Source organism: Amborella trichopoda, chromosome 2 (genome assembly GCF_054954075.1).
Source record: "Amborella trichopoda isolate Santa Cruz 75 chromosome 2, AtrichopodaSantaCruz75HAP2 v2.0, whole genome shotgun sequence".
Taxonomy (NCBI): domain Eukaryota; kingdom Viridiplantae; phylum Streptophyta; class Magnoliopsida; order Amborellales; family Amborellaceae; genus Amborella; species Amborella trichopoda.
In genome coordinates this window covers 8444782-8588960 of record NC_142337.1, presented here as the reverse complement: position 1 = coordinate 8588960, position 144179 = coordinate 8444782, and the positions used below count along the sequence as shown (strand labels likewise).

The following is a 144179-nucleotide window of genomic DNA, read 5'->3' as shown; positions in this document are numbered from 1 at the left end:
TGAATTACTGAGAGCCTCACTTATTTCCTCTCTCACAGAAGCCTTCCAAAAACATATATCTTAATTAATGTTCCAAAATATCAACGCACGTGCTTCTTTCACTCTCTTCCACAGGAGCACATGCTGTCCATCTACTCCCTCGAACAGAACACCCACTTGGAAGGATGTTTTGGAATCTATAATTCTAATAGTCACTAGATTATTATTAGTTTTTCACGCTCTTCCACAGGAACATATACTGGCCATCTACTCCTTCGAATAGAACACCCACCCACTTGGAAGGATGTTTTGGAATCTATAATTTTGAGAACTACTTGATTGATAGTCACTAGATTATTATTTGCTTAGACGAATTTCAATTTCAAGTATTCTAAGACGTAGATTTCACCCCAAAAAATTGGATGATCTCTGTTCAATAATTGGTAAATTACTTTTCATGTGCATAGAGAGTGCGATTTGAAATTTTTGGTTTTTGAGGTTAGTACAAAGCTTGAAAAGATTACATCCTCTGGGTTCCTAAAATTACTCCTGAATCAAATTTTACCCAAGAGGTTAAATGCACAATATGCACTCGCACTAGCTAAAAATCTCTGGGCAAAATTAGAAAAGCTCGTTCTCTCTGTTTCACATGTAACATTAAACCGACGTGTGGTGGCTTTTGTTGTCTCTCTTCTTGGCACCAGCTACAATAATGCCGCTGAGTTCCATACTTTGGATCGAGACATCTCATTGGCGTATGAGATGGATTGTCGTCTTTATATTACTGAGAGTGACTCCAAGTTACTAATTGACTCACTCACCTACCACAGCTCTTCTCATGTAGGTTTCGCATACTCTTTTGCAGATCACCAGTGACAGATATTGTATATATTTCGGAAGGCCAATCTGACTGCCGATTGCCTTACTAAGCAAACGGCATTCATGGTGTAAGCCACATTTTGGCAGGCCCGTCCTCCTGATTCTGTCACTCCCTTCATTTTGCAGGATAATACCAATGTCTCTCTTAAAAAGCCTGATTAATTTTTCTTACATGTTATCCTCTATGATGTACCATTTTTCTTGTGTTCATTAATAAAAACAAAATGAATAGGGGCTCATTATCCTCCTGATTTAGTCAAAAAAAACAAAAAATTCAGGTCCCTCGTTTGATCCATGTCGGTATACGTCATATGGGTTTATTAAAGCAAATGCAAATGGAGGTAATAATCGTTATGTACAGTAAATTACCAAAATACCCTTGCTTCTTCATAAAACATTGCAAATTTGACTATTTTTAACATACTTTTTGAAAAACTACGTAAATGATATTTTTTAAGGACATTTGACCATTCCAGTGTGAATAGGGGATTATTTGAGTACCTAAATGACTTTTTACGGATATTTGAACATCTAAATGATATTTTTTAAGGACACTGAGGATATTTGAACACCTAAATGTTATTTTTTAAGGACATTTGACCATTTAGATGATATTTTACCTTAAAAAAAAAAAATAACAACTTACAATACAGCTGACATGGATCCCCGTATTCCCAGACAGATCTATTCCTGGTCCCAATAAGGATCTAAATCGGTTTCCCACCGATTGTTGATTAAAGCAACAAAATAATTCGTTCAAAGATTGCTTATAAAAGCATGACGATTTCTTTGATATAAGAGAAATTCATGCTAATTTCCCCATACCTCTATTTCTCGGATGTTGAAGGTTCAAAAAGAGACGCATATTCTTAATTTTGGATACTGAACAGCTGAATTTTGTTTAGGAAAAATTACAAAACCCCTTTTAAAATGGATTTTTTTTACGCATTTTATTCATCCAATTTTTCCTAGAAACTTCCCACAAAAAAATCATATTTCCTAGCCAATACCCTATACAAAGTTTTTTTTTTTGACAAAAATGCCCTTCTCTCATGTAAGAAATCATTTTCGGATCCTAATAAAAGGAAACGCCGGACCCATTCCAGAAAAAAAAAATAATTGCCCGACCTCCACCATGAAACGTCGGACCGCAAGCAAAAAAAATAATCGCCCGACCTCCACCATGAAACACCGGACCGCCACCCTGAAACGCAGGACCGTCACCATGAAACGTAGGACCATCTATTTCAGGAAAAATAATCCGCAGACTTTAAAATGCCGAACCGCTCTCTCCAACGAAAATAATTTGTTACATGAGAGAAGGGTATTTTCGTCCAAAAAAATAAACTTTTGTATAAGGCATTCGCTAGGAGAAGTTAGATGGTTAAAATGAGAAGTTAAGATTTGAAGTCTTGGCTTCTTAGCCCATACCACATTAGACTTTGGTTTTTAAGATTTGATGTCATCTAACTTAAAAAATTGAGAAAATTTTGACATCGACTTTGAGGTACGAGTTAAGACTTGTCCAAATGATTTGAATGTTGAAGACCCGAAGTCATTTTTACCTAACTCGACTCCAGACCATAAAGGATAATCTTCGTCTCTAGGTTCCAAAATTCATTGTCACTGCATACCTTCAACATCCGCAGTGGAGCATTTCTGGAAAATAACAGAAAGATCTTAGGCATGGCCACAAAAGGCAAAAAACTAGAGAAATATGTATAATAACACTGCTTTAAGGTTACAAGAGCGTAGATTTCTCTTGATATAGCTAATATCCATGCTTTTTTTGGGTAAATAACTAATATCCATACTTAGGCCTATGTCTATTGACATTGTGCGACCTCTGCACAATACACAAAATAATGTGAAGTAAAAAACGAAATTTGGATTTATGTGCATCAAATGCTCTATAAATATGCAAGAGCCAATGTCTTAGGTTCATCGGACCGCTACATTCTCTCATCAAACTACTGCCATTCCACCATTGTCACATATAATACAACAGTCTCGATCCATTTCAATCAAAATCTTCAATTCATGTACGATGTGATTTGAACCCAGTAGCATGCTAAACCACAGCTGATCGCCCGGTCAGAAAATTATCTGCGTACAGTTTGGGATTGTGATTGCATTCAATCAATAAGAAGTGATTATCAGGTCAATCGAATGGTGATTGTACATGTCAGATTTCATAATATCATTGATTTGGATTATCGGAAAATTTACAATAATTTTAGGAATCGGGTTTGAGCTTCAGTAGTTAGCAGCAGGCGTTTAGCATTGCTAAATCTCAAGCTGGTTCCTATCATTGAATTACCCAAAAAAAAAAAAAATCACAATAATTTTTTTTCCATAAATTAATGTAAGCAATTCCATATCGTCACTCACATAGCTAAATTAGGAGAATGGGATCTGTAAACTTCAATTTGTAATGTCAATGGCAGTGTTTAAAAACTTGAATTGAATCAGGAACAACCAAAACCAAGAGCGCTCACTAATCTAAACAGTAAACTCAGGGAAACTCCCCCTAGCAGTGTTCTTTTCTCAGCCGAGTTACTCGACCACGTCCCTACAGGGTATTTATGTCATTTGACATAGGTAACGCAAATACCCTATACGGTTCGTCATTTCAGATACCAAACAAGTTATTCAGCAATTTTACCCTGAGCAATCAAAGGTATTTCTGTCATTTTTTTAAAGCCTTTTTGGGGTAAATCATGAAAAATACTGGTAATTGTTCAGGTATGAGAAAACGAGCAACATGAAATTTTTTTTTTTTTTGAGGACATATCTGCTTAAATAAAAATTTAAAAACAAGTGTAATCTGTGATCATTTGAACCTGCAATGATTTTGGAGTGGGTTGAGCCCCTTAACTTATTTTCCCAAAAGCAAATTTTCAAAGGCAAAATATGGTGACACAATTGTTTAACACACAAGCACCCCTCGAACCCAAATTCTCAACTCCTTTGTTTTTTTTCCCTCACAAGATCTAAAACTACTAATTATCTACTCAATTATAAGAGACGCTCACTGATAGCAAGTTTCTGATTATAACACAATTTGTTTTTTCGAAAAAACCTCCGTTATTTTGAAATCCATTAAGAACTCCAAGTTTTTCAATAAAATTTCAAAAAATTGTGTTTTTTTTATTTAAACCAATATAAAGCTGTACTTTATCTTTTTTTCATAAAAACTTTTAAAAAAACCTATATGCCATAACTTTATGTCTTCATTGATTTAATATCTTTGAATTTTGGTTTAAATATAAGTACATTAAAAATGGGAGTTTATTAAGAATCTTGATTTAACAAAAATTTCCAATAAAGAAAATCACTAATATGTTCCCTTAAAAAAAGTGCAATATATTCCCCCAAAAAATAATCTATCAAAAAATCCATATATCTCAAAATAATAGTTAGAGTAAGAGAAAGAGGAACCCAATGAAAAATCTATTTTCTCTCAACCAAGAGCGCAATTATAAAGAGAAAAAGAGAGATTCGGTGACAATTAAAGATTCAGGCACCTAGGAATTCTAGCTTCGAAACGTCTATTTGCTCAAGTATTGTGTTGCTTTCTTTTTGTATATAGAAGTTTGCTCAATTGCACTTTTTGAATTTTTAATTCTTTTATTTCGTTGGTGTACACAACATAACATTATTGATGTACTTCTATATTTTTGGATGTACTTCTATATTACGTTTTTGGATTTTTGAGTTTTGGTTTATTGCAATCCTATGTTGGGAGTTTTTTTCGTTTTCTCTTCGATCAATAATCATATACCTTGGGCTACCATTCTTGATATTTGCCAATATGGTTCTTGTATTTAATATTATTGTTGTTGTTTCATTATATGCTTCCATTAAACCTATCATAATTTTGGTGTTGTGACAACAAGATAAGCATTGTTGTTGTAATTATGGAAACTTTAGACAAAAATTTATCAATAATACTCTAATGCTAATACTATATGCTTCCCCTACAACATAGAAGTTTTATCCTCCCCTTTATCCAACCTTCCATTCTGAATGGAGGGCTAAGATTGCCCCAATCACAATATCATGTCTTTACATTATTTTATTTTTATTTTTTTCTATAAACTATTTTGACGCCAAATTTTGGACGTCCATTCCTCTATTAAACTCTCACTAGAGAAAAATAAAAAAATAAATATTTTCAATGAAATAAAATAACCAAAATACCCCTGAAAGTTTCAAGGGGTATTTTGGTCATTATAGTTTATCGAAATATTATTTTTAATATGCTTTGCGCCCCAATGAGAACATGGCACGTATCAAATTTCATATTCATGCAATTTGTATAAAAAAACTAAAAATAAAATACCGTGAGATGTCAGATCTAAGATCAAACGGTGAGTGGCTCTCTTGATCAAAATTGGACGCTGGATGGTAGGGGGAGGATAGAACTTCTATGCTGTAGGAGAAGCATACAAATCTTCATTGAATGTCATGTATCCTCCCCTCAACTATGCCTTTAACATGTGTGGATACTAGCAAGAGCATATGTGATGCGTATTTAAGTTATTGTGATTACCCTTTTCTAGTGTAAAAACACATAATTTTTTTTTCCCAAAAGGCTAAATCTTTAAAATTTGGGGATTCAGAATTGGGTTTTCAATTAAGTGAATAACCCTCAAGATATGATAGACTATCTATTTACTAATATCCAAAATATTTACTCTTTAAATTGGAATACTATATTCAATACAAGGACAAATACATTAGATTTTCTATTATATATTCCCAAAACAAGTTACCAGTTATAAAATATACATTACAGGAGATAGAAATGAAATTGGATTACAAAGTAAGTTATCCAAAACTTTAGCCCCTGAACAACTATCCTATTCTAAACGCTCTCTATATAGGGTCATAAACTTATTGAATCCCTCGTTGTCCCTATACTTAGTAATGTGTTAATACATGTAGAACAGAAGTTATAGATAGGAGCGCCTATACTATGCTCTTGTGGGCGCATTACTGTTTATCGACTCCCTTGTGTAATAGACCTAATTGGTAAGGTTTAGGATGGATCGGATCTGGTCCGGATCCTCTGGGTTTCGAGTTGGATCCGAAAAGTATACATGGGATCAAGGTTTGATCGGATCCAGAATATTCAACGCCAGATCCGAATACAAAAAGTAAACATGGAATTCAAATCAGGATCCGGACCCTATCAAATCAAAAAATAATTATATATATATATATATATATATATATATATATATATATATATATATATATGGGAAAAGTTTATATTTCGTTGAGGCTCTAAACAATCAAATGAGAGCCTACCTCAAATATTTCACTAGAAGAGGTTGTTTTGATGCCCAAATATCCTCAAATTGATATCTCAACGTCAAGATGCATGAGAAAAAAAATGGATTTCAAATTGTGAAAATAGTGTATTTTGTAATGTATTTTTTGACCGTCAATTTTCAAGATTTTCAAATTTTCAAAGATTTGCCGATCTACACTATTTTTGAAGCTTTAAATTTTTTAAATAAAAATAAAAATATATTTTAAAGCTATTACAAAGATTTTCAGTATTAAAACCACATTTCTTTATACTTTTTGAAGTTAGGCTCTAATTTGCTTGTTTAGTGTCTAGGCTCTTTACAAACCATGCCCACTATATATATATATATATATATATATATATATATATATGTTTTATAGTATTTTTTGTTATATATTATTTTATAGATATAAAATAACATATAAAATAATTTTATTTTTTTTTACAGATATTGCTTGATATCTCCACTACATATCTATTGCTTTTCAAATAAGGCTTGTTATTATGTATAGATTTCTTAATTTCAAATTTGATATACCACCATGGTTCAAATACAATCAAGTTTAAAAAATTCAGTCTGCATGCCAAATTGTATCAGCACCCATGATGCTCATCATTGGTGTGCCTGGATGAGTCCAAGACCTAGTGGCACAATCCTTTGCATGATACTAAAGTTGACATGGAGGATATTTTGTAAGAGAGACTTTATTGTTTTTATTTCTAGTTTGTGGTTTGTTTTTTATTTTATTTTTGGTAAGTACTAAATTTTTATGGAAAATTTGTGTCTGGCAAAAACTAGTCGATTAGTCATAGTACCTTATTTACATTGACTAAAAAAGAGGACTCTAGCTAAACCCGAAAGAAGTGAGATATGGAATGGAAAGAGAGATTTGCATAGAGGGAAATGCAAGGATGTATGAGTTGACTTACAAGAGTAGCCCTTGATTTGGAAGAAAGAGCAAATGAGTCACCATGGCATCCTAAAAATCCCAGTAAGAAGGATTTGTCAAAGACTGGGAGTCATGACGATCACTAGAGCTCCCCAAAAGGAGCAAGAGGCTTGGTTAGAGTTTCTAATGAGGGCCACAAACGTGACTTGGGATAAATGTAGGTAGAAGATTAAATAGTTAGGGTTCCGATTTTATTTATGTATTTTTTTTTTAAAATATTATGCAATTTTCATTAAGATAATAAAGACGTTACAAAAAAAGAAGAAATAGAAACCAGAAAAGCAAGAAGAAAAACACAGATAACAGACCAAAGAGTCTGTTGCTATCTTCTCAAGATGATCAGCATCCGAATTGAAGCCCCGACGTACATGAACAAATGAGACTCCAGGAGAGCCCAAGCTTTGAATAATCATCCAAAGGAGGGGCTTTTATCGAGCTCTGGGGCTGTAAGTGCCGTGCACCAAGTTGCAGCTTAATTGGAGCCATCCATCAAGCCACGATGTGATCCGGATCACGTGGGAATCAAACTGTGTCACGGGTGTGCGACATTGTTTTTGCCATATTTTTTAAACAATTCATTGGAATTGAATTGAGTGATACTTAAGACTTTTTTAAAGGTTGCAGTTTGTATAGAGCCGAAGCTCTAAGCAATCAAATTAAAGCCCACCTTCAAATAATGTCGAGAAATATGGTTTCAGAAGCACGTCTTTCTTTCTCTTTAAGTTTCCAACAGTCATTTTTAACATGTCCTTTTTTCTTGCCGTAATAGTAATAAATATTATTTTTTCTTGATCTAGATTTGGACCTAACCACTAAACCTTCTGCATGTGGCTGAGCATTATCCTGTCTATTTCTCAAATCGTTAAAGAGAAGAGTTAAAGCCACATCTTCCATCTCTATGGTATCTTAAATATTGTAACTAGATGCTCATACAAATGAGGGAGTGAGGATAACAAAAATTATAGCCTTATCCTCATCATCCACATTAACACCAATATTCAATAATTCACAAATAATTTTATTAAAATAATTCAAGTATTCATGGATATCTATTCTTTCATTCATGAGCACGGTGTACAATTTTTGTTTAAAAAAGAGTCGATTTATGAGGGACTTCATCATATACAAACTCTCAAGCTTCGACCAAATATTTGATGCCGATTCTTCATTGACGATATTGAATAGCACTTCACTCGATAAGCACAATCGAATAGTGCTTATAGCTCTCATATGTAAGTCTTTCCAGTCCTCGTCAGACATGGATTCTGGTTTTTTTAACTTTCTTTTTCAGAGCTTTATGTAAACCTTGTTGCGCTAGCAAATCCTGAACATTGATTTGCCAAATTCCAAAATTATTTTTGTCATTAAATTTCTCCACCTCCAATTTTCATTCGAAACCTTTACCGCCATACCAACAACCCCAAACCTCGCGCTGATACCACTTGTTGTGTGCTGAAGCTCTAAACCCAATGTGTTGATTTTTTGAAAATAAAGTATGAGAAAAAGAATCGATAAAAAACAAGCAACAAGCAAAATAAATACATAAATAAATAAATAACAAAAAAAGAATACCAAAATTTACGTGGTTTGTCACAGATGAGACTACATCCACGGGTAAAGACGATCAATGTTTTCACTAAATCAAAGAAAGAAAATTACAAGGCAACTTACTTGAGAACCGGAGACTCAATCTCTCATAAAACCTTATTCTCTATAATTTTCTCCCTCTACAAAATCCCCAAAAGTTTCTTTTTATTTTTCTCTATGCACTTTCTCTAAAGTGCACCTATGTATGGCCCATTTTCCACACATGCTTGCTCTATAGAAAAGCATCTTTTTATTAGGAGAATAAAGCCCCAAAACCAAGTACGTATCAAACCACTCTCCACTTTTCTAACTTTATCAACAAGGAACCTATCTATGTAGACCTAAGGCTTTATCTTAATCTAAGTAGGACTTATCCATAAATGTACATCCAAAATAATAGACTCTACCCAAATAAATAAGAAACCTAAATTAGAGGAAACCAATCTTTTAAAATTAGGAATTCAATAAATCAAGATAAATATCAACAAAATGATGGTCGTACAATATATAAAATAGTTTATTTTTTCTTCCAACTTAACAATCGAATATGGATCAATAGTTACTTTTTTTAACAAAACATCCTTGTGAATTCTAATTTGAGTTCCAATCAAATTGATAATAAATATATAAATAAAATAGAATTTTGACATTTATACTAATAATGGCATCAGTACTAAAAATGGTGCCCCAAAGAGCACCACATACTCTTTACATGTAAATATCAAGGGCAAGAAAGTTACAAGACTTTTTCCCCCTAATTTGTGCTAAATCTAACGGGTGTGGTTTGTATTGAGCCGGCCTCTAAACAATCAAACTAAAAGGCACCTTTAAATAGTATCAAGAAATATGGTTTCAATATTGAAAATCTTTGTGATAATCTTAAAATTTATTTTTATCTGTAATTATGAAATTTAAAGCTTAAAAAATAGTGTAAATACAACAGATATATGAAAACTTGAAAATTGATGGTCCAAAAATACCTTACAAGATGCATTATTTCGAAAACTTGAAATCCATTGTTTTTCTCATGTCTATTCATCTTGATGCGGAGATGATGGTATTTGGACATCAAAACAACCTCTTTTAATAAAATTTTTGAGGTGAGCTTGTTTAAATTTTTTCCAAAACTAAATCAGTCTAGAACTGGTAAAGAAAGTGGTTCCGTCAAATTTTGGCCGTAGAGAAGTTGATGCAACATACAAACCTCACCCTTAAATCAAGCACTGTCACCTGCTGGTTACTCAGTACTTGTCCAGTAATTGAGTGAAAAACTTTTATCCAAAAACTTTATCAAAGAATAGACTTAAAAATTACGACCGTACATATAACAAAAAGTCAACAAATATATGTTATTTATGCGGAGGACCTGCCTGCCAATTTATTTCATTTTAGTTTTCAAGCTTTAGCCCAAGTTTCAAACAACTACTTATTGATTTTTTTCTTTCATTGACAGGGCTTTCCGTTGTCAAAAACCTGAAATAGGCCTATTTATCCGGCAATGTTTAAAAACATTAGACTGCCCTACTCTTTGCACTTCACCTTTGCCATCATTTAGTCCGATGTCTAGAACATCTGTTGCTTCTTGTTAAATTTAATTTTCAAGCAGTCCGATGTTCTATTTATCGTACCGATTTTTGTTTGGGTGACCGATTTTTTTTTGAGGTGAGTTAGTGGGGAATGGGCAAAATTTAATTTTCAAGCAGTCTGATGTTCTATTTATCGTACCGATTTTTTTTTGGGTGAGTTAGTGGGGAATGGGCAAAATTTAATTTTCAAGCAATCTGATGTTCTATTTATCGTACCGAATTTTTTTTGGGTGAGTTAGTGGGGAATGGGCTCCTACTCTGGTAGAAATTGAACCTAAGATGTAGCGTTGTAAATCATTAAGTGCTGATCAATTAAGCCCAAGCTTTTTTTCTATCATACAGAGCGATCTGATGATTTAAACATCACTTATTGCTACTAAAAGTTTGTGTTCTTTTGGTAACATATGGTCTTTTTGAAAACCTTGTTGCCTAAAATAAATAACTATAACCGTTTCATGCAAGAAAAAAAAATAGTAGCCATTAGCGTATAATGGATAGAACATCCATCCGCATGAAAAATAAAATTCAACACGGAGCGGTGCCATGCGGTTGAAAGGGTAGGGTATTTTGATGTTTTAAACATCGGACTTCTCTATAAATGAGCATATTATAGGTTTTTGAGGACGAATAGTACTACGAAAATAAGAAAATAAAAAAAAAAGCAATAAACAGTCAGATGTTTAAAACATGAAAAAATAAAAAAAAGAAAATTCAATAAGCAATCCGATGTTTTGATGTTTTAAACATCGGATTTCTCTATAAATAGGCATATTCTAGCTTTTTGAGGGTGAACAGTACTGCAAATATAAAAGAAAAAATAGAAATAAATAAACAGTTTGATGTTTGAAACATAAGAAAATAAAAAAAGAAAATTCAATAAGCAATCCGATGTTTTGATGTTTTAAACATCGGATTTCTCTATAAATGGGCATATTCTAGGTTTTTGATGGCAAAAAGTATTGTGAATAAAAGAAAAAAAATAAATAAATCAATATACAATATGATGTTTGAAACATGAGAAAATAAAGTCCGACGTTAACATGAGATCAGAGGAAAAGTCAATAATAATAATAATTATTATAATAATAATAAGAAAATAATAGTGGGAAAAATTTCGGCATAAATAACGTATATTTGTGGACCTTTCCATTATATCCGGAAATAAAAATACTTTAAAAGTAATTTCTGATTTTTTTTAGGTAAGGTATTCAGCGATTTGATGGGTTTTCCTCGTGAGAGATTGAAAGGCCGCCCCACAGTAATGCAGCCGACAAAACCAAATTACAAATTACATCTGAAAATGATGGGGATTTAATGAGGCTTACTCCTTAAGAAAGTGCAGGCAATATAAATGGGCATATTCTAGGTTTTTTGATGGTGAACAGTACTGCGAATATAATAAAATAAATAAATAAACAGTATGATGTTTGAAACATGAGAAAATAAAGTCCAACGTTTGAAACATGAGATCATAGGAAAAGTCAATAATAATAATAATAATAATAATAATAATAATAATAATAATGGTGGGAAAAATCTCGGCATAAATAACATATATTTGTGGACCTTTCCATTATATCCGGAAATAAAAATAGTTCCAAAGTAATTTCTGATTGTTTTTAAGCAAGGTTATGAGCGATTTGATGAGTTTTACTCGTGAGAGATTGAAAGGCCGCCCAACGGTAATGCAGTCGACAAAACCAAATTACAAATTACATCTAAAAATCATGGGGATTTGATGAGGCTTACTTTTTAAGAAAGTGCACGCAATATAAATGGGCATATTCAAAGTTTTTGATGGCGAACAGTATCGTGAATAAAAAATAAATAAATCATCAAACAGTATGATGTTTGAAACATGAGAAAATAAAGTCCGATGTTTTAAACATGAGATCAGAGGAAAACTCAATAATAATAATAATAATAATAATAATAATAATAATAGTAATAGTGGGAAAAATCTCGGCATAAATAACATGTATTTGAAGACCTTTCCATTATATCCGGAAATAAAAATAGTTCAAAAGTACGTTCTGATTTTTTTTAGGTAAGGTTAAGAGTGATTTGATGGGTTTTCCTCATGGGAGATTGAAAGGCCGCCCCACAGTAATGCAACCGACAAAACCAAATTACAAATTACATCTAAAAATTGAGGGGATTTGATGAGGCTTACTCCTTAAAAAGGTGCATGCAATATAAACGAACATATTCTAGGTTTTTGATGGCGAACAGTACAGTGCATATAAGAAAATAAGTAAATAAATCAATAACCAGCAAGATGTTTGAAATCTGAGATCAGAGGAAAAGTCAATAATAACAATAATAATAATAATAATAATAATAATAATAATAATAATAATAATAATAATAATAACAATAATAACAATAACAATAACAATAATAATAATAATAATAATAATAATAATAATAATAATAATAATAATAATAATAATAATAATAATAATAATAATAATAATAATAATAATAATAATAATAATAATAATAATAATAATAATAATAATAATAATAATAATAATAATAATAATAATAATAATAATAATAATAATAATAATAATAATAGTGAGAAAAATCTCGGCATAAATAACATATATTTGTGGACCTTTCCATTATGTCCGGAAATAAAAATAGTTCAAATGTAATTTCTGATTTTTTTAGGTAATGTTATGAGCGATTTGATGGGTTTTCCTCATGAGAGATTTAAAGGCTGCCCCACAGTAATGCAGCCGACAAAACCCAATTACAATTTACATCAGAAAATTGTGGGGATTTGATGAGGCTTACTCTTTAAGAAAGTGCCGGCAATATAAATGGGCATATTCTAGGTTTTTGATTGCGAATAGTACTGTGAATATAATCAAATAATAAAATAAATAAATAGATCAATACACAGTATGATGTTTGAAACATGAGAAAATAAAGTCCGACGATTGAACCATGAGATCAGAGGAAAAGTTAATAATAATAATAATAATAATAATGATAGTGGGAAAAATCTCGGCATAAATAACATATATTTGTGGACCTTTCCATTATAGCCGGAAATAAAAATAGTTCAAAATCAATTTCTGATTTTTTTTAGGTAAGGTTAAGAGTGATTTGATGGGTTTTCCTCATGAGAGATTGAAAGGCCGCCCCACAGTAATGCAGCCGACAAAACCAAATTACAAATTACATCTGAAAATTGTGGGGATTTGATGAGGCTTACTCCTTAAGAAGGTGCAGGCAATATAAATGGGCATATTCTAGGTTTTTGATGGCGAACAGTACAGTGAATATAAGAAAATAAATAAATAAATCAATAAACAGTAAGAAGTTTGAAACATGAGAAAATAAAGTCCAACGTTTGAAACATGAGATCAGAGGAAAAGTCAATAATAATAATAATAATAATAATAATAATAATAATGGAAAAACTCTCGGCATAAATAACCTATATTTGTGGAACTTTCTATTATATCTGGAAAAAAGAACAGTTCAAAAATAAGTTCTTATTTTTTTTTTGGTAAGGTTATGGGCGATTTGATGGGTTTTCCTCGTGAGATATTGAAAGGCCGCCCCACAGTAATGTAGCCGACAAAACCAAATTACAAATTACATTTGAAAATTATGGGAATTTGATGGGGCTTACTCCTTAAGAAAGTGCAGGCAATATAAATGGGCATATTCTAGGTTTTTTATTGCGAATAATACTGTGAATATAAGAAAAAAAAAAAATAGATCAATATATAGTATGATGTTTGAAACATGAGAAAATGAGGTCCTACGTTTGAAACATGAGATCAGAGGAAAAGTCAATAATAATAATAAAAATAATAGTGGGAAAAATCTTGGCATAAATAACATATATTTGTGGACCTTTCCATTATATCCGGAAATAAAAATCGTTCAAAAGTTTTTTCTGATTTTTTTTAGGTAAGGTTAAGAGTGATTTGATGTGTTTTCTTCATGAGAGATTGAAAGGCCGCCCCACAGTAATGCAGGCGATAAAACCAAATTACAAATTACATCTGAAAATTGTGGGGATTTGATGAGGCTTACTCCTTAAGAAGGTGCAGGCAGTATAAATAGGCATATTCTAGGTTTTTGATGGCGAACAGTACTGTGAATATAAGAAAATAAATCAATAAACAGTAGGAAGTTTGAAACATGAGAAAATAAAGTCCAACGTTTGAAACATGATATCAGAGAAAAAGTCAATAATAATAATAATAATAATAATAATAATAATAATAATAATAATAGTAGTAGTGGGAAAACTCTCAGCATAAATAACTTATATATGTAGAACTTTCCATTATATCTGGAAATAAAAAAAGTTCAAAAATAATTTCTTATTTTTTTTAGGTAAGGTTATGGGCGATTTGATGGGTTTTCCTCGTGAGAGATTGAAAGTCCGCCCCACAGTTATGTAGCTGACAAAACCAAATTAGAAATTACTTCTGAAAATTGTGGGAATTTGATGAGGCTTACTCCATAAGAAAGTGCACGCAATATAAATGGGCATATTCTAGGTTTTTTATTGCGAATAGTACTGTGAATATAAGAAAAAAAATAAATAGATCAATATACAGTATGATATTTGAAACGTGAGAAAATAAATCCTACGTTTGAAACATGAGATCAGAGGAAAAGTCAATAATAATAATAATAATAAATGTTGGAAAAATCTCGGAATAAATAACATATATTTGTGGACCTTTCCATTATATCCGGAAATAAAAATAGTTCAAAAGTAATTGCTGATTTTTTTTAGGTAAGGTTAAGAGTGATTTGAAGTGTTTTCCTCATGAGAGATTGAAAGGCCGCCCCACAGTAATGGAACCGACAAAACCAAATTACAAATTACGTCTGAAAATTGTGGGGATTTTATGAGGCATTCTCCTTAAGAAGGTGCAGGCAATATAATTGGGCATATTCTAGGTTTTTGATGGCAAACAGTACTGTGAATATAAGAAAATAAATAAATAAATCAATAAACAATACGAAGTTTGAAACAAGAGAAAATAAAGTCCAGCGTTTGAAACATGAGATCAGAGGAAAAGTCAATAATAATAATAATAATAATAGTGGGAAAACTGTGGGCATAAATAACTTATATTTGTGGAACTTTCCATTATATTTGGAAATAAAAACAGTTGAAAAGTAATTTCTTATTTTTTTTAGGTAAGGTTATGGGCGATTTGATGGGTTTTCCTCGTGAGAGTTTGAAAGGCCGCCCCACAGTAATGTAGCCGACAAAACGAAATTACAAATTACATCTAAAAATTGTGGGAATTTTATGAGGCTTACTCCTTAAGAAAGTGCAGGCCATATAAATGGGCATATTCCAGGTTTTTGATTGCGAATAGTACTGTGAATATAAGAAAATAAATAAATATATCAATACACAGTATGATGTTTGAAACATGAGAAAATAAATTCCGACGTTTGAACATGAGATCAGAGGAAAAGTCCATAATAATATTAATAATAATAGTAGAAAAAATCTCAGCATAAATAACAAATATTTTTTGACCTTTCCATTATATCCAGAAATAAAAAAAGTTCAAAAGTAATTTCTGATTTTTTTAGGTAAGGTTAAGAGCGATTCGATGGGTTTTCCTCATGAGAGATTGAAAGGCCGCCCCACAGTAATGCAGCCGACAACACCAAATTACAAACTACATCTGAAAATTGTGGGGATTTGATGAGGCTTACTCCTTAAGAAGGTGTAGGCAATATAAATGGGCATATTCTAGGTTTTTGATGGCGAACAGTACAGTGAATATAAGAAAATAAATAAATAAATCAATAAACAGTTAGAAGTTTGAAACATGAGAAAATAAAGTCCAACGTTTGAAACATGAGATCAGAGGAAAAGTCATTAAAATTAATAATAATAATAATAATAATAATAATAATAATAATAATAATAATAATGGGAAAACTCTCGGCATAAATAACTTATATTTGTGGAACTTTCCATTATATCTGGAAATAAAAACAGTTTAAAAGTAATTTCTTATTTTTTTAAGTAAGGTTATGGGCGATTTGATGGGTTTTCCTCGTGAGAGATTGAAAGGCCGCCCCACAGTAATGTAGCCGACAAAACCAAATTACAAATTACATCTTAAAATTGTGGGGATTTGATGAGGCTTACACTTTAAGAAAGCGCATGCAATATAAATGGGCATTTTCTAGGTTTTTAATTGCGAATAGTACTGTGAATATAAGAAAAAAAATAAATAGATCAATATACAGTATGATGTTTGAAACATGAGAAAATAAAGTCCGACGTTTGAAACATGAGATCAGAGGAAAAGTCCAAAATAATAATAATAATAATAATAGTGGGAAAAATCTCGTCATAAATAACATATATTTGTGGACCTTTCCATTATATCCGGAAATAAAAATAGTTCAAAAGTACTTTCTGAATTTTTTATAGGTAAGGATAAGAGCGATTTGATGCGTTTTCCTCGTGAGAGATTGAAAGGCTGCCCCACAATAAGGTAGCCGACAAAACCAAATTAGAAATTAAATCTGAAAATTGTGGGGATTTTATGAGGCTTACTCCATAAGAAAGTGCAGACAATATAAATGGGCATATTCTAGGTTTTCGATGGCAAACAGTATTGTGAATATAAGAAATAAATAAATAAATAAATCAATGAACAGTATGATGTTTGAAACATGAGAAATAAAGTCCGATGTTTGAAACATGAGATCGGAAGAAAAGTCAGTAATAATAATAATAAAAATAGTAATAATAATAATAATAATAATAATAATAATAATAATAATAATAATAATAATTGAAAAAATCTCGGCATAAATAACATATATTTGGGGACCTTTCCATTATATTCGGAAATAGAAATAGTTTCAAAGTAATTACGGATTTTTTTTAGGTCAGGTTATGAGCAATTTGATGGGTTTTCCTCATGAGATATTGAAAGGCTGCCCCAAAGAAAATAAAGTCCGATGTTTGAAACATGAGATCAGAAAAAAAGTCAATAATAATAATAATAATAATAGTGGGAAAAATCTCGGTATAAATAACATATATTTGTGGACCTTTCCATTATATCGGAGAACAAAAATAGTTCAAAAGTAATTTCTGATTTTTTTTAGGTAAGGTTAAGATCGATTTGATGGGTTTTTCTCATGATAGAACGAAAGGCCGCCTCACAGTAATGCAACCGACAAAACCAAATTACAAATTATATCTGAAAATTGTGGGGATTTGATGAGGCTTACTCCTTAAGAAAGTGTAGGCAATATAAATGGTCATATTCTAGGTTTTTGACTACGAACAGTACTATGAATATAAATAAATAAATAAATAAATCAATAAACAATATGATGTTTGATACATGAGAAAATAAAGTTCGACGTTTGAAAATGAGATCAGAGGAAAAGTCAATAATAATAATAATAATAATAATAATAATAATAATAATAATAATAATTATAATTGTGGGAAAAATCTCGACATAAATATCATATATTTGTGGACCTTTCCATTATATCCGGAAAAAAAAAAAGTTCAAAAGTAATGTCTGATTTATTTTAGGTAAGGTTATGAGCGATTTGATGGGTTTTCCTCGTGAGAGATTGAAAGGCTGCCCCACAATAATGCAGCTGACAAAACCAAATTTCCAATTACATCTGAAAATTGTGGGGATTTGATGTGGCTTACTCCTTTAGAAAGTGCAGGCAATTTAAATGGATATATTCTAGGTTTTTGATGGGGAACAGTAATGTGAATATAAGAAAATAAATAAATAAAACAATAAACAGTATGATGTTTGAAACATGAGAAAATAAAGTCCGACTTTTAAAACATGAGATTAGAGGAAAAGTCAATAATAATAATAATAATAATAGTGGGAAAAATCTAGGCATAAATAACATATATTTGTTGACCTTTTCATTATATCCGAGAAAAAAAATAGTTCAAAAGTAATTTTTGTTTTTTTTTAGGTAAAGTTATGAGCGATTTGATGGGTTTTCCTCGTGAGAGATTGAAATGCCACCCCACAATAATGCAGCCGACAAAACCAAATTACAAATTACATCTGAAAATTGTGTGGATTTGATGAGGCTTACTCCTTTATAAAGTGCTGGCAATATAAGTGGGCGGGCATATTCAAGGTTTTTGATGGCGAACAGTAATGTGAATATAAGAAATAAATAAATAAATAAATCAATGAATTGTATGATGTTTGAAACATGAAAAAATAAAGGTCCGACGTTTGAAACATGAGATCAGAGGAAAAGTCAATATCAATAATAATAGTAATAGTGGAAAAAATCTCGGCATAAATAACATATATTTGTGGACCTTCCATTATATCCGGAAATAAAAATAGTTCAAAAGTAATTTCTGAATTTTTCTTTAGGTAAGGTTGTGAGTGATTTGATGGGGTTTCCTTGCGAGAGATTGAAAGGCCGCCGCCCAACAATAATGCAGCCGACAAAACCAAATTACAAATTACATATGGGGATTTGATGGGGCGTACTCCTTAAAAACGTGCAGACAATAGATCGAATGGCCATCGCTTGATGAAGATAAAGAGTATAAATGCCGAACTAGTGGTGGGGACGATAAACTGAGGTAGAGAGAGTTAGGGAGAAAAACACGATCCCCATGGATTGGGTTTCGGTGGCATGGGTCATGTCCATGTTGATATGCGTCCATACCATTATCGTAAGGGCATGCAGTTTCACGACCAGGAAGCTTCCTCCCGGCCCGAAAGGCCTCCCCTTGGTCGGAAGCCTCTTAGAGTTTGGAAACCGACCCCATGAAGCCCTCGCGACCTTGGCAAAGACCCATGGCCCCCTCATGACCCTGCGCCTCGGACTCCAGACTATGGTCGTTGTCTCCTCTTCCGACATGGCCAAGGAGGTGTACCAAAAGAACGACCACGCACTTGCCGGCCGTTTCATACCCTTAGCACTCAAGGTCGAGTCTCATGACCAGAACACCCTCGTTTGGGCCCAGATCGGCCCCCAATGGCGCAACTTCCGCCGTTTCTGCACAACCCAGCTCTTCACCAAGCAACGGCTTAAGTCCCAGGAAGTCCTCCGCCACCAAAAAGTGCGACAAATGGTCGGCCTCATAGAAAAGGACTCTGCAGCAAAGCGAGCGGTGGCCATACGTCGAGTTGCTTTACTTACTGCCCTCAATCTCTTATGGAACATCATCTTCTCGATTGACATGGTTGATCCCGAGTCCGAGTCTGCATAAGAACTCCCGGAGCTCTTATCGTCGCTCGGCGAGGTGATCGCACGGCCTAACATCGCAGACTTCTTCCCACCGCTTAGGCCTTTCGATCCACAGGGGATTCAGCGCCAGGCTGCGGGCTGCATCAAGAAGTTCCATCAAATATTTAACGACAAAATTGAGGAGCGTTTGAGGTCGAGAGAGAGTGGGTGTCCAAGATGCGGAGACTTCCTCGACAGTTTGCTTGACCCTATCGATGAGAAGGGATCCAAATTCAGTCGTGCAGAGATCTTGGCTCTAATTTTGGTAACATTTTTTTCCCTCTTAATTTTTCCTTTTTCCCTGATGGATTCTGAAATGTTGTAAGTCTGATTCGACCTTTCCCAGGAGCTGAATTTGGCAGGTGCTAGTACGGCAGCTGTAGTAGTGGAATGGGCGATGGCCGAATTGCTACAAAACCCTGAGAAGATGGCCACTGTTAAGCAGGAGCTTTCGAAGACAGTGGGGTATGAGCGCCCAGTCGAAGAGGCAGACATGGATCGCCTCCCATACCTGCAAGCAGTTATAAAAGAAACTCTGCGGTTTCACCCACCCGGGCCACTTTTCCTCCCTCACAGGGCCAACGCCACCGTAGAAGTAGCCGGCTTCATCATACCGAAGAACACAACAGTGGTGATAAACTACTGGGCGATCTCTAGAGAAGCTTGTACCTGGGAGAACCCGACAACCTTTTCACCGGAGAGATTCATGGGGTCGGATATCAATTACAAGGGGAGAGATTTCAGTTTTATTCCATTTGGAGGAGGCAGGAGGATTTGCCCTGGCCTTCCTCTTGGAGAACGCATGGTGCAGCTGCTGCTCGCTTCTCTGCTGCACTCCTTCGAGTGGGAGCTTCCCCTTGGGTGCAAACCAGAAGAAATGGATATGAGTGACAAGTTAGGCCTGGCTTTGCATAAAAAAGTGCCATTAGAAGCCATCCCCATGAAAAAAAATTAGATAGGAGTGCATACAGGATTTCCAATTATATAAGGTGATATTGTTTTAAGGAATTTTACTTAATGGTGTCTAGCATTTGGTTTTAATGCAACTTCACGGACAAGTATGCTATTTCTGTTTTATATAGATATATATATATATATATATAATATATGAGTTTGTAGTTAACAACCCCTCCAAATGTAAAGGTTGAAGTTACTAGGGGTTGTGATGAGTGTATGTATCAAAACAATTATTATTTTTTATTAAAAAATTATTTAAATAGGTAATTTTACCATTAAACAATAACAAATTTGAAATTTTTACAAAAGTACGATGGCATTTTGGAAGTTAGTGTCTCAGAAACTTTATTTATAGAGTGTCATTATCTTTTAGTTAAAATTTCAATTTTACCCCTTATGGAGATGACAAAATTACCCTTTATCTTGTAGTAATATTTATAAAATTACCCCATAAAAGCAGTTTTTTTTTAAAAAATAGATTACAAAATGAATAAATCCACCCTTCACAACTCTCTCTATAGGACCCTCCCCCCACCTATGTACGTAGGACCCCAAAGGATCACTATTAAAATTTACACAGATCTCTAAAAAAGTTATTATAAATAGACTTAACTTTTCTATAGATCCATACCAAATTTAATGGTGATCCTTTTGGGTCCTACACACATGGGTGGGGGAGGATCCTCCATATATATATATAGTAATGATCCTATGAGACCCTCTCACATGTGAGTAGGACTTCAATGGATCACCATTAAATTTGCCACAGATCCCTAGAAAAGTTATTACATGGGTGTGAAACTTGACTTTTCTAGAGATATGTGTGAAATTTAATGGTGATCTTTTGGGTCATACAATAATTCTGATTAAAGCCATCTTAACCATCTACTTAGATCTAATAGCTGTGACTAGGGGTCACATATACTATATATGTTGGTGGGGTGAGGTGTACTAAAAGACAATTTACTTTCAGTATATGGAGGTCACAATGATTCTTGGCTATTGTGTGTGAAATATGATAAGTTGACAACATTCAAGAAATTTATTATCTTAAGTGTCCATCAATGGCACATCCCAGACACCTAATTTTACATATAACTCCCCATAATTGTTGTGATTTCTTTGTACCAAAAATAAATGGTCTCATTATAGCATGGTGAATAATGTTTTCACAAATTATTTGTTTCTATATTTTTATTAGGTATGCCTCACTAAGATGTACACACGCTCCAAATTTCAGATCATTCCGATTTGTAGAAAAAAATTAAAATTCAAATACCCTCGAACAACTATGATCGTCAGATTGGCGCAGATTCGATTTGAGCCGTTGGGTGTTTACTGTAACGGTGCGCACATGGACGTATAGGAACTTTTTCCTCTTTCTTTCTCTCTCTCTATATATATATATATATATATATATATATATATATATTAGTTGGGGTTCCCATTCTAACTGATTTGGTACCTTTAACATATGAAAGGTTCCATGTACCCATTTTTTCTTTTTTTTTGAATTTTTTGTCCATTGAATAATTAATTGTCCCATACACTCATCTTTCTTTCTTGTTTGTAATTTATTTTTCGGGTGTGTTTTGTACATGGCTTCGACTTTAATCAATGATAAGTACAGTGGATCGTTAAATGATGTGGAATGATGCACTTTTTATTGTCTAAAACTTATGTGAAAGCTTGGAAATCCATTTTTACCCCAATTATAAAATCAAAGCATCAAAAGTGGTGCAGGTCGATTAAGTCTACAAACGCATGGAACTTTGGAAGATGGACGGTCTAGATAACCCTACACCCCAAGGTCGAGATATCAATTCGAGCCTTTTCCAATATACATTAGTACAAATTCACTTTGGCATGAGATTTATAAATTTAGAACCCTAAAAATAGTCTAGATTATAATCGAAAGAATTCAAATATACGGTTCACAAAATGGTACAAGATAGACTATTTTTAATATTCAATTTTATTTTTTTGAGGAATTCACATATGGATTGGATAAAAGATTAAAGTCCTACTTTTTTTAAAAAAAAATTTAAAAAGTCTAATTTTCAAACCACGTAAAATATGAAAATACATATATATTTTTTAATAAAAAGTTCTTGGTAAGTCTACCCACTCTATGTTCACCTGGGTTTTTAAAGGTTTTAGGATTCGAGACAAATCTTAAATCGGTGCAAATTTATTTTTGTCTCAGATGTATAGCTCTAAAAACAATATAGATTACAAGATGAAATGTGACAATTGAAAAGGTGAAATGTAAGATTACAAGATAGACATTTTGTATGATACAAATTCCCTTTTTGAAGAGCTTACATACAAACTGGCTTGATCTATAATTTGAGCCATATCATGTTATGGCTTACTTTTTTGAGATTTTTTCTTTTTTAATATTTTCTCTCAAGGCTAAAAGTCCAACTTTTTAACCTCTCAATACACAAAAAAGGGCTGCATTGGGTGATGTGAAGGTCGAACTTTAGCCAACGCGAATATATGTTTGGGTAGTTCAATAGTAAAACACTTTGTATTCATTTTTTTATTATGATTTACGGTATTTGAAAAAAAATTGAACTTTCGAACCCTTCAAACATATAGGTGTTGTTTTTTTGGTGTTGTACTAACCATTGGTTTTTGGTATTTTCCAGCTAGTAAGTAAATTTTATTATTATTATTATTATTTTTTAAATTTTTTTATTTTTCTTTTTTATTTTTCGTTAAACTTATGATTATGGCGATATAACGGAAGTTTAGTTGGGTTGTACGTTGTTCGTGCAATCAAGCTTTTGCGGTCACTATCTGTTTCCCACAAAGCCCAAACGTTTCCCTCTCCATGTATAGAGTGAGAAGAGAAAAAAAAAACCACGGGTGCAGTTGGCATACGGATGCATCCGTAGGTGCAGAGGTAAAGTGTACTTTTCAAATTTTATTATGATATATAATTATGATGTAAAATATTTTCAAGGTTATTTTAAAATTTATTTTTATATCTAATTATAAATTTTAAAATTTTAAAATAATTAAAATCAAATAGATTAATAGATATATGAAAATCTTGAAAATGAATGGTGTAGATAATATGTTGTAAAATGCATTATTTTTTAAACTTAAAATCTTTTTATTTTTCATGGTCGTATATCTCGATGTCGAGATGATCAATCAAAGGGTTTTTCAACATTAAAACTATATTTTACTATGGATTTTTGAGGTGCATCCGTAGTTCTACATTATAAGGTTGCATCCTCATGTAAACTTTTTCGAGAAAACATGTTGTTAAATAGCCTAAACATGGTAGCCAAAGCGACCTACATTATCATAGCTTCGGGCTAGGGCTAGAAAATAGCACACCAGACCCAAAGTTCAAAATTTACTACTAAATAGAAATATTCATCAGGCTATAATGAGACTATTTATTTTTGGTACGAAGAAATCACAACCATTATGGAGAGTTAAATGCAAAATTAGGTGTCTGAGATGTGCCATTGATTGACACTTAAGATAATAAATTTCTTGAATGTTGTCAATTTATCATATTTCACACACAATAGCCAAGAATAATTGTGACCTCCATATACTGAAAGTAAATTGTCTTTTAGTACACCTCACCCCACCAACATATATAGTATTTGAAAATAGTGGGTTAGATCGTTCATGTGATGGATCATTGATTAGTGATCCAGATTAGGTTTGGATCCATCACAATCGATGATCCACAAAATTATTAAAAAATAAACAAAACATAATAAAAATATTTAGAGGGGAGCATGGAACCTAAAAAAATATTAAATAATCTTATATAAAAAAAAAACTATATATAAGGGAATTTTAGGGGGAACCAGACCGACATTGTTGGATTTGGTGCTATCCAAAATCACCTACATAAGAAAATCCCATATCTTATGGGATTGATTAAGATTGATCAATGGGATTGAGATATTTCCATATTTTTCATATTATGTAGGATTGATATCGATATTGATAAGTTTCCTAAGGGAAATAGAAATCCAAAAGGGATTAGGAATCTTGGATATATCTATTGGTCTTTTGAGATATATGTATGATCTATAGGAAGTTTCTTATTTAGTATGAACTCCTAATCTTATATATATGGAATAAAAGTCGAGTGCCTATTTGGGTCACCATATGGGAATGATGGTTCTTCTGGAGAGAGAGACAGATGGAGCTAGAGCTTCACGTGCATAACATGTAATTTCCTCTTAGAGAGAAAAGAACTTCTTATAGAGAAAAATATTGTGATGGTGCCTATAGAGATAAACATTGTGATGGTACCTCGTAAAGACTCTTGTAGAGTGAGATGTTAGTTTCTTGTAAAGAAGCGTTCCATACAGATTTTGGGTTGTTCCCTTTTTAGTAAGAGGTTGGTTTCTTGTAGAGAAGCACGATTTTGTGTTGTTCACTTTTTAGTGAGAGGTTGATTTCTTGTAGAGAAGTACTTCCCATAAGATTTTTGGTTGTTCACTTTTTAATGAGATAAACTCTCGTTTGCTCTCAAAGTTGTTTGCTCTCAAAGTTGTTCTCTTGAATGGTCTAGTTATGGAATAAAGAATAGGGATCGGCATGATGTCGTTTGGGAGAGTAAGTTTAAAAAGGTTCTTCGATGTAACTTAAATTGGTATAGTGGATTTCAATTTGTTGTGCCCTTAGACAGTTGTAGAAACGAAAAGCAATCTACGAAAACTAGAGAAAAGAAACAAACACAAAAGAAAGAGACAACCAACCACAATGCAATGATATATGTGGTTCGGCAACGTGCCTACGTCCACGAGATATGAGAACTTCTTTACTGGCAATAGAAAATAAGGTTACAAAAAGCTCTCTTCCTCACGCCTCTTTAATTACATAACAATTTGTGTTTTTCCCTTAACGCTAGATGAACTCCCAATCACAACAATATATATCGAGTTTCATATATGGTACAAATTACTAAAATACCCTTGTACGGATATATATTAAGTCCTTTTAACAGCCCTTCGAAGTCTATTTTTTTACTCCACCTTGGCAGATCTATTTCCTCATGATACAAGACATCAATCCTCAACACTAGTATCTTTATGTTCTTGTTGTACGTAATTCATACTTTATTTGTCAAATATTAAGCCATTGGATTTAGAGTTTCCGCACGCAATAAGTGATATCAGAGTACTACAATATATGCAGGCCCAAGGTTCAACTCGAAACAATGCTCTACCTCATCTGTATATCAAAAATTATAAAAAACTTGCCACAATTAGAATGTTGGCTTCTCTCTCCAAATCATGTTAGAGAAGCTACAATTGAAAAGCTGGTTTCTCTATGTAAGTGGTATCAGAGTACTACAATATATGCGGGCCCAAGGTTCAACTCGAAACCATGCTCTAACTCATCTTCATATCGAAAATTATAAAAAACTTGGCCACAATTAGAATGTTGGTTTCTCTCTCTAAATCATGTTAGAGAAGCTACAATTGAATGCTGGTTTGTCTATCTAAATCATGATAGAGAATCTACTGTTGAAATGCAATCAAGTTTGAAAAATTCAGTGTGCATGCCGAACTAGTTCAACACCTAGGATGCTCGTCATTAGAGTATTGTTCAACTAGCCCTAGGAAGGTAGGTCTCGGGCGGTCTAAAAATTGTTAAAAATAAAAAAATACAAAACAAATCCAAAAAAATAAGGAAAGTATATTTGAAGCTTGATCAAACAAAGCACATCTTAATGATATTGAAAAGTAGTGAAAAATAATGGATTTAAAAAAATGATTTGTGTCCCTAGTTATTTTTGAAATTTTCAAAAAAGATATAGGAAATTTAAAATAAATATTCATGGCCAAAACAATTTTCAAGCTTTGTTAAAGAGATAAAAAAAATAATAAACAAATTACAAGTAAATCCCATTTTTTTATTTATTTTTAATACCCAGACGAACTACCAAAACCAGATCCGCCAATAACTACTTCCGGTCTGACTGGACGGTTCGGAGTTGGACGGACTGAGTTTGCGAGCTATAGAGCATAGTTACACAATCTTTTACATCATAATTAAAAGTTGACCAGGAGGATATTGAGCAAGCAAAACAATGCTGTTTTTCTCCTCTTATCTTTTCTTTTTTTTTTGGTTTTTTTTGTTAAATTTTATTGATCTTTTTTTTTTTGGTTTTTTTGTTAAATTTTACTGAAAATCATACGCCTGATAGAGAACAGTCAAGAAGGCATAACGCCAAAATTATATGGACTTTAAAATAAAAAAGAAAAAAAATGGGAAAATTTCAAAATCCCCATACAAACAAGTATTCTATCAACTTACCCCCCACCTAAACTTTCCTCACTATCTTTTTTTTAAAACCCAACTTTCCTAACAAATATCCCCTAATATAAAAAGTGAGTTTTTTTTTACTAAGATACCCTTCCCATATTTTAAAAAATTATTTCCGGGTCCAATACAACGTAATTACCGAATCAAATATATAAAACGCCATAACGCCCCTCAAATAACAAACATCCCCGGACCACAATAAACCAACGCCCCCCTAACCACCAGACTGCCCTTAAAAATACCCGACTAGAGCAGTTTCGGTGACATAAATGCCGGACTGCACCCTAAATATATTGGACTGAGCTCCCAAAGTGCCGAACTGCCACTTAGAATGTCGAACCGGGGCAGTTCCAGTGACATGGCCCTATAAATAGCCTGATTTCACAATATCGGACTGCAGCACAAGAACGCTGGACTGACATGCCCAAGTGTTGGATTTCTCCTCATAACACCGGACCGAGCCAGTCCCCACAGAATGCCAGACTGGTCCACAGAACGCCGGACTAGCAGTAAAGAGAGAGAGCGAGAGTGAAAAGTAAAAAAAAGTAGGGTAGGGGAGGGATAGTATGGTCATTAGTTTTGTACTTCTGTTAGGTGGGAGGTATTTGTTACGAAAGATGGGTTTTAAATATAGTAAAGAAAGTTTAGGTGGAGGGGAAAGTCGATAGCATAGTTTTTTTTGGGAGGGGGGCGGGGTTTGTAATTTTCTAAAAAAAAATTATATTTAATTTTTTTTTTAAAAAAAATAATATATATATATATATATATGTAAAGGAGCCAACTATGCAAGGGAGAGAAAGAACAATGCACAATAAGAATTGCCCAAAAATATAAATTAGAAACAAAATACGTAATAAATCCAACCTTCCCTTGGAAAGGAATGTTTATATTGGTTTCGAAGTGAATAGGGGAATGGCATGGATAGGAAGGAATGTTTATATTGGTTTCTAAGATCCAGCCTTCTGATTCAAATCTCTTGAATTGCCCATTATTCATGTCATATGTTATGATGATATGACCTTGTTATATGAAACCCAAAAGAAATTATCACCATAGAAGATAACATGACGGTACGGTTCATTGTGACACCATTCCTTCCGATCTACGCGTAAAACCTCCACCCACTTCTTCTCTACATTTAGACTTCCATCTACGTTCTTTCCCCAGGATATCACATAAGAAATCCGACCATTCCATTCTAAGATTTCAGCGGAAAACCACCAACCATTCCCATTCAAATCGATAAGCTTAAGGCATAATAGGGTATCAATCTTCTCCCAAGGTTTGTTCTTCATGTCATAACATACTACAATATTGGTGTGATCACACAAGCCATATCAGGTGGTAGTGGTTTTTCGATCCATCGTAAATCCGAAGCCCAAGCCCAAGCCCAAGCCCAAGCCCAAGCCCTACATCCAGTGACCTCCAGTTCTGAATTTTTGACTCGTAGATCCACAAGATATGTTTCTTATCTGTGTAAAAGTCCCCCAGTCGAATGCCATGATGACGAAGTTTCGGTTCATAGGATCGATTGAAAACGACATGGTATATTCATTGATTTCCGGGTTGGGCGATGGGATGGAGAAAATTCCTTTTGCGTTAGTGGGTTTCCTATGAAAAGAAATTTCTCCGTTTTTGAGAGAAAACACTGTACACCATTATTGCAACATGATATACCTTATGCTTTCATGCTGAAAAGTTGTTTCTTTGCCACGTATAGTCAATATCAGTAGCATAAAACACCCGATCGACCCCTTCTTCTCCACTGCCGCATGATCCACCCCTTCTTTTTCACCGTCGTTCACCGATTCTCTTCTCCCCCGCCGCATAAAACAGCCGATCCACCCCTTCTTTTCCACCGCCGTTCACCGATTCTCTCAAGAGAGAAAGAAAGTTTTAGGAGACGAGAGAGAGGAGGGGGCGAAAGAGGGAGACGAGAGAAGTTCATTACATGATTTAACCGCTCTGAATCTGTCTAAAGACTTCAATGGAAATGTACTTCCTCTTCAGGCAACAAAAACGATCTTGTCTTCCGTCTGAAAAATAAGATTTTAGACGTCTAAAGATAAATATAAACTCTCCCATCTGGAAACTACTAAGAAAAAACAAGATTTTAGATATAAACTCTCTCCTCTGGAAACTACTAAGAAAAAAACTTAGATTTTAGCCGCTTAAAAATAGGTATAAACTCTCTGTCTTCCTCATTAAGGAACGAGCATGGCCACCAAACTAAGTTTGCTCGAGACTCTAAAAAAATAGGTATATAGAGTGGGGGAGATTCCGATTTTGATAGGAAATATACGTGATGTGATTTATGCATACACGAGTTTGCATCCCCGTATTTGTGGAATTTAATGAGCTTCTTATTGCGAATGGGATAAATCTAGCGATTTCTAAAAATCCTGGAAGGATTAGAACTAGATGAGGCCTCATGCAAGTTTCGGTTTAAAACACCATTTATTAAAAAAAGCCTTTAATTATTTTGAAATCCATTAAGAACTCTTAAGTATTCCAAAAAAATCACGTTTTTTTTATTAGAAACCATATAAACGGGTGTGGTTTCTATAAAGTTACAACTTTAAACAATCCAATTAAGGCAATTTATCAATACTTTTGTGGTAAAAACTATTAGGATTATATCAAAATCAAGTTTCATATCAAATAATAAAATTTTAGACTCTAAAATTGATTAAAATCAAGTAGATCTATAAACATAGAAAACTTTGAAAATGGATTGTCTAGATAATGTGTTGCAAAATGCACTATTTTGAAGACTCAATTTTTTTGTTTTTTTTTTCATAGTCTTGTATTTCGATGTGGAGAAATAAAAACACCCTTTTTTGGTAGATTTTTTAGGTACATCTGTAATTCTACATTTTAAGGTTGCAACCTTATATAAACCTTTTCCTTTTAAAAAAGGCTTTTCTAAAAAAAGCTTCCTCCCTCTAGCTTTATCTCTTCATTGATTTAATATCTTTAAATTTTGATTTAGAAATAACTGAATTAAAAACCAGAAGTCAATTACAAATCTTGTTTCAACATAAATTAGATTTGGGTACTAAAGTTTGGATAAAGATTGGGGTTTCCTTTTTCAAATTAAATAATTGAATTAAAAACCAGAAGTCAATTACAAATCTTGGTTCAACATAAATTAGATTTGGGTACTAAAGTTTGGATAAAGATAGGGGTTTCCTTTTTCAAATGAAATAACTGAATTAAAAACCAGAAGTCAATTACAAATCTTGGTCCATCATAAATTAGATTTGGGTGCTAAAGTTTGGATAAAGATTGGGGTTCCTTTTTCAAATTAGTTTAGAAGGTTTCCTTTTGCCTTCTCTGTCATTTACGATCTCTCTTATGCAAACACGTCTCCCATAAGATTTACGATCTCTCTTTGCCTTCTCTGTCCTTAAATATTGACAAAGAGAATTTTTAGTCTTCTCTCCCAAAATCACGTTGCCTCTCATATATGGAGAGGGTTTCTATGCAGCCAGCCCGCATAATGTAGAAATGAGGGCTTTGGCAATAAATAAATTTCTTAAAATATAATTTGATCCTAATTTTTGTAGAATATATAATCTTTAACATGGAGATCATGAATATGAAAAAAAATAAAAATTGAAAATTATAAATAATAATTATATTAAAAAACATTTAGACAGTTAGTTACCCTTGTTTTTAGATGGACCTCCGATTTTCATCGGTTTTTAAGATGGATGATTTATATTTATTGTAGAAATGTGGTCCAGCCCATATGAAACAAGTTTCCCTCATATATTACCTTTTACTATTCTCTCGTTTAAAAAATCACGCCCTACACAGAGAGATTCATGTCCAATTATTATAGAATTTAGATATTTAAAATTATGGTATAATTCCCTTTGTCAGTGGAATAGCCTCATAGAAGGCCTTCAAGCGATATGCCTGAGAGTGAGTGCACGGATGCTTAGAGAGAGAGGTATGAGAGAGTTCAAGAGGAACTGATAAGAAAGGGATCTCAGTTATGCGGAAAGGAAGTGTAGCTCGGCGAAAATTCTTGAGTGATGATAGGTAAAGGTGATGAGGTGCGGTTTTAGCAGCAAAAATGGATCGATGAAATGCCCTTAAAAACACAATTTCCTTACTTCTTTTCAAGTTCTCTTGACATGATAAAACCCAAACCCCTGCCTTAATACCATCTTTCACCATTACATAGAAAAGATGAGCTTTCCACTCTTTGATTTTATGCTCTATTACATAGATATAGATATATGTACAAGTATTTAATACAAATTATGAGTGTCAGAATTGGAAAATTTTGAAATTTGCCATTACAGGGGAATATAATTTTTTTTTTTTTTTTTTTTCACCCTTTTTGTTTTGACAAAAGATCACTTACAAGTGGTCTTATTACAATATCAAATACATCAAAAATAAAATCATAACAATATAAAACAAGATCTTAACAACTTGATGCCATTGAAACAACTATGTACCATGCTTGATAATATAAAGATAAAATTGTAAGAAATAAAAAGTAGAGGATGTCAGATATTACCTCAACCAGCTTATTATACCCCACATCGAGTCACCATCATCCGATGGCATGGGATCAACGATCTAGCTTCAATCTCGAACCGAAAAAGCAAATTTCGGCTAATTCACCCTTAAATCTCTACCAACTCAGAACCTAACCCCAAAGTATTTTAGCATATCCCCACATTCCCCAACCCTTGGAATTTTTAGGATGAGAGAGAAAAGATACAACCCTAGGGTTGGGGTGTGCCCCTCTATGGGTTACGAGAGAGAGAGCTAGAGAGAGAAAGTTTGGAGAGAGAAAATTAGAGGAGAGAGTAGGGCATGCCATTATACGAGAGAGGAGAGAGAGTGAGTTGTGGGGAGAGAGAGAAAGGTATAGAAAATAGGGGGGTACACCCCTAGTTAGAGAGAGTGCGTGGAGAGATGGTTTTTTATTTTTTTTATCTTTTCTTTTTTTTAGTCTATTTAAAGGGGGGTTTCCCGTCATTGTAAATTAGACTGAATGAGTTTATAAAATTTTATCTCGTGAAGAGATTTGATCTCGTGACGAAATTGTTTTATGGTGGATTCCCTTGCAAACCTTTGAGATAGGGTATATTCTCTCAACCTTTTCTTTTTATTTTTTTGGTTTTATTCTCTCCCTGTATCAATTGTTATCAGAGCATCAATTTGTATCAAAAACCAGATGGCATGAAGGGCAGTAAAGAGGATTAAGGATGAGCATACCTTTGAGAGAAAGTATATTCTCTCAACCTTTTCATTTTATTTTTTTGGTTTTATTCTTTCCCTGCATCAATTGCTATAAGAGCATCAATTTGCATAAAAAACTAGATGGCATGAAGGGGAGTGAAGCAGATTAAGGATGAACTTTAACAATCTCGAACGCCTCAATAATGAATAGACGATCCAACAATTGAAGAGCCATTGACCCAATCATGGATTTCATTGATACATGCAAATATCATGAGGGTTTAGGTGATGAAGGCAAATTAAAATGTAAAATTAATCTACATAACCCAGTGTATTGGGTAAGTTAACAATGACGCAGTGTAAAGACATTGTGCCATTTCATAATAACCTAAGTTTACAATGATGTAGTGTCGCGCCCCAAGAATTTACAATGCTGATATTCCTGAGATGTGACAGTCAAAACATGTATATATATCTTTTTAAGACAAATTTACAATGGCGAATTCTTACAAAGTAACAAAAGAAAGTTTAAGCACAACTACAATATCTTCTAGAGTTGATCTTGACGAGCATTCAAAATGAAACCACAGTTCTTAACAAAAATATTTACCATAATTTGATGAGTTTGGCTACTCAGTAAGTGCTCATCATAATCCTAAAAATAATCATGGTTGAAAGATATCAATATTTAAAAAAAAGAGATCTATTAACATAAATGCATTAACAGTTTCACTTTAAAAAAAGCATAATTAACTATAATCCGAATAATTGAAATGCATATAACATTTTAACGGCAGTACATAATTTAAATGATTTTACAAATTGCCCTATTGGCATCCCAAGTAGGTCACTTATATACCCTATCAGCGTCTTAATGGGTCTATTTAATCCCTATCGACGTCCCAAATATGTCCACTTAATCCCTGCATGTCCACTTATACCTCACCGGCGTACCGAATGAATCCATTTAATCCCTACCAGCGTACCGGATAGTTCTACTTATGCCTCACCGATGAATCAGATGAGTACACTTGCATACTTAAAGTATTGCTAAATCTCTTTAAACATTCGAAAGTAACAATATCATGTACTCAACATATCACTGAAATTATTAATATGAATTTCACTGAAACCATTAATAACAGTCACTTTCAATAACATTTCAAAAATAACCAGTCAAATATTTTGGGTTTAAGAAAGGTAGCAGTTCGTAAAGACATTCTAGCATAATTGCCAACTAATATTTATAGTAAAACTCTTATAGAAATTCAAGAATACAGAATTATCACAATTTATGGGATGTCAATTCGCAAATAAACATTTCACAGACAATGCTATAATCAATTTCAAAAATATCAGTTTTCAAATAATAAGGCAATCATTTGCACATGAAATTTATAATGTCTAAATATTAAAAACAGTAGAAAGAAATCTCACAATTTTACTAAAAGCAGAAATATCACATTTATTTCTAATAATTTTACGGTATCTAAAATTTTCTAACAATAGACAAGAAAAATAAATAAATTTATTTCTAAGAATTTACAGCATTTAAATTTCTAACATAGATAAAATATCACAATTTTATTAAAAAAGATTATTTTTTAAAATAATGAGGTCGCTTGCGCATAAACTTTATCGCGCCTAAAATTCATGATAATAAGCAGAAGTAATTATTTCATTTCATTTTTAAAAAGAACGGATTATTTTTCAAGATAATGAAGTCACTTACCTAAAATATTTGATAGGGAGCTTTCGATAAAATTCGGCTAGAGAAAGGAGCTCACTGCGTTTCGACTAGAGAGAGAAAGATCTCAAAAGTTTTTTAGGGTGGGTGTCCTTACCCCTCCGAATATAAATTCTTAAGACATATTATTTTGCTATTTTATTAAGCTCCACCTCATACATGAGGTGTGACGATAATGTTGTACGTGAAGCCTTTAAGACCCATGTCAACTAAAGGACGTGGTAAAGGAAAGGAAAGAGTTAACAAAAGTGGTGATGATCCTTAAGGACCATAATACTATATGGACCATCGCACTATAAAGAATTATTTATTTATATATATATATATATATATATATATATATATATATATATATATATATATATATATATATATATATATATATATATTTTATTTTATTTTATTTTTATTTTATTTTTTTTTCTAAAAAGTTTCGGATTGTTACACGTAGGGTAAAGACAATGTGCCATTTCATAATAACCAATATCAATGCGTAGAGGCCGCTGAAATTTCTACACAAGAATTAGAAAATATATAGGATGATAACTACATAGCCTCGTTTATAGTCATACTACATACCTTTGTTCTAGCAATCATGCAGCTTCAAAAGAATAAACATTGAGCTCATTCTTAAGGTTTCAATCCTAAATATAATTATAGGTTGTTTGTGCTGATGGAAATCACATTTTTTTGATGTATGAATGTTTTCTTTTTTTTTATATCATGCTTAATGTTATCTTGTTATTTATAAAAACACTGGTGTGCCTTATAAGTGTAACACTTGAAGCCTTCATATTTGCTGATGTAAATTCTCTTTTATATACCTCACTTGAGAAATGCAAGGGAAGGATTACATGATCAACGAGCATTTATTGGCCATTAAGTGGTTTTCTTCAAGCAGTTAACACAGACTTGAAACCATTAGTGTGATTTTTACAAGGATAAAATTTTTAGCAGCTGTAGAAGAAGGCTTATTTGTGCATGATAGTCCAAAGATGCATGTTATTTGTAACTCTTGAGACAATATATCATCATCATTTTAGCATTTTTTCAATTAATTGGGGTCGGCTACATGAATTCTGATTCTCCATTATGCTCTATTAAAGGTCATATCCTCAGTGAGTCTATAAGTTCTTATATCTTTTCGAACTACTACAAATTATGTCTTTTTGGGCCTATCCCTTGTCCTTTTCAGTCATTGCACTTGAACTAACTTACACCTCTAAATAGATATTGTACTTGGTCGGTGCCGTACATGGCCATCCCATCTAAGTATATCCTCTCTCATTTTATCGCCTATTGGTACAACGTCTAAATTATCTCGTATAAATTCATTTCAAATTTTATCTCTTCTTGTCTTGCCACTCATCCATCTCAATGCCTTCATCTCCGCTACACTCATTCTATAGGTATTTTGTTTTTTGTCCGCCCAACATTCCTCCCTATAGAACAAGTAGATCGTACCCTTCAGTCTTCATTGGTATGCTGCGATCACATAAAATTCCAGTTACACATCTCCACTTCGCCCGCCCAGCTCATATTCTATGTGCAACATCTTCCTCGATCTCTCATCTTTTCTAGATTATCTACCCAAAATATCGAAAGTGTGGTCTTTTTTGTACTTCTTAGCCGTCAATCTTGATTACTTCCTCATCTCTACTCATATTATTACTAAATTTGGACTCCATATACTCTGCCTTAGTCGGACTAATTTTGAAACCTTTTGATTCCAAAGTATCCCTTCAAAGTTCTAACGCTTGAGACAAGACAAGAAATACAATTACATTTGTGGGCAAAGGGAAAAACAAATTTTCCCATTTAGGCTCGCTACTAAGAAATTAACCCTTTATATATGGTGAATATATATGCTAGCATCACCAGCTTTAACAGTATGTGACAAAGGCACAGCTATCTCCAAGTTCATGTTTATTGTTTGCCTGTCCTGGAGTTCATAACAGGAAGAAGAGGTATTATACTAACATGCCTCACCAGCTTTAACAGTATGTGACAAAGGGTCAGCTGTCTCCAAGTTCATGTTTACTGTTTGCCTGTCCTGGAGTTCATAACAGAAAGAAGAGATATTATACTAACATGCCAATAGAGGAGCATAATCTAGTTTAAGGAGAGGAGCCCAATCTAGTGTAAGAGTTAGAATTTCTCATTCCCCCACACAAGACAACCCCCCCTCATTCCCTACTGCTAGGACATGAACTAAGACCAAATTATGATAATGTATAATAAGCATAAACTCCAAGATCCAATTATGATCCTAAACAGTAAGCATATATAAATATGTGGGGCCAATTCTATGGAGAATATGAGAGGAATCCTAGGATGTAGTGATTCACATAATCAGTCAGTCATTCCACAAAATTTATTGAGCAAAAAAAAATATTGTGTTATCCAACAGGTGTTCCGTATTCGGTTATCCAACTTTGGGTCTACCATTCCATAAATAATTTGGGGATACTGCGATTGAGAGCTTTACGGAGAGAAGGAAATTTCTTTTTTCTTTACCACCCCTACAATTTCCAGTCAAATATTCCACTCCTCATAATACTTTTTTTAATATTTTCTAAACATTTATTGATATTGTAAGTTAGTCGACCAAAGACACTTGGACGCAAATCAAAATTACCCTTATGGAAAGACCCGAAGATGGTCATTTTTACGCCTCTAACATGAGCCAAGAAAGTAAACAAACCATGAAATATTACAGGATGGGTTGTCTGTCTTTCAAGCATGAAGTAAAATATTTATAATTAAGTTATACTAGTTGGAGCTTTAATAGGAATAAGAGGTTGTGTACCATAAAACTAAAAGTCCAGGCCCCAACTGTGATTCATGAAGACGGCTCATAACATCAAAATTTTGTGATTGTACAAAGCCTCTGAAATATCAACCATGGAACAACACTCATTTTGAAGTATTATGCATCATAGCTCACAAGCGCTTGGAAAGAAAAGAAAATCCCTAATACCAATCATTACCAGTTCAGCTTTGTGGTAGACATGAATAAGGTCTAGGGTTCAGACCATGGATGTTTACCCCAAAATGCCAAATAAGCTAAAGTAATTTTTCTTCTAAACCAAACAAAAAATGGCGAAGCAAGAAGGTTGTGAGTTTTAAGGGCCGTCTCTCAACTATACTTCAAATAGGCACAATCCTTGGGGTGTGTTATGGAAAGAAGGGTTTTCAGCGGTTATTCTGTTCATCTAGCTCAACCATTGTCTACAAATTACTCTGCAGTTTTTAAACCCACAGTTGTGAATACAGTAAATTTCTTAGATATATGTTTTATAGTCATCATGAAGTAATAATAATCATTCATTTTATTTGCTTTCACAACCATATATTCTTCTCGGTCTTCTTGAAAACTAGGAATCTCTGTTTCCACAACATTTTAGCCCGAAGGATCCGATCCAGCCACAGGTTTTGCTCCCTATGGCAGGGAAACTGCCGGTGAGCAAAGAGAATGTCCGTAAGTCCTCATAAATAAGGTTTCCCTCAATAGGATAAAAATAATTTTTATCTCTAAATTTTTAGACTTAATTTTTGTTTTTTGTCTTATTTTTTCCCTTATCTTCAAGTAATGACCATGATATTTTCTTTTTATTTTTTAATTACATACATTGAATGTTTAAAAGTAATTTATACTAGTCTACAATAAGAGACCAGGAGATATGATTCATCATTACACAATAGAATCGTAATACATGACGTACCTTGCATATATAGGATTAAAAATGTATTTTATTGCTTTGGATTTTCTTTTTTGAGTAAAATTGACTTCATTGTATTGAACTTATAATATACAAATTACAACACATTGTCCTACCAATTGCGACGACAGACTGTTTTACAACAACAATACAGAAAAGGGGGAAGAACTCAAGCTCCTGGCTATGCTAAATGCATCACAAAATTTTGGGCCAAAGCGCTTCTCGCTAACTCATTCACTGCTGCATTAGCTTCCTTTCAAGCCACCACACAAGCATACCGCCAAAATTATAATCTCATGGTGCAAAAGAAAGACTGAGAAGCCCAATCTCTCTTTCTCTCTCTAAAAATTCATTCTTTCTTTCTCTATCTAAAAATCCAAGTTCTTTTTCTATTTCTAGAAATCAATCTATTTCTCTCTCTTATCTCTCTCTAAAAACTCATTATCTATTTAGAAATCAATATTTCTCTCTCCAAAATCCCAATCTCTCTTTCTCCTTTTAAAAATCCAACCTCTCTTTCTCTCTCAAAAAACCCAATATTTTTTTAATTTTTTGAAAAACTATTTTTGGCTTACTACAAACATAACAATTTGAAGAGTGAAAAAAAAAAAGAAAAAGGGGCACTTCTTAATGGGCCGAGCCGGGCCCGAGCCCAATATATTCTTTTTGGGTTGGGTTGGGCTGGGCCGGGCTTTGATAATACATAGTCGGGAACGGGATAGGATTTTCAGTACACTTTTTGGGCTGGGCCTTACCAAGGCAGGCCAAAGTATTTTTGGGCTTTGCGGAGGGCCAGCCCGGCCATGATGGCAGCCCTAGTTACCCCCGACTCCCGATTATTTTGAAAGAAAATGGATTGATACCTACATAAGTATGATTCCAATTTCTTAGATTTTGGACACTTATTTAAATGCTCCATAGAAATCTTCCTCCCTTTTCTACAAAATAAAAAGAAAATATGGAACCATGGTTTCTTCCGTTTTTTTATTTCTTAAATCACTTTAAATTTTGAGATAAATTTTTCTGTTCCAAGAGAATGAACAAAAGAAATTAAATTAGAAAACTTAGGTAAGATGCAAAATAGTAAAATATGGTCGTATTTACTACCAAAGAGGAATACCAAAAACGTTTATATAAAGTCTCAACCTTGTACTATACAAAGCCTATTAACAAAGGTTGTTCATGTGCTACTAAACCCTCAAATCGATCATCATAAGGCTTTGTGGCACCGAAACTACATTTTTAACATAGTTTTGAAGCATATTTTACTTCAATAGTATAATGTTGACACCTTATACAAACTTCACCTTTTTAAAATATTTTATATTCTCAAATTTTGAAACTGTAAATGGTTTTAATTACATTTATGACTAATTAGTCTATTTCTAACAGATTTAAAAATTGTAAAAAAACTTATTGTTACCATCTCATTAAATTTCATCATTCGTAGTTCGTTTACGAACGATTTCTAGATCTTTATAAATTATGTTATTCTACAAAAGTTAAGTATGAACCGTATTGTGTTTAACTGCTTTATTTTTAAAACTTCATATCCATATCCTTCTGTCATCTCATCTTTCTGATATGTCTCTCTCATCTTTCTCTCTCAAGATCTCTGGTATTTCTCACAGCAGATCTGAGATTTAATATCTCTATTTTCTCTCTTTCTGTCTCTCAAATCTCTCTCTTTCTTGCTCTCCCTATGTCTCTATACTGTCCTATCTCTCTCTGAAGCCCTAACCTTCTCTCTCTATATCTGCAAATCTCTTTTAAACCCAAAAATCCCTTTCTGTTCAAATTCCGATGAAACCAGAGGCCATGGGGGCCAATTTGGAGGATATGAAAAGAACACATTTTCAAGTAATAGAGGAGATCACATTCTCCGCTTGCGAATCAAAGAACCCAATTTGGCCATAACAAATCCAGCGAGAAAAGGAGAGCAGCAAAGGAGATGGCATGACGATTCTATTACTTCTCTTCTCTTTTCCTGACACCAAAGGAAAACCGTCCAGCCTATTCTTGTGCTGTCATTGTCTTCCAAACACTCCCGAAACTCTGGGTTGTTTTGTCTTTCTAAAATTTCATAAACTTCTTGAAGGTAAGCGTAAGTTTTTTCAATCTCTAATATGAGTATACATAAAAGAAAAAAAATATTATTTGAGTACACATAAAAGAAAGAAAATATTATTTCTCTATTTTTAAAATAAGTGTAAGTTTTTATATTTCCACACACTATAATTAGTAATTTTATAGATTTCAATTTCAGGCTGTGTAAGTGTTTCTAATACCAAGAGTGCACCATCCAATGGGGTTTGAAAGTGTGCCTTTCTTTGATGGTTAAAGGTGGCGGCCTTGTATAACCGCACCCAGTGTACAAGAGTAAGTACCACTTCAACACCAAATCAAATCAAGCCCTTTTGGTTTGTTTTGGCTTGCACATCTCAAGCACAAAATTTTAATCCCTAATAAGGGTTTTTATTTTTTATTTTTTATTTTTGCCAACCCAGCCCAAGGCTTGTATTAGGTAATCCCTAATAAGGTTTTTTATTTTTTATTTTTTATTTTTGCCAACCCAGCCCAAGGCTTGTATTAGGTAATCCCTAATAAGGGTTTTTATTTTTTATTTTTTATTTTTGCCAACCCAGCCCAAGGCTTGTATTATTACCTAAAGGAGCCATATTGGGGGTCAGATTAAAACATTAATTGTGTATGAGAGAGAAAGAAAGAGCAGAAGCCAAATTGATTAGACCCTGCGTTGGAGAGATACTCATGTTTAGAAAGAATTGTACTTTTTTTTTTTTGCATGGGTGAGATTTGTATAAGGTGTCAACCTCAAATAATTACGGTGAGGTGCATCTCAAAATTTATGGACACTTGAAAATTCTGAAAATGAACGGTCTAGATAATGTGTTACAAGATGCAATATTTTTAAGACTTGATTTTTTATTTTTTTTTATAGTTATATATATCGAAGTCAAGATGGATCAATTGGAGAGTTTTTGAGGTGTACCTTAGTTCTACAGTGTAAGGTTAACACTTTATATAAACTTTTTCCTTTTTATATTTTCTTTTGCAAATAGAATCAATAGAACGATTAGCTGAAAATAGTGTTTTAAAAGTCAGATATGTGGGTCAGATCGTTTATGTGATGGATTATTGGATCAGTGATCCAGATTGGGTTTGGATCCATCAGAATCGATGATCCACAAAATTATTAAAAAATAAATAAAACATAATAAAAATATTTAGAAGGGAGCATGGGACCTAAAAAATATTAGATAAACATATATATCAAGGAATTTTAGGGGGGAACCAGATCGAGATCCGTACCATCCCAAAAACTAATTCCGTCCTGACGAATTCCCTTTTCAAATCAACAATCTAATCAGAAACCCGGTTGAAAGTGAGAGTAATGTGCACGTGAGCAACACATTCAAGTACATGCGCAAGGGGCATATAAGCACAATATAGGCATGTCACAAAAAATACAAATAGTCAAACCATAATTACAGCAAGCACAGGCTTTTAGTTTGTTTGCACCCTCACTTAGAAAGATGAAAAAATCAGGAAAAGGATACAAAGAGGGATGGAGAGATTGGGAAGTTGTAGGAATAGAGAGGTGAGCCAAGTTGCCCCTATTGAATTTCGGGCTTATTTTGTGTGTGTTTGAGAGAGAGAGTGCGTCTTGGAGCACCTTAAGTGCCCCATAAGTGCTGGTCCAAGGACCTCACATTCCTTAAAATGCCCTGAGAAGAGAAACCAGAAGTCACTGTAGGGGACCCCATGAAATCAACATCAAATTGTTCAAAAGGAGAGCCCCCACCATAACCACAGCCATACCCATACCCAAAGCTCTGGGCATTCACCACACTCAAATCTGACTCACTGTTACTGCTGTTGTTTACTCTGTTACTATTAGTATCATTGCAACCATCAAAATCCGCGGCCTCCAAAAACATTGACAAAGGCCGCTGGCCCTCCAAATCAGCAGCCTCTGTGTTGCTAGCCCACAAGCTATTCCCACTCCATTCTTTCTCAGTAGAGAGCCAAGGAAGTGGGGTTTCGGAGAGAGAGAAAGCTCGCATGTGGGTAGAGAACAAAATCGGGGGAGTCGGAGGTAATATCGCGAAACCGGAGCTGGCTCTGCTCTCCTGGTTTAACAACTGAGGCAATTCTCTCATCTCTCTACTCTCTATCCATGTATTATTTGCACAAGACTGCTTCTCTCTCATCAATGCAGTGCTGTTGGCACTGGGTAGAGAGATGTTATTGTCGGTGTTAGGGTCTAATCCCTGAGAGACAAGCTTCTTCTTGATGCATGAGTTCCAATAGTTCTTCACTTCATTGTCTGTTCTCCCAGGCAAGTGCTTTGCTATTTGAGCCCACCTGCACAGCAACACAGTAAGATTGCATTTCTCTCTCTCTCTCGCTCTCTCTCTCTCTCTCTCTCTCTACATTGTATATAGAAGAAGATATTAATGGCTTTTAGGGTTTTCATACCTATTTCCAACAAGATTATGGACATCGATGATGATGCGCTCTTCTTGAGGAGAGAAGGATCCCCTTTTAAGGTCGGGCCGAAGATAGTTAATCCATCTCAGTCTGCAACTCTTACCGCACCTTTGCAGACCTGCAATGCACTTCTCACTGTGAGAACAATCCTGTTTCTCGCTCTAAGAAGAAAATGGAATGCCAATTCCTGTTAGAGAAAAGCACAAAGAGGAGCGAGAAAGAAGAAGAAGAAGACGGGGACCGGCTTCTTTCGGAACAGAGCTCCAGCAACGATGGCCATAGGTGGTGACATATCTGATGAGCTTCTCATCCTCCTCAGGAGACCATAACCCTCTCCTCACCTTCTGTTTGTTGCAGCAGTGATGACCCATTTCTAAAACACCCTCCTCTCTACCTCATTACGCTTAGCTTTTGGAGATCAGCACCTATCACCCTCAATCACCATTATTATACATCTCTTTCTCTCTCTCTCTCTCTCTCTCTCTCTGTAGCATGCCTTGTTATGTATGCTCACTTATGTTAATATATTAGTCCCTCAAATGACACAAGCACTGAGTCTTCATAAAGCAGCATCCTTGAAGCCAAGGATGAGAGAGAGAGTGAGAGTAAATAAATAAACAAACACCAATTTATGCATGATACTCTATTGGATTATTGAGAAAATCATTTAATATGAATGAAATGGGGGTCCCTTGGTTTACTTGTGATTTTGTGCTCTGACCATTACATTTCGGGCCATTCCCATTGATTAAGATTTCCTCAATCAAGCCTGTAGCTTTCAGAGGAATACACAGGCTAGTGAGAAGAGAGGGAGAGAAAAGAGAAGGAGGGGTCTTTCATGGCCGGATTTTCAAATGTAGAAAGTCATCATGGGTTGTTGTTTACAAGGTGAAATTATGAAAGAACAATGGTCTCATGCGTGGCTGGACCGCATTTCTACAACATGCGGTCCAAAGGTTTAGAGCATCCATCTTAAAGATGGATGCAAATAGGTGGTCTTTTTAAAAACAATTGTAACTAAGTTCAAGATGTTTTCGTAATATAATTATTATTTTTAATTTTTAAATTTTATTTATTTTTTTATATTCATGGTCACGGCATATTTTTTAAAAATTAGAGTCAAATTATATTTAAAAAATATATTTATTTCGGTACCCGTATTTCTACATGTACAGGCTTCGCCACATGCGGACCGTGTCCATTATGAAACTGGGAAAAGGTTTCTAAGAGAAATGAATAAGAAGAAAATGCATTGTAGAGTCTAGAGAGAGAGTAAGGTGCCAACATGCCGGGCCTGGTCTTGCCCTGTCGGGCAGGAATAAAATAAACCCGGGCCTGCAACAGGCCAGCCTTGCCCTGCCCTGGCCCTTGTAGGGCCAGGCTAAATATAAATAAAAAGAGGACTGGGCCGGGCCAATTACGGCCGGCACTAACTGTAGCCCGGTCCTCGGGCCACTGTAGCACAGTCCCTGCTGATTTAGAGCCGGGCCACCCGAGCCCAGCCGGCCGACAGAGAGAGAGAGAGAGGTGGGCCCGGTCGTAATGATGAACAGAGCATTTGAGGAAAATCCTCATCATAAGAAGGGAGACAAAGCAGTATGATTGCTGTGCTCCTTCCCATCACTCAGGCGGGGCGGGGCGGGGCGGGGCGGGCCCCACGTACTTCTTTGGGTTGCTGCATTTCCCCATCTTGCTTCTTCGTAAAGCTGTTGGTTATGATTGGAGCTCCTAAAGAGAGAGAAAAGCACGTGGAAAAGAAGACGGCCAAAGAAATAGTCATTTGCCCTTTTAAAAAGAAGTGCTTCGAGCATAATGCATATTTTACCAGCATGGACAAAAGGTTATTCCTAATGTTAAAAATAAAATAAAAATATATATTCTATTTTGAGTAATTCATGTATGGATAAAAAATCGAAAAAAAAGAAATGGACCAATTTTGAGCAAAGTTTACATGAAGGTCGGTCAAAATGTTTTTTTCTTTTTTTTTTTAAATTACCCTTCGACTATTCTCGAACTACTTTGTATATTTTTTTTGTTTTTTCATTAGGATGGCTCACCTGGCTCAGTCCAGAGAGCGGTTCTAGATCCCTATCCTTGGACTGCTCTTTGTTTTTTTTTTGTGTAAGAAAAGAGCAGTTCAAGGATGGGGACCTCCGATCGTTTTAGATCTGATTCAAGGCTCAGCTCAATTTTAAAGCTGTCTGAGGTACCCATCCCCAGACCTCTCTATAACTTAGCCCTACTAACGAAAAAACTATAAAAAAAAAAAAATAAGGCAGTATGAGGATGGCATCCTCAAACCTAAGGGCAATTTCAATAAAAATAAAAGTGCACAATTTTAGTAAAAATAAAAAAACACATGTTGACCTACCTATGCAATTTTGGCCAAAAATTGGCCCATTTCGTGTTTTCCTACCTTTTTTTGCGTACGTGTAATTTTTTGTCCAAAGTTGGACATTTTGTGTTTTCCTGTTTTTTTTGAGTCCATGCATAATTATTTTCTTTCGATACTTTAGATTGAAAAAATCCTCCAGAGTAGGTTTTCACCGAGGGAGAAGAAGTAAACCATGCTCTTCAAGGAGCATAGCATACATGATCCTCAGAAAGAAAATAAAGTCAGAGAGAGGATATGGTAGCCTCTTCCTTTTTTTCTCAACTTGAGAGGATATTCTAGTTTTTTGTACCGAACCCACTGACCCAGTCATCATAACGCTAGATTTAGGTCTCATGAGAGAGGACGAGATCTGATGAATGAAAGATTTTTCTTTTACAATGGATGAATGCGAGATATAGATCAGATTTGAGCGGTGATTTCAAAATCGAATCGGTATAGTTAATCGGGTATAGGTTTGGACGCGGTTTAATCGGTCTAAACGGTAAACCGGCCGATTCAATCGTTTTAACTGGGCAAATCCTAGACCGTCAAAAAAGTGTTTAAAAAAAATACAAAAAAAAATCTACTAAAATATGGAAAGTATATAAAGAACGACTAAAGAAAAACACATTCAAATGTAGTTAAAAATTGATGGAAAAAATTGATTTTAACCCATTTTATATTTTCTAAAGGCTATTTTTAAAATTTTCTAAAAAAGATGGGAAAATATAAAAGTGAGTATTAATGACCAAAATAATTTTTAACATTTACCATAATGTAAAGGTAAAAGTTAAAAATGCATTACAAATCAAATTTCTTATTTTTAAGAATTTATATACATTTTTTTTAATTCTTTTTTTTAATATACCGATTGATCACCCTAACCTTCCAAAACCAAAAGATCTAACCGGGCGGTTAGCGGTTAGATCCGGCATTTTAACAATGGATTTGAGACATGACATGTTCTCAATGGACTTTGATGTTCTAAAATCGGTAAGCGTAGTAGGACTAGGCATCAATGGGTGGACGAGCCAGGTCCAAAGGTCCCTGAACTCGCCCAGTTTCTACTAGTTTTTTTATTTTGCATAAGGTTGTAACCCTAAACAAGTGCATCTTCAAACTTTGTCTTGAGATGCAATTTTAGCTTCAAAATTTTTTAAGAAGGTGTAAGAATCTATTTTTATCTTATTGTAAAATTCTAAACTCCAAAAATAGTTCAAATCAAGCAGATCTATAAACATATGAAAATCTTGAAAATGGACGGTCTTCTGGATATATGTTGCACGATGTATTATTTTTAAGACTAGAAATCCATTTTTTTTCTTCATATCTATCCATCTCGATGTCGAGATGATCAATTAAATCTTTTTCCAACATCAATACCTTTTGTGAAGGATTTTAGATGTGCACCTTAATTCTACATTTTAAGGTGTCAAACCTTATATAAACTTTTTCCTTACTCTTTTTATGCAAAAATTCTACTGAGAATTGGCTACCCAGATTGGAAGTTTGGAATTGGCCGAGCTAGCTCTTATCAGCATGGTTCGGCCCGGCGGTTCAGTTGGTTTAAAGCTTTTTAAATCACTAGTGGAAATCAAGGTCCTAACAAACGCGATATCAACGAGGTACAAGTGTCAGATTGTAGAAAACGCAGGAGCAGATCACAATCGTATGAAAGGAAGAAAATAATGCGTTTTCTTTATGTTTCAGTAAATGGACAAAAGAACTATACTATACTTTTCTTACTTTTAAATACCAATAAATTACAGCTCATTAACAGGAGAATAATTGAATAAGGAATAATTTATAAATTTAAGAGTTCTTGAGGAGGAATATAGAGCTATCCAGCAAAGGTCGTCTTTCTAGCAACCCATCAATAGGGTTTCTTTGACTATAGAGGGCTGCTACTTTCTAGTTATTTACCATTTTTCTAAATTTATTAACCAATTGCTTAGGTTAGTATTCTAAGAACTGAAGGTTCCTCGAGGGTATTCTAGTGTATGTGTAACATCAAAGACTCTCTCTCTCTCTCTTAAGTGTGACATGTAAGACTCTCTCTCTCTCTTTCACATATGCAATATTTTTGCAAGTTTACATGCACATTAGGGCTGGCAACGTGATGGGTTTGGGCCGGGCCTGCTTGGCCGTAGCCCTAGTCCTAGTCCAACCCTAATCCCTATGGGGCCAGCCCAAGCCCAGCCTGGCTCTAACCAGGCCAAAGAGACTGAGGCCAAGGGCTGGTTCTAAGCTCAGAAGGCCGGGCTTGGCTACGTAAAATAAGAAGGACAAAAAGGAAAAACAAAGAAAGATAGGGCAGGGCTAGACCACGCACTCGGGCGGTGGTGTCCGAGCCTTGGCCCAACCTGCGGGCCACATTATGTGGCCTAGGGCCCAGTTTTTTAGGGTCGGGATGACCAGCCAGGTGGGCCTGGCCACCCAGCCCCTTGCCACCCCTAATGCACATCTAGAGTGTACAAATGATACTTTGATAATTGATGTTTTGCTATCTTTGCACAAATAGGGATATTTTAGGTTTCTCTCTTTATTGCTGAATCTTACCGACAAGTTGATGATTGGACTCCACATTATTACATGGGAAACTTGTAGAAGGTTATGCCCTCCATTCAAGCTAACAACGTGGAGAAAGTTTGGTCCCAAGCTTCCTTTGGCTTTCCCTAGTTGATCACTTCTTGAAGGAGCATCACAATATTCTACTCTTTTTTTTTGTGAACAGTTAACAGTATGCTTCGTTAATATTGCTAATATAAAGAGATAAACTTCAAAGTACAATTACAAAAAGGAAAAATAAAGAAAGAATTTGTACTTCAAGAAAGATCAACCAACACTCTCGAAGCACAAACAATCACTAAACCTCGGAAACCTTACGCTACCGACAAGCTTAAATACCCCACTAACCACTTGAAGCAAGCAATGACCCTTCCATATAATCCTTAAGCCCAAACCCCATCAATTCAATTCCACTCCAAAGCACCATCCCTTCAACAAGGAATACCCAATATTGTACTCTAGCCGCCCCCAACCACTTTTTTATCTTTTCATTGATGGATTTCCTCCTTTAGCAAAATCCAACATAATAGTTAAAAACTTGCAATATTTTTTTCTTTGTTTTCTTGAGCCTTAGTCATGAAACAGCTATTGAGACCCAGCCATCTCTTACATATGAAGTGTGTGCTTCAAGACTCAATACTCTTACGCTTGGTTTATTGCAAAGCTGACATATTAACCCATATCTCCACAACTACTCTCCTTGACTTAAAAGCCTTAAGTGGGCCTTTAATTATGGACTTGGTTTTTTGATTGGTTCTAAGTTCTAGAGTGATATGACATTTACATGTTGCCGATTCAATTATTTCCACACCTCTTGGCGTGCTCTCATTTATAAGAAGACTTGAGACAAGTGACATGTCTACCCCATTCCTCCTTTTTTTTAAGTAGGAGGGCTTCACACCCAGAATTTTAAGGTTCAATTGGGACCTTCTCAATATTTTATTAAACATGAGAAAAAGAGGTTTTATCTTCCTTTTTTACAAAAATTAATATTATTTTTTTATTTTCCCAAATGGAGAGTTTTTCTTAGTTTCTAGAGGAACAAAGAAATAGACTTATTTAGCTTCAGTGGAACAAACTTCACTGTTTTTTTTGGGTAAACAAACTTCACTGTTTCAAGCTACAGGACTTACTCCCAATTAGATGGAGAACACCAAACTTCACCTTTGCCTGTGGCAGGCAGGGTTTTCGTATGTGGTGGGATGAACTGGCATTGCCTAGTCGGTGGACGAAAAACCAGTTCTAGGAAAACAAGACATCACACGGTTCCCATGAGTACTCAATGTTTACCTTTAGTTGTATCCCTACACAAATCAACGGTCAGCAAACCAGCTGTAGGGAAACAAGGAATCACCAAGTTCTCACCAGTTTTCAAATGTTTATCTTTAGTTGTATCCAAACACTGATTTGGATCCGTGAATTGTCGATCCAAATTATTGAATTGGGAGTTACATCATTCTAACCATATACTATCACTTTTCTAAGTGTTGGATTTGGTGCTATAAAAAATCACTCGCCTATGGAAATCCCATATTTTGTGGGATTAATTGAGATATTTCTATATTATGTGGGATTGAGATTGACATTGATCAGTTTCCTAAAAGAAATAAAAATCCAAAAATATTAGAAATCTTGAATATATCTCTTGGCTTTTTGAGATATATATAGGAAGTTTCTTATTTAATATGGATTCCTAATCTTAAGTGTCTCTTGAGATATATAGGAAGTTTACTATTTAATATGGATTAAATAATCTTATATATATGGAATGAAAGTGTAGAAATTTATGACCCCTCTTTTGTTCACCATATGAGAATGGTGGTTCTTCTAGAGAGAAGGAGCTAGAGCCTCTTGTCCATAAGATGCAATTTCTTCTCAGAGAGAAAACAATTAAGCTTCTTTTGGACAGAAATATTGTAATGGTACCCCTTTTAGATTATCAAAGACTGAGAGAGTTTTTTGTTTCTTGTAGAGAAACGGTTCCCATAGAGATTTTTTGTTGTTCCCCTTTTAGTTAAAGAGAAAGTAAGTTTTTTGTTGCCCTCGCGTCTCTATCTGGTGTTGTTGGTAATAGTTGCCAGAGATTTTGAGTTGTTCCCCTTTTAGTTAGAGAGAAGCGTCTCTATTTGGTGTTGTTGGCAATGGTTGCCAGAGATTTTGAGTCGTTCCCCTTTTCGTTAGAGAGAAAGTGAGTTTCTCGTTGCATCTCTATCTGGTGTTGTTGGTAATGGTTGCCAGAAGTAAAGAGAAAGAAGAGAGAGTGGTTTAAAAAGGTTTGCTCGACTGTATTTTTGTCGAGGTTTGTGCCAAAATCTTTGATGTAATTTTCATTGGTATAGTGGATTTTTGTTTGTCGAGGTTTGATCCAAAATCTTTGATGTAATTTTCATTGGTAAATTGGATTTCTATTTGCCATGGCGTATTTCCATTAGTATAGTGGAATTTTGTTTGTCGAGGTTTGTTTCAAAATCTTTGATGTAATTTTCATTGGTAAATTGAATTTATATTTGCCGTGTCGTAGCCTTCTTGGGTGAACCACGTAAATCTTTGTGTTATTGTGGTATACATTTCATATTTTATTTCTCGAACTTTATTTTGCCAAAAATCAACCCATCAGGTTTAGAGCTTCCGCACACAAACAACAAGTGGTATCAGAGCACAACATAATGTCCTCTCAACGTGATCCATAAATTACCCAAAAGAACTTTTTGTGAACCACATAAATCTTTATGTTTATTGTGATGCGTATTTCATATTTTATTTCTCATACTTTATTTTTCAAAAATCAACCCGTCAAGTTTAGAGCTTCCGCACACAACAATTGGTATCAAAGCACAACATACAACATAAGGTCCTCTCCGCATGATCCGTAAATTACCCAAGAGAGCTTTGGAGATTGATTTCCCATCTTCTATGAATGGTTCATTCATTCTCATTCCTTGGTAGGATTTCAGGATGCTATTCTTGATCATCCAAACTACTTTCCTAAGAACCCTCTACATAGTTTGTTTATCGTCCTCTTTTACTCTCCAGTTTTCGCTTGCCAAACAACCCAAATAACCCCTATATATGGAGCTCCATCTCTTAAATCCTGGATGTTTTAGAAACCAGTTAAAAAGAATGATAAACAAATAAGCCGCCGCATCGTGAATCCATACTATCTTTTTAGAACTTCCACATCCACTTTATTGAATCCACAAAATCTTCATGATGGCACCAAGGAAATTTGTTTATCGATCATTGAAAACTATACTTTCATGTTTGTCCTTTTTGCAAGTTATAATTTGCATCAGGTTTCGTTTAAAAGTCTATATGCTCCCTCTTGTAAAAGGGGTCCTCCACGAGTATTTTGAGGTCCCAACATTGCGACTTCAACCAACACATCAACGTCCCTTTCCAAAAAAAGAAAAAAAAAAATGTACTATTACTGCCTAAAAGAAATAATGTTTCAAGATTAAAAAATAAACCATCCAATTTTAAAATTAAAAAGTCAAAAGCCTTTTCTTTTTGGTTTTTCAAAAGGAGCCCAAAACTTTATTTAATAAAACACCTCTAAACAAATCATTTACCTGACGGCACATTGTGGAACCATGCCATATGCTCTTTACTAGTAATTGAATACACATTTTAATTAACCCACACAATGATAGGTGCAAATTATGCATGGTAAACACTCCATGATGATCGAATCATATTACGTAATCTTAACCCATTAAGTGAGAGTTTCCATTGGCTAAGCCATCAGCACACATCAATATCCGGAATGGGACTTTTGCTCCAATTTTTGTCCTATACATTTGTTTTCTTTCATAATCTAAAGTGGATACACATTTATTTTGACACCTAATATCTTTAAATTATTTCTTTCACAAAACCTATAATTTTTTAAATCCCTTGTAAAATTGATAGTGAAACGCGTTGAATTTCATAATGAGATTATGTACAAATGAGGCCGTTTATCTTTTGTACAAGAAGATCACAATAACTTACAACCATATGATGTGAAATCTGATAGCTTAAATGTGTCATAAAGTTCAAAAAAAAAACTTTTTGAACTTTGAATTTAATCAATGAAATAAATGCAACCACTCAATTTCACATCCAACAGTCAATGATAATTAAAACTACTTTGTACCAAAAATAAACGGCCTTATTATATACTTTCTCTTACATAATTCTACAATGGAGTGGCCTAGACAGCACAATCAACACCGACCTTTGTTGGAATATGTACGATGGTTGGTGGGGAAGCATCTTTCTTCCATGTGATTCCCCTGGATCTCCTTTATAAAATGGAAAATTATCATTGCTTTGGATTGTTTATGAATAAATTTTTTTTCTCTCTTTTCACTAAATTTTAGCCTCTCCTTCGTTCAATCAATTAACTCTCTTTTTTCCGTTAACATAAGCTTGCTATCAACCCTAGACCAGGTTTTCACTTGAAACCCTTAACCAGGGTTTTAAAATGTGTTGGTGGAACTGGAATCATGGTGGAACCAGTAGAGACGATCTCACAGGGAGCCAAGAATCACGTGATTCCTTCAAGTTTTAAATTCCTTTTTTTTATCTATTTTAGTTATATCCATCCATACACCGATCCGACCCACAATATCAATCAGAATTGTTGATCTAAACCAATTTAGCATGCAACCGATCGAAACCTGGTTCAAGCTTTTAGAGCATTTGCCCTAATAGTTGGAATAGATTAGGACTTAGATTTAGAAAAGGCTGCTTCCAATCTAGTTTTGGGGAGCCCAAACGTAACTCCAGGTCATTTTCCCATATTTGGGGACTTTTGAGGCCGGGTGAAATGCTTAGGTTGTGTAGGATCAAACTTGCCATGCTATAGGAATTTGACAAGGTTTATTGTCCCTCTTTAACCACGTTTAGGGTATCAAAGAGTGCAGACTCCCATTCGAAGTATATAAGGTTGGGTAGTAGGCTTTAGATGAAGTATTCAAGTGTAGGATTAGCTAAAGCATATATATAGATTTCAGTGCATTTTTTCTTCCAACTTCGCCATACACTTGTTTGTTTACTTGCATGTTATTCAACCATTTGTGTATACTCCAGATCCTGGAACTAGTTACACCAGCATCAAGCCCTACCATTCATTAAAAGGAAACATCTTCCAAAGCTTTTCTACTAACAGCTTTGAAACTATTTAATTATTATTTACTTATTGGAAAACTTTGGTTTTGATTTGAAAATGGAAGATTTGATTTATTGGGAAATTATGGAAAAATGAAAATCATGGGTTTTATTCCAAAGAAATTAGCTGCAACTTTTCAATTATTTTCCTAAATAAACTAAAAGTATGCGCCCCACAATCTTTAGAAACACTTTCAAGGTGAATTTAGACAGATTTAGAAAATCCAGGAACTAAACAACAAGTTTAAAAAAAAAAAAAAAAGAAGAAGAAAAAGGGAAAAAAAAAAACTGAGAACCTAGGATTTGAATTGAACAAAACCCAGGATTAGAAGACACTAATCTAATACTCAGAAACCCTGTTCCAACTGTTTCAAAGGCCAATCTTAGTTCAAACATCAGATAAATAGTTTAAATCTCAGATAAAATATAAAAAATAAAGATCAAATTCATGCCAAATCCAACTGCTGCATATGATTTTCATACACACTGAAGGTTATACATGCAACAGCTAAAGTCTGAGAGTTTGAACTTGACTGTATATATCCAAGATGTCTCTTCTTGGAATACGCTAAAATCTGCAAAAAGGCCACAGATTATAAATATGAATGCTAAGATCCTCCTTCAGAGCAGTAGTTTATAGACACTTGTCGAAAGAAACAATTAAAAGTCAAAGGTATCCAATAATTAGGATATATTTCATGGTGGTGATGCGATCATGGACCATTCCACTCTACTCAGGCATCTGATCGTAATTGGGATGACTGGAAACTCGGTTTAGTGTTTTCTTAGCTCAAAAGTCATATCTTTGACATGCAAAAAGGGTTGCTCGAACTGTTGTTTATGAATTATCAGTGAAGTAGTTTGATCGGGGGCAAAGAGTATGCATGGCTACCTCTATTAATTTAGTGAAGTTATAGCACTACTTGAAGATAACTGCATGATCATATGATCCATCTTCCATGGGGACAGCACTAATGGTACTCTGGTATTGTAAGAACAAACTAAGCACAATAAGGCCGATTGTCATTTAATCTAAGAGAAGATGTTACGAAAGGTTATAAATCTTCCATAGACTCCCTCCTCACATTATTAGATAAGGAATTCATTCCTAAAAGCCATGACTACTAACTGCCAGATATTTCTAGTCGACAAAACACCATCGATGTCAATCATCCAATTTGAGTTTGAAGAGGTGAGAGATGTTGTGCTCTCCTGCATGTATAGGCAATAGAGTAATTAGTGATATGCCTGAGGATATTTCTGTCTCTGTATTTTTGGAGGTGAATATTTCTGTCCATTTTCGGGGGTGTCTGTGTGCTTTTGCCTTATTGGCAAGTGGTTGGAGATAAGGCAGTCATACATATTTCTGTCCATTTAATACATTAATAAATATATTCATAATATCCAATTCTTGACACAAGGGACTACTTGTTGGAACTTTAAAGTAGGTGCTTAAGCCAAAAAGAACCCTTGGAACATTCATGAAAGTCAAGGGCATGTATGGATGCAACAATTTGCAACAATATGCCACCAACATTTAAGCAAACCACTTCTGGAGAAGGGCTCCGCGTGTTCTGACCTACCTAAAACTCATGTATGTGTTATTCCAGTGATCTAAGTGTAGCATTTGGTATTTAATGTTAAAACCTAATAGCATACAATAGAATCCAATTCCTGAAAATGAGGAAAGATCAAAGTCATGGAGATAAGATAACACCCAATGAAAATGAGAACATAAAATGTAAATCGTGACTAATAAAAGCAAAAACAACAGAAAAATACAATACATCTAAAATCACCACTTGAAACATAATGCTTTGCTTGAAGAATACAAGGCTGCTTAGTTAAAATATTTAGTCAGTTCTCAAATCCTGCAGGAAACAACCAGGCAGGTCAATGGTGACTTAAAAAACATAATCAACTAGCCAATTAAGATGAGCAAGACTAAAATACCAGGAACGTGAATAGAAGAGTGACTAAACAAAGTTACAATATGGCTTTATTCACTCAACAGGCATATATAGAAGTGATTTCTCAACTTCATTTTTATCTTATTGGGAATTTGATTTCTCAACTAATTCAGAAACAATTTGATTTCTTAACTCGTTCAGATAACAATACAACTTGATTTCTTAACTCATTCAGATAACAACACAACTTTATTAAAATATGTACCTCCAAAAAGTAATAAAAAACTTTGGCCACTTCATGGAAAACTTCAGATGATACAATTACTTAAAAACCTATTCACATAGAAAATAGTTAACAGGCCAAATAAAATTGCTGCTGAACACTGGAATGATATGAAATGTAAGAGAATATGAAAGATTCTCACAGAATATATAATTCTTTAATTCCAGTTTATTTACATTTGAATGCACAAAGAAAACATACACATAGGCAATTCCAACTCATTTGAAATAGACATGCACAGTAAAAGGGTCATGACATAGAACTTACACTGATATATAGTTATTACCAATGAGTGTGATGGTTGAGATTGAGAAAAAGTTCCAGGGTCAAACAGCAACTATTATTTAGCAGCCTTTATAAGGAAGTCCTTCAAAATCTTTGTAAAGAACCTTTCGATCAGTGGAAATTACATATACATTGCATTCACTAATCCTTAATGAAAATCAGAGCTTTTGTAGCCACAGTACCTTGTATCCGCCATATCTCAGGCCTTGCCAATGAACTCGACATCAAATAAAAGAACTGAATCAGGTGGAATGACACATGAACCTGTATAAGTTATAGAGTGCAGCTCATGAGAATCAGCTATTTAACCAAAAAAGAGAGAAGCACCTCAAAAAACATAATAGAAAATGACACAGAAAATAAATGATTTCTTTATAACATTTTCACGATAAACGGTTAAATGCCAGCCAAACTAGTCACACTTTGGTTGAGGAAATAAGGAAAAGCTCCAATTCAATCAAGTAACCAAATTTTAAAATGCATATAATTTTCCATTCATTAGAACTTTAGCGGAACATATAAGATTAAATACTCTATCGCTTACTAAGTACAAAGTTCACTCAAGTTAAACAACAATATATAATTTTGAAGGATCCCAAATGACATTTTCTCACATTCTTTCTATCCTTACACTGAAGTTGTCAAAGATTTTACTATTTGATAAAAATCATATAATTTCCTATGATTGAGGTTACGTGTTCGAAATATCAGGCTAAATTTCTGAAAAAGATTTAGATTACCCTAAATCTATTTCTGAATCTCAGGCAAGCCACTCCATACATTCTCTGTGCTATCAATGTTTTCTGTTTGCATAGTAGAGAGAATATGAAGCTACCAGATAGGAAACATTTTCTAAGTTATAGAAAAGGTTAGCAGTGAAAGTACATTTCCAAGAAGAGCACAAAATGAAAACTTGAAGCACACTGGAGGAAATTTTACAAAGAGAAGCTAAAGCAGTGTTACTTAGACACCTTGTCTTTCGTTTGGCATTGTATGTTGAGATAATGTTGACACTCCCCGACAAGGGATGGACACTTGGTCTGTATGTGAGTGTATGTGTCAGGCTAGGTGAGAGGCATTCCTGAAGTACAGACACTTCCCACAGGAGTGCCTATATTTCAGACATTAGGTGCCATGTCCTTGGAACAAAAAAAGGGCCCTGACAGGAATTGATTTCTAGACCTCTTGAGTTAAAAACTGAAAAATGTAAGGTTTACAATTGTGCTATTTAAGCTGTAGTGATTTATTGATAGGTGAATCATATATAGAACTCCAAAAACAAAGGCATTGTTGACAATATAATAAACTAGATAATTATCACAGAACTACGCATAACAATAATTCTTAGCAACATTTTATTCATTTCTTCTTAAATAAGTATTTTCAAAATTTATGCATTTGAGTAAAACAGGATAACTCTCTGATTTGCATATGGAATAGTTTTCAAAATTAAGATAGTAGTTAAAGATATTACTTTAAACATTGAATACATGCTAGTTTTTATTTTTCTTTTCCTTTTAATTTAAATTATTTAAGTCAGGAGTTCTAAGACACTAACCATAAAACACACAGTGACCATAAAAATAAGATTAACTAATAGGGAATGAAAATTAACTCATACGTATTCCAGTTGGAAATTATATTTGTCACTGAGTTTCTTTCTGACAAAATTATGGAACAAATATAAAAAATAAATAATTCGTATATGTTATCTTATTTTGTTTTTGTTTGTTAGAGGATACACCTTTTTGTTTTTGGGATCTAGAAAAATAAAATAAAATAAAATTTTATTACAAAGAAGAATTTTTTATTTTTTCAATTGTTTTAATCTTCAAACTATATGTGTGTGTGTATTCTCATCAATAAATATATCGTATTTAAAAAATGAAAAACTATGAGTACAAATGCGTCATGGCGTGTCTAACCTTTTAAGCCAAAGTACTAGACTTGAGGCATGCAACAAACACAACACCCATTTCAGTGTCCATGTAACACTGAGCTAATATTTATATTAAAAAGGAGCAATAGATATACTAGGTCTTCGAAAATTAACAATTCCTAAGAACCGCAAGATTAACAATTCCTAAGAACCGCACCTCCTCTACACCCAGCACCTCTGGAGCCATAACCAAGTTGCGGGGGAATCTTCAATATTCTTTTCCCACCTGCATAATCAAATGTTGATAATCAATGAACTGATGTTTATCCATTTCAAAGGGTGAATAGAGAATGTGAGAAAATTTGACCTCCAAGCATGGGTGGAATTCCGTCACCACCTACAATACCCTGATCCCACCCTTTGATGACCTGCTCAAAATAGATAAATGGTTTCTATTTGTATAGCTTTAATGCAAAAAAGATAGTAGCCTCTGTCCAAAAATTACGACTTCCTATAAGAAATAATTCCCAAAATAAAAACATATATTAATTATCTAATAAATTAGTCACATCACATACATAATTAATGATATCATAATGGTTATTTAAGCTTTCAGTATAGATAGGGCAGTATTAACTCCCTTGCAATTTTCCATGCACCAATATAGGATGAGAGAAACCATCACAATATTCATAAACTAAAATTATATAGCTAACATTAACAAGCGAAACCATCACAATATTCATAAACTAAAATTATATAGCTAACATTAACAAGCTTCATGAGGCATCATAAGTATTGAAGTATAAGAGACCTACACAACAAGCAAAGAGTAAAATGCCTATGTGGCAAAAGGCCATTCACAAATAATGTTTAATTTATGACTCATCTTATGTTAAAATGCATTTCATAAGTATTTTTTATAAGGATAAAGCTGCCAATAGGTCGTACCTAACATGAATAGTAGTTTAGGTTATTCTCTCAACCGCCATATCTTGATCAGATAGTTGAAAATGCATGTTAGTATTTTTATTTTATTTTTTCTACAAATCAGGTTATGCTCAAATTTTTGGTGTGTATACTTGATACTATCATGCACCATATAAAAATATAAAAAATATTTTCAAAAATTTAAATGACAAAATTACCCCCTTCATTTTTAGGGGTAATTTGGTCATTTTAAACTTGGGAAAATATTTGTTTTATATTTTTTCTTGCAATCCCTTTTATGTAGTAGTGTAGTACACATCCAAAATTTCATCTCGATTGGATTAGTAGAAAAAATATGAAGCTTCGAATGATAACATACATTTTTAACCATCCGATCAAGATCAGACGGCTGGGAGCATAACCTAAACTACTATTTATTTTAGGTGAAAACCTATTGTTAGCTTTTCCGTTCTATAAATAGATTATCATTTCGCTTTATTGGCAAACAAGCCTCTATCATGTGGGGTTTTCTCATTAGATTTCTTCTTCCAGAAAATAACACATCCATGAGAGCCATTAAATCTCTTGGATGCAACTGTTGGATCATGGAAAAAACATAGCTAGGATTTAAAGGTGAATTATTGAATTGCAATCAAAGGATGCATCTTAATGGAATCGAGAAAAGGATCCCCAATGAACAAGTGTACTTCCCTTAATTCTTCTTCCCCGTTAATTTGTGGCGTGATCAACAATATGGATCTACCTTTAGATAGTCATTAAATAACTATTATTATTTTTTTAAGGAAAAGATCTCCATAAACTGTTGATAAATGGCTAATGGTAATGTGAAAGCCCTCTAGAATAAACATGGAGTGCATTCTGTTGCCTAGGGAAGTTCAAAAACATTATTCCCTGACTCCAGTCTTTTCAAGCATGTATTTATTGCCTTCTCATGGCTATGAGATAATGAGATGTGATGGATGCAAATTTATCAAGAAAGGGAATAAATGGATGGGCACAAGTAGATGATACACCCATCCTGGAAATCTATACACTCCTCTGGAGAGTAGAAGATAAAACAAGCACTTCATTGGATAAACCATTCTTTGGAACGATATATCACACAAAACTCCAACATGCACAGAAAATAGTTATAAGCAAGACTTTAATCAATCACAATCTGTATAAGCACTTCTGCTAACAAATAAATAATTATTTGAAATGAGACTCCATACCTCTCCAACACCCACACGAAATATTAGAGGCCTTCCACGGTCATAGCTACTATCAAACACTTGCCCATTCTCTAACTTTCCTACATAATGTGCCTATTCAACAAGACAGTACTCAGTTAAGAACAGTCAACTCCTCAAGTAAAGCATAGCAATACTTCACACCAACATATTGAACATTAATCAATAAACACGACATCAATCACATTACATTGCACTGATCAATCCATCTAGTCCCATCAATAATTACTAGTAAAAAAGACTAACAACGATGGACATAGTAGGAGTACATAGATATAATTTGACAAAATGAAATATCAATTGTCTATTGAGTTAAACAGTTTACACATCATGCCAGAATTGGGAGAAGGAAATCCACCAAATGAGAGTTACTTCAATAACTGTATATGCCAAACAAAAGTATTGAACAATGAGGGGCTAAGAGGACCATCTTCTTCCAATGCACATAATTATCATGCTGAGTTTGCATGAAAAGGGCTATAATTTACAGTGAACTATTTTACAACAACACGATTAGAAATTGCGGCATGACTTCAAATTTCGAGTTAGCCAAACCCTGCACCTCTTTCCGAGACAATTCCCTCTAAGTACATTGAAGAAAAAGTAAAGAGTCCCCGCATTATTATTTTGATAAATAAGTTTTCCAGTGTTGCTAAATACCAATATATAACCTGCAAACATATTCATCAACGAAAGAGATTTGCAAGTAACTTGACGACCCACACATTAATATCATCAATTCAACAAGGTATAGTTCTAACTTGAGGAAGTAAAAGTCCTTCGATATCCAGATATAGAATAACCAGACACACAAAGTTTTGCCTTCTCCAATAATTGAAACGATTACTTCAACTTATAATGCAAATGACTCTTTTTCCAATTTATAGCTATTACCACACCATCTTATGGAACTCTATTGAAATGAGTAGTAAGAGAACACCAAGAATAATTTCGTTCAGCAACATACACTGCAACTAAACACTAAATTACCTATAAAAATCTCAAAACAATTAAAAGGGTGGTTGTTCCAATAAATGAATCGGGAAAGAGGGCTCTAGGTATAGTTGTTAAGTTAATTTCCCAGATAATAAGAATCCAGAATTTCATTGAATTTGGATTGTAAACTTGTATTAATTGTATATTTATTGCAAATTTCTATTTATCAATCACAATTTCCAAATAGAAAGAAAAGTAATAACGCCTTAGACATAGAGTGTTGCCCCAAATTCATGTCACAATAAGTCAAGACTAGAATTTCCAAACTCTATCCACATGAGACAGGAAATTTTAAAAATTTCAAGAGATTATGGAAATTTTGGAAACGATTAATCTGAAAAAGGGAAAATACCATAAAACTAATATTCAACATTAATTCTGAAAAGATAAATATGTAACAACAAACTCCTGAAGAACGACAAATATGAAGAAAAGGAAGAAAAACTAAAACCAGAGGAAGAGACAATGCAAAAACCAGAAAATAACAAGTTCATGACAGAGATGGATAGTAAGAGAAAACAGAGAGCACCTTTATCCTCTGCCCTTGAGAAGCCGGGGCGCCATAACCCAGCAATTTATCACAGTAAGAGAGACCCGAAGGGGTGGTGATAAGAGAACATGAAGCTTCCTCAGCCATGGCTTCCTCCTTGTTCCAGAGGCCCTGAAATACTTGAGAGAATAGGTTATAGAAACCGAAGCTAAGAGCGTCTCTTCTCCTCAGCTCATCGGCCATTTTCACTGCCTGAACTCCAACCAGTGATGCCCTGTTTCTTGCTTTGGGCTCTCCTGGCCTTTGGCCGCCATTGCTGAACCCTAGACGAGCAACTCCAGTCCCCAAAGCCAATGCCTGCATCTCTCTCCTGCCTCGGAGCCAAAGCAAAAGGGGAACGGATATCAAAGGTTTGGACCGTTCATATTTGAAATACAGAATAGGGAAGCTGTATTGTGAGCCCTGTATCTTGCGCACACTATGTCAGATGGAGACATGACCCTGAATCATAGATTTTCCACGGTGATGATATGGTCGGTGCACTGCAAATATTACAAATAAGTGTTCAGACTATTCTCGAACCATGGCCCTTCAACCCATTGAATCAGCGGTGATGACCGTTTAACCCATAATTAGTGTTTTACTTTTGGTACAAAGAAGTCACAATTAATCTTTAGACCTTTAGATTATACTCCTCTATATTATGTGAGTACATCGCTTCTTTGGTCCGATGATTAAAGCATTCCCGTGCCGCCCCCTTGGCAATTATGGAGGGAACCTAAAAGATTGAGGGGCTAAGCCTAGATAAAATCGGCCGAGTCGCATCCCGGACTCGATCTTCAATTTTCAGCCGATTCTAGAAATGGGCTCCAAAATTTGATGAGTCACAGCCCTAAGTCCAAATTTTTGAACACCGTATACTAGGAACGGATCTACTACAAGATGGTCCACAGTTGGTCTCAAATTCGCATACTATTCAAGTATGCAACATTCAAGCACGTAACGAGTTCAAGTTATAAAAAACTCAAAACACTCAAGATTGATTAATTCTTAGTTTTGGATACAAAATTAATATGAACAAGGCCATAGGATAGAGAGATCAAATGCAAAAGGAAAGAAGGGAAAGTATGTAAAGCAAACTTACTTCTACTCAAAAGGGAATGCATTGAAACAATATGAGGCAAATAGAAATAAGAAAATAAAAAACTTTTATGGATATTAATTGCAAAAATTTATGCCAAATAATATCCATGATGATAAAAAAAAAACCTTATTTGGATCTGTTTTGGGCACGAGCCTTTCTTTCTAATTTATGCTTTTTTTTTTTGAAAAATGGGGTTTACACTAAAAATCGCTAACATGTTAAAAAATCACTACTACACACAATAGTGTTACAATCAAGTATCAACACCGTAACAATTCATACGTCCAAACTAATCCTTAACATTTGATCTACGAAGCGGGAGACTGGCTAAACGCTCGCCCAAAATGGCCGGTGCTTACTCAACCGCACCTGCGACTGTGTCCAGACGAAATGGCGGCCCGAGCAGCGGTGCCCTCTCTCCGCCTCGCCTTCCAGCCCCTTGGCCGCGCCTACTTCTCCTCCACCGCCTCGCCCCTGCGCCTCACTATCGGCGATCCTGCTGTCACCACCAGCGGCGTGCGCGCCGAGCTCCATTCGTGGGGGCGCGGCAGCGCTGGCCAGCTGGGTGGTGGCATCGAAGAAATCCGCTATTACCCAACACCTGTTGCCTTTCTCAATCTCCCCACTGACTTTAGCTTGGCCCCCGTTTCGGGTCGGTTGAATTTGTCTTCGGAAGCCTCATTGGTTGAGGCTGGTGTTTCTTGTGGGTTGTTTCACTCGGGTTTGTTGGTGGAGGGGAAGTTGTGGGTTTGGGGGAAAGGGGATGGGGGTAGGCTTGGGCTTGGCTCCGAGATGTCGGCCTATGTGCCGATGTTGAACCCACATTTGGAGTCATTGCGTATGGTTGCTCTTGGGGGCCTTCACTCTACGGCACTTACAATGGAAGGAAGGGTCTTCACATGGTCAGTTGGCCCCTCTCTCTGTGCATAAACTTCATTCACATGTTTTCTCTTGGCCATGGACCTTGATCATATGATAATTGTGGGTACAACTGATTTGATGATACAATATGTTTGATATTATTTCTCTGATAATAATACAAATTTCTTTGATCATCTGTACAAAAATAGTAACTCTGTTATGGAGTTATGCAAAACTTGTACAATGCATATTGTGATCACATGATTTTCATTATGAATGTAGTGGCCTTTGGGATATATGCCACTCCAAATTACTAAGTTTTCTCAAGGAGGATTCAATGATGGGCCCTGGATTTACTTGGAGTCAGCTGCCTTTTCTGCATTTGTTTATGCTACTTGATCAAAGGGAAGCTGTTTTTATATAATAATTGACATGACTAGATCTTTCTTTTAGGTGTTTCATAGTCATTCATCAGTACTAAATTTGCGGTCTGTTTGCTGGAAAATGGTACTCAGCATGAGAAAGATGTATTAGGGAATTAGGGTACCATTATTCTCTAACTGCACTTGTACATTATATCCTTGGCATTTGATACAGGTGATTCTTCTTCCTTTATCCTCTTGATATTTTGCTTTCTTAGAGGTCCCCTATAGCTTCTTGTTAAACATTTTGAACCTTGTAAAAATAAATGAAAGTAGACAAGCTCGTAATCAGTCTTTAATATTTTGCAACTTCCACTCTCCTTTTTTTGGAAATATATAACTGTATCTCACTCAATATGTAAAATTTTGTTTACATTTGAGTTATTCCCATTGGAAAATAGCCCCAAGGTCCATAATCTGTGTACAGAGCTAACTTACAAAATTGTATATGGTCACCCACTTTCTAGAGCTAAAATCCTGAATGGGGATTGTGCAAGTGTTCCTTGTTTTGCAAGCTGGTTTGCTGAAGTGTTCGCTTCTCTCCATATATGATGAAAACTCACATTCAGCGAGCTGATAATGTTAGAAACCTGCTAAAAATGTGCTTGAGACGCCATGGGCAGGTGGTTGATTTGGATGCCCGCAATAATGTTTTCAGAATACCCCTGTATCATCAGGTTGAGGTGCCACCTGCAACCAAATTCCTGCAGGCCTTCAAGCAGGTTACAAGTTTAGCTGTTGTGGAGCAAGCAACTCCAATTGGCCTCCAGAAATAATGAAGCGTTTGCGACAGATTGTCTCAGAAAAGTCCCCCAATTCCAGTGTGCCTTGGTTCCAAGTGAGCACCCTTCAAAGATTAAAGTGATGATCCCTGCTTGCGGTGGAACCCTGAGGCTGGCTCTTGCCGTCCTCATGGGCCCTGAGTGGATGATGTCTTACCAATTTGTTATAAAATTACTATGCGATCTTCTAAACTCCATAGTGTTCCATCCCTAGTATATAACGAGGCTTATGCCTCAGTCTGCAAGCCTTATGATTTGCTAGGTTTCCACTTTAAAGATTCAGTCATTTCTTTCTAGCCATAGGGTCCAAAGTGTCGCCAATGGGAAAGGTCTCCACAGGAAGAACCCCAATGACAGGAGAGGTCGAGAATAACAAGATTTGAATAATTGCTGTACTTATTTGGGCCTCACCCAAACCAAGTCATACAGTCAGGGAGATTCACATTCTATCAGTGAGTGGGCAATGAGTTATGAGGTCATCCACAGTCTCATCTTCTTCTAGGCACATGCTGCATCAGTTGGGCATCTGAATACTCATTCTTTAAAGTTGGTTGCCAGTTAGAATTTTGTTGGAAATAATTAACCATGTAAATGCTTGTATTTTTGGGGGGTGCCTGGCTCCAAGAAGCCCACTTGACCAATGGAGTCTGAACAGGGTCTTGAGTAAGATAGAGGTAGAAGGATGATATTGCAAAAATCCCACGGGCTTTGGGGACCAGATCAATTTCTCCCTTCCTGAATTTGGAAAAAAGTGAGACTCGAGTAATGCAGTAAAGCTGTGTGATCAAAAACCTTCTGATTCCGTGGATTGCTTCTGAAAATGGGGGTCCGAGTTGGCCTCCTGGAAGTTGTATTTGCAACTTCTACTCGTAATGATTGCTCTTCAATCCCTCATGACCTTCATGTAAACTGTTGTCAAGATATCTCTGTTTATCTTAATTGTTTCCTTTTGGTCATTCAATGCAGAAAATGCACCCATAATAAGGCACATCATACATGATCAATTTTAAACTTCTGCTGGACCTTGTAAACTTCCTCTCATCAATTTTCTTCTTGAACACTTCATGGTTGGCCTATTGGTCATAGCTATCTTGAAGGCCATGTGGTGGACACTCTGGCAAAAAGAGTAGCAGATTTGGACTCGGCAATAGTTTTGGAGATAGCTTGGACTCCAGATTTTATTTTTCTGTTGCTTTGGAATGATATATCGAATCAACTCTTTGGTAAGTTCTTGTTGTATTTAAATAATTGTAATTATAGATGAAACTGGTAGCTGATGTTTTTCTCACTGAATTCACCCAGAAAAGATAAAAATTTCTTCATTTTCCTTGACTAATGAAGTAGGCATTGATAGCTAAAATTTGGCTATGAAAATGTTCTTCTGCACATGTAATAGAATGATACTAGCCTTAGCAACTAACTTGACATTGTGTATTTAAGTAATGTTTACAAACTCAAGGTAAACAAACTTGATTCGCTGGAATCAAGTAAAATCTTTAGGTATTGGGCTTCTTAAATCTGTGAAATTCAATTTGAGGAAATTTTCTGAGACAATTCAGGAGAGCCCTTCTTTCTGAACTCACTATCTAATTTCTTGAAGAGACCCCCTACTTTCTCGAAGTCGAGTTCTATTTTCCATGCACATCTTGCCTAGGTGGACCTATATAGTTTCAGGCCTTATTGAGGATCTGTCAGGGTTCATCGGGCACCCTCCATAAATCCATGATCTACTTTAAGTTGACTCTACACATGCAGAGGTATTTAATCTTCCTTTTTATTATGTGGATGAACTATGAATTGGGTGTGGGACAAGGCAGTGCCAGTCTCTCTCTCTCTCTCTCTCTCTCTCTCTCTCTCTCTCTCACTCCCTCTCTCTCTCTCTCTCTCTAAGTAGTTGGCAGTGCCTGCTATTATTTGTATATCTTCCTCATGAGTTTTACATCACAATGTTGGGGCTCAGTGTGAACCTGCTCAGGTTCCTATCCTCTTTGGTTTGTCATACTGGAGTTACTTTTCTTAAGCTTACCTTTGTACTTGATGCAATGGTTTAATATGTATATTCTGACTATTTATCTAAGTAAGAGTATTTATGTAAAACTGCTTGATTGATGTTTTGTGCAACTCTTTTTGGTCTTGTCCACTTGTAATGTTGTTTACTGTATAAAAATTTATGCTCGTTATCTGCTTAGATAACAGCTTTCACTATAGTTTATATAATGTTTGGTAATAGCGTGCATAATGTCTTTCTGGTTGATAATTTGGTAGCATTTTGAACTTAATTTTTTAAGAGGTCTGAAATTTGAATGTCCCTGATCCTCTGTTACTCAACCCACCATCCATGAGACATGGTGTATCTACTTACACAGTTCATTAGGGCTTTGTAGGGGTTATGGAGGATTTGGGGCACTTGGGCATTCTGTTTACCATCGAGAACTTTCGCCTAGGCAAGTAGAGAATGCTTGGAGTGGAAAAATATGTCATCTTGCTACCAGTGGTACTCATACTGCCGCTATTTCTGATGCAGGTCAGCATAATTAACGATGTTTGAATTTGGGAGTTAGCTTTTTAATGACTAAAGTTTCTATTGAGTTTGAGTTAATTTCTAGAATGGATTGAAAGCTGATAAGCGTATCAACATAGAACTTCTAGAAATTTGAGCTGATGATAGAAGGAGGTCCTAGTAATATCTGGGGAGCTTGAATATTTGGATAGTGTTCATGCTAAAAGTTTGTCTTTTTCCATTTTGTTCAATCAGGAAGAACATCGTTACCTTAGCATCCTTCAAAATAAATAGTCTTTTCCTCTAAATATCCTTCTTGCAAAGGACATTGCGTGTATCATTTTGCTTATGTATCCTTATAGTTAATTTTCATGGCTACTTTTATTTGCTATTGTATGAATCTCTGAAAGCGAAAAGATTGACCGCATGTCATAATTGCCTAAGCACCGTGAACACTTAATGGCTAAAATAGTTTCTCCTTCATATTCTCTCTTACAGATTTTTTGCACACTTTCTTCTTTTTTACAACTGATACTCGAAAATGAGTGGGTGTCTGGCAGATTATTTGAGGTTTTCAAGTGTGGGGTTGCACAAGTGGCCTTCTCTATATGAGTGGTTAATCATTATCCACATAAGAATTTGCATGAGAGTAAACATTGGTGAGGACAAACCTTATGACAACAAGGGTATTGAACATAATAAATCATTCACTCTACCCTTCTAGGAGTGCCAAGAGTTTCACCATTGCCACGTCACGGTACTCTCTAGCCCTGAAAACATCATTGTCATGGACCCACTACTCTCTTTCACAATCCCTTCTACTAACCCTGTGCCTGGTTGCTGCACAAGCATGCTGATAATGATTTTCGTACATTCTCTACTTTGAGGGAAAGTATTAAAAAATGACTTAAGCTATCCACTAGGCATTGCATCTTTCACGTGTTCAATGGTAGTCATGTCATTTATGTTCTTTTTTAGTGATCTGTATATCGTTTGCTCTGGCAGCCATATTAAGTAATGAGAAGCTATTTTTGATCTCATCATTTTCTCCTGTCATTTCTTCGCATTTTCACGTGGTCCACATCTGAGTAATTCTATAATATGTTTGTCCATAGCCCGAAAGAACTCCATTATAAACCATTAACAATGATACAACAAAGGTGTGGTTGAAATTGTGAACATACTCCTGAATTCTCACACATGCTCTAAAATAAGCATTCTTTAATTTAAACAAGAAAAAAAAAATCAATTCTACAGAATATAATTAACTTACGGAATTTGACATGTATCTTTAACTAAACCAAATATCTATAGTTCTACGAAATATTATAGCTGGTAGTTAGAGATCTTTGCTGAAAACATAGACCCAGAATTGAAAACAACCCGTTCCAAACAATCACCATGGACAGTGCTTCCTGATTAGAGAGATTCCTTTATCAAGCAAGAAATCCCCAAAGTAACATGGCTTGTGGACATGGCGGCCTCTCAGTCATTCTCTTTCATGAATGCCAAGATGTTTAGAATGGTTGGCTGAATCCCATGACAGGAGCGTGATGAACAAGAGCATGAATGATAGTTACTGGGAATGGGAGCGAGGGGAGCTTCGGGATCAGAAGCAGGAACACGACAGCTACAGAGGCTCGAAGATCCGTAGTTGAGGGAACGAGTTCTGTACATCATGAGGTAAATGGATTGAGATCCCTAACATTAAGGGAGCATGTTCCATAACTGCACAGGAGCAAATGCTAAACTGAATGGGATCGCGGTCTATCGAGCTTAGGATAGAGGCTCCCAAAGATCCCCTATCCACATTATTCTGGTTTGGAAGCGAATTCCATTAAACAATTATTTAAGCAAGTTTCACTTCAAACACGTTACTCCTATGGGTCCACTACAAAAATTTCACGCCTACCTACATTGGTCTGCCTATATATGCACACGACCTCATTTTCGATACCTATCAATTGGATTGGACAATTACGATCGACTAGCGATTGATGATTATCTTTAAGAATGCTGTGATGGATTGTTTTCAAAAAGGAAATTCTACGATAGATAAGCCGTCCTTGGAAAAGAAAAAGGGAACGACATTGCCATACATAATTCTCAATAGATCTCCTCCGTTAAAAGATTGCTAGGGGCTCAAGGACATATAGCCAAGAGAAATTTCACATTTCCAAGCATATATCTTATTTTATCACCCATAAGACAACCCCATAGGTGACTTAGTTTGGGTAACCAACACTCAAGCAATAGAAGTCCTTCGAGAGGTGGACAAGACCCAGTGGACTAGTAATAAGGAAGTTAAGCCTATTGATCGCGACCTCATTCCTCGATTAGAACCGCAACTCATCTATGTTTTTTATCTCCTTCCATCTTCTTCTCTCTCCCTGCCCATTCTTATTGCCTTTCTTTGAAACTAATCACAAGTCACAATTCATAAATGTAAAGAAGTAAAATGTAAAATATGTAGGAAATCAGAGCCTTCAGAAATTTTGAAGGTCATAAAAAATTGTAGATCCATTCTCCCTTATATTATTATTATCATCCAAGCCTTATCCCAACTATTTAGGGACAGATACACGAATCCTGTTCTGTCATTCCGCTCTGTCAAGGGTCACACCCTCAGTCAGACCAGAAGTCACCATGTCTTTTTTTACTACTTCTATTCATGTCCTTTAGGGTTTTACCTTTGCCTTTATATAAACTTCCACGTGAACCAAATCACCCTCACCAACGATGTTGTTTTAGGTCGACGTTGTACATGACTAGACTATCTAAGTCTACTTTCTCTCATTTTATCGCTTATAAAGCTGCCCCTAAGTACCCTCCGATGACTTTATTATGAATTTTATCATTCTTTGTCTCGTCACTCATCCACATCAACGTCATCATCTTAGCTATGGATAAGTTGTTTCGTGACTACCCAACATTCGGTCTCATAAGGCATGGCTGGTCTTACAACCGTCCTATAGAATATCCCCTTCAGTTTCACTAGTATGCGAGGACAACATAAGACTCCAGAAGCACATCTCCACTTTGTCCACCCAACTCTAATTAACATCTTTCTCAGTCTCTCTTTTCTCATCGATTATTGACCCAAGATGTTAAAAATAATCTTTATTATGTACTACTTGGCCATAAATCTTAACTAATTCTTTGTTCTTTCTCCTATTATTACCATAGTTACCGGGATCTCCTACTTTGGTAGGCTATCCTTTCTAGTATCTCGATTTTGTCGCTCCCGAAACAGATCTCTCAGGAATCTCAATTTTTAAATTTTGAGATCTTGATCCCCACTAGTAGGGATCCCGATTGTTGTTGTTAAGGATCTCAATCCCAACCCTAAATACCAAGACAATAACTTAACTGATGATTTTCTTTGTTTATAGCCAGCTAGTAGCACAACTATACTTTTTATATAATTGCATTGCTTGCTTGCTATCAATAATGAGATCCCTATTTTAAAGAGTATACTTAATCCTAGATTATCATACACTTTAAGGTTGCTAACAAGATCGCTAAAAAGTTGGGATCAAGATCTCAAAAGATCGCAATCAAGATCCCCAAAAGGTTTGGAATCTCAACCCCTAGCATTTTGGGATCTGCATTCTGAATATGTGAATTGCACAGACGACTTCCCAAACCATAGGGATTTTCTAGAATTTCATGATCCCTTACTCCCAATCTCAATCCCAGTATTGTTCCCGCTCCCAATCCCAACAACTATGATTATTACTATACTTGCATTCCATTTATTCTTTTATTAGTCCAGCTAATTTTAAAACCTTTAGATTCTAAAACATCCCTCCAATATTCTAACTTTGCATTTATGCCATCTCTAGTCTCATCAATCAAAACTATGTCATCCACAAACAACATACACTAGAGGACCTCAGCCTATAGATGCCTAGTTAGCTCGACTAAACAAAGCAAAGAGATATGAGCTCACTATTGACCCATGATATATGCCTATTGTGACTGAAAACTCATTTGTCTCTTCACTAGTGATTTTCACATTAGTTAGCACTTCCTCGTACATTATCCTTAACCATATAATTGTACCCTCTTGATACTCTTTTCGTTTCCATCACCTACCTAATTATCTCTCTAGGTACCCTATCATATGCTTTCTCTAAATTTATAAAGATCATGTGGAGGTCTTTTCTCTTCTCCCTAAGCTTCTCAAGTCAATTGCCTAAGTAGGAATATAGCCTCAATTGTTGACCTCCCTGGCATAAATCCGAACTGATTTTCTAACTCACTCATTTCATGTCGTAGTTGGTTGCTCAATCACTCTATCACACAGTTTCATTGTGTGCCTCATAAGTTTGATCCTTCAATAGTTTGTAGAACTCTGTATGTCTCCTTTATTCTTGTAAATAGGTACTATAGTACTTTTCTTCTAGTCATTTGGCATTTTCTTTATTCTCAAAATCTTGATGGACATCTTGATCAATCAGAATATATCAATCTCTCCCATGTACTTCCAAACTTCTATTAATAAACCATTTGGTCCTAAAGCCTTTTCTATTTTCATCTTTCTTTCAGTTTAGATATCCTAATCCTAGAGTAGTATCTATTACCTCCGCCCTTATTTATGTCAATCGTTCCTCCTGATGTTGACCTAGTGAAACTTTCTCCCAAAGTATTAGATACTCAATTCCAAGTTGGTGGAATTGCGGTTCTAGTTACTAATGGAACAATGATTTTGGGCATAGGGATTTAGATCCCACTACATGGGATCTAGTTCCACGATTTCTTGGGTTGAGATCCCACAATCAAGGAAACACTTGGAATTGAGATTCTATTGTCGTAAGAGTGGGAAATCGAGTTTCTGGAGCGGGACCGACCCCCTCCTTAGAAGATCCTAGTAACTATGGCGTGAATGCTACGTTTATGCTTTGATTCGAAAATTGGAGGAAGATGAGGAAATCAAAGACTTCAGACTAAAAAGTATAATTATCAGCTCATACCATCATGACTTTGTAATGCCTTGGACCAAGTCATCTTCCTTCCCTAAAGGGCTTTCATAGAAGGTAGACAATCCTAGATAGTTCACTCTTTTCTAACAAGTGTCTTGACAAAAGGTTTCAATCCAAAAGCCCTCGTCTAGTCTCCAAGTTAGAACTATGAAAGGCCAAAGACCACGTGGCTTGGGGTGTCCTTGATTGCATCCTATCATTGATGGGTTTTTGTTCCAAGTGGAGATGTTGGATCTCTTGGTTCCTCTCTTCAACACACTTCTCAATACTCATCAATGGCTCTCCCAAAGTTTTCTTCCCTGCTGCATAAAGTTTGAGGCAAGGGTCCAAGAATGGCTACATCCCAAGGATCCCACGGCGCCTCTCCTTCCCCCTTCCTTCCTTCGCTTTACTCCAAATGCATCCACCTCCTCAAGCCAACTTCAGCTCCACCTCCCCTGTCCAACCTCTGGTGCTTCGAGGCTGGAGGGTCATCCTCCTATAGGTGCCCCCTCTTCTTCCCCATCTTCTCCTTCTCCTCCCCCTTCCTCCTCCCATCCACCTGTTCACGCTTCTTCCCGTCACCTTCTTCTTGGCTTTCAGGACCCTGCCTTGAAACTGAAACTCTCTCATGCCCTTATTGGTTCCTTTAAGCCATGGTGTGACAGTTTCCAGGGTATGGAGAAGTGTGCCCAAAATCTCTAGGTGGTCCCTGATAGTAGAAGACTCACTAATAGCGACATCCTTTTCTTCCTTCCATCTTCCCATCCCATTGTGCTAGAATGGCCTTGCTATCCATGATTGCGCATTTCAAAGGAACCACCCTATCGTTATCCCCCTGGTCGTAGGACATTGGAGCTTTCAAACCAATGGCCTTCGATATCCCTCTTCACATTTGGACACCTGAACTTTCAAAAGCATCGCGAATGCTTGCGGCTCTCTTTTCTCCATCCATTGAAACTCTATGAATCCCTTCCCATGGGATCAATCCAATTACTAGTTGAGATTCTAGACCCGAACTTTATCCCTCCTTCAATGGTATGTTCTACCAGATTCTCCTTGCGTGGCTCCCTACTTCCCCACCCTGCCCCTCCATTTCCAAACCCTGGATCACATGCTCTAGTCCATAGTGAGTGGACCATCATAAGCTGCGTGTGTAAATCACAGTTTCGTAACAATCGAAGTTGTCATGCAAGGCAGGTAGCTCTGCTTTCCCCTTGCAAGGTCCATAGCTTTGCTCTGTCTTGTTCTCCCCTTTTATTTCCAACCTCCTCCCTCGTGCCACGTAGCCCCCTGGCCGTTACTTCCCTCCTCCCCATTAGACTGCTTCATCTCACCATCTCCATCATGACTAATCACCCCTGGCTCCTTCCATCATGCCTACTCCTTCCCTTCTCAGTTTGTCCCCTGTGAACCCTATTTCTTGCCTACTCTGCCTTCACCGTCTGCTCTTCCAATGTTACTATCTCCCTCCCTGTTTCCCTCGCCATGCTTAGCCAACCCAACTCTCCTTTTAATTATCGGCTCTCTCCCTTCACCTTCCCTCCACCCCTTCCCCTTCTTCCCAGCCTCCCCCTTTCAGTGGGGCTTTTTCCCCCCTCTCCCCTGTCCCTCTCCTCGCCCCCTGACCCTTAACCCTTCTCCTCTTATCCACCCACTGTTGGGTTTTGTGGCCTTTAAAGGCCTAAAGGTCTTGTAAGAATGATAATTTATAGTGGAATATGCATTTCAGTGGGAGCGTGTGTGTTAACTGACCATGGGTTGGGCAGTTTATGGTCCTGGTTATGTCCAAAACCTTACTCCTGGGCATGTGGCACTACCAAGGTTAGAAAAACCGGGCTATCTAGCTGACAACCGCCCAATTAGATCAGAACCGGCTACTAGCCGGTTACGGTTCCGGTTCCGGTTTTGGACAGTTTTGGTGACTGGTCAGGTATTTTAAAAAGAAAAATTCAAAACTATATATATATAATCTAAAAAATAAGAATTTTGTTTGTAATATATTTTTTAATATTATGGAAAAGATTAAATAAGTTTTTGGTCATTATACTTTTACATTTTTCCATCTTTTTTAGAAAATTTCAAAAATAGCCCTAGGCACAAATTGATTCTTTAAAATCTTTTTTTTTTCCATTAATTTTCTACTTCATTTGGATGAGTTTAATTATTCTTTAAGTATACTTTTCATATTTTATTAGATTTTATTTTATATTTTTTAAATTTTTTTCAACACTTTTTTGATCGCCAGGTACTTGCCCGGTTAGAACAGTTGAATCTACCGGGTAGGCCGATTAAACCGCTTCCGAGCCCATGTCCGGTTAACCGTTCTGGTTCGATTTTGTGAAAACTGGGCACTATCGAGAAGGGTGTATAGTGGGTCATCCCTTGTTGAGGTTGGAGAGATGCCTAGAGATGATGTTTGTAGGCCAAGAAAACTATGTGTTCTCCTATGTGCGGTTGTAGGCTAGGAGAATTGAGTTGCGAAGTGGCTACCATCAAATTCGCATACACGAAAGAGATGAGTAGAAGACCACTTTTTAGACATAGAGTGGGTTACATGAGTAGTTGGTAATATCTTTTGGCCTGTCAAATGCACCTAGAACATGTATGCACATGATGACACATGTATTATGACCTTTTATTGGCAAATTTGTGGTGGTTTATTTCGATAATATACATATTTACAGTATAGATGGCAATCCCCATATTTACCATCTGCGCCAGACACTAACAATGCTAAGGGCTACAAAGTTATACATCAATTTCTAGAATTGTAACTTCTTGACCAATATCCTAGTTCTTTTGGGCTATGTTGTGTCTTTAGATGGGTAAAGGTGGATCCTGAGAAGGTGCACTTCATAGTGGAATGTTCTAAAATCAATATTAGAGGTGTGAAGTTTCCATAGACTTGCTACTTTCTATTGGAGGTTCATTACAAATTTCAACACTATCACGGCCTCAATCACATAGTGCTTGAAAGGTGCAGCTTTCCATCGGAGCACGTCTTGAAGCAAAGCTTTTGACACCTTCAAAGACAAGATGGCAAATGATCCAGTGTTGGCATTGCCAGCTTTCGCCAAGGTTTTTGAGGTTGATTGTGATGCTTCTCATATAGGGATGGGTGCAATGCTCAGTCAATAAAAGAGGCACGTTGCTTTCAATAGTGATAAAGTCAATGAAGCACTCCATGTATGATGTTGAGTTCTTTTGCAGTTTTCTAGGCCCTAAAAGATTGGTTCTCAGTGCAGTGAAAGTTTATCTTATACACTGATCATGATGCATTGAAGCACATCAATAGACACTAGAAGCTTAGTGCCCAACATGCAAAGTAGGTGGCTTACTTGCAAGAGTTCACAGTCACTATTTGACACCCATCAGGGCATAAGAAATGAGTGGCTGGTGCTCTAAGCCAACATACTTATGCACTTTGGCTGTGAATTGGGTGGATCTTGAGGCTATTCAGGAAGCATACTTGGAAGATCTATATTTCAACCCTGTAGTGTTGAAGTGCAATTTAGGTGATCATTTCTCGCATTACTAATGTACTTTGACTTAGAACAACACCTGTTACGAGAGGTGTTTTGGTTCAAGTGGAAGGCTCTAAAAGGGCAAAGAAAATGCCCTAAAGGATATGAATGAAAGTAGTGAGAATAGATATGGTGACTTATAGTCTGACGGAGGGTATGGTCCTTGATAGAGTGGAATGACATATCGTGATTTGTGTAGCTAACCCCAAATATATCGGATAAGTCTCCGATGATGATGAAGATGATGGTTATGTATTCATGATACTTCTTTCTATGAGAGTCTAATATTGGATCTCCATGGAAGAGGACTTGGTGGTCATTTTGGCAAAGATAAAACCTATACATTGGTGGAAGAGTGATATTCTTGGCCACACATGAGGAGGGATGTATATCAATTTGTTGACAAGTGCATGGTGTGGCAGTAGCCAAGGGACACTCTCAAAACATGGGCCTAGACACACCATTGCATGTCCCAACTAGGCCGTGTGTTGACTAATCTGTGAATTTCATTGTGGGATTGTTGAGGACAACAAGGGATATGATTCAATTATAGTGGTGGTGGTGGATCGATTTTCTAAAATGGCACAATTTATACTGTGTTGGGACCACAAATGCTACGATGGTTACTATTCTTTCCTATAAGGAATCGTGCGATTGCATGGGCTTCCTAAGACCATTACCTCAGACCATGATACTTAGTTTCTTAGTCATTTTTAGAGGACTTTATGAGGAAAAATGGGTATTTCAATTCTGTCATGCTTATCATCCACAGACAGTTGGCCAAACCGAGTTGATCAAGACAATATGCTAAGGAGTTTGATTAGAGAAAATGTGGAAGTGTGGAATTTGGTGCTATCACAAGCTGACTTCACATATAATAATCCTCCAAATAGTCAATCGGAAAGACTCCTTTTACTGATATGGCTTCATTTCATTTTCGTGACTTACTTCCTTTACTTGTATGTGAAACTGTGGATCCAAATGCTACTACTATGCGGGAATACATGAAATAGTTGAATGTGGATGTTCAAAGGAAGTTGAAGTATAGCTATGACAAGTATCAAGATGCCATCATGTGCAACAGTTCGATGTTGGAGAGATCTTGTGATAGTATCTCAGATCTTAATGGTTTCCAGTTGGCACTTGTGGAAGCTCAAAGCTCGGAAGATTGGACCTTGCAAGGAGAAGATCAATGCCATATATAATGCGGAGTTGCCTACCAGATGGAATATCTCTAGTTTTCAATGTTTGAAACCTGTTCATGTTCTATGGGGATGCTGACCCCAAGTCGAGTCTTCTCCTTCGTGGAAGATGAGCAAATAAAAGTCCAAGGGAGCTGAATTTTAAGTTCTTTATTTTGTTTTATATTTTAATAGAGGGAGAAAATTTGAGAATTTATTAATTGTTATGGGTGGGTTGGTATTATTAGGGTTAACATCACAATTTTATAAGGATTTAGTTAGTTACTAGTTACTATTTTATGCTGATGTGTATCATGTGGTTCCTTATTAAGATGAGGATTCGCTTGCGGGTGCATGGAGTTAGGAACAAATAGGATTCATACGAAGAAAATAAAAGAGAGAGAGAGAGAGAGAGAGAGAGAGAGAGAGAGAGAGGTAAGAGAGCCACAACTTTAGGCAATTTTTTATTTTCTTTTATTGCTTTTTATTTTTTCCTGGATTGTATTAAAAGAGGTCTATTTGAATGTCCCCGAAAAAAGAGACATTATGATATTTGGACTTAGCTTTTATCAAAGAAGGGAAGTGTTTTCCTTTCTTGGCTTGATTTATGCTTATAACTATACTTTTCTCCTTTTTGTTACTGATTTGTGTGTATTCTAACATATAAAGTAAAAGCATATTTAATTTCCCACATTCCTTTAGTGTTAGAAGCCAACACCTCTGCAGACCTACTTGGGGTTAACCTTCACTTTTAGGACCTAGCAACATCCCACCCAATCCACCATAAACCACCAGTTTTGTATAGACCCCTTGATACACAAATTTGCACCTAAATTTTATTACTAATACCCCATACTTTGATTCTTCTTATCACACCAGTGTTCAACACAACCCAGCAAGGGTTGAACCGGAACCGGCCGGGTAACTCATAATTGGCTATTGGCCGTGGTCGGTTAGGGTGGTCAACTGGCTTGAACAGCCTAACTTAAAAGAAAATTAAAAAAAAATACAAAATGTCCAAAAATAAGAAGTTTGTTTGTAATAGGTTTTGTAATATTTTCTATTGTTTTGGAAAAGATTGGGTAGTATTTTGACCATAAATACTTATGTTTACATTTTGCAATAAGATTGGGAAGTATTTTGGCCATGAACTCTTATTTTTAAATTTTCCAATATTTTTTTTATTATTTTAAAATTCCCCTGGGCACAAATTGATTTTTCAAAATCCATTTTGTTACTACTTTTTTAATCTCATTTGGATGTATTTTGTTTAGTTATATTTTAAATATACTTTTCATATTTTTTGAGATTTTCTGTACATTTTTTTAACTCTTTTCAGCTGGTCTGGACTTGCCCATTTAGGGCTGGTTAGCCGGACCGGTCCCAGGTTACTCAGACCCAGCCATCCCAGTTCATGCAATTGAACACTGTACCACACACATGAGTTGTATTATAAATGCAAAGAGTAATTTGTTAGGGTTAGAAAAATAAATATATAACTAATATACTTTCATTTGATGGTCTTACCATATCTTTTGCTTTTATGGGCTTCCTCGTTGTCTTTTATTGGGCTTGGTTTGCGGGTGACACCTCCTAGCTATCTTGTGTGGGTTCCTTATGGTGTTACTGTTGATTGAGGATGCAAGTCCCCTACTTATTGATAAGTAAGAAACAAAAGCTTAGGCTTGGTTTGCTCTGGTTTATTACTTATTGGTGAGGGAAATGAAATCTTGATTCTGGAGGTACCCAATTTGGAAGATTCCAGAACACGAGGCTGTTAGGAAAAAATACCAAATTCCCTTACAAACTCAAACTCGTAATCAATGGTGTTTGATTTGGTTGATCTTAGCTTTAACTTGAATAAAAATAAGAGACAAATTAGTGTTAACATCAATTCTGATTTTACAAATGTAGTCACTTCTGAAACATGTTTGTGTGAAAAAAGATCAGCGTGTGCTGAAGAAACCCAGTAATCTTCTTCATTGAGTTCTTTCCAAAACACACTGGAAAAAAAATCAACAACCTGGTACCTTTACCTAAAGACTACAGTCAGTACAACATGAAAAACATAAAATACCTTTAGCCCCATCGTTGGGAACCCTGATTCAATACCATCCCCTCTACTGCATCCTCTACCAATTTGAAATGGGCCATCAAATTCTCTACTACAGGACTGTTTAACGAAGGATTAATCTGCCTCTAGAAAAGCACCCTTCTATTCTAAATAATTCGTTGTAGAATGGTATTTTTTATGATTCTTGGCTAATATTGGATAAAATGATGATTGAGGGCCAGTTTGGATGTCAAATAAAAAAACCTTCACATTGAAAAAAATCATAAGTTTTCTCATTTTTAATTAAGAAACATTGCTATCTTTTTTTATTATTATGTTGGACTGTTTGGATGGAGTTAACATACTAAAAGCAAATTCGCATTCTACCCTTCCAAAATTTTCTTGCCGATCCAAAACGTTTTTTTCTCTCTGGCAGCAGTAAAAAGTTTGCTTTCATACAATAAGCAAACTTGCAACCCAAGCTTCTCCTTATTCTTGAAGAGAAGGGGTTTCCCATAGGTGTGGTATGAAAGAAAGGGCTCGCCTTTTGTAGAGAGAGAAATGACCTTGGCCTTACAAAAATGCCGCTTAGGGCTGCCATGGATAGGGCTTGAGCTTCTCTGGTTTTTTGCAACTCGAGCTTCTCCTTATTCATGAAGAGAAGGGGCTTCCCATGGGTGTGATATGAGAGAAAAGACTTGTCTTTTGTAGAGAGAGAAAGGACCTTGGCTTTATAAAGACGTCGCTTAAGGCTGCCATGGATGGGGCTTGAGCTTCTGTGGTTTTTTGCAACCCGAGCTTCTCTTTATTCATGAAGAGAAGGGGTTTCCCATGGGCGTGGTATGAGAGAAAAGGCTTGCCTTTTGTAGAGAGAGAAAGAGCCTTGGCTTTATAAAGACGCCGCCTAGAGCTGCATGGATGGGGCTTGATCTTCTCTGGCTTTTTGCAACCCGAGCTTCTCCTTATTCATGAAGAGAAGGGGCTTCCCATGGGTGTGGTATGAGAGAAAAGGCTAGCCTTTTGTAGAGCGAGATATGGTCTTGGCTTTACAACAACGCCGCCTATGGCTGCCGTGGGGCTTGAGCTTCTCTCTTTTTTTACAGAGAGAAAATGAAAATGTTATGTTTCATAGAGAGAGAGAATAGATTTGGGGTTTCTGAGGTTTCATGAAGTTGTTGGGTCACGGGTTGAGGTTTGCATAGGGGTGAGAGAGTTGCACTTCCATCAAAAAAAATTCAAGTCTGACTTGAATTTTTTTTATGGTAACTTTTGCCTTGACACTGCAGTATTTTTTATTTCAATCTAAAAATCTAACAAAATCTTGAGGTTGCCCAAACGGTTAAAATCTGTTTCAAAAGATTTTTGAATTGCAATCCAAAAATATTGCAATTTTGGATACATCCAAATTGGCACTGAGTCATTCTGCTTTTTTAAATATTCATTATGTAGCATTTGTTTATATCAATAATTGCAAGTAGAATATATGGATTTGATTTATTAACACCTCCTTGTTATCTCATCTTATGTTCAAAATGATTAGAATGAAATTTCTTTTTTTAGAAAATTTTTTGATGGATTGATTTCTGATGACAAATTTCAGAATTGCACTTTTGCCAATATTTCCCTGAATGCTAAATCCAGTAATACAGACCTATAACCATAGATATTAAATTGCGGCAATTTTTATGAAAGAAATGCTCTATTTAACTTATTTATCAGGATTTATTTGCTTTTCAATGCATGGAATTCTCAATGTAGGTGAACTTTATACTTGGGGTCGAGATGAAGGAGAAGGTAGGTTAGGCCTCGGTACTGGTGGTGGCCCAGATGAGGGTGCACTTGGCACCCCATCAAGAGTGGATGCATTACCAGTACCTGTTGCTGCTGTTACTTGTGGTGGATTTTTCACAATGGCTTTGACAACCGATGGGCAGTTATGGAGTTGGGGAGGTGAAATGTTTTTCTTATTTCTGTTAATTGATTGGGTATCTTCATAATGGGTATTCTTTTGAATGATCAGTTTAATAGTTCCAATGGTGTTAGTGAATTAGTGATAAATTCTCATATCACATTTGAATTTTAGGCAAAAACTGAAAATTATTTATAGTGAGACGATGTTAGTTATATGTAAATTTGGATCCTTTGTTCGAGTGCATCAGATTTCTTGACAATCATTTCGATACTTACAGTGTCATAGTTCATAAACTTGGTAGATGACCCCTCCTGGAAATTGACAAAGAAGCAAATAGTATAACCACATGACATATTCTTGACTGTATTTGGGATATTAATCCTACACCTAATGATAAAATATTTGATTCCGTTGTTCGTGGAATTTTTTTCATTTTTTTCTTTGTCGAGTAAGTCAGTGGTGGGATATGAACCTGGACCATAGTGTTGCAAATGTCAACAACATAGTGATGAAGTCAGGTGAAATCCCCTCTGTCTTGGGTTGTAATTTGCATTATACAACTTATGCAATGATGAACAACATTGACTAGTGAAATGAGTTTTAGTTTGGTGGACATTATTCATCCTTGTGTATGATGTTTGTATGTTTTTTATCAAGTACGTCCTGTATTTTTACCTTTGTTATGACAGACTTTGGGCAGGGTATTTTAAACACTGCCCTCTATTAGATATGTATATAAATGAACATGAAGTTCTATGAAATTGGTGACATCCATTTCTCCTATAATAATTAATTTCTTGCCTAGAGCTAGGGTTTGTCTTTTTGCTATCATTTTGCCCTAGAAGTTTCTTCTGGTTCTTTGTGATCTGTCTTCTCTATAGTGCTTGTTGCTTTCTTTTTTATACATTTCTTGTGCAATGTCCCCTATGGGTGGAACCATGTAAAGTTGCTGGACATGATAATTATTTGTTTTCTCTTTCTTTAGATTGTAGCAGGTTGGATTTGGTAGTGCCTGTTTCTTGTAACCGTCCATAGGGAAAATTTCAAGCTAGCCCTCCTTATCCGTGAAAAGTTTTGCATTTTCTGTTATGTGAAGCTCTCCTTCTCATCATGTTTTCTTGATATTGATGTCTTTCATTTGCCCTTTAGGAGTACCAATAAACTTGTAAGGTGTTCTGGTCAGTATGCTTTTATTGTCTGATTATATAATTTTCTTTTGGTCTTTTGTAGGTAACTCAAACTTTGAGCTGGGAAGGGGTAATAACATAAATGATTGGAGACCACAACCAGTTCCTAGTCTTGATGGTGTTAGGATAATTCAAATAGCAAGTGGTGGATTCCATTCTATGGCACTTACTGGTATCTCCTTTCCCTTTTCATTTAACACAGAATTAGACCTAGTTAAGTGCAGGTGTTCTCCAATTCATGAACGTTGATTAAGTTCGTCATTTAACAATTTTGAGAATCAATGCTATACTTCTGTTTATCATCAAAAAGTTAAAAATAATCAATGTTATGATTTCATTGTTTTCCTTTTTCTTAGATTAATTTAACATCTTCAAAATAAATTTCAGAAAATATACTATAATTGAATATAAGAAGAAACCCTAGTCGATTATGGTCGTCACCATCCAATGAAATGTTCAATGATGAGACAGTGGGACAGAACAGAAAGACCAAAATAATGGGTCTTAACCAAAATAATGGGTCTTACTTTCCATTACCAACTGTCATTTCATTGGACATTGATGACCCTCATGGACTGTGGTTTCCTTGTCCATTGGAATATGGTATACTTTAAACATGTAATACCCGTTTACAACCCTTCCATGGAATTAATATTTGAGATGCCGTTTAGATGATGGGAAAGTGCTTACTTGGGGTCATGGAAGACATGGTCAGTTGGGTCATGGCTCTATCCAGAATCAGAAGGTTCCAGTTGTGGTTGAGGCATTAGCAGATGAAAAGCTTATATATGTGGCATGCGGTGGTTCTTCCTCAGCTGCTATCACTGGTATTCACTATATGATCCTGTGATCTCTTCAAGTATATTTACATTTACTTGTCTATAACTACTTTAGATCATCTTTGTATACTGTATACTCTTACCCTTAACACAAAGTTAAACAGTTTCAAAAAACTACTTTGGATCATCTGTGTCAAAAGAGAACAGGCTACTTTCTATTTGTCACTTAAATTTTGCAAAATTTTCATGCTTTGTCCTTTATCTTAATACAAGTAATCTTTTCTCCCAAAAAAAAAAAAATTTGCATGCTTTGCTGCACTGTATCTTTGTGCTGCATCTCTTCCTTATGTTACTAAGATCGTAGAGAATGAGAAATAAATGACCTAAAAGGAGCTATATTATTTATTTATATAATTTATTTCCATAAGTATCTCAGTTACTTATTAAAATTTGCTGGTTTTCATATTTTTATAACGTAAAATGGATCCTATTTATATACAGCAGTTTGAAAAGCGGACCGATGGATTAGAACAACTATATTATGATTGGAATTGGGCTCGTGCCTTGGAGGTCACAGTGGGGAAACTTCAACCTGAAATCAAGGGTTCCACCATGTACTGACCCAAAGAGAAATAAATAAATATACAAATAAATTCTTAACTGTATTATGGTACATTGAAACTGGTAATAGTGCATGTGTGTCAAAATCAATGTTACAATAATAACTTTTTCAAAAATCTCAAGGGGAGCATGATAATCTAGTATCCATCATTTGTCATCGGGAATGGATACTAGATGCCCCTTTGATGTACCATACATCACACACCATTTGCATATGATGTACTTTATGTGATAATGGTACTCAGAATATGAAAATTTGCTTCTGAGTTACAGAGAGCGGTAAATTATACATGTGGGGAAACTCAAAGGACTGCCAGCTTGGGGTTCCTGGCCTTCCTGAGGTGCAAACATTGCCAGTGGAGGTGAAGTTTGTGGTTGACGATGAAAAACTAGGCCCTCCCCATGTCCTACTGGTTGCAATAGGTGCATCTCATGCTATGTGCTTGCTATCAAGGCCTCAAGCCCAAACTTGTGATTGATAAGATAGTTGGATCCAAAAGTTTGAGTCGGTGGTCACGATTATTCGTAGATCTCATGTTGGCATATTGTCAACAAGAAATGCTGAATGTAATATCTCTCTCTCTCTCTCTCTCTCTCTCTCTCTCTCTGATTTTTGTGTGTGTGTGTCTCTCTCTCTGATTTTTGTGTTTGTGGTATTTGTTTGGACAGACACCCTAGTTTTCATCATCATACGAGGGGGGAAATCAAGACCAAGGGGATCCCGGTAAGCTGATATATTGTGATGATGGTTTTAAATGTGTACATACTGGGGATAAACACAATATGGTTTTGAAACTCTCCAAACCAAAATTATAGTTCCATTTGGATTAGATTTTATCCAAAGTTTATAAATGCAACTGAGTCAATTTTGTGATATTTGAGACTTGCTAATTGGGGCTTCCATTAGGAACTTGGAAGCATGTCAAGTAATGATGATGTTGATTTCAGACTGTATCTATACTATATCTAACTTTGTCTTGTTGGATGGGCTGCTTTGACCATAGAAAGGAGGAACATTACAATATTGAATGTTCCTCCAAGAAGCAATTTTGAATAAATCACAAATTACAGAGGTAATGAACAAGAAGTGTGAAACTGGTGAAACTGTTAGTTATATTTGGCTAGAGAAAATGAATTGCATTTTCACTTTTGATTATTTGGACAGCATAAATTCCATTTGGTTGAGAGCGAGAAGTGAAATGTTAAGGGAAAGTATCTTTTGAATTTTCATTTCTATCCTACAAAAATAGTAATAATGCCACATTGTCCTTATTCAGGCTTCAGAACCCTCATTAACTAAGGTTATTTTAGCAATTTGACTCACTTTGAAGAAGCATGAACATTTGTCATTTGGTTGGGACTTGGACCACTTAGGCGGGTAAAATTATTACACTGCCCTCACTTGTTCAGGGTTGGGAAACTTGAACAAAGCAATTTAGGTATTTTTAAAGTTAATTTTTTAAATTACTTCTTAAGTGAAAAAATTGAAAAGTAAACCCTCTAAAGTATTTGAGATATTTTGTTCTTTTATATAATTTTATAAAGGATTTTGACCCCTTGAATGAAATTTTCCAATTATTAAATAGGTAGGGCTGTTATCAGGCTTCCAACCCATCTGCTGTCTGATAAAATGGGTTCACACATTGTATTGCGACCGTGTCAGTGTGAGTATATCTTTGCCCTGTCTTGTCTTGGCATAAACGGTTGTGGTTACCTTAGCTACATAAAAACTTTTGGTGAGGTTTGTATAAAGTGTCAACCTTAAACAGTCGAAATAAGCTGTACCTCTAAATCTTCACTTTTGGGTGAGGTTTGTATAAAGTGTCAACTTTAAACAAGCGAAATAAGCTGCACCTCTAAATCTTCTTGAAAGTTGTAGTTTTGGTGTCATAAAACCTTACAATCGTTTTAAAATCTATTTAAATTGTTAATTATAAAATTTAAAGCTTCAAAAAATGTTGTAGATCTAGCATATCTAGAACCACTCAATTTTTTGAAATGGTCGGTCTAAATAATGTATAATTAGATGTATTATTTTTAGGTCTTGAAATCTTTTTTTTTGTTTTTTCCTATCCATACATCTTGAGGTCAAGATGATCAATTGTACGGTATTTTGACATGAAAATAACCTTTTCGAGTATAATTTTGGGACGCTCCTCACTTTTGTAGTATAAGGTGTCAACCTTGTATAAACTTCTTCAAAAACTTTTTTTTGTTGAACAAGAACATAAGTTTGGATTACTTCCTTCATTATGTATTTTAAATTTGTTGGCTAGTTGTTAGAAGCTTCTAACTAATTTTATTAAAGATGTGCCACATTTTGAGAGTAAACGATATGCATTGCCTCCTAATATCTCATACATGGAAATGGGGTTGGGGCATCAGGCATTAGAGCGTGAATGCAACGTCCCATCCTTCATTCCCACTAACTCACACACAGAGGAAACCACTTCTTAGGGGGGTTTAAAAGATGTACGAGGTTATACTTAGCCTGGAGGATAATATCGATTTTGGGGCTCTCCGGAGGAAAATAATCTATTGTTCATAGAAAAAATATTGTTTTATTTTCAGAATTTAAAACTAATCCTATATATTTAATATTGGAAATGTATACAAACCATTCAGTTTTGATATAAGGAGGTCATAATCAACATTGACCATTAGATTTGAAATTGGGTGGTTGAGGATGTATCATTGTTTTGGTACACCGTCCAAAACAATATTTTTGAAGTGTTGTGGCACATTTTTATTTGTTAGATTTTACATCTATTGGATAAAAATGATTGTGATCTCCTTATACAAAAAATAAATAATCTCATAGTATACAATATTTTTAATATTTTATATTTAAGTTCACTTTTTTAAAGCTTTTTTTTTTTTAAATGTATCAGATTGAGCTGAAATTTAGTTGGCCCATGCTTCTTACCATCAGACACATATAAGAAATGTTAAAAATTATAAATAATAAATAGCTAAAATACCCTTATGGTATTCAGGGGTATTTGGCAATTTATTATTATTATTTTAATCTTTTTACTTATAGATAATGATTAAAAGTATGGACATACCAAATTTGAGCTTAAATCGATACATAGAAAAAAAATAAAATTGAAATACATATACTTCCAAAAAGTGTGACTTGATTATAAAATATGAAATATATAACATTATTTTTAAATTTTGAAATCAAAATAGATACTTCTTTAAAATTTCCTAATTAATTTAGGGCTCCAGAAATGCTCCAAATTTATTTCCATTGCTATATTAAATACCTTCAAAACTTGTACCCAAAGGAAAAACTAAGGAAAAACTAAACAAAGCTTGGAACAATTAAAATTAAAGAAGGGAGATGACTTACGCATAAAAGCCTGCTCAATATGGGGTGCCAACCTTATATCAGAAAAGTAAGTTGCATCTCAAAACTCAACTGAAAAAAGTTGTTCTGATGCCAAAAAAACCCTCCAATTCATACATATCAACCTCGAGATGCATGGATGTGAAATTAAAAAGGGTTTTGGCCTTAGAAATAGTGCATTATGCATGGATGTGAAATTAAAAAGGGTTTTGGCCTTAGAAATAGTGCATTATGCATGGATGTGAAATTAAAAAGGGTTTTGGCCTTAGAAATAGTGCATTATGCATGGATGTGAAATTAAAAAGGGTTTTGGCCTTAGAAATAGTGTATTTTGTAATGTATTATCTAAAATATCCATTTTCAAGATTTCAATACGTTCACAGATATGCTTGATCTATATTTTTTTTGAAGCTTTAAATTTCATAATTAGAAATTAAAATTAGTTTTCAGACAACTACGTGAATTTTCAGTGCTGAAATAACATCTTTCGACATCATCTGTAGCTGTGCCTTATTTTGATTGTTTAAGTTCGATTGATTAAAACACTGACCTTATACAAATCTCACCTCTCATATGTTTCTTTCTGGATGTGGATGAAATAGAGACATCACACCTTCATTGCATGTCAAGTGTCAACAACGTTGCCAGGGTTGGTTTGTTGGGAGAGTGTAATAAGTAAATGCACCTGCCCCATTACCTAGCTGGGCTAGCCATGTTGTGGCTCTGGCCTTGGCCGGCTACATGTTTTGGCACATGCCCTAGTTTTTTTAGGGTCACTCTGACCGGGCCTGGCTGCTGCCCTGCCTTGTTGCATCCTTAAGAAGATGTTTCACAATTTCGTTTGGTTTGTGCCCGTAATGAATAACATCGTAGGACTGAACAAGGACCGTCTGGTCTATAAACAATGAGATGCATAAAGATTATCTATGCGGGACAAGCCCACATATGTAGAATTGTGGGCCTCTTAATAAATCTATTTTTGAGATAGATTTTAAAACTCAATTTTTAAAGATATGTAATCTCTAACATGGAGATCATGAATATGAATAAATAAATAAAATTTGAAAACTAGAAATAATAACTCTAGTAAGAAAACATTTAGAACACCTACCTGCATCTATCTTTAAGATGGATGCTTTACACTTTCTGGACCGCATCTGTAGAAATGTGGTCCAGCACGCATGAAACAATTTTCCTTATCTAAATTATGAAGAATGAGATTGAAACATTAAGAGCTCAAAATATAAATTCTTTTATTTTAAATAAGGGTGTGGTTTGTATGAAGCTGCAACTTTACTTATAAAAATAAAGTTGTGATGCTCTACACTTTTCATTGTATTTGGATGCAACATCTTTTAAGACAATATCCAATCTATGCCATCCAAATAAAATAGACAATATAGATTTTTTCTTTCAAATAATCATCTAATAATAATTAAGTGAAAAGTTTCAAATTGAAAAGGTCCTCTTAAGTAACGTCTTTCCCCGAGGGCCTAAGTAATCTAATGGTACTAGGCGGATCCCAAAATTTTGGATCCATAAAATCTCCCAAGTTGCTCTTTTGCCATACTCGGTATTTGGTCCTGTGGGAGCATTTCTAATACGCGCTCCTCTTTTATAGTTATTATTTTTTTTATTTTTCTTGAATGTTAGCTAATATAGCATGCTCCTCTTTTACATTTGGAAAATTTTTATATAGAGCTGAGGCTCTAAACATTCTGATTAAAGCCACTGCAAAAAATTCACTAGAAGAAGTTGTTCTGATGCTTAAATATCTTCAAATTGATCATTTCGACATCAAAATACATAGATATGAGAAAAAAATGAATTTCAAGTTTTCGAATAGTACATCTTGTAACACATTTTTGGACCGTCAATTTTCAAGATTTTCAAGCTCTCATAGATCTATTCGATCTACACTATCTTTAAAGCTTTAAATTTTATAATTAAAGATGAAAATACATTTTAAGGCTATCACAAAGATTTATAGTATTGAAACCACATTTCTCGACACTATTTGAACGTGTGCTTTACTTTGATTGTTTAGAGCCTTACTCTATACAAACTACATCCTTTACATTTTCTTTTATTTTTTCTTGAATGGTAAGGAAAATTGTTTGGTGCGTCCAAGCCCACACCTATTACTATGCGGGCATGGAGATCTACACCGTCCACCAAAACCTGGTCTCGTAATTAATAGTCCTCCAAAGAAAAATTAACGGTTCAAATATATTTTCCAAACAAATCATTTCTACTTTTTCAAATTTATTTATTTATACAAATTAATAATCTCCATGTTAAAACTTATATATTCCCTAAAAATTAGGATCAAATTCTATTTCAAAAATAAATTATTAAGGGGCCTGCATCTCTACATGTAAGTCTGTGGACTCATAGAAACCGTGTCCTAATTTTAACTGATATATCATTTTCTTTATCAAAACTTCAGGGGTAAAAACGGGTCAGATCCGGACCCACACTCGAAAAAAAATTATGGGACCTAGACCCGAAATTATTGGACCTGGACTCGATTGGATCCGACCTAAAAATAAAAATTATATATATTTAAATATTATATTAAATATATACATGTATTATTTATATATTATAAAACATATAATAATATTTAATGAAATATAATTAAAATATTATATATTAAATATTATTTAAATAATAACATCATTTGCATGGGGTCCGGGTCCATTGCCACTCCTAGAGTCATCGAAAACTCTAGCTTTTCCCCGATAGAAATGTCTCGAGGGGTCCATAGTTGAAACGTTGTCTCATAAATGGGTGGTGGTCGAGAGACTAGAGAATAAGCCATTTGTCCAAAATAATCAAAGTGGGGTTACATGAAAATAATACTTTTGCTGGTTAGTCCACTACCTCGGCCGCCATTAGTCCAAAATATTTACGTACCATGAAACTACGAAGTACACTAAAATCATGACAAGAAATGTTCATAGGGTGAATAAAAAGAGCTTCAAAGCCAAATCCTTGGAAAACAAAAGAGTATTTGCCAAAATGAAATCGAAATAACATCAATAATAGCTATTGTTATGTAGTGTGGAACCTCGGTTTGGGGGTGAGTGTAATATTTGGTTTTCATTATTAAGACAAACATAGTATGAAAAATAAGGACATATGTAAATTAGGAATGTAGTTGATTTTGGTATTTCAAGTCATTGATTTTTGGTCCTAAGTACAATTACAGGCTATTTTACGAATTTGCAAAATTTTGTTGAAGTTGGGGGCTTGGGATCTTGTAGCCGGCATTGGCATGTAGGCCAGCTGTAACCTCCTTGCTTAAACTAATTGATGGCTCCAAATTTTGCGAGATCAGAAACAGGTTATAGATTGTAAGAGAAGGTGAGATGCCTTCTATAGGAATGGGGTCGAGGCATTGGTGGTTAGGGGAGTGGATGTCTCGGCATAAGGTCCCACCTTCCACTCTCATTGTTTACATATATAAAAGGAAAAAAGGAAAAAATGTATATAAAGGCATTACAAAATCCAAGACCAAAGTCTCAATCAAGGCAGAAACCACCTTTGCAAGATAATCGGACACAACATTGACCTCACGAAACATGCACAAATAAAAAGGTAAAAGACCTAGATAAATCCAAGATATGTAACAAAAAAAACCTCAACTCCCAAAGTGGATTCTGAATTCCATTGCACCAGTTGATAAAAAAGGTGAAGGACCTCGATAAATCCCAAATATGTAACAAACAACACCTCAACTCCGAAGGTGGATTCAGAATTCCATTGCACCGGTTGATTACATTAAACGAATCACCTTCTACCGCACAGCATTGTCCCACCCTTCTTTGCAAGAAGAATTTTAAACCATAAGGCAATCATCTCAGGAAAATTAACCGTTTTTTCCCCCAAAAGGCCTCAACCACACCCTTTGTACATTGCAGTTGTGTATAAGCCTAAAATGGAGAGAAAAAGTTTAATGAGTTTGTTGTATTTTCAAAGGAAGTCATTGTGATTGGGGAAGAGGTCTCTATCGTTTAACCTCAAATAGCAAGGTCATTCCACTAGGTTTGTGATCGGGAAGTAGGCCTCTGTCGTTTAATCTAAAATAGCAACCTCATACCCACTAGGGTCGAAGTTTGTCACGAAGCAAACAGCTCACAAGAGACAGAAAAATATCTGAAGAGAGGAGAGAGAAATTGCCAAAAAAGGCGTAATATTTAAAGTAGGAAAAGTTTACCTAAAAAATCCATAGAAAAAATTGTTTTAATGTAAAAAAAAAAATGCTATGATTGACCATCTCGACACTTAGATATATAAATATTAAAAAAAAAAAATTAAATCTAAAAAATAATGCATCTTACAACACATTATCTAGACCGTCCATTTTTAAGTTTTTCGTATGTTTATAGATATGTTTGATTTTAACCATTTTTGAAGTTTAAAATTTTATAATTGGGTATGAAAATATATTTTTAGATAATCTTAAAAAAAATTTGCACCAAAATTATATGTTATAATAAAATTTGGAAGTGCGCCTTAATCCTTTAAAGTTTCTCTTGGTGCGTACTTAGAATAATGTGATTCTTAGTTGGTGAAAGTCAGATCATGCAGTATGAAAAACAAGAAATTCTATTGGTATGTATATAAGGAAAAATATAAGACTTATCCATTTTGGGGTCACCCCATTACGGGTCATTGAAGGGTTGGCCTCTAGGGAGAGGTTGGGCCTCCATGAGAGAAAGGAAGGGCTGGGGCTTGGTCTTGGTTGACCTGGTTGGGTCTAAGTGAAATTCAAACACATTTTAATTGGACCGAACCCGAATGCTAAGCAGATCGAGTCTTAACAAACCTTTATATATATATATATATATATATATATATATATATATATATATATATATATATATATATATATATATATATATATATATATATATATATATGAAAACTATTCCTAAGGCCTATAGGTGAAAATGAACAATGATTTCGCCTACCTTCATCATCATCCAAACTTCATCGCCCTGTCATAATTGTCCGGTAGTGTTTCATTTTTCAATTTTTTTCTACAAATCCAAATTATTTGAAATTTGAAGTGTGTATACATCTTAGTGAGGCACACCTAATAAAATATATGAAAAAATAATTTGTAAAATATAAATTGATCAAAATACCTTTGTAAAATTTTTAGGGGTATTTTGGTTAATTTATATTTTCCGAATTATTTTTTTCATATTTTTTTTAGATGTGTCTCACTAAGATGTATATATCAGATCATTTCAATTAGTAAAAACAAAATGAAAATTGAAATACTATCTGACAACTGTGACCACGCGATGAAGTTTGGATAGTGATGAGGATAGGTGAAATCACTGTTCATTTTCGCCTATAGCCATTTTGTAGTATTTTCTATATATATATATATATATATATATATATATATATATATATATATATATGGGAGTGGATTCTGTCAGCCCACGGGCTGACTGCTACAGTGTCAGCCAATGGCCCAGATTCAATTTGGATTGATCTGATGATTACAATCTAATTTCATATTTGAATCTTTTTTTTTTTTTTTCTACAAACCCAAATCACTTGAAATTTTAGCCATTTATTCTTCTCATTAAGGTGCACCTAATAAAAATCTAGAAAAAATAATTCGTAAAATATAAATTGACCAAAATACCCCTGAAATATTTTTGGGGGTATTTTGATCAATTTATATTTTACGAATTATTGTTTTTATATTTTTATTATATTCTTATATTTTTGAAGAATATATACTACAAATTTCAAGTGATTTGGATTTGTAAAAAAAAATAAAAATTTAAACACGAAATGAGGTCGTAACCGTCAAATCGGCCCCGATTCAATCTGGGCCATGGGCCGACACTGTACCTATCAACCCATGGGTTGATATATATATATATATATATATATATATATATATATATATATATATATATATATATATATATATATATATATATATATATATATATATATATATATATATATATATATATATATATATATATATATATATATATATATATATATATGTGTGTGTGTGTGTGTGTGTGTATGGAAGATGCTACGGTACGTCGATTCGTGTACCACTACAGTAAACGTTGAACGGCTCAGATCGAATCTGGGCTGATCTGACGATCATGGATGTCTGGCAGTGCTTCAATTTAAATTTTTTTTTTCTACAAATTGGAATGATTTGAAATTTAGAGCGTGTGTTCATAAAAAATAGGTGAATCTAAAAAAAATATCAAAAAAATATTTTACATGAAATAAATTGATCAAAATACTCCTGAAACGTTTCAAAGGTATTTTAATCAATTTTGTTCATATATATATATATATATATATATATATATATATATATATATATATATGGGAAAAGTTTATATGGAGCCCTCTTAACAATCGTATATGTTCACTAGAAGAGGTTGTTTTGATGCCCAAATATCTTCAAATTAAACATCTCGACATCAAGCTCCATGGACATGAGAAAGAAAAAAGATTTCAAGTTTTGGAAATAGTGTATTTTGTAACACTTTTTTGGGCCATCAATTTTCAAGATTTCATAAATCTGTCAATCTAGACTATTTTTTATGCATTAAAATTTATAAATAAATATGAAAATATATTTTAAGGCTATCACAAAGATTTATGGTATTGAGACCACATTTCTCAATACTATTTGAAGGTAGGCTCTAATTTGATTATTTAGAGCTTAGGCTCTATACAAACTGCACCCTATATATATATATATATATACATGCTCTGACACTAATAGGGCTGGCAATGAGCTAGGCCGCCAGGTCCGAAAAAAGTAAGACCTAGACTACAAACTGGGGCCCGAGGATCAAGCTAGGGCCTGTGCTAGCCCAGTTCGAGCTAGTGTGACCCTCATTTTTCTCTTATTTTTTCTTATTTGCTTTTAGCCGGGTCTTGGGGCGTAGCTTTTGTAGGACGAGGGCCAGGGCCAAGGCCATGGCTTTGAGGAGTTGGGCAGGTCCAGGGCCAGCCTTGATCTGTTGCCATCCTTAACCATTTCCCTCCACAGTGTCCGACAAGGGCAGGGCTGGGTCCTGGCCTGGCCATTCTCGCCCGTCAAGCGCAGCACCGAAGCCAGACATGATCCTTTATTCGCAAAACCGATTCCCACCACGATGTCCATAGAATGCGAACAAGCCGACCGCCTAAGGAAACAAGAGTAAGCGTTGAGGAAATTGGAGGAGAGTGCAAAAGCCGCAAATGTAGTGCAGTAGAGTAGAGTAGTGCAGTGATTGGGAGAGAGAAAGAGCGGCATTTCCTGTCGCTTACGCCTCCAACACGGGTGTATCGGTTCCCTCCACACCATAACACCATGCTTTTCACCTCATCAAAAGCCCCACCAAAACCCTAATTTCACATGGAAAAATAAACCCTCAAATTCGCATACATCTTCCCTGTCGAATCTCCACTAAAGTATTAGAGAAGAAACCAGCAGAGTACCACTTCAAGAAGAAACCCTCCCTCATCTCTATTTCCGGATTAGAGTGGAGAAGCCAGGGCCCTTTCACTCCTCCAGTTCGCAGTGTAGAATTAGGGTTATTAGGGTTTGGGAAGAGATGGACCAACTTTTGAATATGGGGTTTCCCCAAGACCTTGCATCCCAGGCATTAGCAGCAACAGGGGGAAAGTCCATTGTGAAAGCCACAGAATGGATCCTCAACAACAAATCCTCAACCCCATCTCCTCCAATGAAGCCACACCAGCAGCATGGTCGAGTCGATCACTACTTTCACGGCTCCTCCTCTTCCCCCACTTTGAGACCCAAAAATGAAAAAACCATGGATCCCCAAATAAATACAGAGACAATCGAAGAAGAAGCGCGGGAGCAAGAGTCAGAGGCAGAGCCACCCCTGAAGAAGCTCAAGGGCTCGAGCTGGAACCTACTCGCCCCTAAGGACTTGGCCAAGCCCCCGGCATCGCAAACCCGACCCCAATTGAACGCCCCACTCGCTGAACGCATGCGCCCAACAAGCATCGACGAAGTTGTAGGGCAAGACCACCTCACGGGGAAAGGATCCATATTAAGGGTGACCATGGAATGCGATCGCCTGCCATCCATCATATTGTGGGGCCCACCGGGTACCGGCAAGACCTCCCTTGCCCGTGCCATCGCTCGGTCTGCCTCACATACCCACCACTTCGTTTCCCTCTCGGCAGTGACCGCCGGTGTGAAGGAGGTGCGGGACGCGGTGGATGAGGCACGGAAGTTAAGGAAGGTGCAGGGGCTGAGGACGGTCCTCTTCATCGACGAGGTGCACCGCTTCAGCAAGTCGCAGCAGGACTCCTTCCTGCCTGCTGTCGAGGACGGTAGCATTGTTCTCTTCGGGGCCACCACTGAGAACCCTTCTTTCCATTTGGTTACACCATTGCTCTCCAGGTGCACAGTCCTCACACTCAAGAGGCTCGAGCCTCCACATGTCGCTATCCTCATCGAGAGAGCCGTCTCTGATACCATTCGTGGCCTTGTCCCCTCGCTACGATCGTTGAGTGTGTCTGGTGTTCATGTCGATGCTGAGGCCATACAATTGCTTGCGAGTGGGTGTGAGGGTGATGCACGAGTTGCCCTCAACGCATTAGAAAATGCCGCTAGCTCAGCTGCGGTGCGCCGGCAAACTCTAACTGAGGACCCTGCATCCAACTCTATACCTTTCAAGAGGTTTGAAGGTGGGCGTGAGGCCGTAACCTACACCCCATCCTTCAAGCTAGCCCCTACTGCCTCCTCCTCTGACCCCCCTGCTACCTCCTCGGACGATGGCGACGGCACAAGCAACACCATCTCATTCATGAAAGTGACCATTGACGACGTGAAGGAAGCAATGCAATGCAAACACTTGGCATACGATCGTGCCGGCGAGGAGCACTACAACCTTATCAGTGCACTCCACAAGTCAATGCGCGGAGGGGATGCTGATGCATCACTGTACTGGCTTGTGCGCATGATCGAGGGTGGCGAGGAGCCACTCTACATTGCACGACGGCTTGTGAGGTTCGCGAGTGAGGATGTGGGGCTGGCCGACACAGCAGCTCTTACACAGGCCGTGGCTTGCTATCAGGCGTGCCATTTCATTGGGATGCCTGAGTGCAATGTTTGCCTCGCGCAATGCGTTGCATATCTGGCATTGGCGCCAAAGTCAGTGGCAGTTTATGAGGCGATTGGGGAGGCGCAGAGGGTGGTGAGAGAGGTGGGGGCTCAAAACGAGCCAGTGCCAATGCATCTGAGGAATGCGCCCACGAAGCTGATGAAAGAGCTTGGATATGGCGAAGGCTATGTGTATCCTCCTTCACAAAGTGGCCCAACTGAACAAGAGTATATGCCACCTTCCATGGTGGGGCGCAAATTCTTGAATTGGCCCCCATATGGGTAAAGATTTGGAAGAAGGCACTGTTTTCCCCATATATTTGTTCAAATTTTTGGCCTGTTTCGGTGGGTGGTTTGTTGTCTGATATGTGGTGGCTGGATCGGCCTGAAATCATGTTTTGGCTGAAATTTTAATTGTAGTTTGATATTCGGTGGCTGGATCGGCCTGAAATCAGTGTTTTTGGCTGAAATTTTGATTGTGGTTAGGGTTTTGGGTATAGGGTTTAGGATTTAAGGTTCAGTATAAACAGTGTAAAATATTCTAACGGAATAAAATTTGGGAGCTACAATCCCTCTTTCTGGTTTATGTTTCAGAGTCTTGCTTATGGGAGCTACAATCCCTTTTTTCTGATTTATATTTCAGAGTCTTGCTTATTGAATTTTGCGGAAACATTATACTCTTTTGGCTGAGAAAGCCTGACCTCTCTGCTCCTCCAAGCTTTAGTAAATGGCCTTTTCTCTTGCAGAAATCATGAATTCGAAATAGTACTTGAAAAAACATGAATTAACATCCATATTGTTAATGAGATTAACTATTGATAGCAATGAACTTGAGTGGAGGAGCAGTTGATTTCTATAGTACATTCTAGTGAATAATCACAATGATATTTACAGTAGAATCATAATCCGTTGCAATCTCCATCATAAAGCTGAATTTCTAATTCGGGTTCAAACGTTTACATTCCTCATAGAAACCAGTTTCCCAAAATTCCCAAATCTTTCATTTATAGTGACTGTCATTCCCCCCATTTCCCGTTTACCCAACTTTTTGAGCGTTATGAGTGCTATAACTTGAATAGCAAAAGCTATCATATAACAACTGATGTTCTCTTTGGCATAGGGCTGGCAGTCGTCGATTGGCTTTGGAGTTTTATTGAATCAATTCGGTGCTTCGGCCAATTTAGCAGAAAGGTTTTTATTTTTTAAAAAAATTTATAAAAATAAATTAAATATTCATATAAAAATAATAAAAAATAAAAAATTCAAACAACAAAAAATATTTCTATATAGATATTTCGTTTCGGAGTTTTATTGAAGCAATTCGGTGCTTCGGTCGATTTGGAAGAAAGCTTTGTTTTTTTTTTTTAAATTTCATATGAATAAATTAAACATTTATATAAAAAATAAAAACAAAAATTTTAAACAACAAAAAAATTTTTTATATAAATATTTCTTTGCTTAGGCGATCAAAGTTTCTGCCAGAATCTAATCGAAACAACAACTGCAAGCTTCCCTTCAATGTAAGCCTAAAATCTGAAAGCTTCGACCTCTCCGGCTACTGAAGCAGCAACTGCAAGCTTCCGTTCAACAATCTAGACATAAAATATGAAGGCTTCGGCCTCTTCGGCTGAACCTAAGCGAAATGTGCAATACTAGTCGGGCCCGCCGGACGGCCGGCCCGAATTTTACAATCCTAGTGGGGCCGGCCCAAAAAAGCACGGCCTATGCCACAAACTATGGCCTGACGGCCGAGCGAGATTAAAAGAGCATGGCGGAGTAAGGAGACAGATAACAGCTGGTTAGAGAGAGAGAGTGACATGGCTGCAGCGGTAGGATCTCCCATGGCGGAGTAAAGAGATAGATAACAGGTGGTTAGAGAGAGAGATTGACATGGCTGCAGCGATAGGATCTCCCTTAGTCTCGTACTGTCTCCACCCCAACACACCTCTTACCCCACTCCCTCTCCAACTCTCCCATACCAAGCAAACAGAAAATCGCAACCCCATTCTCTCACTTCCTGTGAACTCGCTCAGAACCCTGCTCCATGACTGCAGTCGAACCACGTCCCTAGACGAGGCCCGAGCCCTCCACTCTGAAATGCTAACCCACCCAAAACTCCATCACCTCATGCCTGACCTCGCCTGCACCTATGCTTCTTGCAACAGCATGGCCGAGGCGGCCTCTGCCTTCAGCCAAATCCCCGAACCAAGTCTCCAATTGTGGACGGAGATGATTCGAGGTTATGTGCGCTCCGGCCTATTCAAAGAGGCTCTCTTCCTCTACATTGTTATGCTTGAGGCTGGACCTTTTACTGATAATTTCATCTTTCCTGCTATTCTCAAGGCGGCATCAGGCCTCAAAGGCTTGGAAATTGGTGAGCAGGCTCATGCGCAGGCAGTTAAGACTGGGTACTCTGAGTCCTCTGTGACAGTGGGTAATACAATTCTGACCATGTATGGGAAATGTGGGCTTGTGGAGAAAGCGAAGAGGGTGTTTGATAAAATGCCTGAAAGAGATCAGGTGTCATGGAACTCGATGATTGGGGCACTGTGCCAGGGTGAGCAGTGGGAGAGGGCATTGCAGGCATGTTTTATGAAATAATGAGAATAAATCCTTTTCATGCTATTTAACGGTGACAAAACAGACCAGAAATTCTTGTTGAGAATACGTGAGACCTGTTTTTTAATGGACATTAAGTAATGGCATAATCGCCATTGTAGTGGGTTTTATAAAATGAAAACTTGCGGCTTTGTTTCCGCTTCCTTTTCAATGTCACCCATTATAACATTTATCAAAAAGATTATAGAAATTTACATCTGCAAATACCCTTTTAGTATCTATAAATTCAATGAATACAAAATTTAGGGAGTATTACATCTTTTTTTTGGTTTCTCTTAAGGTTTTCCTGTATCACAACCATTGTGGCAATTGTTACAACTACATAATGTTAATGGCTCCTTAGTGTTATGGTCTTTTATGATGGATTTTTGAACCTTGACTGCAGGAGTTCCAATCCATGGTGTGGGGTGGGGTGAGCCCCAGCTCGTTTTCTCTGATCAGCCTATTGCAGGCCTCTGCACAACTTAGCTTGCTGTCCCATTGCCAAGAAGCCCATTGCTACATTCTAAGAACAGGGCTCGATGATCAGACATTCACAACCAATGCTCTCATGGCCACGTACGCAAAGTTGGGGAGGTTGGGTGATGCAAGAATGGTTTTTGAGAGGGTTGTAAATCATGGTTTAGTGTCATGGAACACAATGGTGGCTGCCTATGCGCAAAATGGCAGGTTCGAAGATGCGTTGGCCATGTTACGCTCCATGGCTGGTGTCAAGCCCGATGGTGTCACACTTGCCAGTGTGCTCCCTGCCTGTGCACAAACTGGAGCACTGAACCACGGCATTGAGATACATGCCTATGCCATGAGAAATGACGACCTTTTCCTTAATGCCTATGTCGGAAGCGCTCTTGTTGACATGTATTGTAATTGTGGTCGGGTTCAAGAAGCTCTTCATGTATTTGAAATGGTTTCAGATTGGAGCATTGCATTGTGGAATGCAGTGATCACAGGGTATGCGCAAAACGGCTTTGATATAGATGCCTTGCAGCTCTTTGTGAGAATGGAGCCTTCTGGGCTCAAGCCAAACCCTACCACGATGGTGAGCGTGCTCCCTGCATGTGCACGGAGTGGGGAATTGCATCAGGGCAAAGACATGCACTCTTACATAGTGAAGAGGGGTTGGCAAGGTGACAAGTTCGTGCAAAATGCACTCTTGGATATGTATGCGAGGGGTGGGCAACTACGGACTGCTCGAACAATCTTTTCAGGTATGGCGTCCAAGGACTCAGTGTCATGGAATACCATGATAACCGGATTTGTATTGGCTGAGCTTCATGACGAGGCACTTGGCCTTCTTCGAGAGATGCATCACATGGGCTATAGATCCAATTCAATTACACTCATGACCGTGCTCCCAGCTTGCGCAGCACTGTCTGCTTTACACAAGGGGAGAGAGATTCATGCCTATGCAATTCGGAATGGGTTGGAGGCAGAAGTAACTGTGGGGAGTGCATTAGTTGATATGTATGCCAAATGTGGGTATTTAGGTCTAGCGCAAATTTTCTTCGATAGAATGCCTGAGAGAAACTTGATCACGTGGAATGTACTGATAATGGCCTACGGGATGCATGGTTATGGTACTGAGGCCTTGCAGCTGTTCAAGAAAATGGAACTAAATTATGTGAGGCCCAATGAAATCACATTTATTGCCATTTTCGCTGCTTGTAGCCATTCAGGGCTTGTGAATGAGGGTCGAGAAGTGTTTTCAAGGATGGGGAGAGACTTCTCAGTAGATCCTCAACCTGACCACTACGCTTGCATGGTGGACCTATTAGGTCGCGCAGGTCATTTGGATGAGGCCTATCATCTTATTTTATCCATGCCATTTACACCACATGCAGGGGTCTGGAGTAGCTTACTTGGGGCCTGTAGGATCCATGGCAATGTCGAACTAGGGGAAATAGCAGCCCATCACCTATTCCACCTCGAGCCAACAATCGCTAGTCACTATGTACTCCTTTCCAACATATATTCTGCTGCCAGTATGTGGGCCAAGGCAATGGAGGTGCGCTCTCTTATGAAAAACAAAGGGGTAAAGAAAGAGCCTGGGTGTAGCTGGATAGAGGTTGGTGATGGGGTGCACAAGTTTTTAGCAGGGGGCACTCTTCACCCTCAGAGCGGGAAGCTGTATGCTTTACTGAAGAGATTGGCAGAAGCAATGAGGAAGGAAGGATATGTACCTGACACAACCTGCGTTTTGCATGATATCGAAGAGAGCGAGAAAGAAATTCTTTTGTGCGGTCACAGCGAGAAGTTGGCCATGGCGTTTGGGATCATCAATACACTACCAGGGACAACGATTCGTGTCAGTAAGAACCTTAGAGTATGCAGTGATTGCCACACTGCTGCCAAGTTCATCTCTAAGATAGTCGGCAGGACGATAATCATTCGTGATGTCCGACGATTCCACCATTTTAACGATGGATTTTGCTCTTGTGGAGATTACTGGTAAAAGTAAAAAATGCAAGACGATAATCATTTGTGATGTCCGACGATTCCACCATTTTATCGAAGGATTTTGCTCTTGTAGAGATTACTGGTAAAAGAAAGAAATGAAAAAGAAAAAGAGAAGACAATTGATTTGAATGTTGGCTTTCAGTAGAATAGACAATGAAGGATTGGAAGGAAATTTCGATTCCTAGAATCTTCTGTGCCCATTTTAGAATTGGGAAAGGTTTCTATACTTTTCCTACAGCATAGAAGTTCTATCTTCGTTTTATCATCCAGCGGTCCAATTTTGATCAAGAGAGCCACTCATTGTTTGATTATTTTTCAGAGGTATTTTGGTTATTTTATTTTATTGAAAATAAATTTTTTTAGATTTTTTGCTAGTGCGAGTTTAATAAAGGAATGGACGTCCAAATTTTGTTGTCAAAATAGTTTATTAAAAAAAATAAAAATAAAATAACTTAGATACGTGACATTGTGATTGGGGTAATCTTAACCCTCCATTCAGAATGGACGGTTGGATAAAAAGGAGGATATAACTTCTATGCTATAAGGAAAGCGTAGAAAGCCTGTCTTTTAGAAATTGCACAAACTTTCAACACTATTTGAAGGTGTGCCTTATTTTGATATTTAAGGTCTCCGCCTTATATAAAATATATAAATATACGATGACATTGAGGTGAAAACAAAATAAAGCTTCACCCCAAATCCTTGTCCAGAAAGCACTTAAGGCAACAAAAATATCCGTGATGGCTCTAAAATCAATTTTCAATACTAACAATGAAATTTGAAACTCAACAAATGGTATAGATCTTGCGGATTTATGAAAACTTATTTTTAGGGTGAAATGGGCGATCTAAAAATTTGTTACAATATATACTACTTTTAGAGCTTGAAATCTTATATTTTTTTTCACAACCATAATATTCAAAGCCAAGATAATTGATGCAAAGGTTTTCTAATACTTGAATTATAATTTTCTATAAATTATGAGGTGAGCCTTTTACTTGTTTTGATAGGGCTGCAGCCCTGTCAAACCATTTTCCTTTAAATTTATGGTTTTTTAGATAGATATGGTTTTAGTATTATTTGTAAGGGGAATTAGACATACGTATCACCTAAGTCGTATATCCTTTAAAACTATGTTGTTTTCCTAAAAGATTTCCTACTCCCTCAAGAGTGTACCGTCCATTTACATCTTCAGGCAAAATAAATGCTAAGAACACTGTTTAGATCTTGAATTTTAAGGATGTAATCTCTAGAGAGTAATGTCAGTAAAAAAAGAAAAAAACATAAATTAACTCTAACTCAAAAACCTAGTACTTCAAAAGCGCATAGAGGTCATCTAATTTTTGAAGGGCTAGATCTGTCACAAAATTGAAAGTCCAATTTTGTTTATTGTTTTTAAACTAATCATTTAATAATTTTTATGTGGTTCCAAAAATTTCAGACTAATAAAACTTTTTAAATAGGTCTTTTGAGTGAGGGATTATATGCACAATATGCTCCTGCGGGAGAACATTAGATATCGTTTTTCATGATGCCATCTCATTGTTTTATCATTGTTTTTAAGTTGGGAAAAGTTAATACTCAACCATCAAAATTAAGGAGAGGTTACGATGCTTAAAAATCCTTAAATTGATTATCTCGACCTGTATAGAAATAGGAAGAAATAGATTTCAAGTACTGAAAAGTGCGTGTAATGTATTTTAGACCGTTCAATTTCCAAAATTTAAAAGTGCTTAGAGATCGGCTGGATCTACTCTATTTTGAAGGTGCGCCTTATTCAAACCACACCCAAATTGTTGTAACTTTTAATTTTAGCCATCACATCTTTTAAAGCCACCTTTTGGGGATGATATACGCTTGCCACGTTTAGTACGATATTAAAAAATATGCCATTTTGTATAGGTGGCTAAAGAGAGCGAAAAAATATCCACGCCGATATGATTATAGATCATAATATTAGTAAATAAATGATATTTTATAACGACTAAGTATGAACGGAATTGAATAACATTGCGGAGATAATTTATATAGAGCCAAGGCTCTAAACAATCAAATTAGAGCCCTTTTTTATGTTTAAATATCTTCAAATTGATCCTCGCAACATCAAGATGCATGGACATAGAAAAAAAAAACAGATTTCAAGTTTTGGAAATAGTACATCTTGTAACGTATTTTTGGACGATCAATTTTCAAAAAATTTATGTTTTTATAAATTTGGTCGATTTACTTCTTTTTTTTTTTTTTATCGTTTCAATCTACCTTATTTTTTGGGCTTTAAATTTTATAATTGAAAAAGAAAATATATTTTTAGACTGTCAATTTTTAAAAATTTTAAGTTTCTATAAATTTGCTCAATCCATCCTATTTTTGAAGCTTTAAATTTTATAATTAAAAAAATATATATTAAGGCTATTACAAATATTTTCCTCATTAAATAAGTGTATGCTTGAATGTACCCAAATTTAAAAAAATTTTAAAATTTTTTAAAAAATATTGAGAAAGCTATTCTCATTTAAAAAATATGACGTTGTACCAAAAGAGTGCCGAAAACCGTGCGTTCAACTCAAATTTTTTTCGCGCTTAAAAAAGAATTTGCTTTTTACGATTTTTTACTTGAGTAGGCATTCACAAGGAAAGGAGACAAGGAAGTACATGCGATTTCTAGGGTTTGTGTTTAGAGCTTTCAGATACTAGGGTAAATAAAACCATGTTTTGGATCATAACATGGCTATGGAAACCCCTCAAAGCTTAGTCAATGAGAAATTACTGCTTTGATAGCTTATAGATAATACCCAAGTTATGAGAAATTACTGCTTCGATAGCTTATAGATAATACCCAAGTTATGTAAAATCTCTCGTTTGGGTTATGTAATTTGGATTTACAGTATTTAGGACACATTTGATAGGTATGAAATATTGTACAAAATATTTTCATGTGAAAATTACGTTACACATATTTGGTACCCAATAATACATATAAAAAAAATTTCCCACTATAAAAATTTGTATGAAAATTTTAGGGAGAGAAACTATACCAAATTTTAGAGAGATGCTGCTTAAAATTTTTTAGAGAGAGAAACTATATCAACATTTTTAGAGATAAAACTGTCTTTAACTTTAAATTTGACATACTTTCTCTCCAAATATTTTGAGATAGTTTCTTTCTCTAAAAATTTGAAATTTCAGATAGTTGAAAATTTCTCTCTAAAAAATTTGTGGTAGTTTCTATTTTTAAATTTTGATATAGTTTCTCTCACTAAATTTTATAATATTTTTCCTCTGTAAAACTTAAAATTTGAAAAACATTCACTAAAAATTTTGAGATAGTTTATCTCTAAATTTTTTTAAAGTAATTACTCTCCCTAAAACTTGATATAGTGTTGTTCTATAAAGTTTTAAGATGCTCTCTCTAAAACTTGAAATTTGATATAATTTCTCTCATTAAATTTTTTGAGATAGTTCTCTCTCTAAAAAGTTCTAGGTTGTTTCTCTCTCTAAATTTTGATGTAGTTTCTCTATCTAAAACTTAAAATGTGATACATTCTCTTTCTCAATAAATTTTAATATAGTTTCTCTCTAAAAAATTTAAGTGGTTTCTCTCTCTAAAATTTGATATTGTTTATCTCTCTAAAATTTTAAGATACTCTCTCTCTAAAGCTTAGAATTTTAGATAAATTCTCTTTAAAAATTTTGAGATAGTTTCTCTACCTAAAAAGTTAGGTATTTTCTCTCTCTAAAATTTTAAGATTCTTTCTCTCTTTAGAACTTGGAATTTAAGACTCCCTAAAATTTTTTAGATAGTGCCTCTCTCACTAAAAATTTGATATAGTTTATATCTCTAAAATTTTGAGGTTCTTTTTAAAATTTGAAATTTTGAGATAGTTTCTCTCCTTTCAGATATTTTTCTCTCTAAAAATTTTAGGTAGTTTCTCTCTAAAAATTTTAGGTAGTTTCTTTCTCTAAAATTTGATATAGTTTCACACTCTAAAATTTTACAATACTTTATCTGAAAGACTTGAAATTTGAGATAGTATCTCTTTCTAAAACGTGAAATTTGAGATAGTATCTCTTTTTAAAACGTGAAATTTGAGATAGTTTTTGTCTCTAAAAGAATTCATGTAATTTCTCTCTTTGAAATATGATATAGTTCTCTTTCTAACATTTTAAGATTTGTTTTCTATGAAAAACTTGAAATTTAATATAGCTTCTCTCTAAAATTTTAAGATAGCTTCTCTATCTAAAAATTTAGGGTAATTTCTCTTTATAAAAATTTGATATAACTTCCCTCTCTTAAATTTTGAGATACTTTCTCTATCTAAAATTTAAAATTTGAGATACTTTCTCTTTCTAAAATTTTGAGATAGTTCCTCTCTCTAAAAATTTCAAGTAATTTCTCTCTCTAAAATTTGATTAGTTGCTCTCTAAAGTTTTAATGTACTCTCTCTAAAAATTCAAATTTGATATGATTTTGCTTTCTAAAATTCTTGAAATAGTTTCTCTCTAATAAAATTCAGGTAGTTTCTCCATCTAGAATTTGATATATTTTATCCCTCTAAAATTTTAAGATACTTTATTCATCTAAAATTTATAATTTGATATAATTTCTCTCTCTAAAATTTATAAGAAGGGTTCTCTCTCTAAATCTTTTATATAATTTCTCTCTCTAAATGTGAAATGGTTTCTTTCTCTAAAATTTTAATATACTTTCTCTCTCTAAAACTTGAAATTTGATATAGTTTCTCTCTCAAAAAAAATTTGAGATAGTTATTCTCTAAATTTTTTTAGTAGTTTCTCTCTCTAAAATTTGATATAGTTTCTCTTTTTTAAATTTTAAGAAACTTTCTCTATCTAAAATTTAAAATTTAAGGTGGTTTCTCTCTTTAATTTGTGTGAATGTTTTGGCATAATTAATTGTAAGGTGGTTTCTCTCTCTAATTTGTGTGAATGTTTTGGCATAATTAATTGTATAGGTGTGTGAAAATAGTATTGTCACAAGTTGTATTCCTTCTTTCTTGCTTACACAAAACAACCTTTTGATGACTCAATTTTTTTCTTGGTTTTGTGTACCCATGTTTTAGCCCTCTTTTTTTTTGTTATACAAAACATGATTATGTATCCAAAAAGTTGCCTAACGTGTTTTTTCGTGGGATAACATTGGTTTTACAAAACCATGTTTTGTTTATCCTAGGATCCAAACGACCCCTTAGTTCCCTCCACCTATGGTTCTTCAAAACCCCAAGTTGTGCAATTCCTTATCCTAAACACGTAAGTTATTATCTGATCCATCTTCCCCTTGTTATCTCCTCTGTAATGGTGGCGATTTTAGGGCAACTTGCACATGCTTTCCTGCTGTTAGAACTTCGATTTTGGTTTTTCTTCAATATTGTAGCTTATTTATTTGGTTTTTTCTCCAATATTTTTTTTATGTGGATGCTAACGGTACGGAAGAATTCACTTTTTTTTTTTTATCTGAAATGCTTCAAGCTCCAGAAGTTAGACCGAATTTGCTCAGAAATGGATGCTTGTGTGGGTAAAATTTTGTGGGGGTTTTGTTGAGCAGACCTACTGTTTGATTCTTCTAAAATAGACCAAAATTTAGTTGGCATCAAATACTAATGCGGTCAATTATTTCAGTCTGTGCTATTCTCTTTGCTTTTGTAAACACCCAATCTGGAGTATACGTAATAATGTGTGAAATTTTGTTTAATCTACAGCCAAAATTTGTTTGAATATTCTGAAATTTTTTAATGTTCGAATATTGTGAAATCGACCCAAATTTAAGTAAAGTTGGTGCTAATTTCGTCATTGTTTGTGCATTAGCTTTATTTCTATGCTTTATTAAGTCCCAATCTAGAATTTTAATACTACCTTTCAATTCTTGAATGCATTCAGTTGAATATTTCAGGTGTTGTATGTTGTGTATAATGACAGGTGTAAGAGTTTTTGGTTAATGTTTGTCAACTCCAAGCATTGACAGGTATAAGAGTTTTTGGTTAATGTTGACTCCAAGAATTGACACAGATAGGAGGTTTTTTCTTTTTTTTTTTTTGGCTTCTCTGTCTTTTTACTACTAATTACACACCCCAGATCACAATATCTTCACTCTTATGGGAAGCTTCATAGACAAAGCATCACATCAGACCATGAATCACACAACGTTTGTAGGACTGCATGCATGATGCACACTTTATGCGAACACACGAAACGTCATAGCTCTATTTCGGTCTGCGAGGAATCATGTGAAGGCTTACGGTCGGAGAATTTTAGCCGCACAAAATGCAAAGGAGCTCTTCAACCTATGGCTTTCATCTTTTCAGAATGTTCTTGAACGTGCATTTGACATGTTGAAGAAATGATTCCTTCTCTTGAACATGCATTTGGCATGTAAATTTCCTCTCTCTCTCAGCTTTTATCTCACTTTACCTCTGTAAATCCCCCCTCTCTCTCTCACACACACAAAATTTGATATTGTCGAGTACTATTTGTACAAATCGAAGTACAAACTACCTAAGCCTATGCAACATGGGTCCTATTTGTTTCCAAGTATATATATATACGACTACTACTGCAACAGATCCTTAAGTAGTTGGCATTGGTTGAAAGAGCAACTCCTTAACATGTTCCCTAGTATCAAAGTTCGGATTTCCATAGCCTTCTCCACATCGGTATAAACAATAGGCCACCCGTGCAAGGTTAACTACAATATTGACATATGGTTTGGGAAAGAGGGAAGGAGTAAGACACTCTCCATTGAGTTTTTTCCATACATCTCTGATCAACTCCTTGATATTACTATGGGCAACTTCCTCAGATGCCCCAGTTTCATGCATGTAGCATTGAATAGATGTTGCTGCATCTCCTCTTTGGATCTCATCCTGCATAAATCACATCATTAAATGGTATCACCCAAATATTGCTAAATAGCATATGATAAAAATTTTATAAGACAATTGCTAGCCTCACCGCAGAAGTTGCCACATCGTTGCAAAGTCTAAACATCAACGATGGCCAACGAATGAGGTTCAGGTCATTGCTTATGCAATTTATTGCCTCTTCTGTAATATTTTGTGCAACAAGGAAATATGCATGGACCAAGATTAGTGGCCTCGATGATGATATCCATCCATTACTCAGGTACTCATCTAAGGTCGGTGTATAACTCATCTTGAACCACTTTGCCTCAACCAGGAATGCTTTACATAGTTCTGCCCACTGAAATCCACAGTCAACACATGATTTACTATGTGTAACTCTTTAAGTATAATAAAGATACCAATTGGAGGATACAGTACCATCTTCTTAAGGTTGTTTTTGATATCCAATCCTTGTTCCTTCATAATGTTGTAAGATATCTCATCAATTGTGTTGTATAATGCCAAATAACATATTTTCATATAGTCTGGAAGGCTCTCCATGGCATCCACTCTTCTAAGGAAGAGGGTAGTTTGAAAGAAAAAGGAAGGATTTTATTGCCAGGGTTTCTTAGTAAGCAAAATTAATATGTAGGGTTTCACTTGGAAATGATGTATGGGACAGGGCGCTACGCCATTTTTCACTCTTAAATAGGTGGAGGAAAAAAATATGTTGTTCCTCAATAAATGATATGCTTGAACATGGCCATATTATATTGAGATAAATGTATGGAAGAGCTATAAAATTTATGTGCTCCGGACTATATGTGAGGAATTGGAGGGGTGGTCGTGTGCCATATTTTAAATCACCCTTGATTCAGTATGTATGTTCAGTTTAAGAAACATTTATGTCAAGAAATATTACAGTTTTTTTCCAAAATACTATCGGTTGAAAAAGCAAAATAGTCTATTTTAATTTAAAATCTTACCCTTCAGTTTGAAAAAATAAAACCGAAACTCTGATATGAAATTTTTCGTTTTGAAAGTGATTTAGAAAATGATGGTCATTCTTTAAAAAGTGCATTTAGCAGTTACCTGTTTGCGGCCGCCACACAAAGTCCATCATTTTAATGGATTCAAGATAGAGAGTTTTTGGGCCTAAAAATTATTTTATTTTTAAAAAAATTAATAGCAGTGGACAAGAGAGTTACATGGCAAATTTTTCGTTCCACACCCATCCAAAAGGTTTAAAAAATGAGGAGTAGCCACTTGATTGTATGAGTCCAAGGCCACACGAGTAGGTTTTCCTTCTTAAAATAGCTAAAAAATCAGTTTCTTGATCTCTGCACATCTGCAGGATAGTTGGATACTGAAGGAGGAAAGAAGAAACAAATATTTTCATACGTTTGAACCGCTGTGGTGAAGAGTTCCAATTCATCTTGTGACCCATAAATGTCATAAACGTCATCAATAGATGCAATTAGGCAGTTTATTTTGGTGAGGGCCTCCCTAGTCATGCTGAATTCAGGCTCAAAGATAAGCCCTATCGTACACCATAAAGTTTCAACAAGCCGGTCTCTAGCAAAAGGAAGGTTAGTTGATAACCCCAAATCTGCCCACCACCTAGATAGATATGGTCACAAGAGTTATGCTGAGCAATGAGAAAAGGATAAAAGTCAATAGTAGGCTTTAAATCATGGGAAAAGTTTATATAGAGCCGAGGCTGCCTACCTTAAAAAGTTCATTAGAAGAGGTTGTTTTGATGCTCAAATATCTTCAAATTGATCATCTCGACATCAAGATGCATAGGCATGAGGAAAAAACGGATTTCAAGTTTTGGAAATAGTGTATTTTGTAACGCATTTTTAGACCGTCAATTTTCAAGATTTTCAAGTTTCATAGATCTGTCGATCTACACTATTTTTGAAGCTTTGAACTTCATAAATACATATGAAAGTATATTTTAACGCTATCACAAAGATTTCCAGTAGTAAAATCACATTTCTCGACACTATTTGAAGGTAGGCTCTGATTTGATTATTTAGAGCCTAGGCTCTATACGAACCGCACCCTTAAATATTACCTTGACATATTTGTAAGATTTTCTTGGTGCATGCATTGTACTGAATTGAAGTCCAATGTAGCAAATTCAAGCAAAATGGGGACCATGTGATCCTCTTGTGCATAGTCTCCCATGTAATGTTTAGCCTCTTGCCTAATCGTTCTCCAGTGCAAGGGAATCTCTAAGGAATGTTGTATTTTTTGAGCAAGACTTGGCTCTATTTGATCCATCAAAGCCTTCTTGAGATTTCTATTAGTGAAACCCCAAGCTTCATCCATTACATATTCTCTAGGTAAGCACAGGTGAGCAGCTTCATACAAGTTCAACATTCCCTTCACATCTCCAATCAAACTTAGTTTGAAATTCCCTTTTTCATCTTTGAATCTGCCAAATACATCTGGTGACACATATTTCATTCACTATGGTAAACAAAACTCTTGTTTGCTAGCTAGCTACTACTTGTTCACTCTTTTCAAGTTTCGACCCAAACTATAATTTTAAACAAAAAGGGATATAAACAGAGTTCTAAGTTACAAACTTATAAAAGTATTGTCTTTGCTAAGTACCTGATGACATATGATATCCATGTTGTCTGAGTAGCCGAAATGCGAGTGAGACTCTATAGAGATCATCACTCCATGAGTGCTGGATATTTCCACTAGCATAAATGTTGTCTAGAGTCACTTTGATCTCCTCCTCGAAGTGATAGCCCACTCCCAATCGTTGTATGGAGTCTATGAGCTCGAGCAATGCAACTGGTTCATTTATTCTCTCTACTAAAAGTGCGTTGAGCTGTTGCTTGAGCACCTTGGATCGGTTCATATATTGCTCTCCCTGCTTGAAAGTCCTAAACTCCATCAATCCAAAAAAGCGAACAGAAGTCTTGAATAAAGAAACAATTATTAGTTACATGTGGTCACGTTAATGGTTCAACCATGCGTCATGGATACCAGTATAACACATAAGTGGACATAGTGGGTGGTATACAGAATTTGAAATCAAGAAAATTATATCGAATAATAAGCCCTACTTGAAAAGCAATGGATATGTACTAGATATATCAAGCAATACCTGTAAAAATAACAAAGATTAAAGGATACTTAATGAATATTAACCAATTTATTTTATGGTATTGTGAAACCCAACATGGCCTTTATGTTGATACGTTGTATGAGATGGTTTATTTCTTGTCAAAAGATTCCATACTAGGGATTATACTATCCATTTACTCTCTTAGATAAAACCCAGGAAAAATTTAGGATCCCACATCGGAGAATATAACATTATCAACCCGTTGACTAACCTAAAAAAGAGAAAAATTCGAAATCTCACTCTTTATGCAATTCAGACAAACATAGTGTCAAGACTGAACAAAGACCATGCAATTTATTGAGGGGGAATCTATGCGTTAGAAAACTTTTAATTCAACTCTATTGAAAATAATCTCCCAGTGATTTTTAGGCGGTTCCCAATAGTTTAGATTAAAAATCCTCCCAAGTAGGTCTGTTGTCCAAGGGAGTAGATGAACAGTAATACGCCCACAAGAGCATAGTATAGGCTCCTATCTATAAAATCTATTATGCATATATTAAGTTATTAACACATTTACTAAGGAGAGGGACATCGCGGCACTCAATAAGGATAAGACCCTATAGAGAGAGACTTCAGAGTAGGATACTTGTTGAGGGGGACTAAAGTTTTCGGTGACTTCGTAATCCAATTTCATTTCTATCCCTTTCTGTAATAAATACTTTATAAATGGTAATTTATTTTGGGGATATATAATAGAAAATCTAATGCATTTATCCATGAGATATAGCACTGATAAACGCCTGCTGCTAAGCACAAAAGCTCAAGCCCGATTCCTAAAATTATTGTGAATTTTCCTATAATGCAAATCAACTTCTAACTCGTATAATCACCATTCGATTTACCTGATAAACACATTTTATTGATTGAATGCGATCATAATCCCAAACGGTAGGCATATAATTTGCAGACCGGCGATCAGTTGTGGTTTTGCCTGGTACTGGGCTCAAATCACATTGTACATGAATTGAAGACTTTGATCGAATGGCACCGGCGTTGTCCCTGTAAATGGTAGAGAGCTCGTGGTTTGAAACGAGGCAAAATGTAGAGCCATTGTATTAATAGTGGAAAGGAGAGAATGTAGTGAGGACTGATGAACCTAATTGTTTTGCTCCTACATATTTACAGAGCTTATGGTGCCCTTAATTCCAAATTTCATTTATTACTTCACATACTGTTATGCCAAGTCAATGCACGATTATCACGAGAAATCTACCCTCGTCTAACCTTAAAGTAGCATTATTATACAATTTTTTTTGCTAGGTCGCTATTTCTTCAAAGAATATGTCAAAAAATAAGTAAATCTCCACATTGGGAATAAAGAAGAAGGGTATTTTGGTAATTTATCTTACTTAAGTAAATTGAGCTAAATGACCGTAATACCTCTAGTTGTTTAGATTAACAACATAGAGCTGTCAAATTATGCTATATTTCTAGTTATTTAGGGTTAGCAATACAGAACTACTATTTTTTTAATGTAAACCCTTGTTTTGTGTTGTTAATCTTGAACAATCGGGGTATTTAGTCATTTGGTTAGCTCCACCTAAGTGGACCAAATTATTAAAGGGTGTAGTTTGTATAAGGCCGAGGCCCTAAATAATCAAAGGAAGGCGCATTTTCAAATAGTATCAAAAGATGTTATTTTAGTGCTGAAAATATTTGTGATGGCCTAAAAATTTATTTATATTTTTTGTTATAAAATTTAAAGCTTCAAACATAGTATAGATTGAGCAGATTTATAAACACTATCGACAGTCTAAAAAATGCATTGCAAGATGCGCTATTTTCAAGACTTAAAATCCATTTTTTTCTCTTATCCATATAAATTATTTTAACTTTTCAAACATATAAATGTGCATTGCATGCGAGGATGTGAGCATTGCATGTGCACTGCATGTGCGGATTTGAGCTTTTTGGGCAACGTGCATCACACGACAGGATAAGGAGCGACATCCACAAACGTTCCTATCGATGGTTTAAATTATCAAGAGCCCCATTGCCTCACGGACCAAAGGCTTCCAAACGCATCTTAATCAACTCACATGCAAAGAAACGAGAAACTCTAAAAAGGATAAAAAGTTAATAAGAAGGGAACTTATCAGGAATATAATTTAATTTTTTTCTAATTAGAAAAAAAATCATCAACTTTTATAAGTCTCGTCTATACTTTTTTTTTTTTTTTCTAATTTTGGGTCTTTTGTTTTTTATCAAAATATCCTTCATGATAGTCGTATTACCGTGAAGCATCATTATGATACTTTAAGTACTGTAATAAATGACAGATTTTATATGGTACTTAAAATACCACGAAGAAACCTTTTGTTATTACGGTACTCAAATTACGGTAATACTACTTAGGCACCATTGTATTTTAAGTGTCGTGCATCACGATATTTTAAGTATCGTCAAGATGTTTAAAAGTATTATAATACTTAAAGTACTGTAAAATTATTGATGTTTTACACGTAGAAAAAAACCATGACTTTTTCTAAACTTTTCCGCACTTTTTCATGATATTTTTTTCATACTAAAAACCCTATTTCCCCATCCCACTCTCTCTAACCACTTCTAAAAACACTATTTTCCCATCCCACTCTCTCTAACCCCACATCTTTCTTCCTTAGCCTCCTCTCTATCTCTCTCGTCTTTAGCCTCCTCTCTCTCTCTCTCTTCCTTATCCTCCTTCCTCTCTAATCTCTCTATTTTTTTTATATCCTTTCCTTCTATTTTTCAATATCTGAACAAGGTCTCTGAGAGTTATTTCTCAATAAGTGAGCATCAAATATATACACCAACACCAACACCACTTTATAGATATGCCATCAAAATCGTCAAGTTTTTTTATTATATTTCCTTGGATGTGCGAACACTATTTTTTAACAAATATTATGTTGCTTTTTCTATAGTACTTGATGTAGTTGGGTTGACCATTTGTAAACTTTTTTTAAAAATATTACATGATAAGCAAAGAATATAATTTGGAATATATGTACATACATCTCATTCTCATATCTTTTGTGATATATGTTGTCTAATGGAAAGATGTTATTTTAGTACTAAAAATCTTTCTAACGGAGCATGTGTTCTACCCAAGGGAGTAGATGAACAACATGCTCATATAAAAGCGCATTATACATGTTGATTTTAATAGATATTTCCCACTCAATGTTCTATAAAGCTCATGTTCATAGATATTTCCCACTCATGTGTAAGAGCAAGAGCACGTAGCTAAATAGCCTGAACATGGTGACGTAAGCGAGTGCAGATCGTTTGTGCCCCCATATTTTGGTCCATTTTAACAACGTGTTTCTTGAAAGCACATTCATGTACATTGCTTTGCTTAAGGTAGGAAAACTATGTTTACATAAACCAATGGAAACCTCCTTCCTGAGTTAACAGCTGCAGGAGCATGCTCACTTTCCAACCACCATCTTTAAGATGGGCCTTGTAAAAAACTCACAAGGGTGTAGAAAGTTTTTTAAAAAATTGTAATTTTAATATTAATTCTTTTTTCATGTTCACGAAAATCTTAATCTAGATCATAAAACCCTAAAATTTTAGATTGAATATCAATTTCTAAGATGGTTTAAGAGGGGCCCCACATATATATAATATGAGTCGGTTGACTCATAAAAACCCCATCCTAAACTAATTTCCAGTAAACTAATATATCAGGTAGTGCTTTAAAAGCATTTAAATGATAGCACTAGTGTCATTGTCAAAAAAAAAATCATTGATAAGTCTGGTGTCCTTGTCACAAAAAAACAAGATATGTGTGGGAAGGTTAAGTGTCTCCATGATGTACCTATTCAAGTTTACTTTCCAAATTCAACATGTAAACAGATTGAGAATTCAAAAATCGACGTCTATCATCTCGATCACCATAATTATTCAGCTAAAAAAAAAAAAAATGAAAAAAAGGAGATAAGAAATTCATGTATAGATTCGAAAGAGTTGTGCATCACATGGTCTAATTTTTTGGATCGTATTGCCAACTACATTTTTTCAATGTTTTTATTTGTTTTACTCCATATTTCAAATGGCCAAAACTACAAGAAAATTCACTTATTTGGGCTCGTTTGAATTGTCGACGCTTGGGCAGTTCGAAATCGAACTTTCGAACCTTTTTAAATATCAAACTGATGTATTTTTACAGTTCGAAAGTTGATCAATCAATAAAGAGGTAGTTCCATGGAGGCCTGAGGCCCAAACATAAATGCAGTTTCTTAATATGGTATCAGAGCAAGGCTCTCTATGATCTTCTTTGGGCCTTCCGTGATCAGCGCTTGGGTCTTCTCAATGATATATGTATTCTATGCAATATGTGAAAACTCTATTTCACCTCTCACTTCTCTGATCTTTATTTGGTCTTCTGCAATCTACCCGGACTTCTCTGATCTCTATTGTGTTCTTGTGGTAAACCATTGTTGTTGTGCTCCCCCCTGATGCCGGATCTGAAACTGCCTCTAAATCCACTTCTAAAAATGGCCTTTGAAAACGGTCGATCAACACTATCTCCCGATTCGTTCTTCGACTATCTACCGAGTCGTCCTTCGATTATCCGTCGAGTCGTTTTTCGAGTATCCGTCGAGTCATTCTTCGACTCTCTGCAAAACAGCCTTTGTCTTTGTTCTAGCCTGTGTTCTGTATTGCGAGTTGCTGAATCTGTCTCGGTTCTTTACCGAGTTCTGTTGGCTCTTCCAAGTGCCATTTTGTTACTGAGTTTTGTTGGCTCTTTCAAGTATCATTCTATGTTTGTTCTTCAAGCAAGAGACCACTGCTTCTATTGGTCACACCATGCACATGAAGACTTAAATATCCAACTCGTTCGTTTATGCAACTTATTATTCAAACTTCAGCTTCTTTGTGTAAAAACATCTTGAGTTTGAGAGGGAGTATTAGAGTATGTTTATCTTTATTGATATACATCATTATAAATACATAATGAGATATGTATATGTATGGTATATATCTTTTAGGTGTCTCTTGATTATGATAAGATTAGTTAGTAGTTATTTGTAACCGTTGGTATTTATCTTTAATTGTTACTGGCCGTATATTCATACGGGTATTATATATTCTTGATCAATCAAAAAAGAGAGAGTTCCATAGGGGCTAAGGCCCAAATATACAGAAATACAGCTTGTTAACAATATTTACAAAAAATCAACCCATAAGATTTAGAGCTTTTGTGCACAACAAGTGATATCAGAGCACAACACTCATCCTTACTGAATTACTCAAAAACAAAACAACAAAAAATAAATAAAAGAAAGATCCATGCTTGGTGGACCTTGAACGAACACCTTTCCAAAGGAATTCCAACTGCTTTAAGCACATTTAAGCGGCTTTAAGAGGGGCACTTCAAGGGTTCATAATATTCGTCGATTTTATTTTATGGATTTTCGAGAAATCCATTCCACTACTTTAATTTTGAATGAAAAACCTTTCAACACTTGGTATTAAAGTCTCTTGACGACTCAATCTTTGAATGAAAACCTTTCTACACTTGGAATTAAAGTCTCTTCAACTCAAACTCATGACGACCTTATTTTGACTTTTGGATTTAGGGAGTATTAATAAAGTTCCTACCATCACTCTTGGATTTTTGGAATTTAATTGAAATTAGAACTTGGTTTTGGGTTAGAAATGGGTGGAGAGGTTTCAAAAATCTAATTGTGATTGCATAATATGAGACCATTTATTTTCTATAAAAGGAGGTCACAATCACTTTTAGCTATTAGATATGAAATTTAATAAATAAAAGTGTGTCACAACATTCAAAAAATTTTGTTTTGGACATTGAAAGCAATAACAAATCTTCAGTGACCCAATTTTAAATCTAACGATCAACGATGATTGTAACCTCTTTGTAAGAAAAATAAATGATCTTATTGTATACATTTTCAAACTAATTGGCATAAAGGAAAGCTCATTCTATAACCAAGACATGTATCTTGTTGTGCACACCACATATCGCATCTTGCGTTGCTCATCTTACTTCGAGGAGGATTAAAATGGAATATTAAGAAATTTTAGTATTTGACCCATACTTTCAAATTATGCATCATAATTTTAGTGTTTGACCCATAATTTCAAATTGACGGATTATTGGATGTTTCAAAGCTTATAAAGTCCTCCACAATATAAAATTAAATTTTGGACCCAGTTTCTATTCGGCCAAGCCCGCATATGTAGAAATGTGGGCCTATTAATAAATATATTTTTGAAATGGATGTTTGGACTTAGTTTTGAGTGGGTGATGTCACACCCCATGTAGATGACATCACCCTCCTAATGACCAAAAATACCCTTACTTAAAAAAAAGCTCAATGTATAAAACAATAGTATATAAGTGTCAAAATTTTGTTAAGTACAATGATAAATTACTCTATTATGTGAGTACTCTAATATAGGCCTTTAAAAAATATGGTATAAATCATTGAAAGAAATCCACATGAATGGATCCTCCTATAGTAAACAGTAGAGGCTACCAAAACAACATATGTAATGTAAGTGACTTACAACCACATTTCTATAAAATTATTAATTGTACAGGCATGTCGGACAAGTATTAACTTTTTTAACTCATGTACTAGCCACTACTAGATACCAAAGAAGTAGTCTCTTTGAATGAAGCAATTGTGTGTCGTGCTCACCCATTTGATTTTGTAATGTTTTTCATTTTAGCTGGTGTTACTAGTGTTTCCATGCCAAGGGTTGTATAAAAACTGTTCATGTTATATCTCTTTTGATTCTCCAATAAAACAGGGAAATTGAGTTGGTTTCCATATAACACTGCTCTTTAAGCTTTTTACAGTTCAAGCGGACAATTGTATGGCAAAATAATTTCACAAAAGTTAAGATTAATCAAAACGATTATTCTTAAAACATTTCCCACTGGTGTCAAGCTTATGCAGCAACCCCTCCTAGGTATTTTACTGGTACGGCTACCAAAGGAACTGCTTTCTGCAATGTGACCCCAAACTTATCCTTTATATCCATTTCCTCTGGTTTCAACCCATCAGGAAGCTCCCAATAGAACGAATGCAATAACGAAGCAAGCATTATGTGCACCATACGGACGCCGAGAGGAAGACCAGGGCATATCCTCCGGCCTGCCCCAAATGGAATATACTGGAAATCTCTCCCTTTGAAATCGATATTCGACCCCACAAATCTTTCTGGAATAAAGGCTGTTGGATTTTCCCACACCTGAACATCTCTACCTATGGCCCAGGCATTTACTAATACCTGCGTGTGCTCTGGTATGACATATCCAGACACTTTTACAGTGACATCTGCTCTATGAGGGAGGAGAAGCGGCACAGGTGGATGCAACCGCAAGGTCTCCTTCACCACTGCTTGCAAGTATGGCAGTCGTCCTAGGTCTGACTCTTGGACTGTGTGCATTGAGCCAGCTATGTTCTCTTTGAGCTCTTGTTTAGCGGCGGCCATCTTTTCGGGGTTGTGAAGTAGTTCAGCCATCGCCCACTCCAATGTTGTCGCAGTAGTATCACTCCCTGCCAAATACATGTCCTGAAAATTAGGGGAAAATATATGATCTTCACAAGAAAAGTTATACTCTATATGGGAGGACAATTTTGCCTCCAGAAAAAAAAATCATAATGCACAGGAGGGAAAATTTGCTATAAGCACAAGAAAGTCAAGCCACTCCAAATTCTCAATGTGAGCAGCTGGGGATCTGAAATTTTGAGGGTGTAAATATTTTCTCAAAGATCCTGCATAGAAGTTACGCAACTGTGGCCTCTCGATGTCGCATATGATTGGTAGGGTGGTTGTTTCTTTTATATTTCATCGAACGCAAATGATGCTGAAGCATAAAATTTTGAAAGTAATAAAATATAGGAAATGTATATAATGAGACCATTTAAATTTGATAAAAGGAGGTCACAATCATTATTGACTTTTAGATTTAAAATTGGGTGGTTGAAGATATGTCATTGATTGGGAAGAAATTCTAAAATAAATTTTCTCGATTGTTGTTACACACTTTAATCTATTGGATTTCACATCAAATGGCTAAAAATGATCGTGACCTCCTTGTACCGAAGGTAAATTGTCTCATAGTACATATTCCCTAAATCAGAAGGCCTCAAATTCATTTTTGGAGTAGAATATAGGGTCCTTATTAGCTATTACGAGGGGCAACGGGTTGTGTCAATGATTGGGCATAAAGTCCAAAATAATTTTTCTCGAATATTGCGAAACACTTTAGTCTATTAAATTTTATATCAAATGGCTAAAAATGATTGTGAACTCCTTATACCAAAAATAAATTATGTCATAGCACACAATCCCTAAAATAGAATGTCTCGAAATCATTTGTGAATTGGAATATAGGATGCCCCATACTAACCATTACGGGGGCATCCTATATTACAATTGGAATATAGGATGCCTCAACTTTTTGTTAGGTACTTGACTCGGAGTGGGTCAAGTCTAAGTCCAATCTTTAAACCCAGTGGGTCAGCTCCATGTCCAAAACCCTAGACCCGAGTTGGGTCACATCGGGTTGGAGTCTATGTCGACCCGAATCCTACCGACCCATTGCCACCCCTAACTAGGGCAGCCACGTCCCCCATAGGCAAGGGTTAAACAAATGAAGAAACAAATAAAGAAAATAGAGGGTTGGGCCACACAACCCATTGCCAACAATTAGAATTCGAAAGTACCGCCACTCAAAACTGACTGTCTATTCCTTGTAAAGTCGGATTAGGAATGTTGTGCATAAAATAATATTTATATATTTCCCAAAATTTATATTCTCTATTATTTTAAAAATCTCCCAGAATTTTTATTTATTTTTTAATATTTTTAATTTTATATTCTTATCAAATTGCCCCTACTTCTGAAATCAAAAGTCTGAAGTTTAACTTTGATTGTAGAAAAAATTCATAAGGATTCGAAGTTTAGCTTGAAAAACAAACTTTGGACCTTGAAGATCCGAAGTTTAAGAATCTAATGATAATAAGTTAAAAGTAAACTCTTTGTAGGATGGGATTCTAATAAACTCCGCACCTTTAAGATCCAAAATTTATTTTTCAAGTAACTTTGGACATTCAATATCTGAATTTTGTTTTTGGATTTGCTCTAGATCTTCACAATCCAATTTTTTTGTTGGGAACAGAAGTTGGGGGATGTTTTAAGTAGCAAGAATTTAAGAAATATACCTGTAAATTTCTCCAAAATAATTTGAATACTTTTTCTCTTAAAATAGATCATGCAATAAGACAATTCTATCTGTGTGCCACTGGCTTGGTGGTTTTGTGTAGGGAATAAATGTACAATAAAATGTATATAATAAGATCATTTACTTTTGGAACAACGAGATCACAACTATTATTGACTATTGGACATGAAATCTAGTGGTTAGCCATGTGTCATTAGTTAGGCGATGTGTCAAAAATAAAAATTTTCTAATGTTGCCACACACTTCAATCAATTAAATATCACCTCTAATAGCTAATAATAATTACGAGTTCCTAGTACAAAAAATAAATGATCTTATAATATCCAATCTCAATGTACAATTTAGTTCCTTGGATATCCGCATACAAAGTAGTTCAAGTGGAAGGTCAAAAGGACCTAGATGGAAGTAGTCCGAAAATATATAAAGATTTTGGAGAAACAGGAATTATATAATCGACCCCAATTAATTAAAAAAAAAAAACCTAAAATGCTGACGATATCAATGATAGCTGCATGCGAGCTCCAAACCGTATGGATGTCGCTTACCCTTTTAGTAGAGGGGAAGCCAAAGATACTATCACAGGAACCAATATTTTTCCAAAAAAAAAATGGAAAAAAGAGAGATCACAAAGATGGGGAACTTACCACGAGCGGCGCCAAGATCCCTGCGCGGCTGAATTTGGAACCACTCTCCTGATCGGAATAATCGAGAAGGACATCAATGAAGTCACCGTAAATGGGTTGCCCTCTCTCTCGAGCCCCCACTCGCTCATCGATTTTCTCATTTAGCAGCTGGTGCAATCTCCTCACCTGAACAATATTTTTGCGCTTGATTCCCTGAGGGTCCAAAGGCCTGAGGAATGGGAAATAGTCTGCAATATTAGGGGTCCCAACCCCCTCCATGATCGACCATATGAGCTCCTTCAGCTCCCCCACAGACTCGGACTGGGGATCGACCATGTCCGATGAGAAGATCATGTTCGATAACAGATTCAACGAAGTGACAAAGGCCATACGGCCCATGTGGACTGCTTTCCGAGCATCGCTGTACTGATCCACAAGCTCCAGGAGCTCATGGACCTTGCGGTGGCGGAGGGCCTGGAGGGCATCAAGACGCTGGGTGGTGAAGAGCTGAGTGTTGCAGAGGCGGCGGAGGGTGCGCCAGTAGGGGCCGACCTGGCCCCATGCAATCGAGAAGTTGTGGTGGGAATCGATCGTGACGGCATCAAGGATGACACGCCCTGCAAAGGCCTGGTCATTCTTCTGCAACACCTCTCTGGCCATGTCTGAGGAGGAGACGACGACTGTGGTGAGGAAGCCGAGTCGGAGGGTCATGATGGGGCCGTGCGTCCTAGCAAGGGCCGTGAGGGCCTCATTGGGTTTGGCGCCGAGCTTGTGGAGGCTGCCCACTATGGGGAGGCCCGTCGGGCCGGGAGGAAGCCTGCCGGACTTATTGGGCACTAGTTTTTCCCAGCAGAAGTACATCACAAGTGGCAAGAGCAATACTAGTGAAGCCCAACCATTCTCCACGCTCTCTCTCTTTCTTCTTTTCTCTCTTATTATCTCACTTGCATCACTTTTCTCTTACACTCTTCCATGGCTTTTGTTTCCATCAATGGGAACAACGATCTCTCCTCTCTCTCTCTTCCTTTTTGTTCCATTAATATAGGAAATGCCCATTTGAGCTAACTGGGTTGTCCTCTTCTGCCTTTGATTTAATTTCACAGAAGCAGGAGAGTTTATTTCTTGTGGTTATCTGTCTCTCTCTCAATCAAATTATGCATTAAATCCTAACGTGTTTGAATGAGATACGGAAAGCTACTGTCATCGTTGTCTATTTCGTGCCGTCTCTCTATTTCTGGTTTGGGACCCTGTAGCTTTTCCTCAACATAGTTATCATCATCATTCTATTTTTGAACGTAGGATCATCCTCCCAACTTCTAGCGTTCCCATTTCATGTCAACGGGCAGGTCTGCGTTGCTTTCACTACGGGGCAATGTAGAATTCACGACCCGACCCCCGGCCCGGATATCCCGGAATTGGGCTGGAGAACAAGCCCGAGTTTAGCAGGCACTAAACTAGGAAAAAAATGAAAAAAAAATAATAAAAAGTTCAAGAATAATCCCAAAAAAATAAAAATTATGTTGAATGTAAATAAAAAAACATATCTAAATGAGGTTAAAAATATAATGGAAAAAAAAATTGAAAAATTAAATGAAAATTATAGATACCTCAAAATCAACCTTCTACTCATCTTAGGTCCCAATATTTTTTTGTATTATACCCTAAACCCCAACAATATTTTTTCTTGCAGTGACTCTCCACTCAAATAATCAATGCATTTTGGGACAAATTGTCTTTTTTCCATTTTTTCTCCTTTTCTCTCTCTTGGTCCTTTCAGTCACGTGGCCCACTCGCTAAGAAAGATGGCAATAGATCAGATATGGGTTGGGTCCGACTGGACCCAGACCCAAACCCGAATGTATTTAGGTCCAAGTTTTGGACCTAGACCTGACCAGTCGGGTGCAAAAGTTTGACCCGTACTTGTACCTGCAGGGTCCCGGGTCTAGTTGGGTCTATTGCCACCCTCATTATGAGCTTCCTTATTATTATTTTTTTACCCTTTATTTGCCAATATATACTCAAATTATTGGCAACAAGGTCACAACCCACTTTTAGATTTCAAATATCTAAATATGATTATGAATTCATATTGTATACCATCCTTAATACACCCAAAGATAATTATGATCCTTACTTTCTCTCTACCTCTCTCCACCCATCCTCTCTCTTTCTCTCTCTATCCATTTCTCTCTATCTCTCTTTCTCTCTCTACCCTCCCTCACTCTTTCTCTATCTACCCTCCATCATCATTTCTCTCCTTTTTTTTTTGAATTTTTTTTTCAGTCCGGCAAGGAGTGTGCCAGACTTCATTATGGGCAAAGAGGGTTACTAGAATACAATGCGGTCCAACACAAGGTGTGCTGGACCACATTATATGAGGATAAAACCTACTGGAATTCATGACTATTTTTCAAACTAACTTATTGAGTTTTCCAGGTATATTTAATTTTATCCTGATCATTATGATTATTTTCTTCCATATGGCTTGTTCCCGGTGTATTGGACACATCATTAGTACTAATACTAAGTCCTATTTTTCAAAACTTTCTCCAGGGTCTCATTGAAATATGACTCAGTTTCAACAAATTGATCATCTTTAGAAATATAGTTTTTTCTCATTGTGGCATCATAACATTTCTATGCCTTTTTAGTGGAGGAGTATCCAAAAAAGACACATCTACTAGGACATACGACACACACACCCAAAGATATGCAAATAGGACAAATTAAAATTTCTATTTTCCATAACTTCAAGAGGAAATTTGTCTTTAAGAATTTTACTCGGATGTCTATTAATAAGATAACAGGCAGTTAAGATAGCTTCAACTAAATAAATTTATGGAACATGCATCTAAAACATCAAAAACCTAGAAGCTTCTAAAAGACGTCTATTTTTCCTTTCAACAACTCCGTTCTGTTGAGGTATCCCAACACATAATATTTGGCGTATAATACCAAGATTACATAAATGTTCAAAAAAAGTTTTATTCACATGTCATTATTAGCTCGTAGAATTTTCATCTTGTCATTATATTGATTTAATAGAGATATATTTTTGAAAGGTATATCATTACTAGTGTAATCTCATAAAATTGAAAACGCAATATCATGCTACTACAACCGTCAACACATGGGCTTACTCAACGTGTAGCTACCCCTCCTAGGCATTTTATCGGTTCAACTTCCAAAGGAATGGCTTTCTGCAATCTTACCCCGAACTTATCCCTCATATCATGGTTTCAACCCATCAGGACTCCCAATCGAAAGAATGCAATAACGAAGCAAGTAATATGTGCACCATACGAACCCCAGAGGAAGACAAGGGCATATCCTCTTGTTAAAAATAAGCTCGATTATGTTCAAAGGTATTTTCGGTGTTAGATTTAAATGTAAGGGACATTTTGGAAAAGTTATGTTAAGGGTAATTTTAGAATGATGTAAAAGAATTGTGTAGAGTTTCAAGGTCACAATTCCAAGATTGAGATAGAAGAGTTTGAAGATTGAGAGAGATGTGTCCAAAACATGCAATGCATGCAAATTTGAATTGAAAATAAGTGAAGTCCAGAATTTTCTTGAATAATCTTAGAGTTTCGTCCAAGCATATAGGTGGTAAGTTATGAGAGGGAAAACTTCATTAGAATGGTGTAGAAAGAGTCTAGAAAGCTTTTAAGTGGCTTATATATACATGTATTATGTTTCTGTTCAAGTAGAGTAAATAAATTGTGTTGAATTAAGCTCTTTTGTGTGCATAACTACAAATTCGAGGAATCCTTCTTCCTCCCTATTTTCTAACACCTCCGCCGTGCCCCAAATGCAATACATTGAAAATTTCTCCCTTTGTAATCGATGTTCAACCCCATGAATCGCTCTAGAGTAAAGGTTGTTGGGTTTTCCCACATCTGAGGATCTCTACCTATCGCCCATGCATTTATCAGTACCTGTGTGTGCCCTGGTATGACATATCCAGGTGGATGCAACCGTAAGGTCTCCTTCACTGCTGCTTGCAAGTATCGCCCATGATCGCCCATGCATTTATCAATAGTGGCCCCTCGATTGTGCATATGATTGTTAGCGTAGTTGTTACTTTTCTATTCCAAAAAAAGCAAATAGTGTTGCAGCATACAATTTTTAAAGCATTAAAATAAAAGGTCTCAAATTCATTTTTGGAATGGAATATAGGACGCCCCTTACTAGCTACTAAAGGTGGCAACGGGTCAAGTCGTTGGACCCGAACCCGTTCATTATATATATATTATGCCAGGTTGGGTCAGGTTGCATCGACCTGAACCCAACCTGAATCCCGTCCAAGTCATTTCAATCTGCACCCATCGCTGGGTCCAAAACCTAAACCCAGACTCATGACTGGTCCAGGACGACCCACTCACCCAAGCCGATTGCCACCCCTACTAGCTATGCTTGGAGTAATATTGTGCTGCTCAACCCCACCTAGAGTTGATAGCCAGCAATGTCACATTATTGAAGCTGAGGCTGTTTGTTTTGCTTTCTTGTATTGTACTTTCGTTGTGTTAATGAATCTTGCATTTTCTCAAAAAAAAAAAACATCACATTATGAAGGCATTCTCTCAACCATAGCCTTATCTACTGAACGCTTATTATTATTATTATTATTATCATTATAATAGTGAATATATGGATTGAAGAGGTTATATCCCTCAACATTCATCATAATCATCATCAAAGAATTCTTCCAATTATTTGGGTTAGCTACATGAATCTCGGTGCACTATTCTACTCTATCAATAGTCATACCCTCAGTGAGGCCATAAGTTCTCATATATTTTATCACTACTTCCAATCATGTCCTTTTGCGCCAGCCCTTATCTTTTTGTAGCCTTCTACTTTAACCAACTCGTACCTCCTAACAGGTGTTGTACTGAGCCTATATTGTACAAGCCCGGCCCACCTAAGTCTACTTTCTCTCATCTTATTGCTCACCTAAATTATACCGATTGTATTTATTTTGAATTCTATCCCTTCTTATCTTGTCACTCATCCATCTCAAGATCTTCATCTCAGCTACGTTCATCCTAAGGGTATGGTGTTTCTTGCCAGCCCAACATTCTGACCCATAAAGCAATGTTGGTCTCATAATTTTTCTCTACAACTATCCCTTTTGCTTCATTAGTAAGCGCAGACTATATAAAACTCCAGTTATACATCTTCACTTCACCTAGCTCTAATTCTAAGTACGACATCTTCCTCGGTCTCTCCATTTTTCTAGATTATCCACCCAAGATATTGAAAGTGCATTTCTTTTGGTATTTCTTGGCTGTCAATCTTAAATATTTCTTCATCTCTACTCTTATGAATACTAAACTTATATTTCAAGTATTTCGTCTTAGCCTGGCTAATTTCAAAAACTTTAGATTTTAGAGCATCCCTCTAAAGTTCTAACTTTATGTTGATGCTGCTTCGGGTCTCATCAATTAAAATTATGACATTCACTAATAATATATACCATGATACCTCGTCTGATAGGTACCTCGTTAGGTCATTCATAATTAAGATAAAGAGGTATGGGCTCAACATTGACCCTTGATGTAAACCTATTATTATTGAAAACTCACTTGTCTCTTAACTAATAATTCACATAGTAGTTAGTTCTCCCTTGTACATACCTCTCACCAAGTCGATATACTATCGAGAGACTCATTTATTTTCCAACGCCCACCAAATTAAATATCGAGGTACTCTATTATAAGTTTTTTGTAGATAATGATAATAAAGACCATGTGGAGTCCTTTTCCTTTAATCTTAAACTTCTCAGTCAATTGTCTAAGTAGAAAAATATCCTCAATTCTTAATCACCGTGGCAGAAAATCGAATTAGTTTTCCTAGTACACTTATTTCATGCCTTATGCATTGCTAAATCAGTTTCTCCTACAGTTGCTTCATGTGGCTCATAAGTTTGACCTCTCTATAGTTCGCATAATGTTGTATGTCTCATTTGCTCTTATAAATAGGTACCACAATACTTTTCTTCCATTCATCTGTTATTTTCTTTGTTCTCAACACCTTGTTGAAGAGCTTAGTTAGCCAGTCAATGTCGATCTTCTCCATGCACTTCCAAACCTCTATTGGGATAGCATCTGGTCCCAAAGCCTTTCCTAGTATTACTATTTTCTAATTTTTTTCACTTCAGATATCCTAATACTACAAGTGTATTTATGATCTCCGCCCTCATTTATGCTAATAGGATTCTACTACTATTGGGTTTCATTTGTGTTCGTCATTTAATAATTTTTTAAAATAAACTCTCCGCCTTTTGTTGACCTCTTCATCCGTCACCAAACCCCTTTGATTATCACTCTTAATAAAGAAAAAAAATATAGGGATCTAATTGTTTAGAGACTCGACTCTAGATAATCTTTTTTCCTTTAACTATTAGATGTAAAATTTGTATAATTGAGGTGTCTCAGCATTCAAACACTTTTATTTTGGACCTTGTGTCTAATTAATATCACATCACCAACCACTAATTTTATATCTATTAGTAAAAAATAATTGTGACATCCTTTTACCAAAAAAAAAAAAAACTACTTGTACATATTTCTTATTATAAGAAATATTCATGTCATCCTTTACGAAAATATCCATTCTATAAATAGATATTGAATGGTAAATAGAAAGGTGGTTCCTATAAATTTACAACCTGACTTGCACAACAAATAAGGATGCAATATTTTAGTCAAGGTCTGTGCTTAAAAGGACCCAAGTTTAGCAGAGAATCCTCTCTCGAACAACCGCACATTGGACATGTGGATACGAATTTATAGTAATATCCATTTTGACACCCAAATCATACTTTTTGATGGCAATAAAAATTTTGGCTACTTTCATGGGGGAAATATGGGGGCTTTTCGGTGGTTGTTCAAATGATCTGCCGTCGTAGAAATGACACTATATTTATTGCAGACATTTTGATATCCATTTCGACACCCAAATCGTACTTTTTAACGGCAATAAAAGTTCCGGCTACTTTCAAGAGCACGGAAACTTTTGATTCTTTGTGTAGACCAATCCATCTTATTTTCAGCAAATTTCTTCATCACAAGTTGGATAGGATCGCATCACAGTCATTTTGTGACAAAAATCGTCAAAATTGATGGTCATTTGAACTTGTTCCAAATTTGTAAAGTCATTGAAAAATAAGATTCTGGCGATTGGAAAATATGTCATTTTCATCTTTAAATTGTGCTCAATCCGACCCTTCATCTCGCATGATTTTACCTCATATTGTTCGACATCATCCCATGATTGCAACGCATCCATTTTCATGATGATCCAATATCGGGATCTCAAAATATACCCACTTGATCAAACACCATTTTCTCTTTTCAAACCATTCAATTTTGAGCCAAAATTCTCTCTATGAATTCTCTTCATCCGCTCTTCATCTCGCGGTAAATTTTATATCAAAATGTGTGTGTTGCAAAGATGAACGATGCCCTGAAATTTGAGCTCGATTGGGTGCAGGACGAAGGAGATATGACCATTCAAAAATCAATCCCGAGCTCAAAAGTAGCAGGTTTCAATAAATGGAAAGTGGTTCCCTACAACCGTACAAGAATAGTATAAAACCTACCCATTTTGGGTATGTTGGGTATAGGGGGTCTAGAAGTATCCGAATGATTTGAAATTTGGTATACAAGGGTTTTCAGACCTTCTGGATCTAATGGTGGTGGTTCGATGTTTGTATAAAATCTGGAAAATAGGGTGTAGTTATGAGGTATTTTTTAGGGCGAGAGGAGCTGAATGTTCGAATCAGATCTCGATTAGACATGTCTTAAACTAGTCGAATCGGGTTGAAATTTGACGAAGATCCTTAATGTACTCCAAGCCATCATCCTACAAATTTTGGGGTCATTCTGCCATTTTTAGAAAATGACTGTATTTGATTAGTGCTTCTGTAGTCCGTAAGCATTTTTGGTACCGATGGGACTAGGACATGACTGGCTCCTTCGGGCTAATTTAATCAGAAATACCCAATAACGCAATGGTTATGTATGCAAGAATTTTGTTTCAATCACCAACCGGCCGACTAATCGAACTAATCGGCTCTAATCGACCGATTAGTGCACTAATCGGCGAATTGTTCTAAAAATCGACCGATAAGTGTACTATCACAGTGCATAGTCTATAAAGCTATCCTTATAAGATTTTTTATATATTTCTCTTTTTTTAATTTTCTCTATTCTTCTATTTCTCTACTTAAAATTGTATATATTATTACAAATTTTTAATTTGCTAATTTTAGGGTTTGCCGCCTTGTGCGAGTAAACTCAGACGCACGAAAGTTGGTCGGGCACAACTAGGTGCCAAGCCCATAATCCCTCAACTTGGGGGATATAAAATTTAATCGTTGTTCATATGATTTGATTTTCAATCTAAGACCTACACCACCAACCCCTCGAGGGCATGTCGACATACACATAGACAGAGATATAAGAGAAAGTTGGAAATTTATCAAAATTGTCACAAAGAGACGAATAATTTTATATTTTACCTACATTTTTAATTGAATTCCAAAATACCCAAATAACAAACATGGTCTTGAGTTTAAATATTTAATATTTATAATATTATATCATATTATATTGTATATTACATATTTATTTTTAGTTTAGTAATGTAATTTATATTATATAGTATATAGTATATTGATTACATATTATATATTTTATTATATATTAATCACTGAAAGCGTATTGCTTCATGTGTCTAATCATTATCTCCGAAACCCAATTATGCTTATAATTTTTATTTTTTTTGTTTTTTTATTTGACAATATAAAAAAATACATGTAAATTTTAAACATTTTTAACAAATTTTTATAATTTTTGGGGATTTTTTTTTGCCAAAATTACATTTTACAGAAAAAATCGAGGCACTAATCAGCTGATTTAGTCGAAATCAATCGGACTAATTAGATCGGGCCAGGACCGACTAGACAGCCCGATCCATGGTTTTGAATAGCTGTCATGGTCAAAGCTGATGATATTTTTTTCACCTCTCACTAGCTGTTATCGTTACCCACTTGTACGCAACGTAAACGGTTTTGTAGCATTTTACATACTACTTGTTGAAGAGGGATGGGGCTCACGATGGGGAGGCCCATGGACTTGCTGGGCCTAGGGATGCAACGTAAACGGGTTTGTAGCATTTTACATACTACTTGTTGAAGAGGGATGGGGCTCACGATGGGGAGGCCCATGGACTTGCTGGGCCTAGGGATGGCAGTTTTTATAAAGCCATCATGTAAAGCTATTCTTATAAGTTGGGTCGACACAACAACCCGACGGTTTAATCCAATTTGGGTTTGTGTATGGGGTTCAAAACTTTTGATCTGAGTTAGATGGGAGTTGAGAATGTTAGGATATATTTTTTATAAAAGTATTTTTTATCATTAGGAGGAGTATGATGTCATCTATATGGGGTGTGCCATCACCCACATAAATCACACTAGTGGCATTTAATGCTTCATGTAAATGATGTCATATCTCATGTGGATGACGTCACACCCTTCCTAATAACAAAAGCTACATTTATTAAAAAAAAACTGTATATAAAACAAGAGTATATATCTGTCTAAAGTTTGTTGAACAAAATGATAAATTACTCCATATATATGGGTTATGTTTGAGTGCTCACACTATAGAGTAATTTATTATTGTGATCAACAAAATTTGGATTCATATATATACTATTATTTTGTGCATGAAGCGTTTTTTAATAAGGGTAGTTTTGATCATTAAGAAAGGTACGACGTGATTCACATGGAGAGTAACATCACCTACATAGAGCACAATGCCACTAGTATCTTTTGCATCTGAATTTTTTTGTTTAGATAATTTAATGGGGAAAAGATGATTTGATTTATCTTTATGCTTGGATGATGATGAAAAAGAGCTATTTTTTACGTCTGTTTTCGCATTTGTTTTCTAGGTAAATTAAGAATTAGTTTTTTGAAAGTATTAATGAGATAATGCTTATTAGTGGGAATAGAAACTCACGAGTGTAGGGTCACTACCACCCCAACGCCTTTCCAGCCATCTCTTGTCTCAAAGTCGAGCCCTGCATTAAATCGTAACGTGTTTCACTAGCATATGAAAAGCAAATGCCATCATTGTCTATTTAGGGGCGTCTTCCAATCTCACGTTGAAGTTTGGACACCTCTTGCTTTTCCTTGACAAAGTTATCCTCCAATATCCTCTTCTTTTTTAGAACGTTGGATCACTTTCCCAAATTCTCAGCTTTCCCATTTCATTCCTATTGCTTTAGCAGTGTCGATCCGAGTTCTAACGGTTTACTCGAAATAGGAAATGATTGCAATTGGGAACATAAATTGTTTCCTGTTATTTAATTATGTTTAATTAATTAGATTTATTATTTTATGTATTATTATAGATATAGATAGATTTTTATTCAATTAATATCTATATCTACTAATATCTATTAATATTATATTTATAATGGTATTCATTTTTTAATATTTATTTTATTTAGATTTACTATTGAATTTCTATTCTATTTCTTTAGATTATAGATTATAAAGAATTATAATTTTATTTGTATTTCTTTCATTTCAATTTTAATGATTTTTTTAATTTATTAATAATAAAACATAAAAAATACAAAATAGATCCAAAAAAATAAAAAAAAATATTTAAACTTTAAAGTGAAACTCTAAAAAACATATCTAAATGAGTTTAACAAATTAGTGAATAAATAGATTTGAAAAATCAATTTGTTAGTATAGTATTTTAGAAATAATCCAAAGAAGAAGAGAAAATATAAAAATAAATATTCATGATTAAATTACTTTCCAATCTTTGTCAAAATAATAGAAAATGTATAAAAACACATTACAAAAAAAATTCTTATTTCTTTTAGATTTCTTAAACAAGCCCTAGGCGGAAAACGATCACATCTTTAGACTCTCTGTAATAATTCTAAAATTTCAAAAAAAAAAATAAATAAAAATAAAAATAAAAAAATAAAACTTATAAATAAGTGATGGTTCGTATGAGCATGATGGTCCTTAAGACCATCACTACTTTCAAAAGCTTTTACTTGGATTAAGCTTTTGCTCTTGCCCCGTCCTTTAGTGGATGTAACTTAATAAAAGAATATAATAAAGTATCATAAGAATTTAAATAGGAGAAGTGAGGACTCCCACCCTATAAAATTTTGAGATCTCTCTCTCTAATCGATACGCATTGAGCTCTTTCTCTCTTTAGCCGAATTTTTATCGGAAGCTTCCTCTCAAATATTTTAGGTAAGTCGCTTTATTATATTGAAAAATAATCCATTCTTTTTAAAAATAAAATGAAATAATTACTTCTGCTTATTATCATGAATTTTAGGCACAATAAATTTTATGCGCAAGCGACCTCATTATTTTGAAAAATAATCTTTTTATAAAAATTGTGATATTTTATCTATATTAGAAATTTTAAATGCTGTATATTCTTAGAAAAATAAATTTATTTATTTTTCTTGTCTATTGTTAGAAAATTTTAGATATTGTAAAATTATTAGAAATAAATGTGATATTTCTTCTTTTAGTAAAATTGTGAGATTTCTTTCTACTGTTTTTTAATATTTAGAGATTGTAAAATTCATGTGCAAATGACTGTCTTATTATTTGAAAACTGATATTTTCGCATTTGATTATAGCATTGCCTGTGAAATGTTTATTTGTAAATTGAAATTCTATAAATTGTGATAATTCTGTATTCTTGAATTTCTATAAGATTTTTTTTTATACATATTAGATTGGCATATATGTTAGAATATCTTTACGAACTGCCACCTTTCTAAATTTGAGCCAAAATATTTGACTGGTTATTTTTGAAGTGTTATTGAAAATAATTGTTATTAATGGTTTCAGTGAAATTCATATTAATAATTCCAGTGATATGTTGAGTACACGATATTGCTACTTTCGAATGTTTTAAGAGATTTAGAAATACTTTAAGTATGCAAGTGGACTCATCCGGTTCACCGGTGAGGTATAAGTGGACCTATCTGGTATGCCGGTCGGGATTAAGTGGACTCATCTGGTACGCCGGTGAGGTATAAGTGGACCTGCAGGGATTAAGTGGACCTATCTGGGACACCGATAGAGATTAAGTGGACCCATCAGGATGCTAATGGGGTATATAGGTGACCTACTTGGAACGCCAGTAGGGTATTTTGTGATATCTTTTGAATTATCCATTGATGTTAAAATGTTATATGCATTTCAATTATTCGGATTATACTTAGTTATGCATTTTTTAAAGTGAAACTGTTAATGCATTCCTGTTAATAGATCTCCTTTTTTAAAATATTGATATCTTTCAATCATGATTATTTTTTAGGATTATAATGATCACTTACTGAGTAGCCGAACTCATCAAACTATGGTAAACATTTTTTTCGAGATAACTGTGGTTTCATTTTGAGTGCTCGTTAGGATCAAACATTGGAAGATATCGTAGTTGTGCTTAAACTTTCTTTTATTACTTTGTAAGAATTCGCCACTGTAAATTTGTCCTATCAAGCAATGTATATATGTTTTGACTGTCACATCTCAGGAATATCTGTATTGTAAATTCTTGGGGTGTGACACTCTCCTATGGCAGAGGCTGCTTGTTACTTGGGCCATTCCATCAAATTCTTAATGTGCAGGTTTAGGTATTTTTAGGGTGCAGTGATTTCATGCAATGGTTGTATAGTAATGTAATGAAACAATTTTCAAAAATCATGTTAGGGCTAGTTGTTTGAACCAAATTTTAAAATCTACACTCTTTTTATTCTAATAAACGATCACAACAAAAAAAAAAAGAAGTTGAAAACACAACTTTGAAAGTGTCTTTTAGCCCAATTAACGTAGGCCATCTATTTCGGTGAGATGCTTAGATCTAGGCCTTAGAAGGAATTTTTTTTCTTTCCAAACTTTTTACGTAACTTTATTATAATTAGATAACAACGTTAAAAAATAAAAAACTGATTTTGAATTCATAAAGGCCTAGATCTTGAAATTCACCAAATGGGAGGTCTAGATTCATTGTTGGAGGTGACTCATTTTGACCATATAAAAGGTGTAAATTAAAAAAAACATTCTTTTGAGATTAATTATTGAGATAAAGAGAGTGTGCCCGAAATTTTGTCACACAAATACCATAAACATGTTTTTTTAGAAGTGTGAATTTATTATTTGGTGTGGTTTGTATAGAACCTAGGCTCTAAACAATCAAAATTAGAACATGCCTTTAAATAATGTCAAGAAATGTGGTTTCAATATTAGAAATCTTTGTAATAACCTTAAAATATAGTTTCATATTTATTTATAACGTTTAAAGCTTTAAAAATAGTGTAGATCAACATATCTATGAAAACTTGAAAATCTTGAATATTAATGGTCCAAAAATGCGTTACAAAATACATGATTTCCAAAACATGCAATCCATTTTTTTCAGATGTCCATCCATCTTGATGTCAAGACGATCAATTTGAAGATATTTGAGCATTAAAACAACCTCTTCTAGTGAAATTTTGGAGGTAGGCTCAAATTTGATTGTTTAGAGCCTCGGCTCTATATAAACTTTTCCCTTCACTATTATACTATAATGACATGATATCATTTCCTTATTTATTTTACATATTCTTTGAAGAAATAATCATCTAGTGACAGATTTAGTTATTTTGACATATTTGAACATTCATGATGGGAAAAGGCTAAGATGATGATGATGGACATTCAAAATCCGTAGAGGGGGTATTTTTGAAAAAATAAGAAAAGGGCAAAAATTAAAAAGAAAAAAGAAAAAAAAAAGGGGAATGAACCATTGTTAGAAAAATCGGGCGATCCAACCGGTGACCACCCGGTTAGATAGGAACCGGCCCCTTGCCAGTTCCAGTTTCCGGCAGTTTTGGTGAACGGCCAGTATTTTAAAAATAAAAATTCAAAAAAATGTCTATAAAATGCCAAAAATAAGGAATTTGATTTGAAATACATTTTTTTAATCTTTTTTACATTGTGTGAATATTAAAATTTATTTTGGTCACTAATACTCACTTTTAAAATCCATTTTTTTCATTAATTTTCAGCTTCATTTGAATGCATTTTATTTTAATCATTCTTTATATGTTTTTCACATTTCAGTATATTTTTTTTTTGCAACTTTTCTAATTTTTTCAATAATTTTTTGGCTACCCAGGACTTATCCGGTTAGAACGGTTGAATCGGCCGGTTTACCGGTTGGGCCAGTTAAACCGCTTCCGACCCCATGACCGATTAACCGTTGTGGTTCGATTTTGTGAACACTGGCGTGAACACAAAAGCGAAAGATAAGAGAGCATCTTATGATAATCATGCTTTCAGCACTAAGAATCGTGCGCGAAAGTTCTATCTCCCAACATGACATAAAAAAATGTGAAGTAATAAACGAAGTTTGAATTTATGTGCTTCATATGCTCTATAAATATGTACAAGACTTTGCCTTGTTTCAAACCAGACGCTCTCTACCATTTATAGGGACAAGGCCGGTACAATTGTCTCAATGGATTTGACCTCAGCAGCATGCAAAACCACAACTAATCGTCGGTCTGCAAACTATCTGCCTACCGTTTGGGATTATGATCGCATTAAAGCAATAAGAAGTGAGTATCAGGTAAATCGAATGGTGATTATACAAGTCAGAATTCGTAATTTCATTGATTTGCATCATAGGAAAATTCACAAAATTTTAGGAATCGGGTTTGAGCTTAAGTGGTTAGCAGCAGGTGTTTAGCAGGGCTATATTAGTGTCGTACCTCAAGCCTGACTCCTATCACTGAATTATTCAAAAAAAAAAATCAAAATAATTCATTTTCAATGAATTAATTTAAGTATGCACTCAGCTAAATTAGGAGAATAGGATATGTAAACTTCAATTTGTAATGTCAATCACAGTATCTAAGAACTTGAATTGAATCAAACAACTAAATCCAAGTGAGCTCACTGAGCTAAACTTTTAACTCATGGAAGCTCCCCCTACAAGTGTCTTATGTCTCAGCCGAGTTACTCGACCTCGCCCCTATGAGTTATTTATGTCATTTGACATAGGTAAAGCAAATACCCCTTATTGTTCGTCATTTCTTATACCAAACAAGCTATTCAATATTTTTAACCTTAAGCAAACAGGGTATTTTAATCATTTTGTTAATGACTTTTCAGAGGTAAAATTATGAAAAATATGGCTAATTGTTTAGGTTTTCAAACACTGAATAGGAGCAACGTGAGCTTTTTTTAATTTCTTTCTTTTTCGAGACATACCTGATTAAAAATAAAATTTAAAAACAAACCATCAAGTAAATTGTGATCATTTGAACCTACAATGTTTTTGGAGTGGGTTTGAACCCCTTAACTTATAATTCCCCAAAAAAAATTTCCACATATCAAATATAGTGCATACAACTGTTTAACACAACCACCCGTCAAACCCATATTCGTCTATACTTTGGAGGTTAAGATCTAAATACATGAATCAACTCCCTTTTATGTTTTATTTTTCCTTTCAAGATCTAAATTAACTAATTATCTACTCAATCGTAAGAGACTCCCATAATTATCTACTCAATCGTAAGAGACTCCCACAGTTAGCAAGTCTCCAATTAAAACACAATTGTTTTTTGAGAAAATCTCCAGTATTTTTAAATTCATTAAAAACTCCATGTTTTTTAAAAGATCTTCAAAACATCATGTTTTTTTAATTGAACCAATATAAATCCGTACTTTATCTTTTTTCATAAATTTTTTTCAAAAAATCTCTTCGCCATAAATTTATGCCTTCACTGATTTAAGACCTTTGAATTTTGGTTAAAGGATAAGTACATTAAAAGTGGGAGTTTATTAAGAATCTTAATTTAACAAATATTTCTAAAAAAAAGTTAGCCAATATGCTCCCTTCAAAAAGTGCAATATACTCCCTAGAAAATAATCTATCAAAATAGCCATACATCTCAAAATAATTGTTAGAGTCATGAGAAGAGTAACCCAATAAGACACTTGAAGATTTAGGCAATTGGGAATATAGGGTGAGCTTCGAATATTTAAATGTGCTTAAGCATTTTGTTGCATTTTTTTTGCATATAGAAGTTTCCTTAGTTTCACGTTTCTTATTATTTATTTTTATTTTATTGGTGTACACAGTATAGCATTTTGGATGGACTACTACTTTACGTTTTTAGATTTTTTTGTTTTAGTTTATTGCTATCCTATGTTGGGAGTCTGTTTGTTTTCTCTTTGATTAATAATCGTATATCTTGGGCTACCATGGCTGCTATTTACTAATGTAGTTTTTGTGTTTAGTATTATTGTTGTTATTTTATTATATGCTCCCGTTACATCTGTCATATTTTTTGTGTCGTGACAATAAAGTAAATATTGTTGTTGCAATTATTAAAAGTTTAGACAAAAATTTGTCAATAATGACTCTAATGATACAACATAAAAAAGACAAACTTATTTTCTAATGGTTTTAACATATCTATATAATAACTATAGCTCATAATCTTATATTGTGTTATAATATATTTACGTATCTAATGTTTTTTACTCCATTTCCATATTTCTCTTACTTACTACAACTCCTACGATCTTCCTGTTTCAATTATAAAAAAATCTTAAATGATCGTCATGTATCCTCCCCTCAACTATGCCTTAACATGTGTATATACTTGCAAGAGACGCATGTGATGCATACTTAATTATTGTGATTACCCCTTCCAAATGTAATAACACTTTTTTTATTCCCCACAAAATCTTTTTGGGGATTGAGAATTAGGTTTTCAATAAGGTGAATAACCCTCAAAAAACAGTAGATTCTCCATTTACTCATATTCGAAATATTTACTTTTTAAATTGAAACACAATATTCATTACAAGGTCAAGTGCATTAGATTTTCTATTATATATCTCCAAAACAAATTACCTGTTATAAAGTATTTATTATAGAAAGAGATAGAAATGAAAATGGATTACGGAGTAGGTTACCTAAAACTTTGGTCTCCCTCAAAAAGTATCCTATTCTAAAGTCTCTCTATAGGGTCTTAAACTTATTGAGTGCCTCGATGTCCCTATCCATAGAAGAGATATTATAGATAGGAGCACCTATACCATGCTCTTGTGGGCGCATTGCTGTTCATCTACTCCCTTGAGCAATAGACCTACTTGGTAGGCCTGAGAATGGATCGGATCGGGTCAAGATCCACTAGGTTTTGGATTCAAATCCGAAAAGTATACGGGTCGCCGATCTTGATAAGGATTCGATCGGATCCAGAATATTCAGATTCGGATGCGGATCCAAAAAGTATTCATGGGATTCAAATTCGGATCCGTACCCTATCAGATAAAAATAAAACTATTTTATATGTATCAGATCTAGAATATTCAGATCCATATCCATATCCAGATCCAAAAAGTATACATGGGTTTGAATTCGGATCCGGATCTGGACCCTATCAGATCCAAAAAATTTATTTTATATCTATAAAATAATATATAAAAAAAAATTATATAGCATACATGTTTATATAATACCATAAAAGAAATGGGTTAATATCCACGTGTACTGGATCCGATATGAATTATTATTCGGATCCAAATTTTAGATCCATTGGATTAAACCCAATCTAAGAGAAGTTTAGGATTCCACATTGGGGAATATAACATTAGCAACCTGTACTAACCTCAAAAAAGAAAAATTCCAAATCTCACGCTTTACGTAGGGGTAGCAATGGACCCGGACCTAACCCTAAAGTCTGGGTATGAGTCCAAGAATTGGACCCTGCGGGTCGAGTCTGAGTCCAAATATTTGACCCAAACACTACTTGGGTCCGGATCTGGGTCTAGTTAGTCCAATCCGGTCCTGATCAAGGTCTCATAACTTTGGGCGCAATCGTGTTCGGTCCCTTCATTTTTGTTCAGGTCCCTCGTAAGTGTGAAATATTTTGGTAATGGATAAACGATGCTATACAATATATCAACATAAAGGCTATTTGGGTTTCAAAATACCATAAAAGAAATGGGTTAATATTCATTGCCTATTCTTTATTTTTTGTTAGTTTTAGATATAGAGTAATGATCCTATAGGATCTTCCCATGTGTGTAGGACCTTAAGGGATCACCACTAAAGTTGGCACGGATCTCTAAAAAAGCTATTATATGATTGTGGGATTTGACTTTTCTATAGATCCGTGTCAAATTTAATGGTGATCCTTTGGGGTTCGACACACGTGGGTAGGGGAGAGTCCAATAGGATCATTTCTTTTAGATATAATACTTGTTATATCCACTACATATCCATTGCTTTTCAACTATAAGGCTTGTTATTCGCTATAATTTTCTGAATTTCAATTCGACATGCCACCATGTTTACTTGCCTTATATTTGTTTCCGTGATGCATGTTTGAACCATGAACGAGATCACATGTGGCTAATAATTGTTTCTTTATTCAAGATTTATGTTCCCCTTTTTTGAATTGATGGAATTAAGGACTTTGAAACAGGGAGAGCAATATATGAACAGATCCAAGGTGCTAAAGCAACAACTCAAGGCACTTTTAGTAGAGAGAATAAATGAACCAGTTGCATTGGGCGAGCTCATAGACTCCATCCAACGCTTGGGAGTGGCCTATCACTTCGAGGAGGAGTTCGAAGTAGCTCTAGCCAACATTTACACCAGTGGAAATATCCAGCAGTCATGGCGTGATGATCTCTATACAGTCTCACTCGCATTTCGGCTACTTAGACATCATGGATATCATATGTCATCAGGTACTTAGCAAAGACAACACTTATATAAGTTTGTAACTTAGATCTCTATTTACATCCTTTTTGTCAGAAATTATAGTTTTTTTTGAATCTTGAAATGACTGAACAAGTGGTAGCTAGCTAGCAAACAAGAGGATTGTTTACCGTAGTGAATGAAACATGTGTCACCAGACGTATTTGGAGGATTCAAAGATGAAAAAGGGAGTTTCAAAGTAAGTGTGATTGGAGACGTGAAGGGATTGTTGAGCTTGTATGAAGCTTCTCACCTGTGCTTACCTGGAGAAGATGTATTGGATGAAGCATGGGCTTTCACAAGTAGGAATCTCAAGAAGGCTTTGATGGAACAATTAGAGCCAAGTCTTGCTCAAAAAGTACGACATTCGTTAGAGATTCCTTTGCACTGGAGAACGATCAGGCAAGAGGCTAAACAGTACATGGGAGTCTATGAGCAAGCGGATAACATGGTCCCCATTTTACTTGAATTTGCTACATTGGAATTCAACTCAGTACAATGCATACACCAAGAAAATCTTAAACATATGTCAAGGTAATATCTACTGTTGACTTTTATCCTTACCTCATTGCTCAGCATAACTCTTGTGGCTGCAACTATTTTTGTCTATGTAGGTGGTGGACTGATTTGGGCTTCGCAACTAACCTACCTTTTGTTAGAGACCGGATTGTTGAAACTTTATGGTGTACGATAGGGCTTATCTTCGAGCCTGAATTCAGCATGACAAGGGAGGCCCTCACCAAAATAGGTTGCCTAATGGCATCTATTGATGATGTTTATGACATTTATGGATCACAAGATGAATTAGAACTCTTCCCCATGGCGGTTCAAAGGTACGACAATATTTGGTTCTTCATTCCTCCTTTAGTATCCAACTAGCAAGCCAGCCCTGCAGAGTTGCAAAGATCAAGAGGTTATTGATTTTTTAGATATTTTATGAAGGAAAACGTTTTCGTATGGCCTTGGCCTCATACAACCGAGTGGCTACTCATCATTTTTAACCTCTTGGATGGGTGAGGAATGAAAAATTTGCCATTTAATTCTCTTGTCCACCACTATGAATTTTTATAAAAAAGAAAATAGATCTAGAGGACTAAAAATGTTCTATCTTGAATTCATTCAAATGATGGACTTTGTAGGGTGGCCCCAACCAGGCAGCTGATAAATGCACATTTTAAACAATGACCATCATTTTCTAAATCACATTCAAAACAAAAACTTCCATACCTGAGTTTCACTTTTTTTCTTTTAAACTGAAGGATAAGATTTTAAATTAAAATAGACTGTTTTGTTTTACAATCAGTAGTCTTTTTAGGAAAAACAGAAACATTTCTTGATAAAAATATTTCTAAAATGAACATACTGAAACAAGGGTGATTTAAAATATGGCACCCAACCACCCTCCAAACCCGCACACATAATCTGGAGCAAATAAATTTTCTAGTTCTTCTATACATTATTTCAATACATTGTGGCCCTGTTCAAGATTATCATTTATTGAGGAATAACATATTTTTTACCTCCACCTATTTAAGAGTGAAAAAATGGCATAGCTTGGTCCCATATATCATTTTCAAGTGAGAACCTTCATATTAATCTTGCTTACTAGGAAACACTGGCAATAAAACCCTCCCTGTTTTTTTTCAAGCTACCCTCTTCCTTAGTGAAGTGGATGGGCCATACATACGAGGCCTTATTCTTACATTATATCTCAAGGAAATTCAGGAGGGATTTAAAAGCGATGGAGAGCCTTCCAGATTATATGAAAATATGTTATTTGGCCATATACAATACAAATGATGAGATATCTTACAACATTATGAAGGAAAAAGGATGGGATATTAAAAACTACCTTAAGAAGATGGTACTGTATCATGCACTTTGTATGTTTATTTACTTAAGAGTTATACATAGTAAATCATATGTTGATTATGGATTTCAGTGGGCAGAACTATGTAAAGCATTCTTGGTTGAGGCAAAGTGGTACAAGATGGGTTACACACCAACCTTAGATGAGTATCTGAGTAATGGATGGATATCAGTATCAGGGCCACTAATCTTGGTCCATGCATATTTCCTTGTTGCACAAAATATTACAGAAGAGGCAATAAATTGCATAAGCAATGACCAGAACCTCATTCAGTGGCCATCGTTGATTTTTTGACTTTGCAACGACTTGGCGACTTCTACGGTGAGGCTAGCAATTATCTTACAAAATTTTCATCATATGCTATTGAGCACATTTGGGTGATATCATTTAATTATGTGACTTATGCAGGATGAGATCCAAAGAGGAGATGCAGCAACATCTATTCAATGCTACATGCATGAAACTGGGGCATCCGAGGAACTTGCCCGTAGTAATATCAAGGAGCTGATCAGAGATGTATGGAAAAAGCTCAATGGACAGTGTCTTACTACTTCCCTCTTTCCTAAACCATATACCAATATTGTAGTTAACCTTGCACGGGTGGCCTATTGTATGTACTTATATGGAGATGGCTATGGAAATCCGAACTTTGATACTAGGGAACTTGTTAAGGAGTTGCTCTTTCAATCAATGCCAACTACTAAAGGATCTACTGCAGTAGTAGTCGGATAGACACTTCGAAACAAATAGGACCCCTGCTGCATATGCTTAAGAAGTTTGTACTTCAATTTGTACAAATAGTAGTAGACAATATCAATTTATCCCTTCTAATTCTTGTTAGAGAAGCTTAATTTTAAATGCAATCAAGTTTGAAAAAATCAGTCTGCATGCCAAACTGTATCAACACCGATGATGCTCATCATTAGAGTGTCTAGGCAAGCTCTAGTGCTCCAAAGCTTAGTGGTATAATTCTTCAATTAAAGTTGACATGGAGGATATTAAGTGAAACTTTTTTTTTTGTTTTAGGTAAGTGTTAAATTTTTCTTAAAAACATATGCCTGATAGAAAACATCTGGGATGCATAACGCCTTAGGGAAGGCTCCCTCCCCTCCCCTCCCCTCCCTTAAAGCACACCTATGTATCAACTGAATCAAAAAAAGGGTCTAGTCGGTACGCACCTATGTATCAACTAAATCAGAAAAAGGGTCTAGTCGGTAGAACCAGTTTAGATAGGCTACACATCTTCAGACTATCCTATGGCAGAGGCTGCTCGTTGCTAGGGCCATTCCATCAAAATGAGATTTGGTGGTTGGTTAGGGTGGCGATACACTTCACTTCTACGATAGGCTTCCCAACCATTGCAAACACTGAGCGAGAACAGGGCACGCAAAGTTGCGATGCATGGGGAAGCGATTTGCCGAGCAAACAAACCCGAAATTTGTGAATATTTTTTTTCAAACATGGGAACTTTACCACAAATAGCAGATTTACTTTTTAATCTTCCTTGTTAAGGAATGAGGATATCAAGCAATTAGTTTATTCAATGACTTAACCTGAAAGAACTATAGCTACTGCAATGGAAGATAGATATATTTATATGGAAAATTGTTTCATGCTGCAGGGAACGCATTTCTATATTTACGGTCCCCGAGGTATAAAGCATCTATATTAAGATGGATTCAAATAGGTGATCCATAAAAAAACAATTGAAAATAATAGTCCAAATATTTTATTAATAGAATTACTATCTCTAATTTTCAAAATTTATTTATTTATTTATATTTATGATCTACATGTAAGAGATTACATATCCTTAAAAATTAAGTCCAAAAATCCATCTCAAAAATAGACTTTTAAAAGGTGACTCATTTCTACATGGACACATAAAACCGTGTCCGCTTATATTTTAAATACAAATAGTGTGGTTTGTATAAGGTGTCAAATTAAAGCAATCAAAGCAAGTCACAGCCTAGAACTGTGTGGAATATGCAATATAGGAACCACAATGCCATGTGATGGTCTTAAAATCTATTTCATCCCTAATTATGAAAATTAAAACTTTAAAATTATTACAGATCAAGCCGATCTTTCAATAATTAAAAATCTTAAAAAGGGATAATCCAGGTAATTTTTATAATATGCACTATTTTCATGACTTAAAATCCTTCTTTTTTCATAACCATGTATCCTACTCAAGATGATCAATCAGAAGGTTTTCTAGTGGAAGAGAAAATTCTTTCGGTGGATTTTTGAAGTAAAACTTACTTGTATAGTTTAAGATCAACACATTGTATAAACTTTTTCCAACATATATTAGAGTCAAAAAAAAAGTTTAGATAGCTGAACGCCACAACAAATCCCCCTCTCTCTTTTTTGGATGAGTCAGTGGGGAGAAGGCCCTACCCTTGTAAGAATTGAGCCTAAGACGTTAGGTTGTAAATCATCAAGCACTAACCAATTAAGCTCGGGCTCTTTTCATGTCCCCTTGTGAAGTGTACCTATTATATAGGCTTTACACAACGGTTTACAAACCACCTCCATCAAGCCACTTCCTATTTTCATTTAGCTACCACGTGTTTGTATTTTTGGGTTTTGGAAATACTATGAAGTATTTCAAAATAACGTAACGTTTTATTTGGTTTTTCTAAGTCTTAAATAAAGTTAAGAGAGACAGGTGTGATTTTTAGTACCACATTGAAGAAGATAGTGAGGAATTATATAAGTGTAAGCATTATCATGCTACATGTACATAAAACAAAGGTGAGAGTATGGATGTTCATAAAACCAATGTTCTAAAAACAAAGGTGAGAGTATGGGTCCATATTGGAAGCACATGAAATGTATGACAAAATGGACGCAAGCGTGTTGATGAAATACTTTATACTTGGCAAATTCATTTGGTAACATTAGTAACAAAGGCTTGAGTTTTAAGCATGTCTATTCAAAAGGGAAACCCTTATTTCCAGCCATTGAAACCGAAACCCTTATTCCCAGCCATTGAAACCTTTGCAATAGTTAAACCAGATGTGTTTTATATTCAATAAAGCATCTATCACCGTCAAATAAAATGGAATAATCCTTTTGCATCAACCATTTAATTCTTAACATATTACATGCTAGGCATGGAATAAATAAAATATAATATGAGTGGAGCTAATAGACCAATCTTAGTACTATAGAGATGCAAGTCACCGAAGGCAACAACCGGGCCTCATGCAAAAGACTGACGGCAAACTAAACGGGCCTCCTGCAAAAGACTCGCTTGGTTTTTCCTGGTGCTATGCCGACTAAAAAATAGAAATCTCATCATCTCCCTATAGTTTGAGTATGAAACGGGATGGTGGAATGGGACTTCTCGTTCTGCCATAATATTCTGGATCACCCATAAACTCAACCGACGACCCATAAACTCGACCGACGGAAAACAAGCCCCCAATCTCTCGAACTATTGGAAGATTGAAGGTATTGGAAGGTGGATCAATGGCAATCTATAATTACTCTTTAAGGAATGCATTGGGCAAATTGCAAAAGGAGTTTCGATTGCTCAAGGTCTTGGAGGAACCAGGTTGGGATCCATTGAAGCTCAACTTGTCCTCACAAGGCTAGGGCTTGGTAAGGGTTTAAGAGCCAACAATCTTAAAGGAGCGTCAAGGATGTGAAATGGATTCAAATAAGGTTCAAAAGTTCAAAACGAGCTTTGACCCTACGAAAATTTATGGCATAGAAAATCTGTAAAAGTAGGTGTTCTTGATAAAGTGAGATATGTATTCTTTTTTCTCTCTTAAACAATTCTCTCTCCCTACCCAAAATTTCCTTCTCTTCCAAAGGAGAGGCATGCCCCAATTTTATCTCTCTCTAAGTTGCATTATGTTTTGGTGGCACGCACCACCTCTATTCTTTGTGGATGGCAACCCCTTGCTCGTAGATCTCTCCCTCTCTCTTCATATTCATCTCTCATCTCTCTAAATTAAGCTAATATACTT

At 35.3% G+C, this 144179-nt stretch overlaps 9 protein-coding genes across 27 annotated transcripts; 5 read left to right on the top strand and 4 right to left on the bottom strand.

Moving 5' to 3' along the window:
* Nucleotides 1–18913: 18913 nt before the first annotated feature.
* Nucleotides 18914–20637, top strand: LOC18443262 (cytochrome P450 76C4-like). Of its 3 annotated transcripts, none has more exons than XR_016049056.1 (2): nucleotides 18914–19836; nucleotides 19934–20637. XR_016049056.1 is itself a non-coding variant. In XM_088857827.1 (2 exons), exon 2 carries the CDS (start codon nucleotides 19969–19971, stop codon nucleotides 20524–20526), a length of 558 nt encoding a protein of 185 aa, XP_088713953.1. In that variant the 5' UTR covers nucleotides 19701–19836; nucleotides 19934–19968; the 3' UTR covers nucleotides 20527–20637. The 3 variants fall into 3 exon arrangements, 1 of the variants encoding a protein (XP_088713953.1); XR_016049055.1 differs by having other exon boundaries at nucleotides 19918–20637; XM_088857827.1 differs by having other exon boundaries at nucleotides 19701–19836.
* Nucleotides 20638–40927: 20290 nt separating this feature from the next.
* Nucleotides 40928–42901, bottom strand: LOC18443261 (uncharacterized). Its single transcript, XM_006853453.3, has 3 exons — nucleotides 42277–42901; nucleotides 42024–42153; nucleotides 40928–41909 (listed from the first exon to the last, which is right to left on the bottom strand). The coding sequence occupies exons 1-3, from the start codon at nucleotides 42404–42406 to the stop codon at nucleotides 41219–41221; spliced, it is 951 nt and encodes a 316-aa protein (XP_006853515.2). The 5' UTR covers nucleotides 42407–42901; the 3' UTR covers nucleotides 40928–41218.
* A 9568-nt stretch (nucleotides 42902–52469) lies between these two features.
* On the bottom strand, nucleotides 52470–60553 carry FKBP13 (FK506-binding protein 13). Of its 9 annotated transcripts, XR_016049051.1 has the most exons (8): nucleotides 60194–60553; nucleotides 58651–58743; nucleotides 56853–56913; nucleotides 56703–56771; nucleotides 54789–54870; nucleotides 54589–54697; nucleotides 54304–54371; nucleotides 53739–53999 (listed from the first exon to the last, which is right to left on the bottom strand). XR_016049051.1 is itself a non-coding variant. In XM_088857825.1 (6 exons), exons 1-5 carry the CDS (start codon nucleotides 60515–60517, stop codon nucleotides 54806–54808), a joined length of 612 nt encoding a protein of 203 aa, XP_088713951.1. In that variant the 5' UTR covers nucleotides 60518–60553; the 3' UTR covers nucleotides 52470–53340; nucleotides 54789–54805. The 9 variants fall into 9 exon arrangements, 3 of the variants coding, with proteins under 3 accessions (XP_088713951.1, XP_088713949.1, XP_088713950.1); XR_016049053.1 differs by lacking the exons at nucleotides 53739–53999; nucleotides 54304–54371 and adding an exon at nucleotides 52470–52703 and having other exon boundaries at nucleotides 54589–54710; XR_016049052.1 differs by lacking the exons at nucleotides 53739–53999; nucleotides 54304–54371 and adding an exon at nucleotides 52470–53340.
* A 973-nt stretch (nucleotides 60554–61526) lies between these two features.
* RUG3 (Regulator of chromosome condensation (RCC1) family protein) lies at nucleotides 61527–83164 on the top strand. Of its 5 annotated transcripts, XR_002282397.2 has the most exons (7): nucleotides 61527–62200; nucleotides 65748–65887; nucleotides 79347–79538; nucleotides 80731–80859; nucleotides 81359–81514; nucleotides 82361–82654; nucleotides 82757–83164. XR_002282397.2 is itself a non-coding variant. In XM_088857821.1 (6 exons), exons 1-6 carry the CDS (start codon nucleotides 61689–61691, stop codon nucleotides 82813–82815), a joined length of 1188 nt encoding a protein of 395 aa, XP_088713947.1. In that variant the 5' UTR covers nucleotides 61527–61688; the 3' UTR covers nucleotides 82816–83164. The 5 variants fall into 5 exon arrangements, 2 of the variants coding, with proteins under 2 accessions (XP_088713947.1, XP_020528366.1); XR_002282398.2 differs by lacking the exon at nucleotides 79347–79538; XM_088857821.1 differs by lacking the exon at nucleotides 82361–82654.
* A 9559-nt stretch (nucleotides 83165–92723) lies between these two features.
* LOC18443257 (AAA-type ATPase family protein) lies at nucleotides 92724–95161 on the top strand. Its single transcript, XM_006853449.4, has one exon. The coding sequence runs from the start codon at nucleotides 93053–93055 to the stop codon at nucleotides 94859–94861; it is 1809 nt and encodes a 602-aa protein (XP_006853511.1). The 5' UTR covers nucleotides 92724–93052; the 3' UTR covers nucleotides 94862–95161.
* A 769-nt stretch (nucleotides 95162–95930) lies between these two features.
* On the top strand, nucleotides 95931–99780 carry OTP84 (Tetratricopeptide repeat (TPR)-like superfamily protein). 2 transcript variants are annotated; one of them, XM_011628358.3, is made up of 2 exons: nucleotides 95931–97158; nucleotides 97580–99780. In XM_011628358.3, exons 1-2 carry the CDS (start codon nucleotides 96466–96468, stop codon nucleotides 99644–99646), a joined length of 2760 nt encoding a protein of 919 aa, XP_011626660.2. In that variant the 5' UTR covers nucleotides 95931–96465; the 3' UTR covers nucleotides 99647–99780. The 2 variants fall into 2 exon arrangements, with proteins under 2 accessions (XP_011626660.2, XP_088713946.1); XM_088857820.1 differs by having other exon boundaries at nucleotides 96210–97132.
* Nucleotides 99781–105663: 5883 nt separating this feature from the next.
* Nucleotides 105664–110867, bottom strand: LOC18443255 ((-)-alpha-terpineol synthase). 3 transcript variants are annotated; one of them, XM_088857819.1, is made up of 7 exons: nucleotides 110499–110710; nucleotides 109131–109398; nucleotides 108586–108961; nucleotides 107893–108125; nucleotides 106944–107074; nucleotides 106615–106863; nucleotides 105664–106526 (listed from the first exon to the last, which is right to left on the bottom strand). In XM_088857819.1, exons 1-7 carry the CDS (start codon nucleotides 110550–110552, stop codon nucleotides 106230–106232), a joined length of 1608 nt encoding a protein of 535 aa, XP_088713945.1. In that variant the 5' UTR covers nucleotides 110553–110710; the 3' UTR covers nucleotides 105664–106229. The 3 variants fall into 3 exon arrangements, 2 of the variants coding, with proteins under 2 accessions (XP_088713945.1, XP_088713944.1); XR_016049046.1 differs by lacking the exons at nucleotides 106944–107074; nucleotides 107893–108125 and having other exon boundaries at nucleotides 110499–110867; XM_088857818.1 differs by lacking the exons at nucleotides 106944–107074; nucleotides 107893–108125; nucleotides 108586–108961 and having other exon boundaries at nucleotides 106615–106856; nucleotides 110499–110867.
* A 5506-nt stretch (nucleotides 110868–116373) lies between these two features.
* On the bottom strand, nucleotides 116374–120503 carry LOC18443254 (cytochrome P450 76T24). 2 transcript variants are annotated; one of them, XM_006853446.4, is made up of 2 exons: nucleotides 119512–120503; nucleotides 116374–117192 (listed from the first exon to the last, which is right to left on the bottom strand). In XM_006853446.4, exons 1-2 carry the CDS (start codon nucleotides 120349–120351, stop codon nucleotides 116566–116568), a joined length of 1467 nt encoding a protein of 488 aa, XP_006853508.3. In that variant the 5' UTR covers nucleotides 120352–120503; the 3' UTR covers nucleotides 116374–116565. The 2 variants fall into 2 exon arrangements, with proteins under 2 accessions (XP_006853508.3, XP_088713943.1); XM_088857817.1 differs by having other exon boundaries at nucleotides 116374–117176.
* A 13377-nt stretch (nucleotides 120504–133880) lies between these two features.
* On the top strand, nucleotides 133881–140943 carry LOC18443253 ((-)-alpha-terpineol synthase). The gene is given in 7 exon segments (XM_088857816.1): nucleotides 133881–134171; nucleotides 138049–138316; nucleotides 138485–138860; nucleotides 138941–139159; nucleotides 140052–140190; nucleotides 140269–140517; nucleotides 140605–140943. Coding segments are annotated over 7 exon segments (1686 nt in total). The 5' UTR covers nucleotides 133881–134060; the 3' UTR covers nucleotides 140929–140943.
* Nucleotides 140944–144179: the final 3236 nt, after the last annotated feature.

Excerpts from the sequence above, each read along its gene's own strand:
- LOC18443262 (XM_088857827.1), top strand. The coding sequence starts at position 19,969 with ATGGCCGAATTGCTACAAAACCCTGAGAAGATGGCCACTGTTAAGCAG.
- LOC18443261 (XM_006853453.3), bottom strand. The coding sequence starts at position 42,406 with ATGGGTCATCACTGCTGCAACAAACAGAAGGTGAGGAGAGGGTTATGG. Across the intron at positions 42,154-42,276 it reads CTCTGTTCCGAAAGAAGCCG|GTCTGCAAAGGTGCGGTAAG; the intron begins GTCCCCGTCTTC and ends AGTGCATTGCAG. Across the intron at positions 41,910-42,023 it reads CATAATCTTGTTGGAAATAG|GTGGGCTCAAATAGCAAAGC; the intron begins GTATGAAAACCC and ends GTTGCTGTGCAG.
- FKBP13 (XM_088857825.1), bottom strand. The coding sequence starts at position 60,517 with ATGCAGGCATTGGCTTTGGGGACTGGAGTTGCTCGTCTAGGGTTCAGC. Across the intron at positions 58,744-60,193 it reads CTCAAGGGCAGAGGATAAAG|GCACATTATGTAGGAAAGTT; the intron begins GTGCTCTCTGTT and ends CTTGTTGAATAG. Across the intron at positions 56,772-56,852 it reads AATTCCACCCATGCTTGGAG|GTGGGAAAAGAATATTGAAG; the intron begins GTCAAATTTTCT and ends TTGATTATGCAG.
- RUG3 (XM_020672707.2), top strand. The coding sequence starts at position 61,689 with ATGGCGGCCCGAGCAGCGGTGCCCTCTCTCCGCCTCGCCTTCCAGCCC. Across the intron at positions 62,201-65,747 it reads GAAGGAAGGGTCTTCACATG|GGGTTATGGAGGATTTGGGG; the intron begins GTCAGTTGGCCC and ends AGGGCTTTGTAG. Across the intron at positions 81,515-82,360 it reads TTCCTCAGCTGCTATCACTG|AGAGCGGTAAATTATACATG; the intron begins GTATTCACTATA and ends TCTGAGTTACAG.
- LOC18443257 (XM_006853449.4), top strand. The coding sequence starts at position 93,053 with ATGGACCAACTTTTGAATATGGGGTTTCCCCAAGACCTTGCATCCCAG.
- OTP84 (XM_011628358.3), top strand. The coding sequence starts at position 96,466 with ATGGCTGCAGCGATAGGATCTCCCTTAGTCTCGTACTGTCTCCACCCC. Across the intron at positions 97,159-97,579 it reads AGTGGGAGAGGGCATTGCAG|GAGTTCCAATCCATGGTGTG; the intron begins GCATGTTTTATG and ends CCTTGACTGCAG.
- LOC18443255 (XM_088857819.1), bottom strand. The coding sequence starts at position 110,552 with ATGCCTACCGTTTGGGATTATGATCGCATTCAATCAATAAAATGTGTT. Across the intron at positions 108,962-109,130 it reads TGGATATCATATGTCATCAG|ATGTATTTGGCAGATTCAAA; the intron begins GTACTTAGCAAA and ends ATGTGTCACCAG. Across the intron at positions 108,126-108,585 it reads AATCTTACAAATATGTCAAG|GTGGTGGGCAGATTTGGGGT; the intron begins GTAATATTTAAG and ends ATATCTATCTAG.
- LOC18443254 (XM_006853446.4), bottom strand. The coding sequence starts at position 120,351 with ATGTACTTCTGCTGGGAAAAACTAGTGCCCAATAAGTCCGGCAGGCTT. Across the intron at positions 117,193-119,511 it reads GGATCTTGGCGCCGCTCGTG|GACATGTATTTGGCAGGGAG; the intron begins GTAAGTTCCCCA and ends CCTAATTTTCAG.